The sequence below is a fragment of the Carassius carassius genome, chromosome 8 (assembly GCF_963082965.1).
Source record: "Carassius carassius chromosome 8, fCarCar2.1, whole genome shotgun sequence".
Classification (NCBI taxonomy): Eukaryota; Metazoa; Chordata; class Actinopteri; order Cypriniformes; family Cyprinidae; genus Carassius; species Carassius carassius.
In genome coordinates, this window is record NC_081762.1 from 12,367,958 (window position 1) to 12,503,648 (window position 135,691).

General features: G+C 37.7%; 2 protein-coding genes across 2 annotated transcripts; both read left to right on the forward strand.

Annotated features, from left to right (window-relative positions):
* Nucleotides 1–68,765: 68,765 nt before the first annotated feature.
* Nucleotides 68,766–120,721, forward strand: angpt1 (angiopoietin 1). Its single transcript, XM_059556208.1, has 9 exons — nt 68,766–69,540; nt 90,646–90,801; nt 91,220–91,341; nt 93,226–93,467; nt 98,897–99,024; nt 100,568–100,669; nt 105,349–105,515; nt 115,246–115,376; nt 118,264–120,721. The coding sequence occupies exons 1-9, from the start codon at nt 69,187–69,189 to the stop codon at nt 118,425–118,427; spliced, it is 1,566 nt and encodes a 521-aa protein (XP_059412191.1). The 5' UTR covers nt 68,766–69,186; the 3' UTR covers nt 118,428–120,721.
* Nucleotides 120,722–132,093: 11,372 nt separating this feature from the next.
* abrab (actin binding Rho activating protein b) lies at nt 132,094–134,140 on the forward strand. Its single transcript, XM_059555272.1, has 2 exons — nt 132,094–132,865; nt 133,177–134,140. Exons 1-2 carry the CDS (start codon nt 132,243–132,245, stop codon nt 133,658–133,660), a joined length of 1,107 nt encoding a protein of 368 aa, XP_059411255.1. The 5' UTR covers nt 132,094–132,242; the 3' UTR covers nt 133,661–134,140.
* The last annotated feature ends 1,551 nt before the right edge of the window (nt 134,141–135,691 follow it).

Consider the following 135,691-nt stretch of genomic DNA (forward strand, 5'->3'; position numbering starts at 1 on the left):
AGTAATATCTGACCTTTCTTTAATTTAAATAGCTGTGATGAATCCAAGTGTGTGTCTGTGTCTGAGAGAGAGAGGAAAAGAAAATTGCTTTCAATACCTAGGACATTAATGGAATGAGAAGAATCTCTTTATTCTAAGGTGAAGTGAATTTCACGGTGAATCATTTCATCACACTCCGTTACTTAAACAGACATCTGTGGAAAAACGTGCACATCAGAATCCTCTCACTCAGAATCCTCTTAGTGATAAAAAATGTTGCACTCAATGCAGCATTTGTCCACTCAATTGCAAAATTGTAGCAACTTCAGACACAAATGTTCAGTCTAGAAGTATATTTAGGTTCTCTAGTCTCTGCCTTAGATGACCCACTGACTAGGATTGGGAAAAAAGACCCCCCCCCCTTAAAAAAAAGCTAATTTGTGCAATCACATATTTCTGACAATGCATGCAACATTTTAAAATACAGTGGATTGAATGTCTAGTGTAAAACATATGTACTGTATACTGGAATTCCCAAATTAATCTGGTTTTTTTTTTTTTTTGGTGAATCAACAATTGACCAATTTACTTTTCGCAAAGACCCGCCCCCTAAGTTAGCCAGTTTCAGCTTTCAAATTTTATAATTTAAGAAGTTCAGACAATAAATGCCATTGTGTGGCTCTTTAATCTGTTGTGACAGATCACTGTAAAAAGGTATCTTCAGAAGGTATCTTGTTTGAACCGTGGAAAGTCACCATTTTTCAAGTCCACTGATTTAATGTACTCTCCTGTCTCGTTTGTATGTCGGACAAAATATCAGATTCAGCATTATGATTGGTCAGCTTGCCTTTGAATCAATCTCCCAGCGAAGGCAAAGTCCCTCTAAAGCAGTATTCTATAGTCTTTGGCAAAGGTCAATTTTGTGACCAGTGTGGTCTGATTCCTGAGTTAATGACTCATGATGAAGCTCTTTTTAGTCAATCGAAAATATACTTGCAACTTATTTTTTAAACCCAAAGAAAATTCATAACTTATTTACTGTCATTACATTCCGAACTGAACAACATTGACCTTAAAAAACATGGACATTCTAAACAAACATTCTTCACTATTTCTTCTGTGAGGGTGAGTAAAAGCTGATTATTGTCATTTTGGGGTGATCTATCCCTTTAAAGATTAACAGACTTAGTTACTGACTGGTCAAGAATAACATAACGCATTTGCCAAAGTTTTACATGTAAGTGGTATAAAATCTCTGAAAAAGAAAATGTATTTGAAGCACTTGGAGCATGTTAACTAGATATCCACAAACAGTATGTCAGTCAAAAAATTTTTCCTGTCTAAGTGGAAATTGTAATTGACTGAGCTTGTGAGGTTTAGTCTGGCTATGCAATAACTTCCTGTTTCAGCCCTGTAACGTCTTGTTCAGACTGCTGGTAGGAATACAGCTCTGGATTCTTGTGTTCACATCATGTCCCATGAACAAATATTTTGAAGAAAAGATCAGAGATATATTGTGCCTGCCTCCAGCTGTGTGAATAGAGGAATATTGGATGCCCCGGTGCAGTTTTTTTTTTTCTTTTTAAAGTGGAGAGGCACTTTATTAGTTCTGAAATGAGAAATGTCCCTTTGTGAGACCCAGTTCATTCTTGTTTATGAAACATCCTCTCCATCTCTCACCCTGATTTTGCTGGAACAATGAAAGTGATAACAAGCCACTTTTATTGGAGCTTTGTGTGAAAGAGGGGTCATTCATGTTTAAACAACATCCTGCATTTCTTTTCACACTAATCGCACTATTAAACAACAATATACTGTTATATTGTAGAAATCAGATATGTGTTTTGGAGGGAATGCCCTTCTCGTCAACAGGGCCTCAGGTAACGGGTAATTTTTATGAGAAATACAGTAGCTTTTGGATTCATTTGAGTCTGGGAATGTGAGGCTCGATAATTGTTCCAGCATTGTGACATTTCATGGAAAAGGGAGGTTGCTGTTGACATTTTTTGTTAATGCATGAGGAATGTAATCAATAAAAAATTCATCTCCCCCCCCCCCCCCCCAGTAATATTTAACTCAACATAGCTATTTTCCCATCCAGACACTTTTCTCCCACAAAAATAGCCTCAGCTGACTTTTCATAATCAAGGCCCGAGGCATGATGGAAAAAGAGAGGAAATAAGCTGTCACTTGTGTCCTATTAAAAATATGCCTGCACTGTCTCGTAACAGATATTATAGGACTTAACACTTTATATATAAAATAAAAATATTTCATTATAAATGTATATATTTTTATAGTTTTTGTAGAAAATAAACTTTTTTATAATATATATATATGTATGTTTCCCTGTTGTAGTATTCAGTAAAATACCAGCATGTTTCAAACCTTTTTTTTTTTTTTTTTTGGCCAAATCATGTTGAATTTTTCAGTGCCACATTACAGTGGTCTCAATACATTTTCTTCATCTGTCACAGTGTAATGAATTTGACCATGTGATTCCTCTCTGTATTGTTTTGCAGAACATTTGTGTATTTTGGGAGTATTTTGTTCCATTTTGCACACTGGGTATTTAAAAGCTGTGATGTGCTACTGATGAAAAATTGTGTCTGAAATGTTAAATCCTCCAGGTTTAAAGAAAATGTTAAAGAATATATTTTGGCTGCTGTTTATAGCAACAAAATTACAGTTGTGTTAGCAATCATCTCTGTAAAATCTGCATATATTAATTATGAATCGAATCAAGCAGAGAGACAGCAGTGCCAGAGTTTACATCTGGGGAAAAGTACATTCACAATAGCCTGAAGTTCAAGATGTTTTAATCAAAAAAACACATACGGTCAGTCTTCCAATCAGAGATGACAGCATGTTAATAATAGCATTCCTAAAGAGTTAATAAATAAAGCAAAATAATAAAGCACCAGCTCATTTTCCAGTCATGGACTGTAAATGCCATTTAAAATGAGAAATGAAAATGTCATAAACACAAGAAAAATTATGGGATCAACTGATGCTCAAGCAAAAGTCACTTACTATTTGGGTAAAGTTAGTATTATGGATATTGAAACATTAAAATTATATTAAAACAAGAAGTCTCATAACTGATGTCATTAAATCATAACAGCTGAATTGCAAAAAAATAAAAATAATAAAAAATAGTCATAATAAAATTATAATTGTCAGTTGCTTCCAGTTATTTTAGCTGTACAAAACAGTCCGATTTGCTGCTTGATATTGCAAACTGGTGTTTGTTATTACTGTATATTATTTTAATCCATTATCATTATCATAAACACAAGCTAGTTTTATAGTAGCCTAATAGTTTTAACATTTACTGCAGTTTGTTATTCTTAGTTATTTATTGACCTATAGTGGCTAATAAATCAGAAGTCTTGCTAAAACATAGAAAATATGCTTAGTCTTGTAATATTCCCACCATTCCATGCACAGCACACTTTTACCAATGTGCCTACTGAACCAATGGATCTATAGGTGATATTGTTTTTAATGCATACAGTCCTGTCCCATCTGGAAAAAAATATACCCATATGCTGGAATTCTTTAAAACCATTACTTCAGAAAAAGATAAAGACCACTGGGCTGTGTTACTGCCATATACCCTTATCAGCATCAACATGAAAAAGATCAGTATCTTCAAAATTATTTGCATTCATCTCACAGAGAACCCCTTGTGTGATTTTAAAAAGTGCATCAGCTCATATTCTTCTTTAGATGATTGAAGGGAGCTATGACATTTCCTCAGATCCTTATTAATTTTTACAGACTCCCTCCTGGAGGCATACTGACAGGTTGCATCACAGTGTGGTATGCTAACTGACCGCAAAGCCCTACAGCAGGTGGTGAAAACTGACTAGTTACTAACTGAGATTGCTGTCTCATCTGATTAAGAAATGTATGATAGAAGCATCATCAAAGACCACCTACACACCCCAGCAACAGACCTTTAACATCTGGAGACGGTATTGAAAACTTCTACTACTACTACTACACTCCTCATCATACCATACAATTCTCCACCTTTCTCAGCAGTGTTGTGAACCCTTGCAGTGCCTATCAAAACCTGAAGGTCACAGAAATATATTTCAAAGCCACTGAAAACCTTTAACAAAATATTTAATGTAATTAATTTACTACAAAGAAGCCTCAATAAAAAGTGATCCTCTTTTATTTTTTAAAGCACTGAAATGCAACATACATTTCATTACAATTTACATTTCATTACATTACATTTCATTACAATTTTTTGGATAAAATATATATAAGTGCAAATATACTGATCATTTTAAATATACTTATTTTTGCTATTTTTAATTCAGTATGTTTGGTACCACTAGTTGTTTAGCCATACTGTATATGTACACACACACACACACATTTAATTTAAAATAGTGTTATTATACATATTATATATATATAATTTATTTTCATTAGATAAATTATATGATTTTTGTATAATACATAATAATGATCATTATTATTATTATTTATATTATATACATATATAGATTTTTTTATTTGATATTAATACTACTACTACTTTATTATCATTTATTATTATTTATGTGGTTCAGCGCTCAGAATTAAAACTGTCACAAAGAGAAAACTGAATTTCTGTGTAAAGGCAGAAGAGATTTGGTTACATGTCTGTGTCTGCAGGGCACTTGATTAACTACTGTTATTTTTCACACATTTTCCTGTCTGTTTCGTCTCTTTCCCAGCACAATTAGACTTTTTTTGTTCTATTTAGCATGCCAGATAAGCAGTATTTCTTGACTGTATTTTCATAGATGACAACAAACTTGAACCAGCATAATTGTAGAGCTAAAATGTGGACTCTAACCACCAAACTGGACAGCTCTCTGGTTCTTGAAAAGCACTATAAACTGTAGTGGCTTTGCCAAACATGTGACGGAAAACGTTACAGCAGACACAACAATTTTAGAGATGGCTCAGACAAGACATGATGTCATTTACAGTCTGTGTGTTGCTATAACACATTTCAAATTCAGTAGTAAAATTCTAAAATACTGCAAACAATAGATAAAATGATGGCAAGCTTATAAGGAAAGCCAGTGAACTCCTGATGGTAGCTTTAGCTCTAAAGCCAGACAGCATTTGAAACATTTCAGGAATCTTAAATATCAAAAAAAAATTGTGCTGGTGTATTATAAACCCACTTAGGCCTTTTAGAGGATGAGCAACTGTGTGGCCTCTATAATAATTTCTCTGAAACAGACCCCTGTTGTGCTTTTTGTGATTTGGATGAACTGGATGGTGAGCTGGCAGCAAGTTAATTGGCCTACACTCACCTGCTGCCAGTTAATCCGCCACGCTGTGCCAGAGATCTGCGCAGAGAACCACTGCACCACAGGACACGGGTGGCCACTAGCTGCCTTTCTCTCCAAAATCCTGAAATAAACAAATTGTTTAGAGGTAACCAACTTAGTTTGGAGAAATAGAATATATGTTGGCCGAATTGTTTCATGCTTTAATTTTTAGCACTTTATCACAGTAGTTCTCAAACTTTGTCATTTGGAGGATCACTTCAGATTAGAAGTTAAACAAAATTATAGACCACCAAACAGCTCATCCTGCTTTTTGATAATAAACATAAATAAGCAAACTATTCCCTTGCTAAGTTGACCCATATATGGTCGTGCAATGATACATAGCTGTCAGTTATGATTTTAAGTAACTATTAATTTATGTGCATAGAAAGAATGATAAATAAAACTAGAAGGTAAAACTAATTAAAGAATCACTTCTAACTAATTGTGATAACGTTGATAACTGAGTTTTGTTTAGAGTGCACAATTTGAACTTTAAAATGCATGCATTCATGTCAATATAATACCTGCAAGATGCTTTTTGCTCCATAAAAATAACTAAAATATGTTCATTGTCATTACTTAAAGGTGTGATGATTAAATGGCAATGCATATATAGAGGTGTTTAGTTTAAACAACAAAGCGTTGTCTACTCAGTGTGGTGTATACATAAGTTGTATTGGCATAGTGAGACCTTACTTTCCAACAAAGCTGCCAGAGTCAGAACATTTCCTTTGCGCAGTTTGATACAGAAAACAGGAAATCTTTGCATACCTTGGTCCATTAGTTGCCCTCAGAGAAACCAAGGAGGTCCGTAAAAGCTTCACATGCACACACATACACACAGCATCGAGGGAGCTGTGAGGGAGGTGTGATTTAGCTAAGACAGCCAGTGAAATGCAGCTATGCGAGAAAACACTTCTTCAAACAAACAGAGGTGCACAAGGAGGCAGCTTGTTCTGGGCCCACACACCTCCGTCTCATAGAGCACAGAGAGAAAGAGAAGACCAAAGTGTTTTCAGATAGGAAGAACTCAAAAAAGAAATCTGTTTTACCTGAGAAGAAGAAGAAAAAAGATTCTGAAAAGGGCATAAGTAACAGTATTTGTAATGTAGCTTTATGTGATCGAAAATTCACAGTAAATTGTGAAAAAAAAGAGTTAATATTTAGTTATTAAATATTATAACATTATTAGCACACATACTTATATATGTATATTCATAGATGTGCCTACTGTCACTTTGGATAAATTTAATGTATCCTTGCCAAACCAAAATTAATGTCTTTCATAAAAACAAAAATCTTACTGACACCTATTTTTGAATGGCATGTCAAATCTTTATTTTGTTAAATTATAACTTATTAGTTTTATTTTTGACAGTTCTGGAATATAAAATATTAGTAGATAAATAGTAGTGGAATATAAATAGGTTTTCTGTCTTAACTATTGGGAAAAGCCAGGCATTCCTGGTCAAGCTGTATTTAGCTGTTTACAGAGACTCAGACATGTTGTTTCTGCAGTTAAGATCTGATGCCTTGTTAATACATTGCCCTACCATATAGGACCTGCTCCAGCAAGTGAAACAATGCTGGCAAGTAATTCCCCTTTTGCCTTGAATAACAGAAGTCTCTTTGCCTTTAGCTGGGTTGTCAAGGAGACAGGCATATTTCAGTTTAACATGTCTCCCACTACATTTAAGCTACCCGTTTGCTCATTATAATGGGTTCATTTCTCCTGTCTGGTATTCCCCTTCTTTTATCAAAAGCCCAATAAAGCAAACTCTAAACAAATAGATTGCCAATGGTTTAATGGCTGCTGTGCTGCCAGACAAATTCATGCTAAATATCCCCCCACCTAAAAAATTTTTGTTTTCCTTCTACCCAACTGTATTTGTTTTTCAACTCTGGAAGTACCCTGAGCTCCGAGGTACGATGAATGTTGTGCCCTTTCCTTGAAGTTTGATCTAACAGTAGAGTACATGTGGGTGGACGCCAGTTAAAGAAGCTTATAGCAGATCAAGATGGTGGCGTTTGGATACGCAGATATGCTGGTTGCCACTAGTACAAGTTGGTCTGTTTGTCTTGGCTTCACTGGGATAGTCTGTAGAAGCCTAACTAACCCTATTGTTTGAGAAATCTTTTCCAGGTTTTAAATCACTCTAATTCATGTTCAAATGATCTAATACAAGGCTGTAAATGTTTCAGTTGTCATTGTGCTAAATGAATAGCATGTCCTCAAAAGCAATGCATCGCCTGTCTTAGAAACAAAGAATGTGTAAACATATCCCTGAAGAGTACAGCAACTGTCATTGTAGTTTTTATTCTTTGTTTGATACATCTGCCAGTGCTGTTTGTAATTCAGAATGTGTTTAGAGACTCCTTTTTAACTTAAAAAAATAATTTTTAAAAATAATAATAATACAAATCATGACTTCTGGGTCTCTGAAAGGACACTCCATTTATTTTATTTTCCATCTGCTAATCATCTTTTGGAATCAGAGGTTTTCCACATCTAAAAGGCAAAGCTGTTCAATATCAAAAACAGTAATTAGAAAAAAAAAGGCCATTATTCTTATTCTTATATGCAGCTTATTCTGCCCAAGAACCAGACACTCCACTTGCATTGAATTTTCAGCAGCCATTACTCCAGTCTTCAGTGTCACATGATTTCCTTTTGAAATCTTCTAATATGCTGATTTGGTGCTCAAGAATCAGTTCTTCAGTGTTGACAGTTGTGCTGTTGCTTAATATAATAATAATTTATAATAATAATTTTTTTTTAATAAAAATTATAAAACATAATTTTTTTGGAAAACATTTTTTTCAGGATCATGATAAATACAATGTTTTTATTTAATATATAGCATTTTGTTTGTAACTGTAAAAGTATTGTTCCTTGTTTAAAATAATTCTTTCTTTTTTTGGGGGGTAGGGTGGGGGGGACAATTTCTCATGCAATTGTGAGTGTTTTGCTGTGTTTTGGATGACTAGCAGCCTGTTAGCTTACAGTATGTTTCATAATTTTATCTTATATTAGCATTACCTCTTCAGCTCAAAGAAAAAGGCCAATGTCAGATCAGAGAAAATGTGTTCTTTTAGGTAAATTGATACAGTCCTGAATATTTCCTGAGCAGTTTTCCTTGAAACTGTTTCCTGAGCAGCATTATCTCTTGAAAAGGTCAAGCAACTTAAATGGATGTAGTTATTGACGAAAGCATGTGGCTAGCAGTGATAACTGACAGGAAACAAAACTGAATGCACATTGAAGTTTCATGACTGATAAATACCTATAAATACATAGTGTACTTGCTTTTATGATTTCAAAAGGGAATTGCTGAGTACTGTCCCTTTAAGCGAAATCCTCCTATTCCTTTTGGTTTTGAAAGAATTCTCTGCTTTTGTTTCTCTCTCTCTCTCTCTTTCTCTATAACAAAATGGTCGGTCTCTCTGCAATATGGTGATACGGGACCTAAAACCCTGATATCACTTATGTGGAGAAATGAAAGATGCAGGTTATTATAAAGTCATTGGTGCATGTGAGATCAAATAAAGACACAATGTGCCATGCATATGTCCCCTTTGTGTGCAGTCAATCCCTCCCCAACACACACACACACACACACACACACACACACACAGACCGGATACAAGCAACAACAATGTGACAGGCCTCATTATCAGATAGCACACAGATGACATTTTAACATTGTGACACTCATTAACTAGATATTCTCGTCGAGTTATCACACAGGGCAAAAGACAGCATATTCTCATAGGGACAGCATGACATCCACCGTCCACATTACACAAACCCTCTTTTTCCTCTCTCTCTCTCTCTCTCTCTCTCTCTCTCTCTCTCTCTCTCTCTCTCACACACACACACACACCTTCTCTCACCGTTGCCCAGAGTCTCTTGATAGTCAGATCAATGAATTAATCAAGCTGTCAGGCCTTTTTAATTGATTCATTGTCGCGCTCAAACCAAAAATATGAGTGACGTTAAGCAGCAACAAGCCTTGAAGAATGAAAAGGCTGTAAAACTGATATTTTAAAAACGTTTTACTTCAGGACCAGGCTTCTATCACCTCATTTGGTATCTTTTACAAGTATAATTATGTAACTGTAGAATTATCGAGCATCGCATTAGTTCAGTCAGGCCATGTTAGTCACGCTTGCATCAGCTGACAGTCAGCTGTTCCTGACGTGTACCAATCCAGTCTTGACACCTATCACCTGGGGTCTATTTAAATTCCCATTCTTCAGTGTCTCTTCCATCGCATCGCTGCTTGCAATTAACTCCCTCCTCCAACCCCAACTCCACCAACTCCACCTGTAATCCGATCTAACTTGTTCTTTCTTTACAGTGTCTTCATTGGAAGCAGTCTCTAAGACATTTTGTTTACAACTCATTTCTTACTGAATTGTAATTGTTCATTGTGAATTGTAATTATATATGCTTTTAATGGTTCTGTTCCTGTCTTGCTAATCTCCCCGCTCTGTCCAAGTGTGTTGTCCAGAACATAACCATACCGCCAACACTAACTGTATGCAATTATAGTTGTCATATAGACTTGACGGAAGTGGTCCTGATTGAAAAATAGATTATGTAACCTTGCTGGACCCAGATAGAATCTACAGACTTTTGCATGTTCTGTGCTGATTTGGGGAGAAAAATCCATGCAATGCATCGGAATTGGATTTAAACGTGAGATAAAGAGAGCCGAGAATATTATTAATGGTTGAAAACATTGTTATGCAAATTATGTAATATATTTAATAGGCAAACATGTAAAGAATTGTAACATTTTATAAATGGCAGGCGTTGCAATATTCTGGAAATGTGTGGCACTCCTGGAGAGCACAGATTCCGTGTGGGCCTTTTTACATTTTGTAAATGAATCTGTACACATTATTGGTGACAGCATATGCTTATTTTTTTTGTGTGAGCACATCTGAGCGTCCTTACGTAAAGTCTCAAAGCACATTATTTCAAAAGTTCATATCCATTTAGTCTGTTATGGATGCCAGCCAATTTAAAGATGAGCAATTGAGACTCTCTCTCTCATAGCAAATTTGCTCATGTTTATTCATGAAATATTTAAGTCGCCTGTCCTCCAAAAATGAATTTCCCGAGTCACAGCCAGAATTTTGACATTTACCACATCAGATAATATCAGCGCTTTTAATTTGCCTTTTAAATGAGATGGTGAAGGACTGACTCAAAGTCACATTCACATGCTCCACAGTTGTCAGCTGTCATTGGTGTAGAAACACAAAGTTCACATGCTGTTTTCTAACTGCAGTCATTCTGGAGTAATGCCCCTAATCAACTGTTTCCTTTCAGCAATTTGAAGCATAATTGAAGGCATGTGAAAAATCACCACGGGATTTGCATTTCACGTTTCAGACTCTGAGTTGAGTTGTTGTGATGTGATCAAGTTTTATTTTTTTAAACTTAGTTTTACCTCCAAAACTCTGTTAAAACTTTCATCTATTTACATTTTTCAAATAATTTGTTAATCATACTATTAAACTATTAAAGCACTAATTATGTAATTTACATTACAATTATTTACATTTAAAAATTTCAGTTCCAGTGTAGTAGTATGTGGGCTCAACTAAAAATAATCAACAGGCTTCCCACAGTACAGTATCAGGGAATGTTAACATCGTGATTTCTACACCTGGAAGTAGAATACAATTCTAAAAACTCAAGTTTGCTGTATTTTATAATTATTATTTTATTAATCAATTAGAAGCTCTCCTTATGAGGTATTTGTAAATAACTGAATATGTAAAGTCATAAAAATTAAGTGGTAAGAGGTTGTGGAAACCCTGTATATTTCCTTTTTATACCAGCACAAGAACGCATATATATTTGGATCTCAAAACTAAAATATGACATATGGCAATTCTGAATACAGGAGAACCTCTTCTGGTGTCCAGGTGTGGGTAGAGTACCCAAAAACTGTACTCAAGTAAAAGTAAAAGTACTTCTAGAAATATTTACTCAAGTAAAAGTAAAAGTACTAGTCTTGAATAGTTACTTGAGTAAGAGTAAAAGAGTATCGGATAAAAAATCTACTCAAGTAGTTAGTTACTAGTTACTTTGGGTCATATATACTGAGCCTATTTTTATTTAGATATATAGATAAAATGTATGAAATGTATGTGTGTGTATAAATGTATATATTTCATCAGCCTTTACTCCAATTTATGTAATTTATTATAAAACCCTGTCTGTTTACTTAAAGGCAGGGTAGGTAATAAATGTATAAACAACTTTCTTCCAAATTTGTTTAAACTTTCTATATATATCAATGCATAATTAAAATGTAAGTACTCTGATAAAAAGAGTATAAAAATCGAGTGACTCTAGACCGTTTAATCTGTATTAAACACAGCTCATTATTTCAATTTCGGGACGAAACATAGGATTGGCATAGGCGACTGTCACTCTCTCGCAACCATGGCAACCACCCTTTTGCCACACATGACCTGCCCACTTGCGCGCGCAGCCGCGCACGTTTGATTTGAGGAATTCAACAGGCACGGATCCTAGGAATACCAAAACAATGGCAGAGAAACAGCAAGCAAAATTCACAGTACCAGCCTATGCAGTTAGCGAAGGCAAACCAGGCAAAAAAAGGAAGGCAGTAACAGTACAAGAAAAGGCAATGAACAAAAAGTCTTTGGATAAACAAAGAAATAAAACGCGAGTTAATATCGGCGTGGCTTTCCAGCGATGGCGAGAACTGAGGGAACTCAAGGGGCTGAAAAGGGACTCCTTGATGGCTTTATTTCTGCTGGACAGGTAAATCTTTCTTTTTGTGTTTTGATCATACATATTTTTTTCATGAAGCATGTGTCATTAGCACACGTAGCTGCGTAATATAGCTAACATAACATTACTTAGCGAGCCGTAGTAGAGGCTTTGGAAGGAGCCCAGAAGGGAGGGGGTGGAGTGAATGGAAATAATGAGCTGTCTTTTAAACAGTCGTGAGAGGTCTACAGACACTCGATTTTTATACTTTCTTTTTCAGAGTACTTACATTTTAATTATGTATTGATATATAAATAAAGTTTAAACAAATTTGGAAAAATAGTTTTTTATACATTTTTTTACCTACCCTGCCTTTAAATATACTCCGAAAAGTATTAGTTACCCCAAAAAATTACTCAAGTAAATGTAACGAAGTAAATGTAACTCGTTAATACCCACCTCTGCTGGTGTCAAATAACATTCTTTTTCTGTAGGGATCAAAAGTATCTTCCAGAGGTGAGTTGCTTTTCACACCAATTATACAACACAACAGTCTATATTGAAAGAATATCTTGGAAACGTCTCTTGTGTATACAGTAGCATCATGTTCCCTACATCCAAAGTTAGTCTGTGTGGAGTGAGGAACAATACCTTCTAGAGGGTTCATTAGCTTTCTATTTTCTCTCCTTTTATTGAAATACATTACCATGAAGGACTGCTCTACTTAAAAGGTTTCCATTCATTTTGGGTTTGGAAAGTGAAGTGAAGTGAAGTGACATTCAGCCAAGTATGGTGACCCATACTCAGAATTTGTGCTCTGCATTTAACCCATCCGAAATGCACACACACAGAGCAGTGAACACACACACACACACACACACTGTGAGCACACACCCGGAGCAGTGGGCAGCCATTTATGCTGCGGCGCCCGGGGAGCAGTTGGGGGTTCGATGCCTTGCTCAAGGGCACCTAAGTCGTGGTATTGAGGGTGGAGAGAGAACTGTACATGCACTCCCCCCACCCACAATTCCTGCCGGCCCGGGACTCGAACTCACAACCTTTCGATTGGGAGTCCGACTCTCTAACCATTAGGTCACGACTTCCCCATACTTTAAAGTTGCTATACTTTAAAGTAATCCAGTGTTATGAAAGTTGAGAATGTTGTTTGTTCTTGCTTCCGAAAGCTGAGGGATGTTTTTGGGGTTTGCTCAATTCTACATGGCCTTTAAATGCAAAAAAGTTTGAAAGTGACTCACTCTGAAAAGGACTAATTGAAGTACCAAAGTAATTTAAAATCTATGAAGTCACAGCAGACATTGAACTACCTTAGACTATTACTGAAGACTTCCGCTTAGTGGCTATATTACGTGTTTCTGTGCGTAGCACACAGTGGAGGCCTCTGCAAGTTCTCTTAAAAAGCTTTCACAATTTATATTAGGTGTGCTTAACTACGATGTACTTGCATTTTAAATAATCATTTGCTAAAATGCACTTATTGTGTACGATTTTACATTGCAATTATATATATACATATATATTTAAAAACCAGCCTGTAATTATGTCTGTCATAATTAACTGACATAAATAATTTCTGACATTTATAGTTACACTGTTGACCCAACCCTTACACTTTAACCCACCCTTAAACCTACACTTCCTGTCCCTAACCTTACCCATATCTCACCTCAAAAGCAGCAAAAGGGTTTTGCAATAAAATATGAACACAGTAAGTACATTGTATTTATTTTTTGATGGAAGTACATAGCACTTTAGGCACCTAATATAAAGTGGGACCTAAAACGCGTATTCTTCTATTTTCTATGTAGCAAGTGAATCCATTTCTGTAAATGGCACAAATGCAGTATCTCTAAGGACCACAACGGCCAAGAAGCTCTTCTTTACATTACTCTGAGCTAACTGAATTTACACAAAGCAAAACTGGGCACCCTCAAAACACAAGGACCTGCCTTTTGTTAATGTGCTTACAAAAGTCTTACCCAAGGATTCCCATTAACTGTACTGAAGGTCAACACAGACTGGACTGCAGACTTGCTTTAAGAGCAAGGTAGGAGGTATATTTCGCAAGGCCAATGCTTTTCAAAACACGTTTTAGAAGAATTCCAAACACTTGTTCACAAACAGCTAAACTCAATGTTTTCATAACACTGCAGTTTAAAAGCAATTTTATTCGAAAATCAGACCTGACCTCAAGTTACCTCACCGTGGCGACTGCAAACCAACTAATCTCTTTATAGATGCTCGGAATGAAGTCACAACACAGTTAACTGAAAAAGCCAATCGAAACTAAACTGCATCATTCTTTTGTCAATTGTATCTTTTTCTATTCCGGGGGCCATTCTGTGTGTTTTTGCCAGATAATTTCTTGTAACAAAAGATGGATGAGATGTGCTAGATCAGTCAGATAAGTGAGCAAATCCCCCTGGATAAGACTAATGACCCGTAAGAAGCAGGTGTTTGAGGAGACAAAACGCCAGACGCAATGGGTCAAAAACTAGCAACAAACAAATTAATTGACCCCTCTGTATGTTTGGTGATAATATACATATAATAAACATATATACATATAAACCGCTGTGCTGTTCTGCTCATATTTATCATGCAAAAAAAGAAGATAAAGACCATACCCACGCCCAAAACAAGTTGCCTGTAGATGAGTCCCCAAAACAAGGTTATCCTGCTCCACTTCACAGTTACCAAGTGAAAGGAGAGTTTTATAATGACAGGATATGTCATTGCACATGCAGTCCTCTCAGTTTCGTCGTTCAATCCGATCAAGTGTTTACATGCACGCTCAATCGCATTAGAAGAGGAATAAACCACCCCCTTCAATCCGATCGAAAATTAATTCTGATCAAGCGCAATCGAATCGATTAAGGTTCTTACATGAAGGCTTTTCAGTGTGAATTACAAACTGATTATTCGGTTGCATGTAAACGTAGCCACTGTGACAGTCAGATTCAGATACTTTTTTATGTGGAATTATTGCTGGCTATAGGAGTTTTGAACCAGCTCAACTAAGAGATAAATCTCAAATTAATTGTTAATCAGAAGAAGGGAGAAAGAAAAATAAGAACATCTAATACAGAGAAGCAAACATATGGAGCTATATTTTACACATCCAGCATACTTGTTTCTGTTATATTATTTATGCACTACAAATTATTGTGTTCTACACAGAAGTCATTTCATCATAATTGAGTTCATTTTATCCATAACAGTGTACTAGATAAGTCACATGCTTACGCTTCAGTACTATTCAGACTTCACTGATTTAAATGTATAATACAGCCTAAATGTGTCAGTTAAACCCATGCATTTGTAAAGTTACACATTCATAATGGTGATCCAGTAAATGGTTCTTTGAGGTGCAATATTTAATTTCCGTAATAAATGAAAAGAATTAAAAGTAGATAAAAAGAAATAGAATAGACAGAGCTAGTGTTAGAGGGTCAATTATTATTATTATTATTATTATTATTTATAATAATTAAAAAAAAAACAAGCAGATAAGCAAGAGTTCAAGTGTTAAATAAAAAAAAAACATTCTAACAATATGTATTATACATGCAATGTCTCTGTTACTTAGTGGAGAAGAGGAGAGAAGTATCCTCAGCTGAACAGAGCTGCTCACACTTATATATGACCAAAAAACTAAAAAGAGAAAAGAACATATTTGGTTGGAAACCAGTTACAATTTTAAAGTTACATTTGTATTTAAATTAAGGAATTAAATCAACTGTTGAGAGTGTTGACATTCTGTGTAGATCACTGAGCTCCAGAAAATCAGTAATGAGAAGCTTGGACAGTTACAGATAAAAAAAAAAAAACAAAGAGCCCTAAACTCTAACTCAAAGAACCATTTCAGCAGAAAAGGGTTCTTCAGGATGCTATGGTTCTAACCACTACTACATATAAAGAACCTTTAAAGAACCATCTTTTTTTAAGGATGCACTTTAGGCCTCATCATACGTTGTCAACACTACTTAGTGTACTCAGCAGTAGAAGGGCCAGGGGTATGATGATAGGAGGGGAGGTGGATTACAGAGCCTTTACTTATGCTGCTGAAAGCTTGATGAAAAGTGCATATTCAGGCACACATTCCGTTTCAACAGGTGTACAAATTCAGCTGTGCAAATATCCTTTTACTATGCAAACAGATCTCTATGCAGTTCTTTCCTTATTTCTTTCCACAGCCATGTTTAAGTTCTCTTTCTTTCCTGAGTGAGTAATGAGATAGGTATCCAGTCTTTCACAACTACCTCAGTGGAATGACTTCAGCTTCCTTTAGGCCAGCCATGTCATTGCGGTTGAGGTTACTGGGGTGGCCTCACCACGTATGCTCAGATTTTTAAGGACAAAAGAGGAGAATACATATACATTTGAAACATCAAGAAAAAATGTTCCTTGAAAAGTCCCAGCATAAAAGCTGACATTAGCGTCTCAGATTGCCCCTAAATTAGACAGTGGACGTTTTCTTTGGCTGTGTACTCGTCTACCATCTAGTTCCAGCAGAATGTCAAAAAACAAGTTGAGCTAAGGTCTAATTATATAGTGGGGAGCCAAGGCCCCAGCCTAGCCCCAGATAATCACTGTCATTTGTCTATTCAGCCATTACCGTACTGTATAAAAGCTACAATCGGAAGGCCACAAGCGGTGAGGCTGATGACTTTAAGCGAACGAGGCACTATTTACTGTGAGGCACGTGTAAAAACATATGGACTCCCCAATCATCCCTGTATTAAGTAAGGCCTAATTTTGCAACACGACTAAGTATAGTTAAGTACGTCTGGATCACCGTGGTTAAAGTTAAGATACAGTAGTCATCATTACAGGCTTAGTTTGTGAGAAGGTTCCTGTGGAGAGTTAGAGGCCTCAGTTTGAGTTTACACAGAGAAAAAAAGGGCAACAGCAACCAATGAATCGTCTCCTGCAGAGAAAGAGTAACTGAGACATTTTTGGAGCTACAGAGCAACTCCAGCGGAGTTTATGTTGTTGGCCATTAACTGCCCACAAGGAATTTAGAACATTTTGTGAGCGCATGCCGACAGATACTCGGTCAAACCATGCGCTTCTCTCGTTCCAACCCTTAACAAAACCCACCCTGAACTCTTTGAATCAGCATTTAACATTCCTGCGGTATGTTTTGGCTTTGTGCGCTTAGGGCACCTGATGGACTCATTTAGGACCATAAATCTAGCTTCTACTGAGCCTGATAGAAATAGCCATAGGCCTTGTGGGTGTCCCAAGCTAAAAGACGAGGAACAAAACCGTAAATCTAGCAGTTAGTTTGTGTGATGTGTCAGTCTATAAATCTGTCTTAACTGTTCCCACATCAGCCTGCTGGGGTTTTATTGACTTCTGCTGTTTGTGATGACAACAAAAGGAAACCCGTTGAGATTGGACAGAGATAAAAATTGTGGACGATTAATTCTTAGTGCTTCACATGGCTAAGTTTGGTGCTATAGAAGGTGTACAGACACAATAACAAGAGTCTTTGTCCAATGTTACAATGTTGTTCAATGTCTTTTGAAAACATGCCAAAGGCTTTTAGGCCTCTAAACCAAATGCTGACCCGCATTAAACCCTACAGTATTTCTCATAAAGGCTGCAAATTTGCAGATATGCAAGTCGGCATGCTACATTTTTAGCTCATGCAAACAAGTAACTGTAATAATAAAAACTTCGTATTCATCCAGAAGAAGGAGGCGGGAACCGGCGGACAATCAAAATGACATTTTAATAATTCCAAAATAAACATAAAACAGCACACCAGCCCCTGATGCGCACAAATAAAAAAGCAAAACATAAACTAAAGCCCAGGCCTGTTCCTCTCTCGTCCTTCACTGTCGTCGCTCCCGTTTTATATCCCGAGACTCGAGACCGGTGGTGGGTCGCAGGTGTCGCGGATTTCCCAATCACTCCACCGGCCTCGCTCGTGTTCCCACATCCCTCAGCCCCGCCCCACTCGTCACATACCCCCATCGCCCCTCGCAGGCCGGGGGGTACCCTCGAGACTGCGCTCTACCCCCCCCCCTCCCTCCCTCCGGGGGGGACCGCTCACGGGGACCTGCGGGACCCTTGGGGTAGGACAGACGAGGCGAGAGAAAAGGAGATGGAAGGAGGAGCGACAGAGATGAGAGAGGGGAGAGAGGGAAAAAAAAAATTCCGGTTCCCAGACGCACTGCTGCCCGGCCCTCCACCAGCTGGGCGATCTCCTCCGCGGTGCCTGGCGGTGGCACTGGACGGCCCTCGGCGGACGGCACGACACCCCTCCGCCACCCGGTGGACAGCGACGGCTCCTCCGGTTTTGGGCAGCCGGCAGGAGTCCCCCGTTCCCTGCTCCTCCTGATTCCTTCACGGAGGCAGCAGGCTCCGGCCCCCTGGCGAACGGCGCCGACTCCTCCGCTCCCTCACGGATGGCAGCCGCCCCTCCACATCGCGGGCGGCTGGCAGCGAGCTCGCCCATCCCCGGCAACTCACTCCAGCCAACCACCTCGAGCGTCCATGGTGGCACACTCCTCGCCTGCTCGATGGCACCGCGGATTCACCACAGCGTTCGAGGGATCTTCAGCAGCGCGTCCCTCCTTCTCCCGGGCTTCGGCACCACTGTAATAATAAAAACTTCGTATTCATCCGGAAGAAGGAGGCGGGAACCGGCGGACAATCAAAATGGCATTTTAATAATTCCAAAATAAACATAAAACAGCGCACCAGCCCCTCACGGATGACTGATGCGCTCAAATAAAAAAAGCAAAACATAAACTAAAGCCCAGGCCTGTTCCTCTCTCGTCCTTCACTGTCGTCGCTCCCATTTTATATCCCTCCATCTCCTCTGTGGGACTCGAGACCGGTGGTGGGTCGCAGGTGTCGCGGATTTCCCAATCACTCCACCGGCCTCGCTCGTGTTCCCACATCCCTCGGCCCCGCCCCACTCATCACATACCCCCATCGCCCCTCGCAGGCCGGGGGGTACCCTCAAGACTGCGCTCTACCCTCCCCTCCCTCCGGGGGGGACCGCTCACGGGGACCTGCGGGACCCTGGGGGTAGGACAGACGAGGCGAGAGAAAAGGAGATGGAAGGAGGAGCGACAGAGACGAGAGAGGGAGAGAGGGAAAAAAAATTCCAGTTCCCAGATGCACTGCTGTCCGGCCCTCCACCAGCTGGGCGATCTCCTCCGCGGTGCCTGGCGGTGGCACTGGACGGCCCTCGGCGGACGGCACGACACCCCTCCGCCACCCGGTGGGCGGCGACGGCTCCTCCGGTTTTGGGCAGCCGGCAGGAGTCCCCCGTTCCCTGCTCCTCCGGATTCCTTCACGGAGGCAGCAGGCTCCGGCCCCCTGGCGAACGGCGCCGACTCCTCCGCTCCCTCACAGACGGCAGCCGCCCCTCCACATCGCACCACTGTAATAATAAAAACTTCGTATTCATCCGGACGTATCCATCTTCTCAGTGGGACTCGAGATTTGGGAGAGTGGGACTCAATCACTCCACCGGCCTCGCTCGTGTTCCCACGTCCCTCGGACCCGCCCCACTCGTCACAGTAACATTTAGAGTTTCTGTATGGCGTCGACAAATAATGTCACGAAACAAACAAGGAAAGAAAGAAACAATGAGTGTGCCATTAACAATTGTTGATTATTTGAATTACTTTATTTATTATTTCCAGCTTTTTATTGTTAAATAATAGAAATTGCCATATATATATATATGGTATTGTAATATAGTATATGTAATATATATGTAATATATGCAATATGGTACAGAGGTAATGTAAAAATATAAATGATAAAATTAACATCAAGATAAGTAATATTCATGAGCTTTGCCTTTTTCTTGTAATGATCATGTTGCAAGTCACCCATCTTGGCCCTTGTAACTCAACTGTAGTGCTAAAACTAGTTTTTTTACGAGAGCTCTCTCGTACTGCGTCTTAGCTAAGACGCTACGGGAAAAGTCTCTTTTCACGAAATACTGAAGCAAAAAATTATCCTTAATTTTGTATTTTTGTAAAGAGCATTTGCAGCAGTACACAGCCATAGGCGAGACGGCTCATTCGCTCATTGGCTTGTTCTGCGGCAACTGCACAGCCTATCGAGCGCGGGCTGATGCAACATCAGATCAATAAGGGCGCTTCGCGCGCTTCTTGCCACTTCCCGCCGAAACGGGTGTGGCCCAACCTATAAAAGGAGCTCGAAAAGGCTGACTCACCTGATTTTTCATCTCTTCAGCGAAGCTCACGCATCGCTGGATCACGGAGGAAGCAAGCGCCGTCTGAGAGTCATATCAGCGGGAGGAGCCATTCTGAAGCTGCTGGCCTTCGCCGCCTTCCACTGCCGTTCCTGCTGCACTGTCCGTCGCCTATATCCTTTCAATTCTGTTATATCCACTGTTCTTTATGTGTGTGTGTGTTCGCTCTGCGACACGCACTCGTAAAAGAGCTCGCGTCTTTTTTAAGATGCCTTCCTGCGGCTCGTCAGAGCCCCACTCAGCGAGGGAGACCGGTACGTCATCTGTGTCTCCTGCCTGGGTGAAGATCATGCAGCGCTCGCGCTCGCTGACGGCAGATGCCCCACTGCGAGCTGTTGCCATGGTGACTCTGAGGACTCGCCTGGCCTTTTTCTCTGAGCCTGCATTCTCCGCTGCGCTGAGGCGCCGTAAAAGCATCACTTCCAGCGGATTCCGGAACCGTCTTCAGCTCAACCGAGCTCGCCGGTTCGCCCTGCATCACCGGCCCCCCCTGCATCGCTTCCCGGTGGGCAGCGCCCGCTGTTTGCCTGCGCGTCATCCGAGGAAGTCGATCTCAGGGCCGCGTCGGGGGAAGAGGACACGCGCTCTCTGCAGTGAGGGCTGAGCGAGCTCCGAGGATCTCGCGCCTTCTGCTCAGAAGCCCAGCAGACGAGCTGACATCGAGAAGGAGCCGAGGCGAATGCTCGTGTTGGCCGCGATGAGTCTCGGCCGCGAGTGGTTTGCACCAGCGCCCCCCCTCTCATTCCCGGCTGGATGGTATTTCCCTTTCGGATGAGCGTACTTCTCAAAGCCCGCCTCATTTCTTCCTGAGCTTCACGAAGAGGTGACGAAGGCTTGGAACGCTCCATATTCAGCGCGAACTCGTTCGTCTGTCTCACTAGCATTCTCCACACTGATGATGCTAAAAACAGGAACAGGCGATAGCGACGCACCTTTGTCCGCCCTCTGCTGGACGAGCTCTCACCCAAGCGCGCCGCTGTTTCAGTTCCAGGAATTGTGACTGTCTCAGCGTTTTCTGCAATGCGCAAGCCTGCACAGTTGCCCGCTTGCCTGCACACAAAAGCCGTTATCACAACAGCTTCAGCAACGCAGCTCGAGACCCCCGTTCTCGCTCTACCGGCCGTCGCCCCGCGCCGCGGGGACTGCGGCAGAGGATTACGGTGAGGCCGGGAGCCCCGAAGCCATCCTAGGAAAGCTGCATGACGCTGCGTCGGCACTACACACGATGGCTGCTTCATCGAAGCGCCGGTGTACGAGTTCCGCTGTGGCCGGGCTCTCACCTAAGCGCGCCGCTGTTTCAGTTCCAGAGATTGTGACTGTTTCAACGTTTTTTGCAATGCGCAAGCCTGTATGGTTGCCCACTTGCCTGCACACAAAAACCGTTATCACGGCTACCCAGATATTTCCCGAAAAGGTGTAATTTCTGGTGTCCCGGCCACGGCCGATGGTGCTATAAATGTAGTGACGATGCCCACTGCTCAGTGCCCATCTCCACATATAAGCACAGCCCTTCACACAGTGCTCGCGCCCATAAAAGCGACTCAAGTCGATCACGCGCACTACATAGTAGACGTGCCCACTCCTCAGTGCCCACAATCACTATGTCACACGCATCATGTGGTTTCTGTAAAAACGAAACCCGTGCACGTTCGTCCGGCCACGGCCAATGGTGCTATAAATGTAGTGACGATGCCCACTCCTCAGTGCCCATCTCCACATTTAAGCACAGCCCTGCACACAGGGCCTGTGCCCATAAAAGTGACTCAAGTCGATCGCGCACACTGCATAGTAAGCATGCCCACCCCTCAGTGCCCACAATTACTATGTCACACGCGTCATGTGGTTTCTGTAAAAACAAAACCTGTGCATGATCGTCCGGCCACGGCCGATGGTGCTATAATTGTAGTGACGATGCCCACTCCTCAGTGCCCATCTCCACATGTAAGCACAGCCCTGCACACAGGGCTCGCGCACATAAGATCGACACAGATCGGTCGAGCGCGCCGCATAGTAAACGTGCCCACTCCCCAGTGCCCACATACACTATGTCACATACGCCGTGTGGCTTCTGTAAAAACGAGGCCCATGCACGTACGCTCTGCACAGGCAGACAGCGAGTTGAAAGTGGTAAATGTGCACATATGAAGCCCACAGTTACTCGCAGACATATCGAGTCCCACGGGACCTGCTCAGCCTTCCCCCAGTCGGTTAAGCGCCGGGACGGGGTCGAGGAGGAGCAATCTGCCCGCTGTGATCAGCGCGCTCCCCGCCTCAAATGCGCAGCGCACCCAAGCGCCGCCGTTGCCCGGTCAACAGAGCGCGCTTCGCATCCAGCCCTTAGCCATTCATGCAGATGCATGGTCAGCGCTTCCAGGGGTTTCGGATTGGGTGCTAGGCATTATAAAGAGAGGCTACTCGCTACAGTTTTTTCGACGCCCTCCGTGCTTTTCAGCGCGCGTCGAAACTACAGTCAAAACAGAAGTAGCACACATACTTCGGGCCGAAATATCAAAACTGTTGAGCAAAGGGGCTGTAGAGCCTGTGTCTCAAGCTCAAAGCGAGGGGGGGGGGGGCTGTACAGCAGATACTTTCTTGTGCCCAAGAGAGACGGGGGTCTCAGGCCCATACTGGATCTAAGACAGTTGAACAAGGCATTGATGAAACGCAGTTTCAAAATGCTTACGACCAGGAAACTCCTCGCGCAGATTCGCAGAGGGGACTGGTTTTTGTCAATAGATCTGAAGGACGCGTATTTTCAAATACAGATAGCGTCAACCACAGGCGATATTTGAGATTCGCCTTCGAGGGCCAGGCATACCAGTTTACAGTCCTGCCATTCGGCTTGTCCGTAGCTCCTCGTACGTTTACGAGGTGCATGGATGCAGCGCTCGCTCCCCTCAGACTCAGAGGCATACGAGTGCTGAATTATTTGGACGACTGGCTGGTTCTGGCCCGATCACGAGCGGAGCTCGTGGACCAAAGGGCCGTTTTACTCGATCACCTCGAGAAGCTCGGCCTCAGTGTCAATTGGGCGAAGAGTTCGCTGAACCCCAGTCAGACGATCCTGTTTCTGGGTATAGTTTTGAACTCGTGTTCCATGACGGCGCGGCTGTAACCACAGCGCGCGATGGGCATTCAGCGCGCAGCGAGTTCTTTCCGCTGCGGCGCGACCGTGTCGCTCAAACACTGTCTAAAGTTGCTGGGTCTCATGGCCTCAGCATCTCCGGTTCTGCGGCTGGGCCTGCTCCGCATGCGCCCCCTGCAGTTCTGGCTGAAGGCTCGGGTGCCGCGCAGAGCATGGGCGTCTGGCCGGCTGCATTTCAATGTCGATCAGAGCTGTGTTGCGGCTCTAGCACCTTGGACAGCGAACGGCAGGTACAGATCAGGTGTAAGCCTGGGGACTTCCCCGAGTGTGAAAATGGTGTCGACGGACGCCTCCACTTCGGGATGGGGAGCGCTGCTCAAAGGCAGACCGTCCTTTGGCCTATGGTCAGAACGGGAAAAGCTCCATCATATCAACTGCCTGGAAATACTGGCAGTGGAGAACGCGCTGACGCGCTTTTGTCCCCATATCAAGGATCACCACGTCGTAGTCCGTTCGGACAACATGTCCGTGGTGTCCTACATAAATCGCCAGGGCGGTCTCGGGTCCCGAAACCTGTGCAGGCTGACGGAACGCCTCCTGGTTTGCGCTCAGCGCAACGTGCGCTCGCTGAGAGCAGTGCATGTGCCTGGACTGCAGAATCTGGGTCCAGACAGGCTGTCCAGAGGCAATGTTCCTACAGGCGAATGGTCTCTACACCCGCAAACAGTCCGGCTGTTGTGGGAGAGATTTGGCATGGCGGAGGTGGACCTCTTTGCGTCCCACGAAAATGCTCACTGCCCCACGTTCTTTTCCAAGAACGAAAGTGCACTGTCACGGAGATGGCCGTGCTGCCCGCTTTATGCGTTCCCTCCCGTCTCCCTCCTTCCGCAGGCGATGGAACGGGTGAGAGAAACGAGATGTTCAATACTGCTTGTAGCACCTCTTTGGAAGAACCAACCATGGTTCCCAGATTTGATGCAGTTAGCAGATGTCGCCCCGTGGCCGGATACCGTTGAGGAGGGACCTCCTCTCGCAGGCCAGGGGCTCGATTTGGCACCCTCAACCGGAGTTGTCGTCCCTCCATGTTTGGGCGCTCAACGGTTACCCGCTGATCTCGCAGTGGGAGTGCTAAATACCATCACTCAGGCTAGAGCTCCGTCGACACGACGTCTGTATGCCTCGAAGTGGTCGGTGTTCTCCAGCTGGTGCACAGCTCGAGGTTAATCACCCCTTAGTTGTCAGGTGACGGAGGTCCTCTCCTTCCTACAGGAGCTGTTGGATAAGGGCAGAGCCCCATCCACGCTCAAAGTTTATGTGGCGGCCATCGCGGCGTTTTCTGAAACGACGTCCGGTCAGTCAATAGGAAGGAACGATTTAGTCATCCGGTTCCTCAGAGGAGCTAGGAGGCTGAATCCTCCCAGACCACCGTCAGTCCCTATGTGGGACCTCGTGGCGGTTTTTGGAGGCCTTGAAGGGTCCCCCTTTTGAGCCTATCCAATCGGTTAGCCTTCAGCATCTGTCGTTCAAGACAGTATTCTTGTTGGCTCTCGCTTCGATGAAGCGTGTGGGTGATTTGCACGCGCTCTCGGTGAGCCAGTCGTGCTTGGAGTTTGGGCCTAATGACTCAAGGGTCATACTCAAACCTAGGCACGGTTATGTGCCGAAATCCCTCAACACGCCATTTCGGGCTCAGGTTATTGCCCTGTCAGCCCTGCCGGTGTCAGGAGAGGATAGAGACTCGAGTCTTCTTTGCCCTGTCAGGGTTTTAAGAGCTTATGTGTCTCGCTCTGCTGCCTTTCGGCAGACGGAGCAGCTGTTTGTCTCGTTCGGTGGACGTTCCAAGGGAATGGCTGTTTCAAGCAGACTCTATCCAGATGGATAGTTGACGCCATAGCGTTAGCTTATGCTTCCAGGGGCCATCAGTGCCCGTTGGGCGTCAGAGCACACTCCACAAGAGGCGTCGCCTCATCGTGGGCGTGGTCTACTGGGATTTCCTTGCAGGATATATGTACGGCGGCAGGTTGGGCCTCGCTGTCTACATTTATCAGGTTCTATAACCTGGAGGTTCCCGCCTTGCAAGCAAGGCTGCTGTCGGTATAGTCGAATCAGGGCCCTGAGGGGAATTCTGAGTTCATGAGCACTATGCGCTGCCGACTGTTATATGGGCAGTATTGCGTAAGACCCGCATTGCCACATTGGTCAGGCTTGCCTCGGCTGTGTGATGTCATATTGCTGCATGTACGGATGCTGCTAGATATGGGATGGAGGGTTTCCCCCCTTTTCTGTCCTGGACTCTCTGTGAGTCCCTCAGGTGACTGTGCACTGTAAATCCTGGGCGTTGCTTCAGGTTTATTGATGTGTGATCCCTGCGCGCACGGCGTTTTGCATTGGGTTCCCGTAGCGTCTTAGCTAAGACGCAGTACGAGAGAGCTCTCGTAAGAGAACGTACTCGGTTACTAAACGTAACCTCGGTTCTCTCTAGAAGAGCGAACGAGTACTGCGTCCTCTGCCGTGCGTACGATTCACTCTGGTTCGCTTCGGCGATGAAATAAATCAGGTGAGTCAGCCTTTTCGAGCTCCTTTTATAGGTTGGGCCACACCCGTTTCAGCGGGAAGTGGCAAGAAGGGCGCGAAGCGCCCTTATTTGTCTGATGTTGCATCAGCCCGCGCTCGATAGGCTGTGCAGTTGCCGCATAACAAGCCAATGAGCGAATGAGCCGTCTCGCCTATGGCTGTGTACTGCTGCAAATGCGCTTTACAAAAATACAAATTAAGGATAATTTTTTGCTTCAGTATTTCGTTTAAAGAGACTTTTCCCGTAGCGTCTTAGCTAAGACGCAGTACTCGTTCGCTCTTCTAGAGAGAACCGAGGTTACGTTTAATAACCGAGTACGTTTTAGTACCACTTTTAATGATCTTTTACAGCTGAAAGATAACTGAATTCTATACAAAGTTCCTGACATCCAAAGAAATAAAGTGAGAAATAATGACTGAGAATTTTTGGCTTGGAAATGTGAAAATTGCCTGTATTCTCTAACCAGATACTGAGTTATGCACAATGAGAAGTGTGGTGTGGTTTGTACAAACATTTTATATTAGCTTTTCGTTCTCACTGATCTTATAACATTTTAATTTACCTGTACTATATTTACATATGAAGATAAACTGAGAATTAGACTAAAAGCAAGTTGACCATCCCAACATTTAAAGTTCAAGACCACACAAGCCAGTAAGAGGCAGATTTATTTTTATAAGATAACAGTAAGGGCAAGCAAAGGTTCCTAGATTGTGTTCACAAAGCCAAATCCATGCTGATGTATTTAGTCTCTTGGAAGGCAAGAAAAATCATGTGCTTTCTATTTTGGAAGATATTTCATATGACTTTAGTTGTCATTGCACAAACAGCTGGATTTAGATGGATAAAGTATTGTGGGCCATCAGGCCCTGAATGTAGATCCAATGTGTAGAGTGTTTTGTTTTTAATCTGACTGCATTTCCAGCAGTCATTACTCTACCATTAGAGCTCCTGCTGTGTCTTAATAACTAATATTAAATATTCCTTAGAGGATTTTATGGTTAGCAATGAAGAAACCTAGAGTGACTGTCAATTAGTTGCTTCCATTTTTGGAGCTAAAAGCTGATGGTAAGGAATTAATCACCAATGCAAACGCATACAGTGGGCTTTCGAAACTCTGAAACCATGTTGAAAACCTGCACCAGCATTCAGAAGTTTGAAACAAGGTTTTACTTTTTTTTTTTTTTTGTTGAAAAAAGTCACTTATGCTCAACAAGGCTGCATTTATATATATGTAAAAAAATACCATAAAAATAATTATATTGTGAAATATTACAGTTTAAAAGAACAGTTTTGTTTTTAAATATATTCAAAAATGTGATTTATTCCTGTGATGGCAAAGCTGAATTTTCAGCAGCCATTACTTTAGTCTTCAGTGTCACATGATCCTCCAGAAGTAATTTTAATATGCTAATTTTGGGATCAAGAAACATGTATTTTCATTAACAATTTTGAAAACAGTGGTGCTGTTTAATATTTTTGTGGAAACGGTGAGAATTGTTTTCAGCATTCTATGAAGAATGGAAACTTCAAAACAACAGTGTGTGTGAAATCTTTTGTAGCATTATAAATGTATTTTATGTTATGTCACTTTTGATTGACTTAAACCATAAAATCAAAACTGACAATGCTTAATCAAAATAACCTCCGCTCCATGTTGTCTCGGGTGCAAGGGTGGCATAACCTATCACTCACATGATATTGCATCAATAGCAAATGACAATGATCCAATTGTTTCCCAATGGACAAAATTACATCCAAACCTACTTTTTTTTCTCACCCCAGAGGCTGATTTCACTTTAGGGAAGAAAGACAAAAGCTACTTCAGTTTCATGCCAACCTTAATGCTGAATAAAATTAACTTATTTAAATAAATAAAAATACTGGTTGTGTAAATTAATAAAAATACTGCCCTAAATGTAGTATTTGCATAATTAAACCTGAATCCCCTATAAAGATCAGTTAATGAACTATCAACATTGTGAATTTAATTGAGTCGGACTGTCCCTTTAGTAGTTCTGGCTGTCAACTAAACAAATTGCTAAACATTTTATTCTTTTGACCACAGTGATTGTCTTCATGTAGTACTAACACTCTGACACCAATGTATTGGACTCAGCTGAACTGAGAACACATTTACAGTAGTTGGCCGTTGTGGATGTGAGAATATGTGAACTGTCTTGGCAGTGCTGATATGAGCATTCTCATTAAGACCCTGTATTGCTTCTCACAGGCTTTTCTGCAAAGGCCTATGAATAAATTTCACCACTTAACAGCATCATGATTACATTATGACAGCACTTCTGTCATAAAATGGTGTTTCAGCAACAAAAGAGGAAGAGGAATATATACTGTACACAGTTCTATTGTTTTTATTTTAAGCTTGTTACTGCTAATAAGTATCCACATTCCACTACTATGTACTGTATAATGCGAGTCTGGGATTACACAGCTCAACCCATATGTTTTTTTTGTTGTTGTTGTAAAAATCTGCACTTATTTGCAAAAGTGAGGAAATGACACATATTCAAGTTTCCTATATTTTGACTGTGTTCTGTTATTAGCAATTATTAATTCTCTAACTCTCTTCTCACCTACAAAAATGTCACAAAACTGGGACATGGTCTGAGAATTTGTTTTGAATTCTGTATGGCAGCAGCAGAGGTGTTAGTGGTGACTGAATTATGTGAACACGGAGTCAGATGCATTAGTGCAGAGAGAGAAGATCCAGCTGTTTAAACCGCTCTCTTTCTTTTTTATATTCATGAATTAGAAAGAATCCACATTTCTAAATGGCACAGTGTCATTCTTACAATAGCTTACAAAACAAATTTACTGTATAAATCAATATATATTTATATATACTGTCACTTTTGATCAATTTTAGACTTACTCTAAACTCACCTAAAAATAGTAAGCAGCACAACTGTCAACATTGGTAATAATAATAAGAAATGTTTCTTGAGCACCAGAGCAGCATATTAGAATGATTTCTGAAAGCTCATGTGACACTGAAGACTGGAGTAATTGCTAATCACAATAATACATTATTGTTGTAAACTGTAATAATATTTTACAGTATTACTGTTTTCACTATATTTTTTAATTAAAAGTAGTGTGTCCTTGGTGAGCATAAGAGTCTTCATTTAAAAACATCAAAGTATGTTGACTATAATGTCTGAACAGTATTCAAAGCTTGCAGTCACACAGATTTCCTTCACCTTGGCGCACATGGAAAAATAGCTCTTAGGAGCTTCATTTCGTGTGAACTCCTTTTTATATCTGATCTCGGCGTACACTCCCACACCCACAAGCTCACTGACCCCTCATTTCACATGTGTATTACCCTCTCAGCATTTATTTATGACTCGTTCTGAGCAATAATGGCGTGTGGGTGGGTAAGGGAAATGGGGGAAGTTCTTGTGTCCTCAAAAGATCTCAAGATCATTCCTCAGTCTTTGGCAAGACTTTAAAGATCATTTTCAATGTCCTTTAGTTGTAGAGGGTTTCCCAAGGGGAGAAGACCTCTATTTGGAACATCAATACTGATTCAGAGAACTATCAGTCATATGAGGACAGGCATATGCGCTGGGTGTGATGAACAGAGGGTGAAATGGATGTCTGTTTTAGTGTTAAGGAGTAACTCACCATTAAATTCTCTCACTGCTACAGAGGCTCTTTGCAAAGTCTAATTTCATCCATCAGAACTCCTGCAAGAAATCCAGAGGAGCCGGCTTTCTTGTTCGTATTGTAATTTTTTCAGCGCTGATGAATTGAGGATGGAGGAATATTCGGAGAATATACAGAGCGAGATAATCAAATATTTACATTTTGATCAGTAGTAGCTTCATATACACAATGAAATATGAATTCAGTTTGATTTCTGTAGTGCTCCGATTTAATTTTAACAGAGTACAGAGTGCATGTTTTTATATATAATTATGTATATTATACATATATTTTTTGTTTTTAAATAAATATATATTTTCCTTTTTTGAATGTGGTGATTTGCATGAATAATTATGATGAATGTGCGATTTGGAGCCTCATCATCGTGAGAACCCACTGCTGGTGGAGTCACAGGTGTGTGTCTTTGTTTCATAAATGGCAGAGTGTTGTTTAGGCAGGTGTTTTACAGCATGCTGGATGTCGTTTCATTTTTGTGCCGAAAGCTTTGCACCTCAGCTGAGAAGATGCAGCTTTACATGCTTCAGTTTCTGAACTGCTACTTTAAAACAGATTTGGCAGATTAGTGCGTTGGGACTACAGTGCTTACAGTATGTCTTTTCAAGTCATTTTTCACACATATACTTTTACACAGAATTGTATTGATCGTTTATAGCACTATAGCAGAAGCATTTTAGATTAGTTGAGGCAGCACAAGTCAATATTAACATTAAGTCAATATTATTATAATTTTTTATTTATTCATTACATTGCTGATTGTAGTGTTATTTGTAACCACCATAACTGTTATATTATAAAGAAGTTAATACAGGAAGTCATGAAGTCAAACTTCCTTTTCCTATTGAGAGGAAATGAGTTAATAACTACATCAGCTCCACAGCTTTCACTTCCTCCATGCTGCTGCATTTTGTAATATATTTAGTTTTGTGTAAAGCTGGCCTTGTCTGGTTTCTATTTGTCATAATAAGTGGCCTTCTGAGATTCCTGAATTCACACTGGAAACATCAGCGAGTATTTGAATTAAAATGATTTCTAGTGGTATGAGCAATGACATAGAATGCAACTTGTGACCTCTGGATACAGTTATTTAAACATTATATTCAGGTCACTTAGTAGATATAGGGATAGAGTAATATTTCAATGAATATTAATGAGCTTCTCTTATTAAAACGCAATGTACAACTCTTAAAGCATGGGACCTTGAAATGACATGTATTTAGTCTTACAAATATGTGACAGAGGAACGTGTCTGACAAGTTATCTTTGAGAAACAGAAACCAATTTCTAAAAAGTTTGTCGTATTATCAGCTAATTTTTTTGCCACATCACACTGCGCCGAGTGTGAGACGCTGCCTCATTTCCATAATCAAATCAACACTAAACACAGGGATGGAACCACATCTCTGCTTTTCAGCCACAATCAGCCTTAATTACACAGCCGCCTAACTCAATCACACAAAAACACATGCTTCCGCATACCCCTCTGATTTAAAAAGCCCAAAACATCAATTAAAATATGTAAAGACAAATAGTCCTTTTCACTGTGGGTTATATTTTCAAGGTCTGAGTGATTACAGAGTCATGCCACAAAACAGACCGTATATGTGACATTGACATTTGTCTTTTATTGCTTTACAGTATCTAAGGTGACTCATAAATAGACAGTTGGATAATGTATAAAATCAGCACACTCTTAAAAATAAAGGTTCTTTATTGGCATCCATGGTTCCTTAAAGAACATTTAACATCCATGGAACCTTTATATTGCATTAAACGTTCTTTAGACAATGTACATATCGGTATCTAAAGTGTACAAAAATGTACTTTGAGAAGGCAGTGTCCAAGTGACAGCTTTTGTACCTTTTATTTCTTGCATGGCTTTGCTGTGAAAGCCCCCTGTAGATCTAAATTTTTTTTTGATGAATACATTTTTATAAAATTAATTATAGTGTATAAATTTACTCTAGTTTATAAATTTTTACAGTTATATATTTATTTATAGTGTGTATATATATATATATATAGTCAAAAGGAAGTGCATTTATGTGAAACAGATAAAAACGTACAGTATTTGTAGTGGATAAAAGATTTGGTAACATTTTATGGATTTTTAATGAAAGTTTACCTATAATTTCCATGCTAACTATCATTTTTCTCCCTTAAGATTCTGCTCCTCCTCATCATCTGTATTACAGACAGAAATCTGTCTGCCTTTTTTCTTACCACTTTTGCACTGTGAACTTGTGAAACATCTAATCCAATTTCTTTTTTCATCAAAAACTAATGACAATTTTCTTTCTCCAGGGATCACAACTGCATCTAATAGGGCTTTATCGATTTGGCACAGCTCAAGAAATTTCATTATGAATTTCAGTAAATCAGTGCAGAATAAAATGGATAGAATTAGATCCAACCATTAACTGATATAAAATTCATAGAAAATTAGTTAAGCTCTCTCTCTGTGTATGTGTGTGTGCGCAGATTCAGAGGAATTCCAGTCCTCACATAAAACTGAACCAACCACATTACACCACTCTTCCTATAAACATATATAATATTTATATAACATTAAAAAATATATATATTTATTCAGAAAACTGACAGAAGTTCAGAATATTCTTTCCAAATATTTGTGTTTGCCTTAAGCCAAGAAAAATGTGTGCCTTGGGAAAACAAACAGTTGTGACTGGTGACATAGTTAGCTATGAAAGAAACCGGTCTCCTTCGTGGATGATAAAATAACAACACAGCTGGCTCGGATGGTAAGCAGACCCTCACTCACACAAAGGTCGTCCAAACATACCCACCTGCCAAGACTAAACTTCAATTACTGTATTCTCTCAGCTAGTTTTCAGTTGTTGGAGGTGTGTGTGTGTGTGTGTGTGTGTGTGTGTGTGTGTGTGTGTGTGTGTGTGTGTGTGTGTGTGTGTGTGTGTGCGTGCGTGCGTGTGTGTGTGTGCGTGCGTGTGTGTGTGTGTGTGTGTGTACACGTACATGTCTGTGTGCTTATATTTGTCTTTTTCTAAACCCTGCTGTTGCGCTGGTAATTGCTGTGTGGTTTGAGAAATGATTGTTTAGAAAGCTCTGGTGAGAAGGTCCAGCTGCTTCGACAGACTCCAAAGCAATGGAGCTGAAAGCAAATGGCCTCTTCACACCTGTGACCATCTCGCTTCAAGAGATACACTACCTTACTCGTATATAATAGCAGGATCAAAAGAGCTGTTGATCAAATATAGCTGCATGAGGAGAACCATCCAGCTGGTTTTGATGACAAGGGATTTTTTTCTTTTTTTTGTCACTGAGCATCGTTCTGGGCAATCATTCAGTTTTTGGAGAGATTTGATTGGATGGCTTGTTTGGAGCTCTCCTGATGGGAGCGTTTTCCACCTGTCACACGAATGTTCACTGTTTTTCTGAGAGATTTTCCCTCAGGCTTTTTTTTAAAGACGGTTTTGCTAAGTCAAGCTTTTGATGTTGTATTCGCAGATTGATTTTAGCATTAGTTCTGTTGTACGCAGATCCATGTGAATGTATTTGGCTCTACAGAATTTATCCATATCAGTGTTTCAGAACTCGAAAGTATGTACTGCATTTAATAAACAGCAAATTGCAAATAAATTGTTTTTTTTTTAAATAATGAGATTGTTCATCCTAAAATTATAATTTATTTTCCATGGCCCCTCAATAGGCTACATCTACAATAATCCGGATACATTTAAAAATGGAGTTTTCATTTTAAAACGCTCTCTGTCCACACTAGCGTTTTCAAGCGTTTTCTAAAAGTGTCTCATCCACACTGAAACATCAACAAATTTGCCTTCTGCGAATGCGTAAAACCTCAAAAAAGCTCACTGCAGATGATACACACGGAACAGACATGAGATTTTTTCATGCCGTTTTTCTGACAGGATTATTTTTTTACGAAAATAACTCCCCATTGACTGACGCAATCCAGGTAGCACACACTCATGATTGTATGTCTGATCTAAAACGCAACTGCCCTCATGTTTTGCTGCAAGTATCGATCGCAAGTAAATTTGCTTTCATTTTTGCTGGACTATGATATGAAGAGTGTACAAAGGAACACATCTATAGCAATGGTGTGAAAGTGCATAGCACACAGTGTTGCCAGATTGGAAATGTCCAAGTATCGTACCAAAAGTTCAAAATTATCGTATTTGGAAGAAAATTATCGTACACGAGTCAAAAATGTTATTTATCTATTCTAAACCAACAACATTTTGACACGACCTGCAAATTACCACAATAGATAAGGCGTATTGTTGGACGGAAGCAGTGAGACAAAATACTATCCCATTATTTTCAGTGACTGTCTGCGTCGCAGCGCATATTAAATCATATTAAAATTATTTTTAACACTTGCTTTGTCACGTCCAGTGAAGAAGGAATTTAGCTGTTTCTGCGTGGTGCAGTTAACTCCACATCTGAGCCGCTGTTATCGGAATCCTGCGTGTTGCCAGATGTTGAAGAAGTTCTTGCTGTCTTGGACCGCAACTAGGCTTTAAAGCAGGGCACTCTCCTGCATTCTTAACACACCCTCGGGTGCACACGAACGCATTTAGTGTCTGTAATGAGCCAATTTCGTGTATGAGTAAAGAAGCCCTATAACTGCAACTACCATCATTTAAATTTTCATAAAATTCTGAAATTATCGTACATTACGGGATTTTTTTCATTATTGATCGTACATCGTACAGGGGTAAAAATTATCGTACAAATACGATAATTATCGTACGTCTGGCAACACTGATAGCACATAACGTGCACAATACCAGTATAAACACGGATATCTATTGGTATAATATGCGTCACATGACTAAACTTGCATCATTGTTTTCAAAAACCTATTCTTCTCGTCTTCCACTGCCAAAGCATTGCAACTCAAAAGCATGGAAAATGTGAGACATTTCTTGCTTTTCTAGATCTATTACAGTGAAGGAGAAAGTGTACCTTGGTCTCCACCTCGCCAGTGTCACAGTGACCACAGACTCCTTTGGAAGCTGAGTTTTTTGTGTCTGTGGTGAATGAGCTGAGCTGTTTTCTAAGAATCCTTCTCTGCGCTGTATCTCTGATAGTGAAGAGAGATTCTTGTCAGATTATGCTTTATCATTTTTGCTTTATCATTTTTGCTTTGATTTTCCCAGTGTATTCCTACTAGCTGTTATATATATTCAAGGCAGAATGGCTTTATTTTTAATTTAATCATCATTTATGAAACTATTGCAATCATTTGGATATCTTTCAACCATTTCTTTTGTCCTTTGTCTTCCATTCTTCCTTTCCTTTTTCATTCTTTTTCTATCCTTTGTTTAGTGACAGTTTTGTTTGTGCATGACCAAGCCACTAATCCAAGTTTCTTAAGGTGCTGCTTTCAGAGGTTGTTTTGAAGGCTGAATTCTCCAGGGAGCAGAGCTATGTGTGAGTTTCTGGGTTAAAAATCCTGCAGGATGTGAGCATCTATATATGAGTCTATTTGAGAATGCATGAAAGCTTGGAAAAGACCTTGACATTAGAGGATGTCAAGTTGTAAAATTTGAAAACAAGCTGTAAAAGACACTGCAGAAAACAGTCCTCACTTTCTGTTACTTTAATAGGAGGTTTTCTGAGATTCGTTATTAACATTTAAGCTGCCTGCATCCTGTACGGCCATTTTCACAAATCAGTGTGATCACCCACACAAGGATTAAAAACCCACATAAAGCAGATGGCCAATGAGCTCCATAGATCTAGCAAACATAATCCTTGCACTAATCAACGGGATGCTGTTAGCATCTAACCATTAAGACACTTCAAGCCATATGAGTCATTAACAGTGCCATATTAATTGCGTTTGAGCCATTCACAATGCGTCAATAATGAAGACCGCTACAGATGCATGAGCAACTGTTAAAATTGCTCACACTCAAGGTTTGAACAAACACATAATAGACATGAATGGTACCACAAATCATGCAAAAAGTTATGCTATTTAATTATAATTCAATTTTATGATCAGCCTGGGTTGGCAACAAAACTGGCGCACAGTTTCATACACTGAAGCACAGGTTTACTTCCTCCAACAATTTTTGTGTCTGTATTGAAATTTTGATAGTCTTGTTTTTGCATTATAATAGAATACAATAAATAAGGTTGGGGGAAAAAAAAGATTTGCATATGAATCGTAAATAAGTCTTCAAGTGATTTGCATCGATTCACAAAATTAAAAAATCGATTTTCTATTTAATATAATAATAAAATGATGTTGAAAAAACTAAACTGCGAGAGAGGGATTTGGAAAGGCATGGAAAACTAACAACACGTTCTATGGCGCTACTAAAGGCACATGGTTAGCCACTTGCTAGCATGTCATTTTCATTTCATTTCAACATGATATTCAGATTAGGGCACATCCTTAATGGGAAGTGTAAAATAGGCAATTTTGGTTCATTAGGAAGTTAATAGCAAACTGATTTCTTGAGTCAGCACAGACTGGTGTGTTTTTGTATCAAAATACTGATGCGTTTGATGTCCAGTGTGCACAAATTTTTTTTATAAAATCATGGATCACGATTAAAAAGTAGAAATATCGGAAACTATTTTTAATTGAATGGTGACTCCAAGAATCAATATGAATTGAAACCTGAGGTTCGATCAAAAGAATCCCACCCCAAATGATACATTTTTGACTTGTTTCCCCAATTAAATCTATTTCATTTTTGTTTAAAGCTGTAGTATCTAACTGTCAAAATGCAATGTCTTAAAGATGGTAAGATCTTTATTTCGTTTTTTATTTTAAGTGATTATTTTCCACCTGAGTACTGCACAGAGGAAATGCAACACCTTCTCTTCTCATCTCATTTCAACAAGAAAACTCTAATAGGGTCATCTTGACAGAAGTTCACAGAGTAGCAGTACTAAAAACTGACCAAACTTCCAAGCCTTACCCTTGAAAGAGGGGTGTAAAATGTAGTGGACTAATCTGATGTATTGAGCTACCGATGTATCCAAGAAGGACAAGAAGTATCACTTGTAATACATCATTTTTCTTTGTCATAGCCAAGGGCTCCAATCAATGTCTAGACAGTAAAACAGAGAGGGAGATATCAGCATAGATGGAAAAGGAGGGTTGGACCAGCCTCTGGGTTTGAGACAATAGCTAAACACTTGGGGAAAAATAGTTTCATTTAGGCCGGTTGGGTCACATTCCATCACAGGGTTTTAAATGCTCAAGTTTAAACGTCTCCCAGAGGGCATTTTGTGCTGATGTTTTGGTTTGATGAAGTCATGTCTAAGTCACTGATGTGAATTTGAGTATTGCTATTGGCAAATGTGTGTTTTTGTCCTTGCTGTGATGGATTGCTTGACCTTCTTGTGGTCTCGAGAGTTGCAAACTAATTAAAATACTGTAGCAACTCAGTTGTGCCACAGAAACTTCAGTTAGCTGCTAATTTGGCTCATTCATTTGGTGGCTCAGTAGTGCATACTGCTTAATCCTATATAGAGGGGTCCCTACGGACTACTGCAGCTATTCTCAACACTTTTTGAGAAAAAGAATAACCCATCTATAAGAAAGGATGAATTTGAGTATGTGGGGTTTTCCCCATACAAGTTAATATTTAGATTTGTGGTTTTACAGAAGAGAAAACCAATGAGACAGAAAGTGAGAGAGACATGGTGTCTTTTTTCCCCTTCTTTTCCTCCACTGTGACACTGTATAGGAAATTCCCTTGTTACTCGCTCAGTCTCTCTTCCTCTTCAAAAGCTCCAGGAGGTTTTATAGACAAACATAAAGCTCCCCCAACTGGAATGTACAATATGGATCCCTGCTGTTGTGCTTCCCTGCCAAAACCTCTTCCTTTGTTGGTTTCATCTCTAGATCACAGCTCTCTGAAGCAGCTGGAAACTGCAGAACCTTCTTTCGATCAAGGAAGAGTAGTTGTGGCCTTTGGCTGACCTTCATTTGATCGCGATCACATTTGCAAGGAAATATTTCTCATTAAAAAGATAGCAGATGAGGATGGAACGATAAAGAGAGTGTAAAGGGTGGTCTGATGACACACAAAGCTACAGATGTCGAGATTGTATTTTGTTATTATCGAGCGCAGCGTTAGTTCAGTCAGGCGACGGAGGCATAAGCTGCGACCAGCTGATGTGGTCAGCTGTCATCGCTCCAATCACTACCACTCTCCTATTAGACACGGACATATATACGTGGCACCCCTGCTAGGTAAGCACGCTCAAACGGCTCGCAACCCTCCCTCCCCTTTATAAACATGAGCATATTACTGTGCACCTTCTGGTTGTAGTCTTCTTTGTTTCAGATCACTAAGGCTGATGATACACGGGGCAACTTTTTGAGCAATGTTGCCGTCAACAGGCAACCAGGTGATACACAGGGCCCACGGCCAATCTAAAGTATCCAGATAAACATTTGTTACCCATTCTCAATTAGAAAGTGCACAAGCAACATTACTTAAAAGCTGATGGTTCCGGGGGTTAATGTTTAAGCTCTTGTATGTTCAATTATTTTGGGAGCAAAAACCCCCATAAGGAACCTTACCGCCAAAGATAAATTGTGTTCAATAAACTCAAGTAAACTGAGTTCCTGTCTGAACTAAAAATTCTGGTAGTGAAGCTTAAAAACAGCTTTAATTTTCCATATTCATTTTTTAAAACATGATTTTTTTTTAAAATATACTTTAATTATTAAATAATCCATATGCAACATTGGTGTTAATAGGCGAGCTCTAGCCTGTGTTCAAAAGCTGAAATTGTTTTGCTGGAAAGGCTTTGCACATGTACAGGAAGCAACAAGGCACATGCAAATCCAATGTCTGAATAACATCCTGTCTGTTAACAGCCAGTTGGTCAGTTTTTGAAGGCAGCATTTATGTATCCTTCACTATGATAAGTCATAATCCAGGGTCTGAATTTTTTGTTGGCAGAAAATATAAATGTAACCTCTAAAATAGCAGCTGAAAGATCATTAATAAGTAAATGTTAATTATTTTATTTCATAGGTATATTTTAATTGTTGATATTTTCTTTAATATTTAATTAATATACTTTATGACCCCATTTCTGATGAAAAACAAATATTCGTCACTATAAGTCAATATTTCATTAGCTGCAATGTTATGACATAGTCATCGACTGGGCACTGAGGAGGCGGCATCTGCTTTAGGTTTTGGACACAGCCATAGTGGGAGTGGGATTACCGTTCACCGCTTGTGCATTCGTTCATTGCCAAAGTATCCGGTTGGCAGAGGCTCCTGTTCTGTTGGGTCTCCCAATTCACACAGCATCCCTAGAGCCCCAGTCATATCTTGATTTTACATTAAATGTCATTACCTCTACATTACTTCAATGTTCTGCTCTAAGGTGAGCTTTGTTGCTTTGAGATATGAGGAAAATGTCCAAAACCCCAAAACCAAGTTACTGTACCTGTAAGACTTGATCAGAACAGGGAAGTTGGGTTGTCCAAAAAGAAGAATGTCTGAGGCTGATGGGTGTGTAGAACATCTCTCTCATAGCGCAGAGAGAAGCTGGCGTAAGATGCAGCCTCAAGCCAATGAAATTCAAGCTTGTGTAGCCCAAACAGAACTCTGGGAATTCTGTCTGGGCTCTGAGCTAAATCAACTTGGCAGCAAGTGAGCCCAAATATTTTCAGAGAACATTTTCAACATGGAGCTTCTACTGGCTAGCCACAATACACAACAACGAGATGTATGAAATATGCATACACACATACGTATTTGATGATGCATTTTTGGAATGTTTAGGAATTTTCCTGTCAAACCTGGTTAAATCCTGTTTGAACTGATTCTTGTGGGTTTTGGAACCGTTTTAGGCATGTTCTATTCTCTGAAGGAACAACTGAATACATTTCTCCTTGCCTCATACTCTCATACTATAGGTATTTTTAAGAGCTCATAAAACAATAGAAAGCTATGAGCTTTTGTTTAATGGTTCTTTTTCCTTTAATCTGGTCTCATTTGAAGGCAGTCTTCTGGAATAATATCATCATCATAATGTCTCCAGGCACAAGCCAGAGGGGGAACTGATATTCATAATGAAACATACACTTTCATTAAACAACAAAGGCACCGGGCATCATACCAATGCATAGTTTCTGTTAAATTATTAATAAAGCCCCAGATTTCCACAGTAATTCACTAAAACATGCTATTTTCTTTGAGCCACCTCATTCTGTGTGGTCTATGAAACATCCACTCAACGTTGTATAGCTTATGACAGCTCTTTTTTATAATTTCGATACAATACCTAGATTTAGCTGTTTTTACAGCTTTCTGATATTGAGATAATGGGTCTCTTAGCATTTGCAATGAGACCTGGACTCTGTCTTTTTTCCTTTTTCCATTAAGTCACTTGAAACATTCAGAAGATAATTTAGTTGTGCCAGATCATTTGATTTGGCTCATAGTTTTAATACTTTCATATCATTCACGTTCTTTCGGAAGCAAAGGAGATGAGGATAGAATTCAAATGTGCTTTAGAAATAGCTCTTAATGTTCAAACTGGGCTCCGTGGACGTACCCCCACACTTTCACACCCCCTTGGGGTAACAGTCACCACCATCAGACTCCTGGTTCTGACTGACGGTAAACTTCCCCAGCAGACAGGGCGTCTGTATCCGTATTCCCCCAGGCCTTTAGGACCCTTAAGTGTCACACATAGCTCATCATTACGACACAAACATACCATCCCGACTCCACTGTTGTCATTAGTTCTCAGATGTGATAGCTTAAGTTTTTTGATTTGATCTTACCAATAGAGTGTTTAAATGCGATCATTGTGCCATATGGCATTGTTTTGTTTTCACAATATTAAACAAGTGTTAAAAACAAAAGCTGTTGATGAAGTACAGATGATGTGGTTTTAACAGTAGAGGGCACTATTGCATTAAGTTTAACATTTTATTTACACCCCATTGATTATTTTTTATGTTTACAATATATTCAAAACTATATTAATATGATAAAATAATCAATTATTTTTAGCCAGTAATTTTTTTTGTGTGCAAAAAATAACTTTAAATGTTCTCTCTTATATAAAACTGACACTTTGCTCAAAGTCTGCTTCAGAGGACGTGTCAGAACCTTGTCCCCTTCTATTACATTTTATCCTTCAATTATTCCCGATGCTGCAATCCATTAGCTCTTCATAGAGAGAGCAGGGGAGTTGAGGGATTTGTCAGTAATGCAGCTGGATAGTGAACACACTGAGACAGCAGACAGAGAACTGTCAGTACGCCTGTGTGTGATTGATTTGCTTTTCTTCCCTTGCAAAGGTGCCATAATTGAGTTGGAAATTAGGGAGGATCTTAGGGGAAAATGTAATGTCTTCAATGAACAAATTAATTTTGTGTTATGGTTACTCATACAAAAGTGGTTCATAATGACACTTGTGCAATCTTTGTCAAGATTAAAAAAAAAAGTGTTTACTTGTACCTATACCTGGATTTTTTTGCAGTCAGGTATTTTTTAAGCTGACGTCTTGCAGTGTGACATTCTAAACTATATCTAAACCATTTTGAAACCCCATTTTGCTACTTCTTCTATTGCTAATAAAATGCTATTTTATTACCTAATATTTTTTAAAAGTAGAATGGATTAAGCTATTCAAAAAAATATTTGTAATTCTGACCAATTCTTTGGCTATGTTCATACTGTTGGTTTTTGAGATCAACTAGGGAAAGGGTGGTGAACGTCAGTCCTGGAGAGCCGCCACCCTGCAGAGTTTTGTTTCGACCCTGATCAAACACACCTGAACAATCTAATCAAGGTCTGAAGGGTTACTAGGAAGCTACAGGCAGGTGAGTTTTAATTAGGGTTGGATCTGAACTCTGTAGGACTGTTGCTCTCCAGGACCGGAGTTCACCACCCCTGAAGAAGGGCCTACCGCATTTACAGGTGTGAGTCTCAAAAATGTCCCGTTCAAACAGCAGCTTACAGTAGCTTCTGGAATACTAGGCGCTTCTGTACCGCATAGTTCTCGGAACTTAGTTTTACCCAGCATTCTTTTTAATAGTAAAATGAGTGAAATTCATGAAACTTTTGAAATTGAATTTCACAATTTCACATCGATTTATTAAAAGTTAAACAAAAACGACATGTTTAGGGCCCTATTAAATGCTTCTTTTTTATAACCATGTTTTATTGTTACCAAATTCTGTGTTCTGTGTCACAAGACTTAAACAACTTAATTTATTTGAAATGTATTTTTTACAATAGCTTTATGAAACCCCCCCCCCCCCCCCCCCATTCCAGATTTGTAATTAGTTTCAGTTTTTACATTATGGACTAATCTGGGTTTTAGCAAGTCTGGCATAACTTTGAAAACCTTGGATAAGTGCAAGTTTCAGAAACAAGTCAAATATGTGTAGGAAGTGGATAAAAATGGTGCAACATTGTTCTCCTCTTCCTCCTCATTCTTTTCCTTTTTTTTTCTCTCTGAATAATATCACTATATATTCCAAAGCCTTGTTTGGATTTCTGAATCTCTTCTTCTTATCTTCCTCTCTTAGCATTTGGTTGCCTTGCTCATCTTCACCATCACCTCGGCCCAGATAAACCAGCGGCTGATCGATTGATCTCCTGGGGGGTCAGAGGAGGCTATCTGCCTTCTTTAGCCAATCACTCTCTGGAGACGAGAGGAATACACTCTTAACTTTGATCATCCCATCACAGCACTTTAGCATGGTGACTCCTGCAAGATTAGATACCCCTTCGATTTGCATAATTTAGTCAAACTATTTGCAGAGCGATCTTGTGGCATATGCTTCTAACATACAGGCCCCCTATCTGGCCCTGCTCCGAACCGTTCGCGTGCCTCTCTGATGAATGGGCTTTCAAAGCCGCATGTTTAAATTACCCCTCAAGATGAGTTGTGCCGGCACGCTGGACACCGTGGAACTGATAAAGAAGATCGTCTGGCCCATTACGTCAGGCCCAAAACACAAAGCCTTAATCCCTAATCTCAACAGTCTTTAATCAGAGTCAGTTTCACGTCCATGGCGCTGGTGTATCGATACTCAAGCTCATGTGTGGTCATGAAGATCCTGTATGAATGAGATGGCAAAGGCCATGATTTCTAGGTTATCTGAAAGCTGGAGGTTTTTATCGTTTCTTTGAGGGATTGATTTAAAATGTATCCGCAGTTGAGCAAGAATTAGTGTCAAAGCATTAAATGTTGACTGCCGAGGTTTTTGTCTTCATGTAGGAAAGATATCCATAAATCCAGATATCCATATCCCTGCTCCATAAAACGATCTCGCCTGGGTCATATTCTGTGGTGATTCGTTAGTTCAAGACAGACATGCGGAGTAAAAGTGAAGAAGCATGAAATCCCAGGATTCATCACAGTGTCAGTCACTTTTTCTGTCTGTGTGTGTGTGAGTCGGGAGACATTCCATCACTGTAAGTCTAGACTGGAGTGTTTTGCATTCTCAGCTCTAATTCAAACCTGTGGTGTCCGCTGTTGGGATCACATCTGACACTTCTGCAACACGCCAGATAACAAGAATGTGAAATCTTCAATTCAGGGGTCAAAAATGCATCATTTAAGACCTAAATCTTTTGGTTAAGATCGTAAAATCAACAATGAGCAGTCAAATTACAAGCCATTGGGATTCACTGATGAAGGAAAGCAAACATTTATTTCTCATTGCATCTGTCAGATAAGGGCAAAGTTCCATAATTTGTGGGTTAATAAGGGAACTAACAGAAACTCTGCTGGCTTTCTGCTTATCATGGTACGCTGTGGCATTCTTTACATGTGTTACCACATAAATGGGGCACTTCAGGCTCAAGTGCGAGCCGTGCCTATGCACAGTGAACCTATGAACCTGCTATCAGCTGCACATTCCTGTCAATAGTAATGGAGAGATGAGTACAATCACTATGGCTGCACAAGAATGAAGAACAAGCTTGTTCAGCTATGTAGAAATTCACTTTTGAAGGTCAAACATTTTTTTCTTTCTTCCTTTTTTTCCTGTCTTTTTTTTATTGGACAGTGAAGAAAAATATCTCTGAATGTTTTGAAGAAGTGCTATTAGAGGGTCCCTAGGGGTCTCGCCTGAAGAAAATCTGTGAAAACCATTTCAAACATCTTCCTGGGACTAGTAGAAGAACTTCCGAGCAGTCTGTAGGGACCATTCATAGACGTCTTTTTCACTTTTGTTTGTGAAATGTTATATACAACTGTTTATTTGAACCTTTTTTAGCTACTGCAACTGTTACTGAGAGTTTAGGACCAGCTGATTTGTTTTAAAAGTTTAGTATTCTACTACACCTAAAAAGAAAACTAAACCAAACCAAACAAAACCAATCTGGCACGGTTTACATGTATGCCTAACACTAGTTTCCTGTCGCAGAAGTGCACAGACTGCTTGGATTTTCCCAAACAAATATATGTTCACATGCCGCATTCAAAAGTTGTTTTTATGTTTTATGCCCACCAAAGCTGCATTTCTTTGATCAAAAATACAGTAAAAATTGTTGTAAAAATATTGTTGTCACTTTTGATCAATTTAATGTCATTGGTTTATTAAACCATTATTTATTTATTTTATAAAAATTTGAATGGTAGTATGTATTTTCATTCATTTCTTAAAAAAAAAAAACATATGATGTGTTCTGAAATGTTTTCAATGAAAAACTCCTGTTACATATAATGCACTGTACATGATGATATGAAAGAAAGAGCTTGCTATCACTTCTGATCTCAGCTTCATTTATCCCAAACTGAAGAGAAAGTATTTGCTTGCTCAACTAAGTGCTCTGAGAGCAATTGTGCTCCCAAGGTAAAGGTTAAAAGAACTGAACATGTGCCAGGGCTGCTAACATATGCTGGCAATCTTAGCCCTACTCTATTAGAGTGACATTCTGAACAAGGTTAGATTCAAACAAACATTTAATGGAGTAAACTTGGCCGGTGTGAACATACCAATATAGGTCTCATCTATATTCGAGAAACGACAAGCCTACAGTGAGAAATAGTGCCAAACAATTGGAAAGTCTTATTAACATAAACTTCTCGAGCGCTACACGTGCTCGCAGATCTGGAGTCTGGAAACCATTTCTGGCCTCTATCTTCAGATAACAATGTAAGTACTACTCTTCTGACACTTCCCAGAGAGCAGGTTTCCCCCAAATCACACAAAGCCTCCATTCACAGCTGGAATGAAAGTACAGATTCTGAGCAGATGCCATCACCGCCGGTTAGAGGACTAAAGAGCGCTCGCTGTCGTCTGGTTTGGTAAGGAAAATCCCTGAAGACTGTCTCAATGCTGATTGGCATATTTGTAAGACCGGTTGCATGATAATTGCTCAAGTCTGATTGATTTCAACTGATTATTTTGGATACGGCATGCCCGTCTTCATGGCAATTTTGAAATGGGGAGTTTAGATTTCCAAGAGAGGGAAACTCACATCTCCTCATTGATATTGCAGAAATACATCCATTGACACTCATAGCAACCACTAGTGGCCCATGGTCAGGATTTGTCCCGTATTAGTGATGTCACACAGACAGTTGCCCGCTGTCCGAGGCCAAGGTAAACAGTGAGTAACCAAAGGTGAACATGTCACTGGTGGACAACAAACCCCTGCTCAATTGGAGAACCCCTGATGGATTGCCCATAATGCACTGCATCTGGGAGCAATACAGCATAATTACAAATAAATGAGGATGTATCATTTCCTGGATTTGCACAGCGCTTGTCAGGCTCAAGTTTTGTTAACACAGTTGCCAATTAATTGCAATAAATCGGTTACTGAGTTTTTACTAGAAGTCGGGACACGATCACACCTCGTTCGGTGTGGATGCAATTATATTTTAGTAAATAGGTTCAGCTCCCAGGAGCCCAACAGGAATCACAGCAAAGCGGTTAACGCCTGGCAGAATTAATCTGACTGTACCAATATTTGAAAATAATTGGGTTTGGGGTTTCAGATTACCGCAGGCTGTCATTCCAACCTGTTGAATAAAGGTCTTGTGCAGTACATGGCTTCACACAGCTGTCTGTGTGACTAAAATAGAGGATGTAAAAAAAGTCCCTGGCCCAAAAGTGGGAAAGAAAAAAAAAAACACTTATCTGACACCTTTGAGCTACTCTGCGACACTCACAATTAAAAAAAGTATTATGTTGATATTGGAATTAACCTTTGCCAGGATAGGCAGCATGCTTTTTAAACAGCATGTCCAGTTATTAAAGGGATTGTTTTACTGGTAAAGTGCATGTTTTACTGGTAATCTAGCCACATACTGTAAACCTATTTTTGATTTATCTTATCAGCCTCTTTGATTCTTGCTCTCTCCCAGTCTTGCCCTTGATGTTATTCAAGGCTTTTATTGAGCTGAATAATTTTATCTAGTGCATGCAAAATCTAAGCATTTGATTTGAAGTTCTTATCCAGTCTTGTAAATGAGTTCATTAGTTTGTTTAACTCTTCAATGCTATCAAATTGTTTGTGGATCCCTGCCTTTGCATTAAGCATTTTGAATTACACAATGAAATAATTCTTCCCATACTCTCAATGAATTCTGCAAAAATGAGTTTGCGAAAAAAGTTTATATATATATATATATATATATATATACATATATATATATATATATATATATATATATATATATATATATATATATATATATATTTTTTTTTTTTTTTTCTTTTTTTTCTGATATATCCCTTTTTTTTTGTTTGAACAAATTCCTGATGCATCATGTAATAAATATGTAAAAAAATATTATTATTATTATTATTAATAATAATAATGAATAACATAATCTTGTGTTAGACTTAACCTATATATATATATATATATATATATATATACACTTTTAGAAACCTGGAAAAATATATGATAAGCTGTTTCTAATTATCATATTGCTTAGGTTGCAAATTGGCATGATTTGACAGTAAACGTTTGTTCTCAGTATTCCACTTTTTATTTTTGAGAAACCTTAAGACAAACCCCTGGGGACCCCAGTTCCATATATGAGCCATGACTTTAAGCAAAGGACAAGTCCAACATTTAAAAGTAAAAAAAAAAGCAATTTTATCGCCAACTTCTTAATGGGATTTGTTTTGATAAATGTATGCATGGTTCATGTGATTAGAAAAAGTGAATAATACCCTAGCAGTCATTTAATCATCAGCTTCATAATCTGCAAACACGCTCCCAGCTCTGGCTTGGTCCTAGATATTTTGTTTCAGATTCAGATTTCTTTGAGAATGATTGGCAGGAAACCTGATATTGGTCACTTTCTATGATAAAGCACATATGTAAATAAAAATGCACTACATCCTGTGTTATCAGTACTTCAGTGATTAATGATTGACACAAATGACAATTTGCCAGACTATCAACAAATGAATCTTAATTTTTCTTTTGCATTCATACACCGAGGCAAGCAATGAAAAATGTTTTTAATTATATATTTGCGGTGATACTCTCCAGAAAAATAAGCTAAATAAAAACCCACAAATCTTTATAAATCAAGTTTGAGTGGCACTCTGCACGCACATTGTTATGAAAAACCCAGCTCTAATAGGAATTTAGGTTATGTGAATCTAGGCTTTTGTTCGAGTCATCTAAATTCAGAGCAGTGCACGACTCCCAACGGCCATTTAGAGCTTCTTTTTTTTCAGCTCTTGTTTGAATGGAGGAGGCACACTGGATGCTGGGAATTACAGCTAGGGTTCACTGCCAACTGGGTGAGCGTCCATAAGGCCTCATGACCCCGACACAAAAGAGCAGATAAACATGGGCTCCCAGCAACCCCTGCTTTTCAGCCATCATCTCTGATTTAACCCCATGCAGTCTCGATAATTAGACAAGCAAAAGTGCATTCTACTGTAATGCACAGTTGTTTGACATAAAAAGATGATGATGATGATGAAAGTGTTTGTATGGGCTGATGAACTACATACACTGACACTATTGATGCCAAACCTTTCATAGCTCTATTAATAGACCAAAGGCCTATTACTCTCATAATGTATTACTGTCTGTGGCATTTATCTGCCCTTCAACTCATAGCAACAGAGTGATGACAGCTGGACACAAAAAAACATTTGTTGCATATTTTTAAGTTAATCAAAATATGATATGACTTTGCAGTAAGTTATAGGGTTATTTTTTATTTTCTTGCATGTTTGCAAATAGACATCTGATATTATAAATTAGTGCAGTTCTGTTCTGTTAAAGCTTTTTGACAGTTCAGTATTCAGCTATATGTGAAGCTGTATGTCTATAGATATCTGCTAGTGGCGGTCAGGAAATGCCTGAGAGGGTATGATTGTGCACGAAGCCTATATTGTCATAAATTTAAAAGGTCAAATGACTCCAACCTAACGAATAAAGAAAGACACTCATGCACACATCTTCACATGGCAGACAATGGTTCACAAATATTTCCTATTTACATATACATAAAATGGGGTCCAGTCTGAAACTACTGGGGACAATGTAATCTTATTTAGGCTATTCAAGTTTTTCTTTGTTCTATGTAATATATATATATATATTTTGTGTTTTAAATGTTCAATCTTAAAGGGGTAAATTTTGTTAAAATTCCACGTTTCCAGTCCAGTCTCAGGCTTCTCGTCCCTACCATATTCAGTTTAATAACAGGTTGTTGATGTGAATCCCTCTATAACCACTAGGGGGAGTTTGAATTAGGATGATTTGAACAGTAAATATGAATATAGCAATGAAACCCATCCATGTGAGGATTTCCTGATCCTTCAAATGGGAACTTGTGTTTTTGTTCCTTTTAACCTTTTAAGACTCTGCACCCTCATATGATGACATTATATTTTTGTGAATTCCTCTTAGACTGTACATGCCACAGTCTGGGATGTCCTGAATAGAGCACATTCAGGGCTTTTCAGAGATACCAAATGATTGGATGTTTCACCACGACCACTCCCTCTCCTTGGTCTTCAAAAATGTCTGAAATTAATATAGTGACACTCTTATGGAAATATTAAAATATTTTGTAATGATCATTTAAATCAGTCTAATTTTTAAATTGTGTGTCATAAATTAACATCTCAGGAAAATGTTATGGGGTTTTAAATCAAAATATGACTTTCTGTTACAAAATAGGACATTTATTTCATACATGTCCTCATATGAAGACAACGGGACTAAAAGCATGTTTATTACACATTCTGGGAGACATAACAAATGAACAGGGAAAGAAATTATATTTCAATATTATATATTATTATGAAAATCTTGCCAATTATTACTCCCATTGCTACACTTACTTTTTCATTACATGTTGCCCCAAAAACACATTAATATGCAAATTAGATTTAGTTCATAGATACATCGCAAATAATGAGAAAACCTGTTTATGTTCATTTTACACACATTTTGCAGAAAGAAAATTTGTATATTGAATCATTCTGTTATAATAGTTGAGAATCATCTTTATACAAATACATCTTTATATTGATTTTGCCTATGCATGTTCATTAATGTCTTCTTTTTTTCTTTTTAAGAAATTAAGTCCCGATGTCCTCTACCAAGGATATATATATTTTTGTAATTATTTGCTAAATGAATAAATGTAAACGTAAATATATGAAGAATATATTTATATATAAAAAAATATATATATTTATATATATACATTTTTTTTTTACATTTTTTTTAAAGCTCTAAACAATGTAAAGGCATGGAAAAAACTAACTTTTTTTACCAAAAAAAAAAAAAAATTATCTGTTCTTAAGAGGTTAAATCTGTTAGTAAGTTTTATTTATGGATTTATTTTATTTTACTTTCTTAAAGGTATATCGTGAATTATCTCATGGATTTAAAGGGTGTAAACAGCTTTCTTCTTATGATGTAATGTACTAACATGGCATCACTGTTCCTTCCTAGACTAGTTTGCCATTGAAGGTACACAGCAAGTCAGGGAATCATTAGAGCCAATTTTAGCCATCGCTGACAGTGTGTTCCCTTCGGATTTATGGCAATTTAGTTCTTTAATTCCCCAGAGAGTACTTTATTGCTGTAATCAAAAGCCCTTCACAGCGTATGCCAGAGAAGCAGTGATTCATCATGCCTTGTGATGTCTATCTGCTTGGCCATAGCTGTGGAAGATCGGCTCACACAGCTAGTTGTTCCAGTTGACAGCTCCTCTCGGTGTTCCCATGAAGACTGTAGTATGTGACAGGTCAGTCAGGTGTGTCTCTAACCTTTGGTCTGTGCTAACGAGCAACACAGTTGTGTAACTGTGCTCAGAGTGACAGTGACAAACAAGCTAGGCCGGGGGTAGTTCCAGAAAAGATGCTTAGAAAAGCGGGGATTAAACTCCAAAACCGGACTTGAATGAGCCTAACAAATAAGTTGGGGCTAAAGTGGTTCCATAAAAGGTAATTGAAGTTCACGCAATCTCACTAATTTGATCCAGGTTTATCTAGTCTAGATAATTGCATGTTAATATGCTATTCTTAAGAAGCCCTGATAGTGGAGCATAAATTCATCAATTTACCATGGCAACTAAGGGGACAGAAAGAGCAGCGATGTTCACTGCGACTGAGCAGCGTTTGCTTCTCGAGACTTACGAAGAATTTAAACATTTGATTTCCAAAAAAGGGAATACCACAGCTATTAATAAAACAAGAGAGAAAAGCTGGCAGGAAATTGCTGATCGTCTCAATGCATAAGTAGCAACTAATATGAAATGTACATTTTCATTAACATGAAATTTATAGAATGTACTATATTTTACTAAAGTGAAATTAAATATTTGCCACAACACATTGAAGTGTGTGTGTGTGTGTGTGTGTGTCTGTGTGTGTGTGTGTGTGTGTGTGTGTATAACTAACTTTTACAGCAGCAATTTAAGTGAAGAAAAAAGAACATGGCAGCAGGTGAAAATAGAATGTAAAAATATTGTTCAGAAAGGTAAGTATAGTCTATGTAAATACTTAAGCATAACCAGCTTGATGTTACAACTGTCCAGTCTCATGATGTTTATTAATTGCAGCTGCCAAAAAGAAGAGTGAGGTTGCTGCCACTGGGGGAGGGCTGACAGCCAACTTTACTCCTGCAGAGGAGCTGGCATTAGAAATGAACAAAGGGAGGCCTGTCATTGAGGGAATAGAGGGGAGAACAGTATCTGAATCCATTCCACCTAGTATAAGAAATGACTACTTAAAAGGTGTTTTTATTTTTATTTTTTTTATTCTTGCATTCCTAACCAAATCTTTTCATTTCATAGTGATGCCAAATTCTTTGTGCTTGCTGGATCCACCAGACATCATGCTGAACCCTGTGAGTATGACAGTATGAGTTTAAAGCACTGATTTATTGTCAAGTGGTGATTTATTAAACTGAGTTTAATTAATGGTTTCAGATTGAAGGCCCATATACAGTTGAGGAGGATGAGGAGGCCTGAGGTAGTCACAGATTTGCACAGTATATATTTAAAAGTCTACATGTGAGGTGCTGAATAGTGTGTATTTCCATTATTATTATTATGATTGGCAGCAGGATGCTGACACCCTTCTAGAGCCCTCTCAGTCTGGGACCACATGTGACCAAGTGAGTATTAAGAAATTACAAAAAAGTGCCAAGAGCACTCAATCAAATAACTGAAATGTCTGTTCCTACAGAACCCAGAGAACATAAAGGGAGTCTACAAACGTTATCTCCGGAAACAAATGGAAGCCATAGATACTGACATGCAATATAAAAAAGTCAAGATAAGATAATTTAGAGCTGGAAATCCAACAGCTTGACAAAAATGCAAGTAGAACTGCCATATTTAAAACAATGGCACATGACCTTTTTGTTTTTTGACAACATTTAATTGTATGTTTTCACCTTCATCAGGCAGCTTCAACCTGAATAAAAAATAATAATTATGACTTGTGTGTCTAAATTAAGGGAAAAGTTGAGGAGAAAGTGAAAACTTAACATGGTTTGGACCGTATCAACCAAAATAATTATTGGCATAACTGTCTCTTATAACCCTGCATGTTTCATTGTCCTCAAATGGCTTCAATGTCCCAGTCTTCCTCTGCAATCCTTGGTTGCCTCTCTCCTCAGAAATGCAATGTTATGTAGCACAACACATGCAACTACAATGTCACATGCCCTTTGTGATAGGGAGTCAAGTGATAAGGCAGGCATGCATATCCCTTGTCTCCCAGCAAAACTCCTGAAAATTTACCTGAATCGAATATTTTTTTTTTATTAACATTGAATTTGGTGAAGTTATTTTAAAGCTGTAGTTTTTGCCATATGTTAAGTGACTGACATACCTTGTGCCAGTTGGTGGGAAAGAAAAGAGGCCCGAAAGATTCTGGTGTCATGCACTGAGCCAGGCCATTTTGCCTCTATTGTGATAATGCAATCTGCATCACAAATCATCTAAATAATTAAAAATGTAGGTCACTACACTGGACTTACATAGATAAAAATTGAGGATTGTTACTGCATTTGTAATGAACAGAACACTGGTTCCAAGCTTATTGTAAAGAACAATCGGTTCTACAGTAGTAGCCTACAATCATCTCAGTGGGACTGTACCTATACATTGATGCTGTGTAATGATTGCCTATTAACAAAGTCTGCTTCATGGGGACCAGATGGATGCTTTTAATGTTCACGTGGGTGCAGTCCAGAGCTCCGATAACATTTGGGAAAGCTACAAAAGTTAAGTGTTTGTCTTTCAATTGCCATGTCTAACATGAACAGACAATAAATATTTCCATTTTCTATATAGCCTAGTTATTATTTGAACTTACCAGCGATTCCATAAAAGGCCTGTTTAATAGTACAAATCGCTCTGTGGCCAGGGAAGGTGATGAACACATTGAGTAATTTTTTTTAAAGACAGGTACACCATTCGTACAGAGCGGCAAACCGATTCTCTGCATCTCCAACTGTGTACAAAAATGTTCCGCTGGCAAAAAAGCGAAGTGCAATGCACACAGTCTGCGGGACTGTGAGCGATTTATTGCGCCTTGTGCTATTTGCGATGTCTGGGCTCAGTAATCTACAAATATGCTATCCCTTCCCTCGAGAATCTGCTCATGCAGGTAGTTGTCACAAAAAGTCAATGGGTCTGCCCTGTCCCTGAAAGTACATTCTCTTTGAAATGCCCTGCGTATGATTATCGCTCCCTCATCCACCACCTCATCAATGAAAGGACACGTCCGACATATGGGTTGAGCTCCCTATTTATAGACATTTAACTGATTCATTACAAAAATCACACCAACTAAACAAATATACCTTTAATTCTTTACATTTGTTTCACTTTTTGTACGTTTGAATGTATTACATTTATTCTTGAAGTGTATGCTTTCATTTTTGGGTTGATAATGGTTACATGAAATAAAATGGCATTATGCCAGAGAGTCCAATGTAATATCATCACATTCCCAGCGGGTCAGTGTTAAAACGGTATTCTGGTTAAGCATCAACTCAGGCTTAGCCTGCCAGTTAGCTTGCCCCGGACCAGGCTAGTTTCCCAGCATAAGTTGCCAAGGTAACTGAGTTTGAACTATTTTAAGTTTGCTTTATGAAACAGAATCCACCGACAATAATTCTGACTAACCAAAATAAGCCTGGCTTGTTTTCTAATCTTGTTTTATGGAACAGCCTCCTGGTCCCAAGGAACTCATCTCTTTGTTGACTTGTGTAGATAGCTTTCCTGGCAATGTGTTAAGAGCATGTGAACGTGCCTAAATAGGAGAAGTCTAGCCCAACAAGATTGCTTTGATTTCTGTTAAATGGATAGTTCACCCAAAAAAAGATATTTGCCATCTTTTATTCATTCTCATGTCATTCTATACGCTTACTTTCTTTTTTGCTTACTACCGTGCTGCTAGCCGTCATTGGTTGTCATGTGTTTGCAACCAACTGTAATGTGACAAACCTCAATATGTGATTGGATATCATTAGTAAAATGAAGTACATTTATGAACATATAATTGAAAGCATCTACAACATTTTTAATGTATTTACAAGTTTAGAGTACAAGTATAAATGGTTATGAACTGTTTTAGGTTTATAGAATGTTGAGTTAATAGGTTAATTGAAAAAAAAATGTTTTAGTTTAATTGAATTGAATTGAATATGTTTCAGTGCCATCAAAAAGATTTAATATTCACTTAGATTTTTTTTTTGTTCTGTATAATTTTTGCTGCTGTATAAATTATTAAAATGACCCAATTAATTTAATCATAGTTCAATTACATTTCTAAAGCTATTAATAAATAGATGCTTCAGTATGTCCATGTTGTATGTTTATGCAAATGTGTGATAATTTAAGTGTACATTTTGCATATGAATACTTTTGAGTAATAAGATCAGTTATATGTGCAGCAAAATTAAGCAAACTATTTTCTTTTAAGAACAATTTCAGTTTCTTGTAAAGCTAGTGTATGGCCTTACAAAACATAAAATAGAATATGGAAAATGGATAGAACATTTTAGGGATATTTTTTGTATGCTTTTGTTTTTAAACCGTAATTACAGCCCTAGGTCATTCACTTTCATTGTATGAAAAGAGCAGCATAATCTATATGCTAAGCATCTTCTTTTGTGTTTGATTAAAAAAAAAGAAAGTCTTTCAGATTTGGAAAAACATGAGGATAAGTAAATGATTCTCAGTTTTAGGTTAACTGTTCTCCTTGAAAGGGTTCGGAAGCAGTTACACGATCATTTTTAAGCAATAACTTGATTTCTTTACATTGAAAGAATCTGATTATGCTCTGAGGGGCTGTAGCTGAACCTCTGGCAGAGTCACCTCGTAAGTGAGTACTACCATAACTGAGTTCAAGGTTGTTGGCTCACTTTATCGCATATTTTCACTTGTCCTTCGCATTATTTTTTTCTTTTGCTATATTTAATGGACCCGTAAAGTGAGTGCTGGTCCTGCTCACTGACAGTGTGCACAAATATTTGCACATGAGACAAGGCGAGTAAAACTAAAACCAAATCTACATCAACAGTGTGTCCACCCCGACCCATCTGCCCCCTCACAGAGAGAGTGTCTTGTCTGGCATATTTCAGATTCCAGCCTGACTCAAGTGCTTCCCGCACATCAAAGACACATCTTAGTGTTTTCGAAACTGATGCTGACCAAAGTAATAAACAGAAAGAGACAGTAGTTGTGACCTCTCATCCTTTTAATGTGCAGTTATTTTGAGAGAGATTCCCTCTGACCCACAGACACGTTATTTTGAGATATCTGCTCTTGCAATAAACTGGCTGTTTGACATTCTTTTATGAATTTATCTTAAAATGATACTTCCATAAAAAATATTTAAATTCAACTCATTCTCAAACTGTTTTGGTTAAAGTATTATACAGCAAGCAATACGACCTGAGTTGTGCTTCACAATGAAAGCGGATAATGAAAGTTTGAGCTAAGTTTTCAGCATAACAACTGGAAACAAAGTGTTGGACTGTGCAAATACAACATTAGTGCTTTGGGAAATAATAATAACGTGTATCTGGACTGTATTGGTAACACACTTTGGTTTTGGCTGGCTTTGAGAAAGGTTCGGAAATATCAGAATTATGATTGTACTTCCTTTGGTTGTCTGTTCTTTACCTGGTTCTTGGCATTCAGTCTGCTCAGAATGGGTCAAAACATCTCACTCCATGATCTCCCTCATCGGTCTCCAAAATGTTTCTATCAATCATCATTTTCTTTCCTGTTAGAGACAGATGTATTTAAAATGTTGGTGCTCATATCCAAATCTCTCTGTGGAAAATATTAATATTCTATTCTTTGTTTTATTTCCTCTTGCAGGATATGATCTGTTTTAAGTTTTAAACGGATTTCATATGAATGATGTTTGAAAGACTTTCCTTCTTTTTTTTTCATTGCAATCTTTGACGCTTGATTCAAAAGTGTAGATTTTGTTTGCAAATTCATTTGTTGGTGCATATCTAATATTTGTGATTCCACACAAATGTTTGAAAATAGTTTGTAATTTGTGCCGCTTAAACTTAATTGTCAAAAAAAAAAAAAAAAAAGAAAAGAAAAGCCAGGGTTAGGGTTAAAAGTAAAAAAGTTGAATAAAAAAGGAAAACACGATTTATATAAAAAGCTTTTTTGTGTGTGTTTTTTTTTTTTTGAATATGTAAAGATTATTTGACTGTTTTACAAGAAAATACTTTTTCAGCCTTCTCAATTTCACATTTTATTTAAAATGTTATTTGCCATTTCTTTGTAATTACTCGTTAAATTACCAGTTTCTAATAAAAATGGTTTCAAAGTAAATCCTACACCATTATTTGTATTATTATTATTAATTAATTAATTTATTTTAAAAAATTTTTTGCAAAAGAACAAGATCTTGTCTCTAAAATCCAGATAATACTGAGATACAAATAACACCACCCCCCCACCCTCTCTTAATGTGGCATTAAAAAAAAAAATTCTCAAGTAATTTAATAAAATTTGTGCTATTCACTAATTTGTGCTTGGTACCATAACTAGTTGAGGCACTAATTAAAGCAATAAAAGACTTCCCTTTTGACAGACTGTAAGTAAACATTTGGGCTCCAGCTAGTGTTGAGAACCTGTCGATTTGAATTTTTTTTAAACAAGTTACATAGTTACCCATCTGTGCAAACTAGGAAATGTTCTCTCTAACAAGCTCCTACTTCGGTAAACTGTCAGAAAACTAAGATCAACAAATACAAGCCTGTTTGATTGCCTGACCCAAGGTCACAGGGTTATGCACCATGTGTTGGGGCATTTGTGCTTTTTTTCCTTGCAAATTAGATTTTATTTATTTTTTCAGGCTAAAGGACTTGCATACATAGAGTATATAACATATTTTGTGAGTAACCACAGATGGACATTTAACCTGGAGGCCATATGCGCTACAGTAGTTTATTTACAACTTGTCTTGTAAAAAATACGCTGAACAATGTATGGTGACAGTTTCTAGTGCCCCACCAACATATGTAAATGTTTAATCAGTTGTTTTTAGATGGGGAAAAAAAGTCTCTCTAAAATAATGGAAATGGAAAGCAGTGGTTCTCAAACCCTTTTTTGATCCTGGACCTTTGGTGGTCTTTGAGTTGATTGATAAATTAAAATAAAAAAAAATAGACCTATAAATGAAGTTTATTTATAGAATGAATCATCTTGTAGCAATGAAATTAATAGTGAAATTTTGTTAAGGGCACTGGTCCACTATCTGAAAAAGTTTGAAAAACCATTGCTCTAAAAGAAAATAGCTCATTCTAACCGTAAACTATGGGCGTTAAGCGGTTCTGGTTTTAGTAGCATTAATATTTTGGATGTGTGATGGCTGATATATGGCTTAAGTCATAAAACGTAGCCTCCTAGCAAAGATGTGTTGATCTGTCATGCAATGCGTGTTTTGCATTGCGGTTAATGGTTTTAAGTCTCCAATGTGTTATAAGGGCCTCACAAAGAGGTGTCAACTATCTGACCTTATTGTGTTTGAGCAATAAAAAGCATCCCAAACACTGACGCAATGACTCCTTTAATAGATCACCATCATATTCTGAGGAACCCCGCGACTAGGTTCAGAGGTGCTCAGAATTCACTTGGGCTCAATTTCATTATCGTTCGTCTCCATCAAGTTTGCAAGGGTCTATAAATGTCTACAGTAATAAGAAAGATGACTCAAGGGATGAACCGGCTCTCAACACAGTATTCACTGAAATTTTTTTTTATTTTCCCACTGATGTTAGTCATAGCATATACGGGGATTTCACCTTTTGACCAGAAGCAAAGCATGTTTTCTTGGCTCAGTTTTTTTCTCTAAGAATACCTTGTAGTGCAATAAAATGATGTATAATGCAAAGCATAATGTATGGCTGCTCCTTCATGAAATATATTTTTGATTAATGGCTTTTGTGTTGGATTGTATTTGAAAGGCTCACTTGGCTCAGTCTCATTTCTGTCTGTTGATTCCAGGATATAAAGGTTGAAACCTCAGCGATGTGGGAGCAGGTGGCCTTCACATGCAATGTTTGAGATCCAAAGAACTTAGAGACTTCTGTACTTCTGTAATGCATTATTTATCCAGAGCGAATTATACATTTATCAGTACATTCACTTTACGAAAATCAAACCTTCAAATGATCTTGGTGTTGCTAGTACCATGGTCTATATAGGTGTCACTCAACTATAGATTAAAGGGTTAAAATTCATTCTACCCCATTTAGATTTGGCATGAATTTTCAGTGATGATGCAATCAGCTTGCACCACATTAAAAGCATGGTGTAAATGCAGTATGGGCGGATTCTGACCACATTTCACATTTCATTTCAAGTGTTAAGTTCATTTTTTTAATTTCAAGCCTTTTTTTTATCTGTATATGTCTGCGGAAGCAATATTTCCATCCAAATTTGCTATTCTTAATATCACTTACAGCAGGTAAAATAAGTATTGAACACATCAGCATTTTCTGGTAAATATATTTTTAAAGGTGCTGTTGACATGAAATTTTCACCATATATCGGTAACAATCCAAGTAATCCATACATACAAAGAAAGCAAAACAAATGTTTTCAGAAATTAAGTTCTGTGTAATTATGGGCATCAGACTTTTTTATTTCAAATGGACAAAGCCTTTGAAAAAAATATGTGAATTTTTGGGGGGATAACGCAACCTATCTACGTGGTGCTTTCCATTTTATGTGGGTAAGTGCGTATCTGTGTCCGATCGCGCACCCACCCACACACACACACACACACACACACACACACACATTAATGCAATGTGTAAGGGGGCCCATGTTTTCTTCTGCTGCTGGTGGGAATCAATAGGCACTAATAGAGTGAAATGCAATTGGCGAAAACATGCAAATGAAACAAATTCCTTTAACGCAAACTTTAGCCTTCTTATTCTATCAATGGGGTCAATATCTGGGTGGGATAATAATGAAACCAAAAACAAAACAATTGAATCATCTTAGTTTCCTGAAGGAATGCACAATAGAGCTTACCGTGTCAAGGACATGTCAAAATACAGAGAGACTCTGTGAAAGTGATTTGTGTGATGTGTCCAATTACTTACTTTTGCTTGACATTCCAGGGCACTGAGTTAAAAAACACATCACAAAGAATCGGACTTTTCATCTGGAATCGGATGAAAATGTTCCCGTTCAATTAAGTATTAAAGAATGTTACTTTAATATGGTCACATTTCAGCCGCACATTTTATTGTAAAACAATCTGAGATCATTTGACATTAATTTGTGTTTTACAAAAAGCATATGTCAGAGAATAAAATTTGAAGATGAAAAGTTGTGACTTATTGTTTTATTACAATCACATAGAAGTCCCATTAGAGCTTTGCTTTGCTCCATCCTCCATATTGTCACACCTAGATATTGGGACCTTTGCACTTATTTGGAATCAAATAAAATGGTTTTTGGACATATCATCATGTTCCCAGGTTCCACAATGCCTCACTTTTTCTTGGGTATCAAGTGGCCTTTTGAGTGAGGGGAATATGAATGAATATGAGTGCACAAATGTTTCATCAAGCATGTACATGAAAAGCCATGTAGCTTTCATACCGCTCTTTTAGATAGGGAGCAGTTAGGGTTTTCAAAACGAAATATTTACTTAAATTGTATGAAGATGTAATGCAAGCTTAAGGGTTTAGGAGGTCATTTGTTTTCAAGCTCTGAAAATGCAGCTGTTTAGGTTTTTGAAATGGTCCTTGCTAAATGATTTTTAGAGTCAGTGAGACTCTTAAGAGGCTTGTTTTATAATGTCTAACTTGAGTGTGTTTATTGACTTACCACAATTTTTCATTTGGCTCCATTCATATTCTATAGTATAATGAATGTTTGGGTGAACACAGCCTTTCCGTATGCCTGTTTCAGTGAAACACAACCTTGCCAGATAATTACCACAATTTACAACAATCAACTTTGACTGAATGACATGACAAATTCTATATGTATTTAAAAAGCATGCGTTGTATACACAATAAAAACACACTGAGAGATTTTTTTCTCCAACAGAGGTTTTTTTTATACATATATATTTTTTTTTATTTTTTTTTTATTTTTTTGTCAGCAAGAATGCATTACATAGATCAGAAGTTACAGTAAGCACATTTATAATGTTTCAAAAGATTTCAATTTCAGCTAAATGCTGATCTTTTGGACTTGCTAGGCTGTCCAAACTGCTAGCTTCATCATTAAAGGATGATGTCTTCTGTGGGGTCTGTAATGCTTAATGATGCCCTTATGGCCTGCTGATGGAGGGATGGGACAGAAACGGTCGTGTTTTAGAGCTTTGTCAGACCCCTTAAGTCCTTAAGTTTTTATGTGAGAGAGGAAAATAGCTTTTATTGTTATGTTCTTGTTCTTGTTAGTATAAAAGGGATTTAGCATTAGTTTTCCCAGTGTATTATCCAAACTCGGACAAAACAGACAGATTGACTTTACAACAATGTCGATGTTCCAAGTAATATGCATTCAGCACATCATAAGTTTTAGGCTCAAACAGCAGAGTTGGGAAAAACTTTGAATCAGTTATTGGGAATTTAAATCAATTGCATACGCACAGAATGGTGAATTGCACTGAATAGCAATTATAATAAAATCTGCACATTCACACAACACAAAGAACAGAAATAGAACCCCCCCCCCCCCCTCTCAATTCATAAACTGGCTGTTTGCTACCTTCGAATTAAGTTCAGTAATTGAATTTAAAACTCATTCTAAGTTTAATCCTGAATGACGCAATCATGGTGGACAAGCATGGGTGTATCAGTTTTGGGGTGTTTCATACTACATGAGTAATATCCACAGAATATGTGTGAACTGAAGTCATTGTGCTCTCAACAACCAAATGTGTGTGATCTCACACACTAATGCTTGAACTGATATTGAAAATGTTGTAGATGCAGTTTTCAAGTACTAGGAAAAAGTATATAAAACCATTTCAGCATGAAGTCATGACCCTCCCTTGTATAAGATGACAAGCGGCGTTCCAGGCACAGAAAATCCACCTTGACAAATGGCATCATGTTTAGAGTAGTAACCAAACCAACTGCAAAAACACAAGCCAACAATTAGCTGAGTAAGAAGATAGCCAGGATTCATACAATGTCAAACCTGTGTATGATCTCAGCTGATTCCACCCAGGATAACCACAGAAAAGTTCTTCAATTAGTGAACTTGGAGATAAATGTGTGTCAACCAGTGGTCCAGAGCCACTTAAATGTGCTGCTACTCTCCCATCTGTCCTCACAGAGGATCAAATTACCATAGGGGTGAAGTGGAAAAGAGTGACAGACCTCCATCCCTGACAGCAGAGTATCACACAGAGATCTGAGTGCTCTGATTAGTGGGTAGTGCGTGTAATCAGGGAAACCCAATGCATGGAACTGCCTCAAACCACAGAAGACAGTGTAGCATGTTCCCTTAATTACTGATGAAAATTCCTTGATGGTGACTGCAGGAGTGTGGGAAGAGTGATGGTGAAGTGGTTTTACCAGGTGGCCCACCTTTCCCTGCAGGCTTGATTTGTAATGAAGTTTTGGAATTGTAGTTTAGTGATTAGCACAGTCTTGGTGCTCAAGGGAAATGCAGGTTTGAATTGTTCTGATGCTGTTCAACTCATTTTTCTTGTCTCATCTCTAGTTTTACTGTTAATAAATTGGCAAAAAAAGAAAAAAAGAAACAAGTTCTGTTTTCTGATGTACCACTTTTAAAAGGCTTTTTAGATTCAGGTTAATCAGAATAATGTATTAATTTTGTGGCCTATTGGATAGAGAGTCGGACTTGTAACATGAAGGTTGTGGGTTCGAGTCTCAGGTCCAGTAGGGATTGTAGGTGGAAAGAGTGAATGTACAATGCTCTCTTCCACCCTCAATACCACGACTGAGGTGAGAACCTTGAGCAAGGCACCGAACCACCAACTGTTCTCCAGGCACCGCAAAATTGGGGCTGCCCGCTGCTCCAGGTGTGTGTGTGTGTGTGTGTGTGTGTGTGTGTTTGTGTGTGTGTGTGTGTGTGTGTGTGTGTGTGTGTGTGTGTGTGTGTTTGTGCACGCACTTGGATGGGTTAAATGCAAAGTACAAATTCTGAGTATGGGTCACCATACATCCCATCCCTTTCACTTTAGTAAAAAAAAAGATAATCCTTAATTTCTATGAAAAATATTGCCAGTGATTGCCAAATCTTTTGCATAAAGTGACATTGTCATTTTTACAGATTGCCTGTACATTAACAGTACAAAATGTGATACAATAATGTTAATATTCCAAATAAAAAAAAATTGCTTTTTACATTTATTATAACATTAGTGTAATAAAAATCCCTAAAGTACATAACAGAACTTTAAAACAGTTGTTTTAATGAAAATTTTAATACAAATGTGTCACAGTGTCTGGGTTGTGTTCCCTGGGTATCCACTAGATGTCCTCCTTTCCCACGGTGTCTGTCACTTCATTAACCACATTTCCTCACGTTCTCTGCTTAATCATTGCACCCAGCTGTCACTGGTTACCAATCATTGCAGTCTGTCAATTCCCCATTAGCGTTGTCTATCCCTGTGTATTTATACCCGGTCTGTCTTAGTATGTGTTACGGAGTCCTTGTGAATTCATGTCCGTCATTCAGTCGTGCCTTGTGTTTGTGTTTTGTTTTATTGTTGGATTGTTATTCTGGTTTTGACCCATGCCTGGACTGTTTACTCTTTGGATTGCCCTTAAATAAAGACATACTCCCATTTGGATCTCTCTCCGTGTATCCTTGTATCACCGGGCGTGACAGAAGGACTCCGTCACAGCAAGATCCAGCGGTATGTCTTCTGATGTTTCCCGTTCCCCAGCCAGGATGGCGGAGCGGAGAGCGAAGGTACCATGGACTTTCCAGAGACAAGGCTAGTCACCGTTGACCTTTCAGAGTCAAGTCAAGTCACTGGTGATCTTCAAGGACAGAGTCAAGGCACCGGTGATCTTCAAGGACAGAGTCAAGTCACTGGTGATCTTCAAGGACAGAGTCAAGGCACCGGTGATCTTCAAGGAGAGAGTCAAGTCACTGGTGATTTTCAAGGACCGAGTCAAGTCGCCGGTGATCTTCAAGGACTGAGTCAAGTCACCGCGGATCTTCATGAACAAGGGCAGGTCACCATTGATGTTCATGAACAAATGCAAGTCACCAATAATCTTTATGAGCAGAGTCAGGTCAGCACCGATCTTCTGGAATCCAGTAGAAGCACCATGGGATTACCAGAGTTTCGTCCTCCCGTTGGTCCGGCCGCACGGATATCTGATCCGCCCTGGGGGCTTTCTGCAGCGACCACAAGGAAGTGGTGGTCGTCTGCTCCGCCCTGGGGCTCTCGTCCTGACCACACGGTTGTGGTGGTCTTCTGCTCCGCCCTGGGGAACTCCGGCCTCGACCACAAAGACGTGGTGGTCTTCTGCTCCGCCCTGGGGGACTCCATTCTCAACCACAAGGACGTGGTGGTCTTCTGTTCCGCCCTGGGGGGCATTCGTCCCGACCACACGGAGGTGGTGGTCTTCTGCTCCGCCCTGGGGGGCTCTCGTCCTGACCACACGGTTGTGGTGGTCTTCTGCTCCGCCCTGGTGGGCTTCCGCCCTGACCACACGGTTGTGGTGGTCTTCCTCTCCACCCTGGGGGGCTTCCGCCTTGACCACAGGGTTGTGGTGGCCTTCTGTTCCGCCCGGGTGGGCACCACGTGATGTCCTTCATGGACTTATGTTTTGTTTTTTGTTTTCTGTTGTGTTTTCTGTCTGTTCCCCTCTGTTAGCCTGGCTTTGACCCATGCCTGGACTGTTTACTCTTTGGATTGCCCTTAAATAAAGACATACTCGCATTTGGATCTCTCTCCGTGTATCCTTGTATCACCAGGCGTGACACAAATGATACATTAAATGATACATTTTTAACTTTTTTTACTCTCAAAAACTGTATATTCAACCGTATTTTATTATAAAATTATTTAAACTGACTGGTTAATTTTGTTAAAGTTTTTCACTGTATAACCATTTAACAGTTTTTTTTTTTTTTTTTACTGTAGCATTTATTGTCTTTTACCATACAATTTTTACATAATCTTATTTCCAAATTTGACTTTGAGGACATTTACCAGTTGTTTTTCTATTGATTAGATACACACAGAGTCTGAAATTAGCACTTGCTAAATGTACCTATTGAAACTACAATATTAATAGTTTAAATTGCAAAGTAAGTAAGACAGCATGGCCTTCAATTCTCTAATAATAACTTAACCTGAGTGGATAATTTATCACTAGAAATTGTTCTTATTTTGCCTCCATTTCACTCTTCTTTCTTTCCAAGTCCATGTCATTGTAGCGTGCAGGTTCTGTTGAAGTACGGGAAATGCATGTTGACCTTGAGGGAGGGAGGGAGTCAGATGAGGTATGGTTCCAGATTCTTTGTAAATACTCTTATGAGGAGCAGCTCCTCCCGTGGTCTGGAAAGATAAGATACCAACAGCAGCAAGCACTTGTTGTAGAACAGCCTTGATCAAAGAGATTACGAGCACTAACAGAGCTGAGAACTTAAACATTCTGGCTTTGAATGTGCAATGATCTCAGACATCATACATCAGCGAGCACATGAGATGAAGCCTCCACACACAGCCCACAACAAGATAGATCTCATGTTTTGAGGAAATGTCAAGTTTTATTGGGAACCCTAGTCCTACAGTAGCTTTCATTTATTAATTGTCAGTAAACTACCTGTTAGCATTACCATTTACAGTATGTCAGTGGCAGTAGATCTCACACACATTCCGAAAAGTACATGGACTAGATGCTGACATCTTTGTTTTATGCTACTTTTTTGATTACTGTACAGTATGTTGACTACAGTTTACCAAATAACTAAAAATGATTATTTAATCAATCTCATGTCATTCAAATCCTGAATGACGTTTTCTTTATGACAAAGGTGAGAGTACAGAGCTCTGGACATGATATGCAGGGGAGGAAAACAAATGGTGTGCATGAATTAAGAATCCATTGCCATGAATTATTAATTTGTTCCTTCATTTTATATAGTGAAAAACTAGAAAACGTGGGCATGTTGTAATACTTAATTTCCTAATTTTAACTGATTTAAATCGCAGTCATGAGATAATGAATTAATAAATTATTAATTTGTGGCCACAATTTCTTTTTTCTGCATGCCAAATTAGTAAATTCTGACTTTTTTATTTAGCACATTTCTGACAAATTGACTGAATAAATATGAAAATGTTTTTTACAATCCAGTTTGTACTGTAGTTATTATGAGTTATTATGAGTTTGCAACTGTGAGAAAGTCAGGCAAATTATGTTTTTAGTGGAAACTAAATCTATTAAAGGGGTCATATCATAAATAAATAAAAAAAGCTGGACATTTCTGCAACTTTCTGATGGCAGACATATGTACATTAACAGATCAGAAACTTTATTGTTAATAAAGACCCTGATTATATCAGTCTGACTTTAATCCTTGGTCACCTTTCATCTTCAGTTGTTTTATGAATATCATGACAGGATGGAAGCTCAGAAAGGCAGATGTATGTTGTTGCCAAATGAGGGGCAGCTAAACACTATATACTTTGAGGTGGTAGAAATGCTCATGAAAATAAAATTACAACTCGGGGGGGGGGGGGGGGGGTATTTAAAATATAAATTTATAATTTAAATATCATGTTAAATTATTGCACTTATAGTAGTAATGCTTGCATCTGTCTCTGCGTGACCTCAGCACTTCTGGGCACTGTAATCAAGACTATAAACAGAGATGTGCTGTATAGCTTTTGAAGGACAGGTACAAGAGTGCACATTCCATAAACTTGACATGAACTTTAGCATCAGTAAGGAAGACAGAGGGTTGCTTTGACATACCTAGACCTCAGTGTGCTCTATTGGTTTCGCCCAAGAGAACTGGTTTGAGATGAGCTGTCCACAGCAGGAGTTTGAGACTAATAGCTGCTGGTGTCATTCTTCCAACAGTTTACAATTTATGACATCATCCCTGTCGTCATGTGCCACGCCGGGCTGTTTAAAGAATCAATCAAATCATCTGTCCTAAAGAATTAGACTAAGGTGCTAGAATGCAGACTAAACATGTCTTTCTCTTCACTTTTCTTTCTCTTTCGGACTCATGGACATGTCACAAGTGCTATACACTCTCTTTTACTCCTCCTCTTTTATCTTTTCTTTTATCCTTTTAGCAATCCAATTCATTTTCACTGTGCATCCACTTAAAGCCACTTGTGTTTCTTTGAACTTGGATTTCTTAATGAAGATGGTTGCATAGTCACCACAAAACATAAAAAAAACATTGAAATGCCATTGAGCTGGCTGGGCTTGATATGCTATCAAATGAGACGTCGAGAGCTTTTAGTGTGACAAATTTGAATGATGCTGTTTTCCCCCTTGGGGAACCGATGAACTGAGAGGCCTCGGTTATGGATGGGATGAACTGGTCCATTGAAGGCAGAAGAATGCGGCTGTGTGACATATTAGTGCTTGGTAATTATCCATTGAAATGGATGAATAAGTCCGCTGGCAGTGGTTCAGCTCCGTCATCGACAGAAAAGCCCCCTGTGAGTAAATGTTTTGCCAGACTCTAGCAGCAGGAGAATAATTGAGACAATGAAGAGCTCATCACGTTCAAATTGCAATTGTTATTTTGGGCAAAAACATTTTTTTTTACAGGCTTCTTTATGCCTTTGTGCTGGAGTCATCTGCCAACTACAGATTTTTTTGTAAAACTGCTACAATTACACTTTTATTGCATTTAGTAAAGTTTACTTGAACATAGATGACCTTTACCATTTGAAACATCTTAAGCAAAAAAAAAAAAAAAGCTGAAAGGACAATATTATATATACATACTTTTGTGATAAATGTGATGGTACTCTGTGGTCTGTGATGAAAAATTTGGGTTTCTAAGCAGTTAAAATGCAGCACGAATAAGATGTTTGTTTTCTCGCAGCATATTCTATGTTTACTTTCTTGCGAAGACTTTGGTGTGTAGATTACACAAATCAGTAATGACGTGTAAATATCCACAGTTTGTGCATTTCCTTGAAAACTTGAGTGAACGCCAAATCACATAATGTTCATCATGTTGGTCTTTGAAGTTCTGACCTACAACACTGTAAGCATAATGTAGTGGCTTTGATTCAGTGGGAAACTAAACTTTGTGTTGCTTGTCTTCTAAATCAGTAGCAACTGGCTTTGCTTCAGGACTCAGATTTTAAACTTTTAAACTTTTTAAATTAAGTGGTGACAAAAATGTCTTTACACAATCTAACATTGAGTATACTGAAATTGACATCAATGCCAAAGACCCAACTATATGCAGATATTATAATATATATTATATTTACATGTAAGCATTTTCCTAATTGTATGTTGCTTCTACCAAATAAAGATTAATTTATAACAAAATACCTGCATTTGGTTAGACATATGGCTGCTGAATTCAATGACTAAAGGAAATGTTTTCTCCTTTCATTTTTTTTTGATTTATCCATACCATCTTAATTGTTTCATTTCGCATTGCTTTTCCCCACTTTCCATGACAGTAATTTTGTCAGTAAGTCTGTGATAAAACCTGTGGTCCATTTTTGGGCCATAGTCTACCAGAGAAAAATGGTTCTAAATTTACTATGTTTGATTATTTATTTTTTTTATCAGCTGTTATTCTAATCCCAAATTCACATATTTTGCTACTTGTATGGTATTGAGACAGACGCCTATATTGTTAGATATGGGGGTGTGGCGTCAGATTTCAGAGAAATGTTTACTCATGCTTTAAAAGTTAAGACTGCTCAGCGTTATTCTGGGCTCTTTATCTTGGGGCGCCTACAACCAATTTAGAAACCGCGAGGAGGAGGGCTGTTATGAGGATTACTGCACTGACTCATTGTCTCATAGTCAGTGTACTAAGAACCATTCAGTCTTTATCTGCCAGCTAGGTTGCCATAGTAGGGGACGAGAAAAAAGCTTGGGGGCTTTAATTGGAACTTGACCTTTGACCTCCTGTCTCCAAACACAGTTTTCTGCCAATTGTTGGGTTTCGGTTTGAGTCTCACTATAGTTAGTTGGGTTCAGAGATGAGAAAGCTGGTCCAAGATCAGTGTAAATAGAATGCCTCCTCCAACATAGTGCTGTCTCCTCTGATGATGCAGCTCCTCCATCAGGCCAGTGCTAGATTTCAGTTTTTGTTTTTATGAAAACAAGAGGGAGATGCTGTGAATTGCAGGCTTGTGTTTTTGATGGGAGCAGAGTTTCACAATGTCACATTCCATGTGTTGTTTCACACAATTTTGGGAAGGCTGAAAAAGCTGTTACTAATTTTCTTCTTTGGTGACTAGACTTTTAAACTTTTCTTAAGTTTTAAAGAGACAGATCTATCTATCTGTTTGTTTGTCTGTCTGTCATGAAAACCTGACTATTTATTTTCTATAAAACACAAAATATAAGTTTTTTGCAAAATGCTTCTTTTTCCATACAATAAAAGTGGATAATTTCAGGTTATACAAAACCAATATAAAAGTATGACAACAACCTATCCACCAGACCTGTGCACTGTATTCCAAATCTTCTAAAGCAATATATTAGTTTTATATGAGATATAATATTTTATATATTTATATGAAAATCAAGTGTTTTAACAGCAATGGTCATGTTTAAGGCAGAGTCCAACATGGAGTCTTCTTGTGTTCCACAACATGAAGAAGGATAAGTAAGGAAAGACATTAGAATAAGTAAATGATAAACTCTATATATAGTCAAAGTTCATCAGGTGGATGTGTCCGTTTGTATGTTACTGAAGGTTCAGTGTACTGGAGGTAGGGCTACTACACAAACATAGGGTCAGAAAGCTTGTAAAATGATCCTCAAGCACTGAGAACATCCTCTTTACTGGGGTCCCGCTACGCTTTACTTTCCTTTTCACTCTCTCTCTCACACACGCACACACACACACACACGTACGCACACACATTCCTCTCCAGTCACTGTGAGGGGCAGGCTCAGAGCATGCTAGAAGCCCAGAACAAAGTCATTCAGTCGCACGGTCACACACAGAGGAAACATAGAGAGAGAGAGAGAGAGAGAGAGAGCACCAGGGGAGGTGAACACTCCAGACTACATCTTCATGGACGCTGTCTTGTTTTCTTCATAACTGCACAGCTGCATTTCACATGCACTTCTAGCAACAGTTTGTCAAGGATTCAGTTTTTCCCCAACTTGATATAAAGGCAGGAAGTGTCTTGAGAGCCAGTGACAGGATCAATAATGAGTTCCAGGCAACGATCCAGTCCGGACGTGATCACCACATGCCCCAGGCCATCCGTACATCTCTGCTCATACTAATTCCACCTGACTTTGGACTGAACGAACCGAAGACACCCTCAAACGAACTTTGATATTTGCGACCTCACCCTCCTCTCCAGCTCCTGCCATGTGGTGGGGTTGGTTCTTGTGCCGCTGGTTGACCCTGGTAGTGCTGCTGGTGGTAGCAGACTGCGGAGGGGCTGAGCAAAGAAGAGGAGCAGAAGAAGGACTCAGAAGCTCCACAGCGAAATCTAATAGCAGCAGCGGTCGGAGATATCACCGGATCCAACAAGGACAGTGTAGCTACACTTTTATCCTTCCGGAGGGTGATGGAGGCGCTTGTCGAGACTTTAAAGCGGGCACCCCGTACAATGCCAATGCACTTCAGCGGGACGCACCTCAACCTGAAGCAGACTTCTCCAACCAAAAGATCCAGCAGCTTGAGCACGTCATGGAGAACTATACGCAGTGGTTACAAAAGGTGAGTTCTATTAACCTGCACAACGGATGATCGCACAATTATCGCAATTTCTGTATACACAATTATGTAGTGGTTGTAGCTTGCGTAAGCTGAGAGGAGCGAATGAACAGCTGTTCTTCAGTAGAGCAGCAGAGACGAAAGATAAGTGTTTTTAAAGTCTGAAATGCAAAGTTTGGTGTGTGAAAACTAAGGATATGCATGTCAGAACTGTTTATGAGTCTAAAGCTGACAGGGATCAGCACCGTTCTTGACGCTGAGCACTTCGACTGTTCGGTTGTCATCTAAAACTGTTTAGACAACAGTGAAACATCTCAGATGTTTTTTTCTTAACTGCATTCTTGGCTGATGTTCAGATGCCAGATTGTAAGGATGTGTTTTATGGTCACTGCACTATGAGTTTTGCAACAAGGCAGAGTACAAGCTTTACAATAACAGACCTGTCTTATTAAAAGCATTACGTTGGCCACTTTAGCTGTCAGAAACGTGATTTACATCAACACAAATCACTCTGTTCTGCCGCTGTCTGCTCGCATTGCACGACGTAACCGCCTGGAAGGGGAGTCTCGCTTTTGCAGATGTTCAGGTGGACTCCACACATTGTGTTGATGGCGGGTTGTCAGTCACCCAGATGGTAGTCGGGCGCGCTGTCTCTTTAATGACAGGAAGTCAGAGCAGACCCCCGGGAGTGCTTGAAGGAAGAGCAAAGAGGATCTATGCTTCTATTACAAGTTAAGCTTTAACTGTCCTGGCAGATATCAGCACGGCTTTCTAATGGTTTCTAAAAGCATCAGCTTGTTCCCCTTTCCTGTACAGTCCGCCCTAAGTATTGAGAGTTTGTTGTTTTTTTTGTAAGCTTGACAAAGTTGACTGAAATTACATTTATGCAGCAGATTAAAATAATTTTTTTAAATTAAATATTTGTTTGTAATGGATTAAAACATATTTACAAAATTTCCAAAAATCTGAGAACAACCTTAAAAGTTGACATTTGTTTAATTTAACTATTGTGATATATTTTTATGATTTAAAAAGAAATAGAAACATTTTCCATTAGTGGTCTCAAACATTTGGACTTCACTGTATATAGATATTATTTAAAAATATAGTGCCATTTGTTTTGATAGGTGCATGCATTTGTGTAGCAATTTTATTCGCTCCTGTATAAAAGAAAAGTGCTTGATCTTTTAAATTACTACAAAATTACATTTTTATTTCACTATAATTATTATTGTTCAGTTATAATGGTTGTACCACAGTCACTAAGTAGTTAATGGTAATTGCTTCTCAAACAGAAACACCTACAGAAACAACCAAAGGGTTCTTGGCTTGGACAACTCATCTAACATTGACTTTGTCACTTTCATTGGACAAACTAACCATAATTATTTAAAACACCCTCTTGTTTATCAGTACTGTGATCTTGGTGAGTAGTCTGAGATTAATTATTTGAATCTGTTTATTTTCATAAAACATAACCTGAACTTTTAACATATATGATGGATTACATGAAGAGTTTGGAATTAATTGTCCTTAACAATGTCATTTAGATTTCTCAAAATCAAGTTTCTCTTTCTTTCTTTTTATTTTCTTGAGTATAGTGTACACTAAATGTTAAACCATTTGTAACCTGTTTCATGTTCAATTTTTGTTCATTAAAATCAGAATCAGAATCTTTATTGTCATTATACATAAAGTACTACGAAATTATGTGCAATCCTATTTAAGTGGAAAAATAAGACGTAATGACTTAATTAGTGTTACATAATGATGGAATGGGTGGCCCCTGTCTGTTTTTTAAAAACAATCTAACATGATGGATTTAAGTAAAATTCATGGCTGCAACATGAAAATCATTCTGTTGACAGTCAAATTCCACTTGCTTTTCTCAGCATTTCCATTCTTGTCTTCATTTTGCAACGCCGTCCAACTTAATTAAACTGAAGGATATAAAACAGCTACAGATTAGTATTTGCAGACACTTGTAAGATCCTTTTTTTTTAAAAGGAAAACAAAATCTCGCTTGGCTCTATTTTAGACAGTCGGCTGAAATAATATTGTGGTGCAATGGTTAAAAACAAAAGAATGAAAGAAGGAAAAATAAAAGCCTTTTACCAGGACATGCACGATATCAAAAGACATACTACATTTCAGTATGTCAGAGTTCATAAAAAAACAATTTGGCAGTTCATGCAGTCTGAATTCTACACCAGTGAGGAAGTGGCTTATCATAAAATATAGTGAAAGGAGTACAAGCACATCTGCTAGCATTAGTAATGTCACTTTTCATCCTCACTGAGACTTTAAGTAGGAAAAAAAACATACTGTACCTTACTCCGATAAGGCGATGTTAATAGATCTTGACAGAGAAAGGTTATCTTGTTCAGTAGCTCTACCTAAGGAATTAAATCATATTTTCTGTATTTGAAATGTAACAGGATGGATAGCGCAAGAAAGATTGTTTTAGTAGAATGAGCTATGAGGCACAGGCCTAATTCAGGCTAACTGTGCCTAAGGCACATGAGGATGCAGTTAACATATTTCATGGGAAGGCAGATGAAGTGTCCTGCATTGGTCTATCTGTCTTAATCAAGTGACTGTGACTGTGGAGTAATTCTTAATACCACTCAAGCTGTAGGCTGATGAAAGACTGCAGATAGTGACTAGTCTGATGTTGGAGGTGCGGAGGGGTCTGTGTGGGGTCGATATACGTTCACTGTGGAATTCTGCTGTGCTGGGAGAAGAGAGTATCCCGATGACATTCTTGTCCAGTCAAAGGTGGCTTCTGTTTGTCCAAGGATTATCCCAGAAGCAGGAATGGTCCAAAGAGGGAGACTTTTGTGGATTGACTGTGATCTTTTATCATTTGTTTCAGGAAACAGACCACTTGAGGATGTAGCTAGCTATCCTCTGCTAATCTCAAATGCTTAAACTATCAGATGTTTAATGAAGGGATGCTTTTAAACATGAGAATAGGGCAAAGAAAGGTATTATCCAGTTCCTTGGATATCTAATCACAATTTTAAGTTGATAGTTCATCATTTACTCAACCTCATGTCGTTCCAATCCCATGACTTAATTTTTTTTTTGGCGGAACACAATGTCCTGACTGTTTGTTTTCATATAATCAAAGTGAAGAGGATCCATTTTTTTAAATAAATTAATTATTTTATTCAGCAAAGATGCATTAGATTTATGAACAGTAAGACATTTATAATGTAACACAAGTTTCTTATTTCAAATAAATGCTGCTCTTTTGAACATTTTCTGTTAATCAAAAAATCTTAAAAATATGTATCACAGGATTCATAATAATGTTAAGCAACACGACTGGTTTCAACATTTATAATGATAAGTAATGTGTCTTTTTTTTCCCTTTTTTTTTACTTTGTGGATATAATTTTAAAACAACAACAAAATTGTCATTTTGGGTGAACTATTTCCTTAAGCATTAATGTTACATAAATGTTCTATCAGAGACTATAAATGTCTTAAAGTCTGATCGTCTCTAAAGCAGATGGAATTCAGTCTGTCAGTAGGGCCTAAGGTCCATTTTGGACAAAGCTCAAGCTTCTGCCGTGTCACATGTGGGAGCCGTCAGGGGACTGGACGTGATAGATCTTCACACTCGGTGTTCAAAGAAAACGTTTTCCGAGCTCATGTTTCTGAGGATAGTGCATCTTGCCAAGTAGCACTTTAGATTTAAAAGCACACATTCGAACCCTGGCCCTGTGAAATTCCCATTGTTCTGCTCGACCCTTCAGTATGGATATTGGTGACTTGAGTGAAACGGAAAGGTTAATCCCAGCGCTCAAGAGGGTTTCCTTCACTCAGGGTATTCATGAATACTGTGGACCCTCACTCGGCCACACAGCATGTCTAAAATGCCAAAGCAGGACTGAGCTATTTTAGGGGTGACTTCCTTTGTATCAGAGTTTATTTTGCTGATAGAAGCAGCCAAGAGCAACAAGCTGGGTGAAGCGGAGTAAACATTCACTTAACTGACTAAAAAGCTCTTCCTTCCTGTTTCATAACTTTTACATGCACCAGAAAGTTGCCACGTTTATCTGAGCACCACAGAGAGATGTTACTGCTCCAAATGTAATACTTGTGAGAGGTGAAAGCAAAACTGGGACGAATGAATATGAAAAACAATACACTGCTGTCACCATTTCTTTAAAAAATAAAGACTTGAAAAATAGCATGCACTGAACATGTTATTTTTTCCTAGCAATTTAAAAACATATACATTTCTTGATATTTTATGTTGCTTTTTGGGAGTACTTTACGCCAGCTGTATTTCATCTGGGTTGTTAGGATAAAAAGGGGCCAGAAAAAAACCCTGAAATGTGTACCCTAAACCCAAATGTTTTGGCCACTTATTGTCTTCCTAATTTTGTAAATGGTCCTAACTCTCTGCCACATCATTGTAGGCCAGTTAATGTATTTATGAGGTCAAATTTCCATCTGTGACTTTAATAAATTACCCTCTGGTGCACACTCACTTTAGGATTAATGTGAATTTAATTGCCATTTTATTTACGTTAGGTGTTTTGGGCTTTTGGTTTTCCAAAAATGGCCTCAGGTTAAAAGTTAATGTGTCCTGAATAAAACGGGAATGTTTTGTTATATCTCTTGGCATTAGTGTTGCCCTGGAGTATTGTCTTTGGTAAATGGTGTTATTGTTTGCATAAAAAATATCCCTTTAATTGATTTTTTTTGCTCAATTAAAATATGGCAATTTTTGTTGAAATTGTTTAGGACAAGAATAAATTTTTTTTAAACATGAGCTTTTTCTTTTCCCACTGTATGTGAGAGCTTCTTTTTTAACTTTATTAGCAGAGGTTCTACTTTTATTTTATTTTCTCAAGTGGCTCGTTAAAGTTTTTTTTTTCTTTTTAGTATTTGACATCTAATGTAATTAATAACTTTTGAAACCGTGCAAGCGTGCCATTGATTTTTAGAGATTGTCAGATGTTTTTGCATATTACTTTTGCAGTCATGATTTTCGGGTTGGCTCCTAAACTAGTTTAGAAATATAATTTAACAATTTGAATAATTACAATTGTTGTGAGAAATATGTCCATGATCTTCAAAGCAGATGATAATTTCTTAGCTTGACTAAATACACATTTATACAAAGTATATCTATATATTACCACTTCTGTTCTCTCGTTCATTAAAACTGGAACTGCGTGACGCTGATAACCCCGAAGTAGAGAAGAAGGTCTAGGTAAGATGGGATTTCCTGCATGACCCATTATGTGCTAATTCTGAGTGGGGTCCCATTGCATTAGGAATGACTATGAATGTCTTCATTGGTCCCAGTTAGCCTGAGGTCTCAAGACCAATATTTTAGCTTATCTATTATTTAAATACATCAACTTTTCCATGAAATCAATTCAAAACATAAGATCAACGGATTAAAGAGTGCTATGGATGACTCTTGGGCCAAACTGCAAAATTGTTGAACAAAGAAAGGCAGATAAGTAATGAGCAGTAATGTAACCCTCCCTATGGGAAAATGAAAGAGGACTGAGTCAAGAAAGAACAGGAAACCAAAAATGTGTGTGTGTAATTGTGTGGGACAGAGTATTTGGATGAATTATGTTTTCTCTTATCATTCTCACAAAAAGGTTTTTGTAACACTTGTGCTGTATCCGAGCCACAGGTCTTGCTTCTTACTAGACGCATCCCTGCCAGATCTCAGGGAGTAGTTTGTTTTATCAGTGTTCTTTTCGTAAATATTATTTTATGATCTGCACAATGAGGGGTAAGCGAATATTAAGTTAACTGACGCCAATCTTATATTATGATCTTCATTAAAAAGCTAAATTGGTCTGTAAACTTAACAGACAGTTACAGACCTGTTGAAAACATAGGCTTACAAGGGATGGTGCAAGATATTTGCAGAAAACTCGTCTTCAAACCTTTGGGGGTTTTAAATGGATAGTTCACCCAAAACCGAAGTTCTGTTATTATTTGCTTATATTCTAAGGCTGTGTGATGGAGAATTGAACTAGTAGTTCTTTTACATGCAGTTAGTCCCCATGGGAATATACTTTCAAGCTTTAAAGTAAAGTTTCATAAAAACATGGTTCATGTAACTTGTTTACTGTAATCCTAGTGTTCTGATGTCATTTGAAAGCACTGTGTGAGAAAAAGACTGAAACTTAAGCTATAATTCGACAATAAACCTGCCATGTTTGTTCCAGTGAGCTGTTAACATCTGTTACTGAATCATTAATTCAGTGAGCTGAACTTGAAGATTGAATTGGTCCAATTCATAAATTAATCATTCAAATCCATTTTGTGAACTGAAATTGACTCAAAGGATCCTAGAATCAGACATATATAGCTACTTCTAAAATGACTGTATAAATGAGAGCTAATATCAACCTACATGTCCATCTATTCCTGACAGAGCTATCAGATGGCTTCAGAAGAACTGAAAAATTGTGTAAATCATATGTACCATTTTTATGATACGTCAATGGTGCATATGTCCTTTTTGAAACTTGAAAGCTTCGCTCCCCATTCAGTGCGTTTGCATGCAAAAAGCAACCAGCAGAATTCTTTACATTTCTCTTTTTGTGTTCCATAGAAGAAAGAAAGTCAAACTGGTTTGTAATGACAGGAAGGTGATTAACTGATAACAGATTGTTCATCTTTATTTGAACTAATCCTATGAAATATACCTTTGCAGAGTAGCAGCATGTTTGCAGCCATTTTACAATAGAGGAGACTTTGTCGTCATGTCCTGATTTTCAATAACCGTTTTCTTAAGTTTTAACGCAGGCGCAAGAAACAATCGCGTGCTTCATACCTACAGTAAGTGGCATGTGGATGGATATTATGTCTGTGTTGTGGTTTAGCAGTTTTTCGACCACAAACGATGTGACACCCGCATCCCCTCACATCCCCCCGCTCCTGCGCCCCTCTGTGGTTCATCTGAACCCTGACCTGCATCATGTTTGCCTTATCTGGGCCCTCGTCCAGGCTTCTCACATTCCATCTTGTACCAGGGGTGTGGCTGTCAGGAAGGGCTGTGTATAATTGCTAAAGACGGCGATAAAAGCCCCTCACCTCCTCCTACACTCTAATCAATCTGAAAGCAACCTGAACGAGTGGTAAAAAGTAAAAGGTCAAAGATCGTTTAACACTGTGCCATCAGAGGTGGAAAACGGCTCCAGCTTCAATAAGTAGTAACTGTGTGAAATCTACATTCAGTTACCCTTGTGATGGAGGCACTTTAAAGTATTAACTGCACAGGAAAGGTCTTGATTTTAATCGCCTCTTGGGGCGAAAGTGTATTAGTGGCGATTTCTGCACCAATCGGAATTGCAAAGGTTTTTAAACAGTTTTTCCTTACACTGCTGCAGCAAACGTCTATCTCAAATTCAACACTGCGCTAATCAAACCATTTCATGAGGTCTGTAATTCAACATAATGTAATGCTTAAAGCACAGTGGAGATAAAGGAATATTAAAAGCATAGATGTCAACCATCAGGCTTTGGCAGGAAGCTATCTTGTTCCACACTCCTCTTAAAATGCTGCGAGATTGCATGATGTGAGTGCATTACTGAGTGAAGAGTGTGTGTGAATGGATCTCTGGCTTGCGTCTATAAGACTGATCTTCTGCGTGTCAGTGTTTTGACACCCGTGTATTGTTTCCAGATCTGTTCCTGTGCTCATCTGAGAGGTGGTATACATGCACAGAGCCACACTAATAGCTGTTTAAGAGCATCCAGGCTTGCGTGGATAGACCTGGTTTAATCATTTTCTCTTGTACAAGTTATTTATGGTCTTTTCTACCAATGTAAAAGTCTACTCCCTCACACTTTCCTCCTGACACTCTATTTTTGTGTTCCTTTTTTCTCCACTCTTCCCTCTCTCTGCTTGGCAACAGAACAACTTGCACAGACACAAAAGGGGCCTCTAAATTATACAGCGTTGAATAGTGTGACAACACAATGCCACAAGTAAGGCAGCAAGTCCCCGTCTGTGCCGGGCTGCCCACTTAGAGTTCAGAAGGGATGTTAGAGCCTGTCATCTCTGGGCTGATTTCTTTCTTTCTGTGTTTGCAATGTATATGCATGCACGGTTTTATGCACTTTTACAGAGAAAAATAATAAATCATCAGACCATTGCATTGGAAACAGACTGATGCATTGAGACACAAAAAAAGAGAGAAAGTACTGGGGAAAAGTGAAGTGACATACAGCCAAGTATGGTGACCCATACTCAGAATTCATGGTCTGCATTTAACCCAATAAGGGCACACAGACAGCAGCAAACACACACACACCGTGAACACACACCCAGAGCAGAAGGGGAAAGTAGTATTTTTATTGGCATATTTTAAAAGCATCATTACATATTTTATGGGGTTTTTTTCTGCATGTATTTTTGTATCTTGAAAAATTATGTATTTATATACTTTAGATATAAAATATGAAATATAGGAATTTAAATTGTTACAATCCTAATGCTGTATTTTTATTTTATTTTATTTATTTTTTATTAATTTTATTTTATTGTCATCAGAATTATCCTTTCTGCTTAAATTAAATTCCAGCATGTTGTCTCTGTGTGATTTACTCAGATATGGATATATGTCCATACTCAGATAACTCGGACAGCAGGGGACTGTCTGTTTGGTTTTTTTGTGATTAGCTTGGTCATGTTTGGAATTTCAAGCAGACAGCCGAGTTCAGCATGTCTTTTTTCTCATTTGCCCAAAAACCTTGGCAGCCATATAAAGCCTCATAGAGCTGCCAGTACATTGCGTTAAAATGCTGTATTTTCCTGGTTTGCCGTGTGATAAGTTGCAGTGAGCACATACATACAGTATTTCCACAGCAAACACATCTGTTATAGGTCAAATACATCATGCCAAGCTCAACAAGTCAGATAAAGCACCAGTCATCCACATTGTACACAACACTGCTAGCTTGCTGTTTTGAGTTTTGCACTAGCTGTCTGTGCAATTCCCCACTGGGACGGATATGTGGTGTGCTTTGGAGATGTCTTTTTTTTTCAGTCCAGAACAGACGCGCCATGGCAACAGTGATGCATGCCTCACCCTTGCCCACTGTTTGGAATAAGGCAATCAGTGCCCCATGGCCAAGTTTTGATGTGAGAATCTGTTGTTCTGACCGAGAAGTGTTCAGACTATGTGCAAATGGGCCATGCAGTATGAGAGATTGCAGTTGTAATTCCTTCATATAGTTAAACGACATCATTGTTACTGTGATTGACATAATATTGTCCCAAAAGCCTTCCCGGGTTATTAATGAGGTCTTTATCAAATGCTTCAAATTCTGAATTTCATATAGGCATGGATATTGTTGAAAGGACATGATACTTTAGGAAGGTTCTCCTCAAAATAGATTCTGGAATAGACCTCTCTACAAACGTTTTTGAGATAATGTTCCTCAGTGTCCCTGTGTGATTCTTTGGGTAGAACGTTTCCAAGGGGATTACCAGGCCAATAAGAGGTCCCATTCCTCCTGTGATCTATCATGGCAAAGAAGTTCCCATGATCAGTTCTCATTTTTGGAAATCTGAGGTCTGCTCTATAGGGCAAATCACTGGTTTCCAGTATGGTTTGTTTGTTGTTTCCTTCAGGGTTTTTTTTTCAAGGGTTGAGTAAATGCTGACGTTTCCTCTACCATATGTCCAGAAACACATAATTAATCAGGGCAATTCCAGGAAATCACAGTAATTTGAAAAACCAACTTAGGCAAAAGAGATATGAGTGGGGTCTTGTAATTTGAGCATTTGAGCAAATATACAGCATACACAATCTCATTTGGAAAATATTTCTCCACTGTCAACGTGATTTCACATGAGAAATGCAGAGTGAACATAAATCCAGTTAATGCTATATGGTGTTCCCTTTACAGTATGGGAATCTGCAAACTGATAAGGATATATATATATTTTTTTAAAGCTGTTGCAGGGTTATCAGAGTTTACACTTGTGGACCTTTGAGGGTGTTACTTTTTAATTACTCTCAATTTTAATTTTATTTATTAAATGTAATTAGAAATCTAATAAAATTGTACTAATGTATTATATATATATATATATATATATATATATATATATATATATATATATATATATATATATATATACATATAACTATGTAATGTATATGCACACATCATATCACATCACAGTAAATATGTTCATACATTTAATACTTTTCATTTAGAATTGAAAGTCTGGGACAAAGGTAACAAAAATAAAGAAAATAAAGTACTTTTTTTATTCTTATAATCAAAATAATTATATGTAATATATGATAAAAATATATAATATAATATATAAAAATACATATTATTGATGTTTTCGTGCAGCATTTCTAGAATATTGGACTCTAGTTGGAGTCTAATCACTTTATACAGATGAAATAAGCCCTCTACCGCTTGTCTAGACAGACACTGAACATCCATTTACAGTTTATTGATAATAATAACAAGCACATGTCCTCTTCACACTACCAAAATCAAGAAGGACAAAAGCAAACATTTCTTTTGGAAGCTGTCTTTTCATCTCTCACTGAGTCAAAGCAAACAGCCTTTCCATCTTCTTTCTGTCCCACACGTGACTTCATGTTTTTAAGACAGGATATCAAAAAAATATTCTTTTTTGCTTTCATTCACCTCAAGTGGCTTCTCTGCTTTATTGGGTTTGGTGCACCACATCAGCGCTCTCATCAGAAGGGCTCTTGTTCTGTGTTTGTGGTATTTATAGAACAGAAAGTATCAATTACAATTGCCTTTGGTGTCTGGACAGATGAAAATTAATGAGTTGAAAGAGCACGGGCCTCATGCTTTCCAAAAGGTGATCAGTGATTAAGATATTATGGATTTATGAGTGGCTTCAGTGTTTAAAGTTGAGTCTATGTGCTAGTTGGAGATCTATCCTCACTACAGAACATCAGTTGGCAATGATTGTGTGCAGATAGAGTTACTAGCCCTCTTGGCATCATTGTTTGTTCATGCTGTGTTTTGGTAAGCAATGTAATCTTGAATGTATATATATATATACATTACAGACCAAAGGTTTGGACACACCTTCTCATTCAAAGAATTTTCTTTATTTTCATGACTATGAAAATTGTAGATTCACACTAAAGGCATCAAAACTATGAATTAACACATGTGGAATTATATACATAACAAAAAAGTGTGAAACAACTGAAAATATGTCATATTCTAGGTTCTTCAAGGTAGCCACCTTTTGCTTTGATTACTGCTTTGCACACTCTTGGCATTCTCTTGATGAGCTTCAAGAGGTAGTCACCTGAAATGGTCTTCCAACAGTCTTGAAGGAGTTCCCAGAGATGCTTAGCACTTTCTTGGCCCTTTTGCCTTCAGTCTGCGGTCCAGCTCACCCCTAAACCATCATGATTGGGTTCAGGTCCGGTGACTGTGGAGGCCAGGTCATCTGGCGCAGCACCCCATCACTCTTCTTCTTGGTCAAATAGCCCTTGATGCCTTCAGTGTGACTCTACAATTATCATAGTCATGAAAATAAAGAAAACTCTTTGAATGAGAAGGTGTGTCCAAGCTTTTGGTCTGTATATTTATATACTCAAACAATTTATGTGTGTGTGTGTGTGTGTGTGTGTGTGTGTGTGTGTGTGTGTGTGTGTGTGTGTGTGTGTGTGTTTATATAAGGTAGAAAAAGTTGTGTTAAGACACAGAGATAAGTAGTTATATTTTCCTAAACCTTTGTTTCTGTAAAGTCTGAATGGTATTTTTTTTTTTTTTTTTTTTTTTTTTTTTTTAAGTAATATGTTTAGATTGTGATGGCTGCTTTGACCAGTGTTGATTTTGTATTGATATTGCATTTCTCTGCATCCATTTGGCACATGCATTTACTTCTTGTTGGATTTTACTTAAATATTTTGCAGTTCAATACCCTCCACAGACTTAATATAACTTCTGCATTGTTTTAAAACAACCATATTATGTTTTAGATTTCTATCTAAAGTTTCATACCACATCTGACACAGGAATTAGTAGCCTACTTATGTAACAATCAAAGATTTCCACAATCATGCATTAAAATGAGAGCTTTTTTATTGGAATTGAAATATCAAGCTGGAGCTCTGTGACAAGGGACCCAAATATACCCCAAATATCTCAGGGATTTGTAATAGAGAACAACTCCAGCTGGGAATATGCCAGTTCTCAAAATGTAACGTTTTACTGCCGCTGACAAACTGAAATTACAACATGGCTGACTGTGCCATGGCACCCGGGGACTGCTTTCAATTGTTTGGGAGATGGATGGTTTAGATTTACATTGTGTATATAAACTGTAGCCTTCGCAGAATGCAGATAAATATAATTGAAATAAGTGAAATGATTACAGTTGAATATAGATCCATTTGGCATCTGTGACAAATTGATTGGATTGTTCTCATTGGTTGATGGTGGTCAAACTTTCCAATGATGAATCAAGCTTAGAATCATTCCCAGCTATGCAAACTGTCCATATACACAGCTCCATATTAAAGGGTTGATGTTTTTGCAATTCATGAAGAAAGGTTTTAAAGAATGTTCAGACTGCTTTTCCATACAGTGAATGTGATTTGGGACAAGCCTGTCATACTTGAAAAAGACAACAAATGTACCTTAAAATCCTTATACAAGTTTTTCTTGCCACTCATGCAACATTTTTCAAGTATTTTTCTGTTCAGTTGATATATTTGATATTTGGATATTTTTCCAGGATTATTTGATGAATCGGCTTTTGTTTGAAATAGGAATATTTAGTAACATTGTAAAAGTCTTAAAGGGTTAGTTCACCCAAAATGTACAATTATGTCATTAATGACTCAATTATGTGACATCAGAGTGTCAGTTAGAATATATTGAAGCATCAAAAATACATTTTGGTCCAAAAATAGCAAAAAAGACGACTTTATTCAGCATTGTCTTCTCTCATTCAGTCATAAATGACATAACTTTCCTTTTTGGGTGAACTAACCCTTTAACTGCCACATTTGTAATCCTTGTTGAATAAAAAAACTTTTTTTTTTTCAAGAAAAAAAACATACAAATTTGAACAGTAGTGTACAGTATCTCAATATTTACAGTAGGTGTCTTCTGACTCTTTGAGCTTTAAAAAATCTTATCGAATTGCAAGGAAAAATAATGTGGTTTTCACATTGTGAGAGAGAACAGGCTATATATTTCTCTGTGAATGTTTCACATGGTTTGCTTGAGTTTGTTTGTGTGTGTGTGGGAGAAAGAGAGAGAGAGTTCCTTGAAAGGGTGCTTGTGATTGAGTGAACGTCTGTAAACTTAGCCCTGGGGATTGAGGTTGTAAAGGTTAACTGTGTGCCCGGCTTTAGCTATTACAGCACAATATCTGTCTAACACTCAACTGTATTATATAACTTGTTGCTACACAAGATCATATAGACCCTCCACAAAACAAAACCTGTGTGGTTTGGTGAAGAAAACATGTTGCATGATGTGATGAAAGTCATGTCCAAGAGCACAAACTGTCTATATACAGTACATAGTCACAGGGTAAATTCTAGCTTTGCAATACCTTTGTCTTATATAACAATCTTTACTTTTATACTTTTATAATACTTTTATTCTGAATATATATATATATATATATATATATATATATATATATATTTGAATTTATAATGTTACAAAAGATTTCTGTTTCAAATAAATGCTGTTCTTTTTAAGTTTCTTGAGCACTGATTTCTGAAGGATCATGTGACACTGAAGACTGGAGTAATGATGCCAATAATTCAGGTTTGCCATCACAGGAATAAATTATATTGTTGATTTATATCCTTAACCCTCTTTGTGGGTAATTTAATGAAAAACAAAAGAAGAAAAAAAAAACTTCAAATTTCAAAGATACATTTATCTAAAAATGAATTGTCCTGCAAGATATTACTTGAGGATAGAATTGATCAAACATAGAACTATTTGTCCAGTATGGTTTATAAAAGATCATTGTAGTTGATTGTTTATTTAAGCAGATTGTTTTAGCATTAACAGACTTTTAACAGTGCTTTGAACTCTCATAAACTCTCATAAACCATGTTGGACAGAATCAGGGCTGACTGCACCACTACAGCAGTAAGAGAGGCAGAGGTTGGCGTCACTGCACCAGTCGTAGTCGTTATCACTGACCTCAGTGTTCACCATGTGACCCGACCTGTAATTCACAGACCCCTAAACGTTTAAACTCCTGTGTCAACTAGCAGTTAGAGAGATATTCTGTTCTGTTGGGTGATTTTCTTCAGCACACAGAAGGGTGATTTAGTGGCTCTTTAAGCAAGTCGGGTGTTATGGCTCACTAAAACCCCTTTGTCGCCTCCACGTGTATTCTTATGATTCTGGGAAGGAGTGTTTCCTTTATTCTGAAGGACTTGAATTGTGATTCCTGTTTAATGTGTGTGTGTGTGTGTGTGTGTGTGTGTGTGTATATATATATATATATATATATATATATATATATATATATATATATATATATAAGGGGTGTCCCCGACCAAGGATTTTCATAGTCGAATCGGAATTTTCGAATCTTGCCGATATTCGACTGATAGTCTAATCATATAACTTTAACTTTATTTACATTTAGCTGACGCTTTTATCCAAAGTGACTTACAATTGCTGATTACGTCAGAGGTCACACGCCTCTGGAGCAACTAGGGGTTAAGTGTCTTGCTCAGGGACACATTGGTGTAGCACAGTGGATTCGAACCCGCGTCTTTAACTCCAAAGGCATGTGTCTTATCCACTGCGCCAACACCACCCATCAACACCAACGGCAACAACACCACATCATATGTTTGGGGGCGGGGCAAAATACATTAACAATAGTCAAGCCAGACATTCAACTAACATAATAACTGTTGTTAACACACAGGGAAAATGTGTAATGAACACCTTGCAGATATAAATAGGGTAAATAATGTTTTATGTTTCGTTGAACAGATAGCTATAACACCTAACGTCGGCGAAACCATAACAGTTAACAAAGTATTGTTGTTTTTTTTGTTGTTTTTTACAATAGTGCTCTCATTATAACGTTAGCCTAAAATGTTAGCAGTTAATGTTCTGCATTTCTGTTTTGAGCTGTGCGCGCTGAAGATGACCAGTAGAGTGACGCATTTGATAGCAAGTTTTTAAATCAATGAGATATAACTCATAATTTCATATAGAATATGTTTCATTATTTATACAACATAACGTTAATATTAAGACTTGTAGGCTGTTTGCAAAAAGGGCCCGAATGCATAAGAACATATCTGCGTGGCTCTGAATGCGAACTCCTTTTGGGGGCGCGTTCTTCACGAAACAATGTGTAGAAACACGGCAGCTAAACTAAAAAAATTCATAGCATTTTAGTATAATAGTCTTCTCATTATAATAGTATGTATGTAACAGTCCCAGTCATTGTTATTAATATTCTGCATTGTAGTTTGACCTGCTCGCGCTGTGCGCTGAAGAGATATCACCGTAGTACTACAATGAAGTGCTTGAAACTAAACCAAATGCATCTTATATCAGGTAAAGAATATATCCACGATATATGTACACCAGCTGAAATGCTTTGAAATCACCCTACCTGTTCGAAAAAAATCCAGTCTCTGCCTGTGTCAGTTTGAGTCTTGTTAAAGTTTTAAATCCCTGCCCCCAAATTGCTCCTCTGTCGGTCACAGATTATGGAAAGTGAAACATATATCTATAGGGGTGGTTGGATTTATTCACGCACTTTAAAATATTAATTTAAAGCTTCTTTCTTTTCAGATTCTTACAGCTTTATCATAATATGCTGTATATTAACTTATTGGGAGAAATATGTAGTTCTATGTGAAATCAGACATTTGAGCTCCCCCATGGTCAAAATGGCATAATCAATAACACCCCGCGAATATTCGACTGTTAGATTGGTAGTCGAAACAGGCTCCTCGAATCAAAGCATCATTTCGTTGACTATTCGGGGTCACCCCTAATATATATATATATATATATAATTTTTTTTCTTTTCTATATTCTGTTCTATGGTGAACGTTAACTTGGTTGTTTTTTCTAGTATATATATATATATAATTTTTATTTATTTATTTCAGAAAAAAGGGGAAAAAACTGTGCACCATAACAGGATAAACTTAACAATTTTTTCTTGTCTGATTTAATTGATCTTTCTTGTAATTGATCAATTTTTACTATTGAAACTGCGAACTACAATTAAATGAATTATTATCATTTGTCCTTCAGTGTTGTTATTAAAAGCCTATTTTATTCTTATTGTCAGAGCCAATGGGTAATCACATTTTTATTTCCCAGTATTGTTAAGCAGTTGTATTACTATCAATGCAGTATACAAACAAATACAGTACTGCAGTCATGCTATTGATACTATTAACTATAAAAAATGTAAAATGAAAAAAAATATATATTTTTGGTCATTCATTCTCGCTGTACTTTTATTTAATAGTTTCACTATTATTTTTTAAAATAGCACTAATACATTTTAGTTATTGTTTGTAATGTTTTACGTATTTGCTGCAGTTTTGGAGAATATGAAAGAATATGATATTAATTTTAAAGCACGACTTCAAATGGAATAACAAAATAAAAGTCTAACAGGATCTTGGCTACAATGGGACTTTTCGACCTTTTAAATTTGGGCCTCTTGAACATCACTCAGTAGAGCAGCCCCGTTCACCTTCTCACATCAGTGCACTTTGCAAATAAACACAATCAATCTGCAAGTCAAGCGGTAAACTTTGCTGGCTTTAAACGGCATAGTGATATCGATATAGACGTGACTGCTCTCAGGTCAGATTTTTGAGTGCTGATATGGCTGACCTTGACTCATTTGGCATGACCCTCTGCTGGTGGGCAGCTGTGAGATGTAAGCCAATCCCCCAGGTGCAACGGGTTCGACGGGGTCCTACACTTGATCGCACTCTGTTCTATCGAACTCCTGCATGTGTGAATGTGCCTTTGAGACAAAGTGCAGGTGACATGTCTCATTCTGCCTCAGTGATTTTCTTTTATTATTTATCTTTAGCTCAAAATTCGTTCACTTTCATCATTACATTTGATTTTATTTGTCATTACCATCACTAGTATGCTTTTAAATGACTCAAGCCAATTGAAAGCCTCAAGCCTCTTTCTATACCTCATCTGTTGTCTTTGGGTAGGCACGTTTATTTGTGAATGGAAGTGGGAAATAACCATACACCCACTAAAGCCCTTTACGGCTTCCTCTGATATTTTTACACAACGTTTCTGTTTGTGTAATCTTGATTATCCTTCCTTTGTTCCATTTACACACCCGCCAGTTTAGAGCATGACACAAGCGAAATTCCCTCAGAAAGTCAAAGCAACAGATCTCTGGGCTAATGTTTCTCCAGGCCACCAGAATAGCATCCACACCCTTCTGAAGGTGACTTAACTCGCACTCAAAGCTTCAGCCAACATTGTCTCAGAGTTCAAACCTCCGTTGCCTCTTAAACTGGATTAGAGTCAAACACTTTATCCATAGAGAGAGCTTAATGAAAGACACAGAGCCAAATTGCGAAGCTTAATGTCATTTTAGAGACAAAGTTCAAATGTCTCGGCAAAACTACTGATCGAGTTGCAGCTAAAGACGTGTCTAATGCCTGCAGTGTTATAGGTCTTCTGTATTCCTTCCAATCAGTTCCATCAAGCTTTGACTGTTTACTGTAAAGAGACACTTGTATCTGTATAACTTGCTTCACAATCACCTATTACGTACTGTAGTAATCCAAACAACAGCATCGGCTTTATAATCACTGCCAAGAAGGAATATCAGTCTGTAGTCTTAATTCTACATGACAGGCTGCTAGTGGCTAAAGCAGTAACAGGTTGAATTTTATGTTTCTGACTGTGTGTTCCCAGCTGTTTGGCGTCAATATGTCATTTTTAATGTTGGCAAGTGAAGAGATACTGTAGTTTTCCACACCCTTTCATTTGGTTTCTCCTTTCTTGTTTTTCAACATCTATATCACAGTGACTTCATATCTCGATCCTAACTTTTTTTTTCATCTCTGGATAGAGTCATAAGCTATAGTGCTCCAAACTTCGAAATTACAGCCGATTTATCTTATTCAACCACAACTTCCATTTTCTAAACAACTGTGCGTTGCTGTGCCAAGTGATTCGTTAGGCTTGTAGTGCGTGCCGAGTTTGGCTCTTTGTTACTGAACAACACTACTTCATTTGAACTATATACGAAATGAAGCAAACTTCATGGAATGACTAAAGCAGCAATAAATATGCTAAGACTGTTCATTGAAATGCCATTGAAACCCATAAAACCACAGCATGGTGACAATCAGGTCCTTGAACTGCAATTGAACAGGACAAAGGGTTCAGAAAGAGTCATGGTTTCATGGAGTCCTGTTTAAATTTGGCTCCCTGTAGGTCTGCTTTCTTCAATGTATTCACTAGAGATCATTCATGATGTAATAAGTGGAGCAACGCGGCCCGCTGAAATCATGGACAAAATGGAGTGGGCGACTCTGTTGTCACTGTCAATTGGCTGAAGTGTCTTGCAGCCAGATATTTTCTGTCACAAATCAGGTCTATAGATTTCACTTGAGCCCCTTTCACACTGCATGTTGGTCCTGGAAAATTGCTGGAACATTGCCGGATTGCCTTCTGTGTGAACGCAAACACGTCCAAGGATTGATTCCAGGATCGATCCTGGGTTGGGGACCTAGTAATATTGCCGGGTTCAGTCCTGGAACGAGCTCTGTGTGTACAAAAGCCAGAACCAATGCCATAAAGGGTATGTCGTAGTGACAACGTAAGTTATCGTGTGACTCTTTTACCGGATGTTTTGAAGGCCAATCAACATTTGCGACAAAAAAATATGTGAAAACTGTAATGAAGCAGAGATCAGGTAGTTCTGTATAGGGATGAACTGACTTTTTTTTCTGATAGTAAGCAGACAATTGCAATGACCGATAACATTTAATTTTAGATTTGTATATAGAAATCTTTTGATATACTGAATACATTATTAAATTAAAAATACTAATTATTTAATGACTTAAATATTTTAATAAAAATACACAACAACACAATTAAAATTATTTTTTTTTTTTTTACATTTAATCATGTTATTAAATTATAAGCAATTTAAAAGAATAATTCTCAGTAAGTGTTAGATAATCTACACAAGATTAAAATGGTCACGTACAATTTTATACAATATCAAATGATACTGCCAAAAAAAAAGAAATGGTAAGTAATGAGCCCAGATTTAATTTCTAATAATTTCTAAAGACCTCAGTGTCAGTGGTCATCTCTTGAGGTTTAATCAACAGAAGTAGTCTTTGTGTTTCTAAAGCTTGTTCTGGTCTTGTCATCTCTCCAGCTAGAAGATTAGAATGAAAGCCTTCATGATAAACCTAAGCGTCTCCTGTAGCTAGATATCTACATCTCTTCCTCTCTGAACAAACGACCTACATCTGCTTCCACCTACCTATAAGACTGACTCTTCGAGAGTTTGTGTTACTGCTCTGTTTAAGTTGCTCCAGGTCATCATGAAGAAGCTTAGATAAGAAATTCCTCTAAAATGTTGCCAACATGCAAATGTCCTTTCTTTAATGAGTTACTGTGTCTTTTTTTTTTTTTTTTTAAAGGAAGTCATAACTGTGAGGGGTTTGATTACCCCATTGTCCTTGTCCTCAAATGGTGTCTCCTTTCATTTTATTGGCCTCTTAAAAAGTTTGTCAAACTCTCCATGTGCTATTGGTGTTAAAGTGTCTTTAGGACTGTTGGAATTGACAAGTTAAGTGTGTTTTACCTCTGAATGGATTTTACAGCCACTGGAGTGTCGATTGTGTCAAGCTTCAGATGTCATCTGAGCTTGATCCTTTTTTTAAACTTTAGTTTTGCCTTTTTTTTTTAAATGCCATTTAAATCTGACAAATTTAAATTCAGTGAAAATGTTTGATTTGTGATACATTTCTTTGTATAGGACCATGATCCACACTCTCCATAGACTTCTTTATAGGGCTTATTTTACATGAATCACCAATAGGATAAAAACACAAATGTTTTGACTCGAGGCCTTCTTCAGTGTGTGAGTATTTCAATCCCTCCACCCACTTTTTAAATCATTAATTATATTGACATCATCATTCATTAGCCAATATCCAATATTTAAAAACTCACATATTGTATTTAAATACTGGACAATGTTCATTTGTATACAACCCAAACTCTTCACCTCCACCAAAACATTACTGTACATAATGTACCCGCAACTAGAACATGAATTACATAGGATAACATATTTATTACAATTATACAATTAAACAGTTTAATAGATAGTTTAATGAATAAACAAACACCAGCATCTAATACCCAAATTAAATTTCAACATGTATAACAATGGAAAGATTGAGATGATTAAGATCATCAGAAATACATCGTCATATCATCATTTATGTTTTTATTGGTGGTTAACGTAAAATAAACACTATAAATAAGACTATTTTGTGAGTGTGGAATATGGTCCTAAGTAATTTAATAGATTGGTGCACCAAAATAAAATACCAAGTGAAGGAAGAGCAAGGTGCAAACGGCTTTGTGATAAATTTCTAACCAAATAGCTGCCAAATTTATTATTTTGTTAAATAATGTAAACGCAGCTAACAGGGAATATTATCAGAACTTTAGTTAGGGAAGTTTCTCTCAAAGTTATGAACAAATGTTCCTCTAATAATGCTAATAGAATTTCCGTTTAAAGTTATATAGTTTTTAAAAATGTTCCAAAAAAATGTTAGGATATCATTCATGGAACTAATGTTTGTCAATTGTTACTACTGTACTGTTTAAGGGCGATCAGAGAACATTCGAAAGTAGCATTTCAATCATGTTTGCCAAATGATGAAATGGAATTTTCACTTAGTGTTCATATAACCAATTTACTTACTGGTAACGTTAGCAAAGTGTTCTTAGAACATATTTTTGTTAAGGCATTCGTAGACATGGGTTAAATGTCCAAATTTTGGTGTATGTTTTCTAAAATGGTCTTTGTGCTTGTCACCACAGATTGAGAGCTACGTCAAAGACAATATGAAGACAGAAATGGTGCAGTTACAACAGAGTGCCGTTCATAACCACACGGCGGCCATGTTAGAGATGGGCACCAGTCTTCTCTCCCAAACAGCTGAGCAGACACGCAAGCTAACCGATGTCGAGACACAGGTATGTTCTTCCCAGGATCCATTTCATGCTCCATTAAGCGAACAATCTTTTTTTTTTTTCGGTGTATCCCTTTAATACGCCTCAAATACAGCCAAGAAAAACATTAGTGCGGCATTAGACTTAAAATCTCTTTTTAAGTATCATGCTAATGTTTTTGTTGCTGAATCTTTTTATGACTTGTGTGTTTTAATGAGACACAGAGGGATACAGCACAGTTGTGTTTTGCTGATTTGTCAAATAAGAGGTTGAGGTTGAGAATAACTGTTCCTAAGTGCTACCGTATGGTACTGCGGTATAGTTTATATATGTTTATGACTTCTCCTGAGGTACCGCTCAGTTAGTATTAACTTAATGATTTTAAGGTCTGTGTTTTTGCGGAAGGATTACTGTATTTTTATTGGAATGTTATTGTTTTTAGGTTTTAAATCAGACTTCAAGGTTGGAAATTCAGCTGCTGGAAAATTCACTATCCACCAACAAGCTGGAGAAACAACTTATGATACAGATAAATGAAATCAACAAGATCCATGACAAGAATGGGTAAACCTTCAACCCCAACACAACTCCCCACACACACAAATATACCAAATGTAAATATATTACAGTGTATATGTACATATATAAAGGCATTGAACAAAATATGTTATATATATTAAAAAAGACTTCCATAAATGTATTTTAAAGTGCATAATCATCCAGTAATATCATAATTGGGTGTTACAATCATAATTAAAATAGAGTACAGGAACTCAAATAGGTGAACTTTTATAGCTACAGTTTTACTACTTTTATGCTATTGATGAATATAGTTAAGTTAGTGGCATTGCTGCATTTATTTTGTAACTCCCCAACACTGCACACAGGAAACAATAAGCTTAGCCACAAAAAACATTTCAGAGCTACAGTAGTGACCCTGCTTAAGCCGTCTCACTGTGCTGCCATTTAATCTGCCAATACAGATGTTCAAATCTCACTCGCTTGTAATTCTTTTTAGAAAATACTCATTCTAATGCCAGAACCACAATATAGATCATTGCACAAAATGATTTTCAATTCTTGACAACACAAGCCTTCAGACATTAGCTTGGTCCCATACGGTGCAGTGCAACAGAACCTGCCAAGACATGAGTGATGTCCCCTGACCCGCCGTTAAACTTTCTCCTCTGTGAAGACTAATTTTGCAATGCATAGCTTTTGGAACACTTTTCAATTTTCTATGTATTGATTGTTCTGGTGGGACATGTCTGTTCCTGTCAAAACGAGGGTTTAATTCCCAATGATCTCTCTGCTTTGAGCCCAGCTGTTGTTAAAAAGACACGAGCATTCATATCCCTCTGTTTATGTTTTTTTTTTTTCAAAAAGTATCTGTTTATGTCTAGCATTTTTGTTACCACAGTTAGTGTAATTACTCATCCTATAATATAGATTGACATTATGACTTTCTCCTCTTTCCATCTAAAATTAATTTTACATTCCTTTAAAGTTCTATGTGGATCGAATTTTGTTTTAATAAGCTGGTGAATCCAGCCCAGCGTGCATCAGGTTTCCAAGATGTACAGTGCAGATTTAAGGATTGGATCCATTTTAGACGTGCACTAATGCCCAAAGCTATAAGATGAACTGTGTTTGTTTGTACCCTGTGTAAGTTATGGAGATTGGCTACATTCATATCAGTATTTATTACAGCTGTAATGAGGCGGCCTTCATTTCTTTGCCTTTGAATACTGAAACATAAATACAGTATCATCAAAGTCATACCTTGATGAAGCCAAGGATTCCTAACTTTTTTTTGGCCCACGGCAAATAAAAGACATTTTGTTTACCTGTGAGCCACACTTGCAACATGCAATATGATATATCTATGTTAACTATCTCAGTGTGTGTATTTGCTCCTCATGACTAAAACAAGGTTATTGTTTCATGAAACATTTAAAGTTAACCATTTTAATAAAAACAATAAAATTGTAAACATGAAGAAAATGTCCTTCAGTGTAACATGTAAAAAGATGCAGTAAATAATAAAATGTTTAAATAAAACTATCATTGATATGACACTTTGATGCTGTTTTCTGTAATACTTGACTAAGTTTTACCATGGAAACCAGTTTCTGCCAAAAACTGCCCACCACAGTCTTAAAAAAAAAAAAAACATAAAAATGACTTGACTTTGAAGGAGATCCCATATTCATTTTCATAGTAGTTACAATGATTGCTGTAACAATGATATTTTGGCTGAATCTATGATAGCATGGCATACATTTTATTACAACACACTGTGACCCAAAATTATGAGTATGTGGCCCGATTTGACCCATACTTGAAGGAACTTTTCTTAGATTGTTAAATTTCCTATATATTTTTTTTACTTTTAACCATCCATTCCTTGTTTTTCTCTGCTGTGGCTTTCCCTCATTTTTTCCTCAGTTTTCTGGAGGAAAAAATGCAGGAGATGGAGGACAGGCACAGAGAAGAGCTGGAGGCCCTTCGGGAGGAGAAGAGCAGTCTACAGACGCTGGTGAGCAGACAGAGCTCAGTGATCCGGGAGCTGGAGGCTCAGCTGAGTCGCGCGACCGGTAACAGCACCGCCCTGCAGAGACAACAGCAGGACCTGATGGATACCGTACGCAACCTGCTCAGCCTCTGCGCCAAGGATGGAGGCACAGCATGTAAGTACAGATCTCATTTTTTGCACAGGTTTTGGTAGGTCTCTTGAAGCATGTTGGATCTTGGAGATGTTGCCACAGTTCTTCTGGATTTAGTCTGTCTCAGTTTGTTCTGTTTCTTCTTGTGATTCCAGACAGACTGGATGATGATGAGATCAGATCTCTGTGTGGAGCACTGGCTGTTGTCAGACTCCTTGTGCAAACAAAAATCTCACTGCATATTAATATTGATATATAAACTGATATTTCCTAATAACACTCTACAGCAAAAGACAGAAATAACTGACTTAGCTGGAGAAAGTACTGGTGTTCTAATAATAATTTTGGCCACCACTGTATACAGTATATTATTTCACCTGAATCACCAAGCAGGCCAGGACCATCACTGGCATCCCTAACCTCCTAAAAAATGGTGTGTGACATTGCTAAAGCAAATGTCACGCAGGAAGTGATAGAAAACTAAAAATGTAGCATCCAGAACAGGCCATTTTCAGATAAAAAAAAATAGCCTGTTACACAGTATGTTATCAATGAGAAAAGCTTCTTTCTGGTAGGTGTGAAATGTGTTGTTTTCTTGTTAAATGTCACGTTTAGCCAGACAGCGCTGTGAACCTCAACGGATGCGGCTTATCACGCTTCAGCACACTGCCTGTGGTTAACAGTTGACTGAAATGTCAAACAGCCCTTGATTGAGTTACAGGCCAGGCCTAACATAGCCCCAGCGCAGTGATCTTGGATTGGCGATTTCCCGCTAAACCCTATGGTTGCCTCTACCAGCAGGAGTCAGTTTAGTGAAATCATTACCCTTTTCCCCCCACTGCAACCCAAGTGTGGCCTTTTGGCCCCATGTCTCTCTGACGTCACTGTGGTAAAGAAAATTTACCTTGAATGTCTGAAATGGGACTGCACAGGTCATGGAGTCGACTCAAGCTCCTTAGCTTCCGTCTTGCTGTGAGGGCACCAAAAGCAACTCTACTTCCTTTTTTTCTTTTGGGTTTCATTTCACATTTCACATGGCAAATCATGAAGCCATGCTGGTTCATTGGAATACAATCGTGGTTATTTATAAGATTGTATTTATGCAAGCTTCTGTTTTGCATACATTGGTTGTGAATGGTGACATATGGTGAATGGTGAATGGTGACACATGACAAATGGACACAAGATATTCAGTGAATTATTAGTTCAATTTTAGTGTTGTCATAAAGCTGTCATATTGAGATGAAAGACTTTGGATATGGAGAGTTCAGACATTCTTCTAAACTTTTTCTTTAGTGTTCCATTGAAGAACTTATGATTCATATGATTTTAGAACAGCATGAAGGAATATTTATCATGTTTCATTGACTCTACTGTTTAAAAGTTTTGGGTCATTAAGGTTTTTAAATGTTTTTGAATGAAGCTCACCAAGGCTTCATTTGATTATGTGATCAAATATACAGTAATAAAAAAATAGTTTATGTAGTAACAGTAATATTATGAAATATTATTATAATTTAAAATAATTCTTTTCTATTTTAATATATTTTAGAGTGTAATTTATTCCTGTGATGTAAAAGCTGAATTTTCAGCATCATTACTTCAGTCTAACTACACAGTTAGTGTCACATGATCCTTCAGAAATCATTCTAATATGCTGATTTGCTATTAAACAAACATTTCCTAGTATTATGTTGCTGATTATGTAGATTTTTTTTCTTTTTTAAATGTCTTTACTGTCACTATTGATAAAATTCATCTTTTTGATTTTGTTCGTCCATGCTGAATGAAAATTCTTTTGGGTTTGTGTAACTATGGTTGACATCTACTGCTCTGTTCTGGTTGAATTGTTTGTTGAACATGCAGTCATTGCTTTGGAGCAATCCCAGGTCCCACACTAGCAAATTTATACTCTAAAATAAATGCTTATTTATTTTCATGATCTGTCAGTAAGAGAACACAGACAGGAAAGAATATCAGCACATACTGGAAGACCCTGCAGTTTCTTGGATTTAGACGTTCCTATTTGTACATCAGCCAATCACGCTAAATGAGTCCATTTTTGATTCCAACTTGGTTCTGATCTGTGCCTGGACTTGAAACCTAAATAAAACTTCACAATTGGGTTCATTTAGTGGGTCAATTGAGCGTATAAAATGCAGTTTAGGTTCACTGTGGTTTGGTGTAATGGTAAGATGGGACCCATAACATGATTTCTTGGTGATTTTAACAAGCAAGCATAATTGTGCACATTACCAAACAAATTATGATAAATGGAGATTTCAAATAGGCCTTAGTTGCATTGACAAGCTCCAGTGTGCTGTAGAGGTCTTTTTCTGACCTCTGATTGAATTCGTCAAACTAAATGACTCCTGTGGGACGGCCCGTCCAAATAAGTGGCAAGGAAGGCACCATAGGTGTCTTAGATTGTCTGTCTGAAATCATGACTCAACTAAACTTGCAAAACAATGTTCTAGCTCTAAACTCCCTTTTTGGGGAAAAAATTATATAGAATGCACTGTTTATCGTGCTGCTTTTCTCATTCAGACATGAATATGACATTGTTTAATGTGCTTAACCTTCATGTACCTAAATTTTTGAAGTTCACTACAAGTTAAGTGCCTCGCCATGTGCGTCAAAAGAAGAGATCTGATGGTTTTAAAACATTGTACAGCATCATTGATTGCAGTGAGTTCATAAATGCAAAGCTGTTATTTGTGAAAATATTATTTGAAGCATTATTAAGGGTTATTATGAAAAATATAATATAAGCACAAACTCATTAGATTGCATTTTTAGATATAACTGTTCTCCCCTTTGGAAGGCTGTAATAAATCCCTATTTGCTAATTATTATTTACTCACTGGCATCAATCATATTCTGTGATTAGGACAAAATATTGTTTTCTGTCTCCAAATTAAGTTCACTAGGGACAGGCCATGACGTATGAAAATACACTGTAAAAATAGGTAATATGTCAGAATATGATTTTTGGGTTTAGACACACATGATTAAGATGGTTTATGGCTTAGGAAATGTTTTTAAAAATACTCATTATTACAGTTCTGCTCGCTCAGCTGGTGGTCATCATTCTCACAGTCTCTCAGTCCAATTGAAAGAATCAGACTTTATCGTCCCAGATGTTTATATAAAGATGCAGTGCAGTAGTTTGAGTTTTCATTTCGCCAGAGCACCGCACTGGGATTTTGAGTTCTTGCTTATTTTAAACTGTATTTTGTGTCTGCAATCGTGTGGAGAATCCTGATTTATAAAATCACTCCACTTGGATGTTCTTTTCACATCAACTTGTTCCAAACTAAAGTCCCAACTGAACCACCAAGAATTCAAATGTAAATAAATAATGTGATTATAATTTTATGAGCCAGGACGCAAGCTGTTTAATAGCTCAATTTACCATAGTCTCGCTAAGATTTAAATGTAAAGTTGTTCCTGGGCATTCAGAGGTGGTCAGACGCCCATGTTTTGCAAAGATCCAAGTAGTTTGTGCCATTAGTTAGGACCGAACAGATTCAACATAAGAGAATCCCTAGGCATTGAAAAAAATATTTCATAACTCTCTACAACAACTTAGATTAATCATGATAATTTGTTATTTGAATGTGCAATAGTTTGCATAATATGCATTGTTTGTTTTATTATATCCAGAGCGACTTACATTGCATTCAATTTACACATTTATTGTAGATTTTAGTTCTTGCTTTTCTTGGAAATTTGATCAATGACCTTAGCATTGCTACCACCATGCTTTATTGTTTATTTTTATGATATTGTTTAGTATTTTATATTATACATTTTATTTTAATCATATTGCATTACATTTTCACATATATATTTATTTAAATGTGCAATTATAAGCGGTAGGCTTTACATTGTATTTATTTGTTGATCCATTTTTCATTATGCATTTATTTGTACAGCAATAAATATTAAGATTTCTTTTCTTCCGTTAACGTCACGTTTTGTCTTTGTTTGGGTTGAACTTGTCTGTCACTCTGCTCTCCAGTCCTGCCACTTTCAGCTCCTGGCTATAAGCGGTAAATTGCCGTTGTCTGACACAGCTGGGGTTTTGTTGTGTTAGACGCCGCGGTGCGAAGTTCCCCTCTGTCAACCTGTCACAGCGGGAGATCCTTGTCACTGACACTCAATCCTTTACCGAAACGGCAGGAATAATATCCCTGAATGAAGGGTTGCTCGCCCAAGCCCTCCGTCCCGCGACAGGGATCAAAGTTCTGCCTAAACACCCCTGACATGACTCTCTTAGCAGTGACATCTCCTCTTCTTAAAGAGTCCCAACAGAAACAACAATAGTGTGAAAACTGAGATGCGGTCTTTAGCCGTGAAAGAAAAAAAGTAGAGGGGAATCGGAAGGAATTTCCATCTATATAACTAGGACACGGTGGGTAAATATAAACCACTTGTTATAACAGGAACTTGAAATTTATAGCTTGTAGTATTTTGTCCGCAGACTCTTGCTTGGTTTCAAAATATTGGCGGCGTAATTGTCTGCAGATGGAAAGAGACGCAGCTGTTGGCTTGCAGAGGTCTGTCAGAGCCGAGCTGCTGCTCTCTGAGAGCCGGAGCTCAGCACTTTGATTAAAAGACTTTCACACTTAGAAATATGTCAGTCACTGGAAGAAGGTCATATTGATAATGCAAGCGAACTTGGAAGTCCTCGTGGCCCTTTGTAGTTTCAAAATAATTCTAACCAGATTTGAAATCCTGCATGAAAAGCGATACAATATTTAGAATTCGCCCGTGACTCTGTGTATTATTTATTCCATTAACTCAGGATGTGATTTATTCCACAGCGTGCAATATTTTTCAACATTATTAGCTCTGATATTGTACAGCAGTGTCATTTTCGACTGTGCTTACATATTTCGAACTATTCGAACGGGTTTGTAACATGAAACAGATATTAAGTGCGGACAGCTTTATACACATCCCTCCATGTAGGCCAGCTGACAGAAGCTAAAGAAATAAATACTGTATACTCATTGTCAATCACAATTATGCATTCATAAGTAATCCTCTTCTATACATATATACATACAGGATTCCTTTTTAGGAGCTGTTTCTGGTCCAGCTCCAGAACATTCCACCTTAAACCCTCTTTTATTAAATTCAAGGAGGTTGATGTAAATTATCCGGGATTAAACTGTCACCCAGCTCAGTGGGTCTCGAAAAATAGCTGTCACCTGCCAGGATTTGAAAGGTTTGTTAAAATATCATTAGGCTGTTTGTCTACAGTATTGCTGTCTTGTGGAAATGGAAGTCACAGAGTTGACATTTCTGTTTAGCCGAATATGAGGCTCGGCCATGCTGAGCGAGAAAGTGAGTGGAAATAGTTTTATTTTATACAGCTCCATTTATTATTTCTCTGATCGTTTATGTTTTTGCTATTTCTAACATGGTTTTCTTTGTGTATTTAGTGGTGCCAAACCTCACCAAGCAAGCTGACGAGGAGAGGAAGTTCCGGGACTGTGCCGACCTCTACCAAGCGGGATTCCAGAAAAATGGAGTTTACACTATCAACATTAGCCCACAAGAGACTAAAAAGGTAGGAATTCTGTTTTCAGATCAGCTATGCTGGAATGATTTAAGATCAAAGTGTAAACATAATTGCACAACTGTTAGGATCAAGATTTTACAGTAGTCGTAAAGTGGTGAACCTAATGATAAAATGATACCTTGAAGTCCTCTACTGTCTTTGGCACAGAAAAGAGTCACATAAAGTCACATAAAAATCATACTGTACCTGCATAATATCAAGAAGACCACAACATTTAGGATTAGATCCCATACATCTAAAGAAATCTTATTTTATTTTATTTTATTTTATTTTGTGGTATTCCATTGCATGTTGATCTGACTAGTCAGTTAGTTCTTACACTAGTGTTAACTAAGAAGAAAGCTTACATATAAGATAATTACACATCCAGCTTTCATCCACAGATTTTTATGTAAGTTTTGAGATATTGCATTAAAAAGACCAAGTGTAAATACCAAGATGAAAAAAAAAAACTTTAACATAAACAGTTAAAGAAATGTAAATGTATGTATGTTTATGTTTGTATTTTATTTATTTTTTTGCACTTTGAATTTGTTTTACTGCTTCATTTTAAAGTGAAATTAATTTTAAATCATTATGAAGTGGAAGTAATTGCAACATTAGCTGCCTTTGTTTGTTTTACTGTTTTTATTTTAATTTGTTCTTAATTTTTATATTATAATTATTAAAATTTTATATCAAAATTTTATATAATAATATTATTATTTTAATGTAGTATTGTTTTCTTGCTATCAGAACAGACCTACAGCCCATTTTTGATCAATTGACTGCGTAGTTGACCAATACATGATTCTGTATATCACAAGATAGCATGTAGAGTTTATTGAAAGGTTAAAAAAAATAAATAAATTGTTTACTCACCCTCATATTGTCCCAAACCTGAATGACTTTGTATTTTTTCCTGTGGTCTGTGGAACATTAAAGAGGGAAAAAAACTGTTTGGTTTCAGACAGGGTGTATTGTATGTGTTTTTGTCAAGTAGCCTAAAATGTGTTAGTGTACATGTGGTAACATAAATTTACTCATTTTGTTCTGGCCAAAAATATTACTTAATTTGACTGAATCAAACTGATTATTATGTGGACACTAATAAAAGTCATTTTTAAAGGTGAGGTGAGGTAGAAGTGCACATTTTCACCTTTTACAGCGTGAATGTGTGTAAAAGGCTGCATCCGTGAATGTACATATCTGTCCCTGAATATCTGGTTTTGGTGTTGCTCCAGCCCCCGATACTGGATTAATTGCAACCAGGTTGGTCTGTGTGTTCAGCTGGGTGTGTGTGAGGTGACGCCACGGCTTTCTACCCACTGTGCTAGATTACAGCCAGGTGTCCCTGAGCACCACAGCTTTGATCTCAGGCCTGCTACTTGACCTCTCCGCTAATCACTGTTTGGAGAAGTCACTAAGCTAATGGGGGTATCTGTTGTTGTTGTAAGGATATACAGATCCATAAGGTCAAGATAAATGGTTTGTGGTATTTCCGTCCTCGTATATTTGTATGTGTGTGATGTGCATGTCTGTCTCCAAACAGGTGTACTGTAACATGGAGACTGCGGGCGGAGGCTGGACTGTAATCCAAAGACGTGAAGATGGTAGCGTGGACTTTCAGAGAACATGGAAAGAGTATAAAATGGTACGTAGCCATATTCCTTCCCACCAACCTCTGTTTCACTTGCTCTGTAACGGTGGACATGATCTTTATCGTTCTCATCTAAGCCACCCATATGGGTGATATATCTTCTCTGTTCATCTGTTTTTGTTTTAGACTAAAAAGAGTGAAGGATAACCATGACACCCTATAGAGTAGGAAACAGATGAGTCAGATGAGATAATGGGATTCTCCCTGTGCTTAGGAATGATAGTTTTGCATGTAGTCAGTGTTATTCTTTATTGGAAAAAAAATAAACAGCATAAAATACAAAAGTCATAGCGAAACTGGGACATCAGTGCTGGCAGTTTTGTTGCTGCAACAGGCTGAAACTTAACAATTGTTATGACTCAATCATACTTTCAGAGATTATTTGTAATGTGATGTGGTATCCCACTGAATGTTGATCTGACTGGTCAGAAGAAAGTTTACATATAAGCCAATTACACATCCTGCTTTCTTCCACAGATTTTTATTTGAGTTTTGAGACATTGCATTAAAAAGTACAAGGAAACACCAAAAAAAAAAAAAAAATTACATGGAGTGTACTTTTTTTTTTTTTTTTTTTTTATAAAAAATCAAGTTATGTGACTAAATAACCCAGCAGAGAAGAAATGTTGATCTGATCCATCATTATATTAAAATAGCTTTTATCTTTATATTTACATTTTTATTTTTATTTCATTTTGTATGTACATTTGCCATTTTATTTGTATTTATTTAATTTATTTTAGTTTTAGTAATTTTTGTATTTCAACTTCAGCTTATTTCACCCAATTCAAATCTTTTAAGTTTATCATCTAATATTCAATTTTGTTCAGCTTTTTTTAATCTAATAAAAATTTGTTTGAATAGTTTTAGTTAATAATAACAACCCTGCTCTGGGGTGCGTTTCCCGTACAATGACGTAACTCGCTGATTAACCACCATAGTATGATGTATTGTTGTTGAAACAAACTAGCTAGTTACCACTGTTTCCCGAACACAGACGCATCTCCGTCGTTTGATCCACATTAGTTAAACAACATAGGGCCATTGTTAATGACGTCACAAGCATGTGGTGGAGTAATAACTTCTGCTATTTAACCGATTGGACATCTCTAAGATGCTGATATATTGAACATGGCACCTGATGACTAATTACTATTTTTTTTTTCCTGTCATTTTGGTTTATTTGATGTTCTATTCATTGCCGGTTACCTCTTACATCATACTTCGGGGTTCCCTTTAGGTATTTATGAACATGCGCACTCTTCAAAACAGAGGATGTGCATAAATTAAATACATAGATTAAAATGCATTTATATTTAGATAATAAATATGGAATATATAGATTGTACTGCTTGTATTGTGCCCAAGACCCTATTTATCTAAACCCATATCCCTTGCTAACAAGAAACTATGCTTCTAACCACAGGTCGAGAACTGTAGTTCCAACCACGCAAGTTTGTGATGCTGTTTGCGAATGTTCATTCGAACTATGGTTTCGGGAAACACCAAATCACTGAATTATGTTGGTAGCGACAGAACTTGCGACCAAAGTTGGCTAACAATGCTTTTGGGAAACACATTCTAAAATGCATAAGCCAAAGTCTGTAATAAAAATAATGTGCTGCACTATTACCTCCCAGAACTTTCTGCCATACTGTCACATCCAGTCATAAGGCATCTTCCACTGATTGCTAGCAAACATAGCGTAAATTACAATGTAAATTACAACTTACAATTACAATTTGAATGGAAGTATAGCGGTTGAATAGATCCAGACTGACTGAGAACTAATGCAGTGTTGGACTTGACATAAACAGCAAAGATCCAATATGTCTATTCAGATGATCAAATCTAGGACAAAAACTTCAAAACATTTGTCTGTGTTGGAGTGTGTTGAGTTAAAAATAGTGACATTTCTGAAGCTCATGTAAATCAAATAGACTGTGAGAGTATAAATTCACTTTCCCTCAAAATAACATAGACTGATTGACTGGATCTCAAACACTTGACTAATGAAACGTTTTTTTTTTTATATATGTATATATATTTATATTTATATATATATATATGTGTGTGTGTGTTCCTGTAGCTCAATTGGTAGAGCATTGCTTTATCAAGTGCAAGGTTGGGGTTTCGATTCCCCGGGGAACACATGATAGGTAAAAATTGATAGCCCGAATGCACTGTAAGTTGCTTTGGATAAAAGCGTCTGCTAAATGCATAAATGTTATTTTATATATGTATATTCAATGTGATGATAATGAATGCTATGTACAGCTATGTTTTTAAAAAGCCATGTCTTTGACCTGGACCGGTAAAATCGAGACTGACTCTTATGAAAGAGTTGGAGCGGTTCTCGCCCATGCTTTTATTTGTAGTTTATTTGTATTTTTCTTTTCTTGTTTGGATCAAATGAAATATTGGAATAACCCCACCTCTCCTCATTTGAGTATCCGCTCCAGCCACTTACTATCAGCACCATCAAGGTTTCGATTTCTCTTTTCCCAATCAGTTTCCCAAAGGGAGATGGGAGAAACTCTTCATCAGAATGGAATCAGATATTTAGACTATGGAAACAATTGTTCCTAGATTTTGGCAGTGTTAATCTGACTTTTCTCCATTCCTCTCTACAAGAGAAAGGGTTTTGGACAGGCCACTTTGAATGGCTATTACTGGAATGATACATAGCAACTGAGTGCGTTGTTGAGACACTGATGCTGTGGTGTATAGAAAACCACACACCCAAGAGAACTCCCTGTTTTAGGGTCTAAAATAACAATTGATCTTCGTTTTTCCTCTAAATTACTCACATAAGGAATGATGCGGTTTTATGGCGAGAAAGCTTCTCAGGGACGATCCCATGCACAAAGGCCAGGCTTCCAAGGGGAAACCCAATCAGAACAGAACAAGCACCCCTGATAACATAAACAGATACAGGTTATGGAAAATCAGCCATCAGGTTTCAGGCACATTACAAGGATTTTAGGAGGACAGACCCTCTTTATCCTCACAGGAGTGCTACAGGCAACACGCAATACTCATGTTTACTGCACTGTTACTCTTACTCATCAATCACCTGCTCCCATGAGCCAGCAATTAATAAGTGAGAAGAAGGTTTCAGTCAGTCTGTAACGCAAAACGAGTGATATCATCATTACTTTGCCTGTAGCATGGTTAATTTTGGTTGTATATAAACTCATATAGGCATTGTTTAATTATTTAACCCTGTGATACAGTGTAGCCATATGGCAACATTATTTTCTTTCATTTCTTACTTGTTTCTCATCCAATAATATGACCTTTGTTTTTCCCTTTCAAAACTCCCTTTACAGGAGAAATCTCTGCTGAAGTTCTCCACAAATTCGTCTGTTAATAAAGTTCACTTTCTTCAAATCTATGTCAAAACATAGTTTTACTAAAAAATATTGATGTATACATATGACAATGCTTTATTGTAATGGAAAAATGGCTGTTTTGCATTTACTCCTTGAGAATGTTTATAAATGCTGGCATCGATTATATTACATTTATTCATTTATTTGGAAGCGCTTTCCATAATACAATTGCATTTATCCATAAACAACACAATTGTGATTTGTATTTCTTCTTTTCATACAAAAATGAATTCAGATATGTTTTATGGAAAAGGCAAGAAGTGTTAGCTGTTCCGAATTGCAACAGTGAGAAAGAAGAGTTTTTTAATGCTTTTAGGGAAAACATTGAGGAACCGTTCCGTTCAGAATTTTAGTTTCAAGTACACAAATACATCCTTTAATTCATATTTAATTCAAGGACCATTTTTAACACCATTTTCCACTGTGTCAATGTTATTCATTTACTTACACATCTTTTGTAATTATATACATTTCTTATTTACATACAGAACCATGCAGGGTTAAAATGATCAAGGTATGCATATACTGTATGTTAAAATCCATCCAGCACTCGTGTTTTCCATTGCCCACATTGGACATTTTCTCATTTGCTAGAAGCAGGGAAAGGCAAACTAATTACAGATGTTGCTCATTAAAGATTTGTATTCGCACTTGGGTATGGTTCTGTTATGCTGTAATATAATTATTACTGTCGCTAGCACCTGCACTGCATTATGACATGATTCAGAAGCCTTTCTGCAGCTGTTTAGAGCTGAATGGCTCGATTACAGACATGGACACTCATCCAAAATATCCTTTGGAAGCAAAAACATTATGGGTTAAATGATTTTATTTTATTTCTTTGTCATGTGTGTTTGTGTCCATAGAAATGACACGAGACAACACACTGCTTCTCATCTAAGTCATGTCATGCACTACATGTTTAATCAGATACTATATACACAGTTCTGCATTTCTCATTGGCATTACAGAAAAAAATCGTATATTAGTGCTGGGAATGGCATGTCATAATGTAGTGTGTTTTCTCAATCTTTCCAGATCTGATTCAGCCGTTAAACATTTAGGCTCAGAAACGGACCCGTGGTTATTGATACCTTCATGTCAAAATTTTATGAAAATCTGTAATTATTATCTCAAGAAAATGAGGAATAGTGGAATTCTGTTTTGAATCTGTAAGGCTTGAAATAACTTGGACAGGATTTTCTTTCCCGCTGCTTTATCCAACGTCTCTTGTGACCCAAGTCGATACTTGAACTGACCCGGAGTCCTCTTTTCTAGGGCTTTGGGAGTGTGTCGGCCGAACACTGGCTGGGAAATGAGTTTGTGCACATTCTGACCAATCAGAAGCAGTATGCCCTCCATGTGGAGCTGACCGACTGGGACGGACACCAGGCCTTCTCTCAGTATGACAGTTTCCACATCGACAGTGAAAAACTAAATTACAGGTACTTTCTGCTTTTTTAAGTGCATGCTGCTCATTATCTTAATGCAATAGGCTGGAAAATATATATTGCTCAACAACTCATTAAACACTGATTCAAAAAATTCAGAAAGTTATAAGGGTTTATATAAAAGACCTTTTATTTTAGGTTTTTACATACTGAACCGTTCTGACATTTGGGTTTGGCACGATACTTAAATGTTTTTTGAAGAAGCCTTTTATGCTTACAAAAGCTGCATTTTTTTTTTTTTGATTGAAAATACAGCAAAAAGGTAATATCTTGAAATATTATTACAATTTAAAATAGCTGATTTTTATTTTGATATATTTTAAAATACAATTAATTCCTGTGATGACAAAGCTGATTTTTTCAGCAGCCATTACTCCAGTCTTTAGTTTCACATAATCTTTCATAAATAAACAGAAACAAAATGCATATAGGTATATGTTTATCAATGAAATGTATATGAGCCATTATGTTATATTAAGTTTGTGGGAACATCACGGGTAAGATGAAAGTTTTTTTATTAAAACCTGATGATAAGTCCCTCTGTTCATTCATAGTTTTACTCTCTCTGGGATCTTTAAATGCTTTTCATGGGTGAAGCTATGGGGAGGAATAAAGCTATTTGTTTAAATTCCATTTGGGGTTGAATTAGGGTCTTCACTCGAAATGCTTCCCCTTTATTTTAGCCCTGTTAACCACTAAGATTTCTTATTTTAAACTGTGCAAAAAAAGAAAAAGAAAGAAAGAAAGAAAGTCAAACAGTTTTTGTTCATTGCACTTGTATCTCATGCACAAGCAGGTGAACACTTATGAGCTCTCAACTTCAAATTATTTGGATCTTAGCAGGGCTGTGGTCCGTGGTGTCCTGCACACTTGGCTGGCCCAAAGTGTCATGTGCTGGTAAAGAGTTTTAGGAATCTAATCAGCATTCTCATCTCTAAAAATAGATTTGTTCTCTCAAACTGTTATGCTATGGTAATCACACACTACCTCTTGAGAATACTGCCGAAATGAACTCTTTCTTTGGCCCAACACAAAATGTGCATGAGGTGGCCACCTCTGGCAATTCAGATTAGACCTTCAGATTCCGACCTGACAACCTTTTCGTTTGTGTATATAAAAAGCACAAGCGGTAGATGTTGCATGCAGATAGGCCTGTCTAATAAGTTTGCTTTTTTGTAAAACCAGAGTCTGCAAAATGTTTACAGACTGTTTTATCGAGTTTTATGCTGTTCCAGTGTAGTTTGTGCTCTCAAGTGCTGGTTTAGTCAGATGTAGTCTATAGGGAAGGTGAGTAATAAGGTAGTTCCAGGTGTTGCTCACCCAAAAAAATTAAAATTTTCATCATTTACTTGCCCTCGTGTCTTTCAAAACCTGTGTTCCACAAAAAGAAAGAAAATCATACAGTTCTGGAACGACATGAGAAAGAGTGAAAATGATCATATTTTAGAACTTAACATATTACGATGCATAAGTATTTCTATTTGTCAGAACCAACGTGGAGACTTTCCAGTCATGAAATATTTGTCTGACTGCCAGCCGCTTGCATTCGCTTAAATTTAAAGCTAGTTTATAAAGAGTTGGTATTATAACAGTAATTGTGTATAGAAATAATGGAGCATAATCCCATAACCTAAATCATGAAAAGGACTAACTGTCAAACTTATTAATTTTTTTCATTACTAATGATTTCCAAACTACATAGAGGGTAAAGGTTGAAGTGAGCAAATAGCACTTGGCTGATTGTATACCATGCCAGAACAATAAATTTCAAATAATGACCATCTCTCTTTTTTTTTTTTTTTCTTGACATAACTAAGTTTCTGCAAAGGTCTGAGGCAATCATTTTGGGTATATGAGGGGAGTGAGAAGTGTGATCCAATAAATCAGAGCAATATTACAAATGCATATTAGTTTTGACACTTTAATAATTTAAATAGTAATCTCTAATGTTACATTTAATCTGAGATCATTTTTATTCTTTTGTGAAAGTCAGCAACTTACATGCACACTATCGATAAAAAGTTTGGTGTAATTATGTTTTAATTACATTCTTTTTTTCTTTTCTTTTTTTGAAAGAAAATATGACATTTTAATTAGCCAGGATACTTACAACTAATCAAAAGTAACAGTAAAGAAATTCTATTTCCATTTAATTTTAAATCACATTGTAAAATATATTAAACAAATATTATTACAAATTCTTTTTTAATAATATTTTACAATATTACTGTATTTTGATCAAATAAATTCAGCCTTAGTGAGCATAAGATAATTATTTCAGAAATATTTTTGGGGGGCTGGAGCCCCGAATGTTTTTAGTACCACCATGCCATCAATGAGCTTTCATGACCAATAAAGTAATTTATATTAGAATTTAAATAAATAATAAAATAAATATCTCTCGACTCTCACGTCTACAGTGTCTGTCAATTTACGCGTTGTCATTCACACCAGACGAAAACCGCCCACTGAGTCTAGTGCTTCTGACTGACATGTAAACTGGCCAACCATCGATGAGCGTCTGTACGATCCAGCCAATTAAATGAGATCTTTTGGAGGCAGGCGGTTTGTTGGTGTGTAGTAGCCTATTTTACTACGGTACATCAATTTATTTGAAAATTACAATGGATATTTCAAAATTCTTCTTCTTCTTCTTCTTCAAAAAAAAAAGAAAGTAAAACACCCCCACCCAACACTTGAACGCCAAGATACAACAGCTTCAGGTATCTGTAACTTTTAATCATAGTATTATATTTCTTTTTCGGTTTTAAATTGTGTCTGATTTAACGTTACATTTTGAACATCTAACAGTTAATGGTTGCGCAGCACAGTCTTTAGGACACACACACACACACACACAGAGAGAGAGAGAGAGCGGGTATAATGTTTGCTTAGCACGGTCTGTGGCAGACTTTTCTGTCAGGACAACAATTCAATAAACAAGATAATAAAAAAAGACATATTTCGCAAAGGAAATGGTTCCAAACAAAGTATGTTGTTGTGCTGTGCTGCAACACACAGCGGTGTTTAGTGTATAAATTTGCTTGAGTAACTTTTAGCGTACTTTTTTTCTGAATGAATCATCCGTTTCAAACGAATCCATTGATTAAATGACTGACCGACTCAGTCATTAAGGCAGTGGCATGCCGCCACCTAGTGGCAAAGTACCATTCTAATTTTTTTCATAATTTCATATTTCTGTATTCCAAATTTTATATTTGATACATTAGCCTCATAAGATTATTTATGCAATTTGTAAGTGCTGTGTAAGTGCTCCTTCAAAAATATAAGTGTATAGAGCCCTGCGTTTATAATTATACTTGGCTTTAAGTGTACATAAACACAGAGATAAAGTCCTTTGACCGGTATATCTTTGTAGAGTAAGAGTATGTCAGTGCACTGCTTAATGTTTGCTTCTTATCCCTGTTCTACCAGGACGAGTGTAGCCAGTCAGGCTTGATTGGAAAAGAAAAGAAAACAGAGACAGAGACAAAAAAAAAAGTGAGATAGAGACACAACATCAGCATATGTGTCAGGATACAAGGGATAAACTTTAAATAAAATGTTTTAAATTAGTTTTTTGTTTTTGTATATTTTAAACAAGGTAAATAACTCTGATTTATTAAAATAAAAAGTCACATACATGGATTTTTCTGGGCTAAGCCCCGGATCTCCACTCACCCTAGAACCACCCCTGTATATACTGTATATATATATATATATATATATATATATATATATATATATATATATATATATATATATATATATATATATATATATATATATAGTAATTCAGGTTGGTGTTTCTTGTGTGTGCATATTTTTAACCTTTGTGCTACAACATGGATTTAAGTCAAGAATATTTCAGGAAAATCAAGTGTAGACTGAGATATACTCTATTGTAAAAACACTAAAACAAGATGAAAATCAGACTTTGTCATGGAAAAAATAACCTGTTTTTTTCAGGTCTTGTGCATTCTTTTGGCAAACCTCAAGTATAGTTATCTACTGCTATCACAAAGTAATGTAATATGCCTCGGTGGTGCTAACTGACCACAGCTCTGCCCGATGCAGACTTTTTAGGCTTATGCAATGGAAACATCAACTGGTTTCAGGAGCACTGAATAGGCAGACCATGACAGCAATTGTGAAAATGATCAATGCCTGTGACAATACACTGAATTTTGACATGAGTGGACCACAGGGTCATTGTCTCAGTCTCGCAATTTCGTTTTGACTGGTGAACAATGGACAGCATTTGATTTACTAGGGATTTTAAAATAATTGGTTTACAACGGCCACAATGGAAGTGCATGTCAACTGCGGTGGATCTGGCAAAACAATGCATCCATTCAATATAATTGACATAATCATTGTAATATATCTGCAGTGACATATTGGAAAATATCACACACACACATATATATATATATATATATAGACCTACAGGTATTTTAGACCTGTATATGAAATGGTTTAAACTGTCAGACTGCTGCATCTTTGTGCATAAGTGCTATATATTTGTCCTTCACTATTATGTAATATTCTCGATCCTGTAATACAGAAAATTGTGTATTTTTAAACTGCATAACCTGAGCAAGAAAAATTAAGCAGGTCAAAAAGGAGAGAGGTAACCGACAAGAAGAAAAATACCCATTACACCATTTATGTCATGTATAAAATTTCTTGACAATTTTGAGAGCGCTGCTGCAGATGCTGCTGATAAACATCAGCTCTTATTACAGTCATGTTTACACAACTTATGAATTCTGAAGCTCCTTCATTTCGGGGAGTGTAACAATCAGCTAAATGGATCTTGAACATAATTGCTTCAAAAGATCAGTGCTGTTGCTAATGTTAGCTTGGCACCTATACAGTTCTCTACATCACTATTGAATGTGATCGTAAATTACATTTCCAATCTCCAGCCGAGCAGAAGCATTTTATTCGGCTATTTTAATAAACCATGTTTTTTTTTTATTGTATGAGTGTTGTGTGAGCTGGAATTGGGGAGAGGCCAGTATTTTGTTTCTAGGGTGATCCTACACAAGGAAAGTTATGGAGGACAGGGGTCAGTATCTGGGAGTCTCTGAAGGGACCTGACAGTGCTGCTGCAACCTCTTTTCCCATTGGGATGGGGTCATGCCGGGGGGTCAGTCTTGTTCATATTCCTGGGCTGCATGCCACTGACCCAGCGCCAATGCCCACAGCACTGACAGACACCCAGACTCTGCCTGTGTTTACATGGCTGCTTTGTATATTGATTGAGTAGAGTGTGTATATCCCTGCTGAGAAGACCTGCTTAAATCAGCTCAGTCCAGGCTGATTTGTGCCAGCAGAGTCACAGTGTTTTCACATGGCGCTGATTCACCAAGTAGGTTTTGCTGGTTAACCTACAGTAGTTAAAAAGTTTGGTTGGGAAAATAGCATTCCAGCATCCCATGCTGGGAATCAGCAACCAGAACAAAACATATGCTGATGGCCACGATGATCTTTTTTACATGAGTGTGTGTTTGAGTGGGCATTCTGGGTAAAATATTAATTAAGCTTAAAATTAGGAGAGAGGATGAGGTACAAAGTAATTGAGGGGGAAAAATAAGCAGAAAAGGCGAAGAGTAGTTAAAAGCCAAAATAAACTTACTTAAACTTCAGCATTTTATCACTCACAGTGTACTTGACTTTGTTTTTAAAGATAAAAGATCTAATCTCAATATTGTATAGGTCAAATTCAATAAGGGGATGAAGACTGAAACTTTCTTCATATTTTTGTTTGTTTTGTTGATTTTAGAGTTTTTGTTTTTATTTGTTTTGAGTGGCGTTTAAGTTTTTTGTATGTTTTGTTTTCTGTTGTTTTATTTTTAAGTATTTTTGTGTTTTTGTTCTGTTTTTTGTTGCTTTTCATTTAATTGTAGTTTTGATCAGTGTTTTGTGCCCCCAATGAGGCACACGTTCTTGTTTGTTTGTTTGTTTGTTTGTTTGTTTTTTATTAAAGTTTTAAAAGACCTGGTAAATAACAGTGGCAGGGAAATTGACGGGACTGCTGAAACTGAGAAAGCACCTGAAGTAAACATGTTCATTTGTGACCCTGTACCACAAAAACAGTCTTAATTAGCATAGGTATATTTGTAGCAATAGCCAACAATACATTATGGGTCAACATGATAGATTTGTCTTTTATGCTGAAATCATTAGGATACTAAGGAAAGATCATGTTCCATGAAGATATTTTGTACATTTCCTCCCGTAAACATCAAAACTTAATTTTTGATAAGTAATATGCATTCCTAAGAACTTAATTTGGACAACTTTTAAGGCAATTTTCTCAATATTTTGATTTTGATTTTATTTTTTTATTGCATCCTCAGATTCCAGATTTCCAAATAGTCGTATCTCTGCCAAATATTGTCCTATCCTAACAAACCATACATCAGGGGAAAGCTTATTTATTCAGCTTTCAGTTGGTGTATAAATCTCAATTTTGTATGGAGGTCTTGGCACATGTACACACCCTGAAGGCTGTGAACTCTCTGCTGAAGCATTAAAAGTCTATACTATCAGGTTCTTCCAAAGTGCTGTCAGCAAAAGGGCGCACAGACCAATTTCATAGGTCTACTTTATTGACATCCAATTTTTGTACATTATTTGCTCATTGTTATATTCAGATGAGGTCAAAAAGAAGTAACCGTGAATGATCAGTTTGACCTTTTAGATGAAAAGGAAATTTTAAGATGTTTTGGGCCAGCAAAATGGCGCAGTAACTGTCATTAGAGAGTCTTTAAGATGCTGTAAACAGTAATTCATGTTTCCAGAGACAGCTTAAATTGCACAGCAACATTACCAAATTAAAGAAATATTACCGCTGCAGGATCATTGCATGTTTCAGATGTGACAGATTAAAGGCGCACTGCAGGAGCTAACCGTGGGTTCCTCTCAGGAGTGGGCCTCACGCTTATCACACTACACTATGATGGGTTTTGACATGTCCCACAGCCGCAGAAAGGAAACGATATATAAGGCTTTTTATTTTCAGTCTTTGACAAGGGGCTCTGACGCATGGACCCCTATGGCACGTGTGACTTATAGCACTCAGGTTTTTGTTTTTCTGCTGCTGTAAAAGGACTGTGTATTTGCTTCCTGCCTTCTTGTAGTTTGTGTTGCAGAATAATAGTTTAGTTCATCGGATGAACATGATTTCAACTAGGAAAAACACATCCATACATTCTCTTTTACTCAGAATAAACATCACATATCGGGTGAGGAACAGTACCAAACTGCCATCGTTTCAGATTAGGGAAATGAAATGACCGGACACGAGAACACTTCCCTCGGGGTGCTGTTGTGAAACACCACATAAATCTCATTCCATTCTCAGTTTTCAGCACAGCTTTTCCTAGTAAGGCTCGGACTGATTCAGCAATCGTTCATTAAGGCTGGTGAGAAGGAGGATAAGGAACAATATCCTGTGTTGGCCATGCAGATGTTTGGGCTCAAAATTGAAACAAAGGCCATAACATGACATGATATATGTGGGACAACAGTAAATGAACGCACAAGACTTAAGTGTGTTGAAACTACAGTGACTGGAAATGAGCAGGTGTGTATTTATTCACCTGGTTTTTGTGTGTGAGGGACTTGATCTGAATGCTTTAAACCAGGGTTCTTCAACTGGAACAGTTTGTAAACCACTGTTTGATTCATATCTATCAATAGACAGTTCCAAAGTTTATATATATATTAAAAATTAAAAAAGGAAATTAATATTTTTATTTAACAAATTTATCAAACATGACAGTAAGAACATTTATAATGATTCAGGAATATTTTTTTTTTATGCAAATGCTGTTATTTTGAACTTTCTATTAATCAGAGAATCCTGAAATCTGTCACACTTTATATAAAAATATTTGGTTTTGACTACTGTTTTCATTAATAACAATAATAATAATAATAATAATAATAATAATAATAATAAAAATATTGGTTGCTGAAAATCCAGCTTTGCCATTTCAAGAAAAATGTGCTTGTCAAAATAAAATAGAAATCAGTTGTTTTAAAATGTAATAATATTTCATTCACAACATTCCCGTTTTTACTGTGTTTTTGATCAAATAAATGCCTTAGTGAGCATGAGAGGCTTTGCACCCAAACGTTTAAAAGATATGTTAATATTCAATCACTTTTATATTATAGCTTACAAATTTGATGATTTATGTGCATCACTACATAAGACAAAAATAGTTTCTGAATTAACTTTTATATGTTGGCCAGTGTTTTAATGTAAACTTGTCACACTCTTAATGTACATTGAGTATTATAATATTTAGTCACATTTTTATAATGTTTGTGCATTTTGGACAGGTATCTCTTGAAATAGTGATTTAAATTTTGCTAAAACAGTTTTAAAAAGTAAACATCAATTTAAATGAATAAAAATGGTATTAAATATGGTATTTGGCTATGCTTTATGAAGAAGTGAACTTGTAAAGTGCAGTTAAATTGTGCAGTTACAAGTCAAATTATGCAGCAACATGTTTGTGTCTGCCGCTAAAGTTCTGAGGATGTCCTGGAAGTTTATTTCCTCATAAAAACTAAAACTTGACAAGTTTGACATCTTATACAGTACTGTAAATGAAGCGTGCATTCATTCTGAACGAGTGCATCAGTATTGCATTTGTGTATTATAAAATGTCTTTTAAAATATAGTCTTTTAGTGTCAGCGAAGAACAAAATACATTGGTTTGGCATCAAGCATATCCGGAAACCACAAACAGCCAGTTCATTTATCTTTGTTTAGAGACCGCAACAGCGCACTTCATCTTAATGAACATGATGTCACTGAAGAAAGTTTGCAACTGATATTTGATGTGGGTGGCTTTAAAATGATTAGACAGCTTGTTATATTAGAGTCAATGAGATGGATGATGTGTGAGGAACAAAAAACGTAAAGAAAAAAATCTCACTTAACAATAAGAACGCCAATCACACACTTGGCATCTAAAGCCTGTTGTTGCATCACTGGCCTCTTTGGACATCCCTAAAAGTGTAACCAAAAATATATTTTCCAAGTTGCCTTCCAAGATTCATTTTAGAAGAGATTTATAAAGCTCACTCTCTACTGTCTGATCTTATTTGTGGCCATGACTTTAAGGAAATGATTTTGAGGGGCCGAACATGTTTCATTTGGTGTTCCTTTCATTGCTGGCGTGCCCATGCAGTAAAGTATTTTGACTTCGAGTATAACACTTTAAAAAGAAAAAAAGAACAGTCAGAGAGGTTATAACCCTCAGGTTAAGACCTTGGGCAGAACTATTGCTGACACAATGAAGCAAGATGGGAAAATTAAAGGCCGCCTTTCAATCACCAAACTCTGGGCGTCAGTGCTGCATAAAATTAAGCATTTGAATTCAAGCCTGCATTAAGTGAGGGTTTTGAAAACTGCGGTTGAAATCCTCAAGTGTAGATGGCTGGAGTTGAATTACACACTCTGTGTGGTTTCTACGTGTCCTTTGGTGTCTGAATTAAATGGTACGGGGTTTGTGGCCAATTTTATAAAAAACTGATGCTAACAGTAAAGAATGGGTCATGAGTGTGAAGGTAATTTGCATAAATCAGTCATATATGTTTCTGGCAGTATTTTTTCTTGTGTAAGGCCTCCTTGTTTACAAAGTCTTTCCCTGTGCTCTTATTCCCTCTCTTCTTCTCTGTCCTCCCTCTGTCTCAGGTTGTTCCTGAAGAGCCACAGCGGGACAGCGGGCAGACAGAGCAGTCTGGCGATCCACGGCGCTGACTTCAGCACTAAAGACATGGACAATGACAACTGCACGTGCAAGTGTGCGCTGATGCTTAGCGGGGGTAAGGCAGAAATCCTCTGTTTTAGCTCACTGCTGCTGAATATATCCATACATACTAAGCAAGCTGTACAAGCTTGTTATTGTTCTTGGGATACACTAGCCATGATCCTCAAGATGATACTGCCATTGCATGTACAGTAGAATAAAAGCTTTTAAATACATTACAACTGGAAAAGTAGAACATGTACTTTTTTAATGATATGCAGCTAGTGCAGTGAATACTCAGTGAATAACATTTCTGTTATGAGTTTTTTTGCAAATACGAAATGCTAATCTTGTTGCATTTACTGTACTTACCTGTCTGTTGCCAAACGATGAAATGACCTAGACCTAGGTCTCTGATTCTTAAAGATTTTTAAGGAATCAAAACACACTTCGCTAAATATTTTTTCACTGTAGACATAGTATTTCTGTAAAGTGTTCTATTCACTTCAGCAAAACTTAAGATTAGAACCCAATAATTAATCATTCTGTTAAAAAAATAAATCAAATCAAATGAACTACTTAAAGAGCTGCTATAATGTTATGCTCTACATACACACTTGTCCCATTGTGAATTAAGACTTTGTGAAGTGTGCAGACAGTAGGTTCCAGTCTAAACGCTGTCTGTGTCTATGTACACAGCTAACTGCTGCAATAGGACCACCTCATGCTTTCTTTTTGGCAAAGGAACTGCATAAAGATTTGAGCAAGTAGTAATGAGGCCTTTGTGGACTTTCACATCCTGTGAGGAGTCTACCAGAATGGGCTGAACACCAAGTATCTGTAGGTCTGTGTAGGACTCCCACAGTCTCTCTTAGTGGATGCAAACCACAGACAACTTTTGCTTTTCATACAGACAGCTCTCAGGTCTCAAATCACTGTGCATCATTTAATAAAACAGACATTGAGAGAAATCCTGTCCACCCAAATCTGCCGTCACCTTCTCTGTCCTTGGTGGCCAAATGCTAAATAAAACCCTGACAGCGATTCATCTCTGAGATATTTAATATCAGGATGAGAACAAATGTGAGCCTTAAAGTAGGCTGACATGCATAAATCTGCTGTATGTGCAAGGGGATTTGGGCAATGCAATTAATAAAACAGAGTAGTGTCGCACTGAAAGATTTTTAATGAAAGTTTTTCATAAAAAACAGTGCAGAAATGTTTGAAATTGTCAGTCCCTTTTAAATTCTGTAGTGTAAGTGCTTTAATGAAATACATATTGGTTCCAGCTCTGGTTTATATCAGGAAATCAATTTTTTATAATTCTGTTGCCTAATTTCTTGTTATGCAATGTGGTTAACAAGCTTATAAAACACATAGCCTAGAGACAACCGAGGACCTCGGCCAGTTAACAGCCTGAGATGAGAAGGCATAGTAACAAGTAGAATCAGCATCTAACAGTTAACTGTGCCAGTGCGAGCCGTGACAAAGGGCAGCGTATTTGGCTCACAGGACGGCATTTAAAATGTCACAGATCTCTCTGGCATTTCAGCTTGTGAAGTGAAGCTCAAGTTCTTCATGGGAATGAGACGTGGCACAACAGGCACTCTTTTTTTATACGTGTCTAAATGAAAAACTACAATTATTAAATAAAACTGACTTATAAAAATGACAAAAACACATAACAAAATTTCTCAAACTTAATTATAATGAATACTGAAAATGTATCAATAAAAGTTCATTCAAATCATGATTAATGCTATTATTCATTATACTAAAATAATACCACAGTGACTTTTGGAGAACATCCGAGGATCTTAAAGCTAGATGATAACATATGATAATGATTTGCAAGCAAAACCCAGTATTCCAGTTTTAAATGTACTTTACTTGTTCTCGTGCACTTCAAACCTATACAAGTTTCACTCTTTTCTGAGAAGAAGGTTCATGCTTCTTTCTTACTTATTAGATTATTTAAAAAGCAAAAGCGTAAACATAATAATTAGTTTTTATGGCTATATTTTGAGTCCTATGAAACAATATGATAGCTTTATGTGAGGGAGCAGACTGAAATTTAAGTTGTTGAACTGAAAATCCTGCGTTTTTAACCTTGGTCACCATTCACCTTCATTGTATCGGGAAAAAAACAACATGGAAGTTTTACTATAAATAACAAATTTTGGGTTCCTTTGGAAATCATACAGCTTTTAAAAGACATGAAGATGAGTAAATGATGTCATGACATGGAGACATTTTGGGAGACTGCTTTTTTTAAATTCAAGCCCATCGTATCAGGTCATCCCTTAGCACATGCTATTAAAAGTGCATCTGTCAAGACAGGCATTAACACAAACAGGCAGTAACACTTCGAAATCTGCAGAAGAGACTTCTCAAACATCTGATTTAAACAATTATGTAAAACATATGATTGGCAAATCCTCTTTACTCTGTTACCAAGTACAGTTACTTCAAGTATATATATATATATATATATATATATATATATATATACACACTTTCCCTAAATACTTTAAAGGTTACCGTTTCACTCACTCCTCACCTATACCACAGTGACCACATATCACCTGCATACTGTTGGATCCAGCTTCAAAGCTGCCTGCATAGCCTGACAAAATACACAGCTAGACTGTCAGGAATAAAAATAGTCAATAATCTGAAATAATAAACCAAAATAGTATCACACAAGTACAAGCAATGTTTTAGGCATCTAGTTTCAGAAACCTAGTTTACGCAAAGCTGTTAGCCTGGCCATAAGTGGCTTTTAATGATGCGGTTGTATTTTTTTAAGAAAAGTACAGTAATTAAAATGACTCTTACAATGTATATATGATTTATGTTGTGTGGTATTACATTTGTTTGCTTTCTTCTTTTAAGATAATGTGATCCTGAATGTAATAAACTGTATTACCAGTTGTTCTCAATTGTAAATGTTTTTGTTTTAGGATGGTGGTATGATGCCTGTGGCCCATCCAACCTAAATGGGGTGTACTACAGACAAGGTCAACATATTGGAAAATTCAATGGAATCAAGTGGCACTATTTCAAAGGCCCCAGCTACTCTCTCCGATCCACTGTCATGATGATTCGACCGGCAGACTTCTCATAATTCCCATTTTGGTGAAGTGTTACTTTTTGGCCCATGGCAATATCAAGTAACACTGTATAAGTGGTTAGCTGCTTGCCATGTGGATAATGCAGCATTCTTTTGGATAACAGCTCTCCAGGAAACAGGAATCCTGTGAATAGGAGGCTGTCCTATCACCTTTGTGGGACTACATGGGAGATGGCATGGTCTTTGGGAATTTAGGGCAGGAGGTTGACTTGGCTGGGCTTTTATTTTTAAGTATCAGAGGTATGAATTCAAGTGCCATTCACTTGTCACTCAGGACCTATGGACTGCTGAGGCAGGCACATCACCTTTGATGGCAGTGGACTGGGTTGCATCGTGTAGCAATTACCCCGTGCTCATCTGGCTTTCGAGTCTCCAAGTGAATTTAAAGCAACTTGAATGTCCTTCAGTATCCTAAAAGGACCTATTAATGTTTAATACAAACATGTTGCACAGTTATATTTGGGTTGTGATACTCCACATTTTTATGCCTTTTTATCCCAATATATTATTATTATTATTTTATTGTGTACTTTATTCCTGTCAAAGTGAAGAAAACCATAGCATGCAGAATTAATGGTGACTTACAGTGCTATTTACAAGGGACATTTTCACTAAAGAATAGCACATCCATCCTCTCGATTGTATTGATTGTGCAAACTGCATATTATTATTATTGGTTTTGAACTTTGGTGACCTTTTAAACACATCGTAACTTGGCATAACATTTTGAAATGCATGCCAAAGATCACAGCTATTAAAGATAATACCATTAAAATATTGATCTAATATTAATCATCATTAGAACTGATGGAGTAAAGCCAATATTTTGTTTTTGTACTCCACTGGTGCAGTATTATACATATAATAATGTTTTAATTGATTCAAACCATATTGTCTTATGAGGATTTGTCATATTAGGATTGTTTTGCAGTCGTATTTTGCAGCTCTTCTCTAAAGCAGTGTTGCTCTTACCGACAAGCTTGGATGAACTTATTGTAATTTTATCCTTAAACCTAAGACTATAGGTTTGCAAAAAGTGTTTAATAATTCTGAATGACTGTATAATTGAAAGTAAACGTTTTGATATATGGAGTCAGATCTGAGTTTCATTTGTACATGATGTTTAATTGTAGCAATCGTAGGGCTGGTTCACACAGACTGCATCTGTTTCGATATGACACTTTTAACTGTTTTCACATATAAACATTTGCTAAAATGATGTCTTTAACTGTTATGCTACGTTTGCTACTTTTGAAAGCATTGTGTGCTTGTTGTTAACAAATCAAGTGAAGTTAAAAGTTAAAACCGCATCTTTTCCATTCCATCCATTGTGTGAGTGAGCCATTAAGACTTTTGGTAACAATGTACAATAAGGTTCCGTTTGTTAACATTAGTTCAGTACATCAGTTAAAATTAACTAATAAAATGTAAAATTAAAAATCCTTCTGAAGCATTTTTGTCTTTGTTAATGGTAATTTCAACATTAATAATATATTATTTAAATCCAAAGTTGTATTTGTATCTTGAATCATGCTAATTAATGGACCTGAGCCAACATGAACAACGAAAAGTTGTATTTTTAATCATTAACATTAACAAAGATTAAAAAATACTATAACAATTTTATTGCTTATTGTGAAATAAATACATTAACCAATGTTAACTAATGGAACCTTATTGTAAAGTGTTGCTGGACTTTACAAATGTACATAAATTCTCTCGGTACAATTGTTTTGGTTTGTGGAAGAAAAAAAACATTATCTTGTAAGACTTTTTGAGTTGGCAGGATTGTAAAGAGGCTATGTTTAGCTTACTGGCATGCTCACAAAAGTCATTTGAATACCATCAGAATTCCTATCTTTCATCAAAAAAAAAAAAAGTCTGACAATACTCTTCTAGTAGATTGTTGCTGTATGCAAGACTACTACTACTGTCTTCCATCAAGTAACAACAGCATGGAGCATTTTACTGGAAAGTGGTACTTTTATTGTAAATCCATAAACTGTCTGGAAAGCTGCATGATGGCATGTTTCATATCACACTCCAAATACTGTAATTTACTGTGTTTAAAATTGCTTTCCAGAGGAAAGCACTGCTTTACTTTTTTTTTATTAGCTCAGAACCATCAACATGTTCTGAATTAAAGAAGATGTAGCTGAAGTAACATTAATGATATTGACCTTGTTTGCCTGATTCAAATTTCATTTGCCATGTTATTTAAATGCCTCATCCTTTGTAATTATGTTCATGACTTTATTCAAAAAAATAAACTCGATGCCCCAAGCTTAGCTGGATAAGCAATTCTGAGTCATTTATTACTGCCTCTGGAATCCAGTCTTTCTTTTTCTTTCACAGAGCTATTCAGCATTTTCTGTTTGGGTCACGTCGCTCCATAGACACAATATTTACACATGGCAGAAGAAAAAAATATAAAGGAGCTCAGTTTTTGGACAGAATGGGCCCTGAGCAAGCGAGCCACCTTTGTGTCCAGAGCGAGCAGACTGTTAGTTCTTCGCCACTCTGCCGTGACAGATTGCTGAGGTGTCAAACGATGCTGTCGGGACCGCTAAATCCCCCCATAGCTGACATTCCTACACCCTAATTGAAGGGTTAAGCAAACGACGGGCGCCTGTAAACCGCGGCCTGTCCTTCAACACCTGAGCTGACCCACTATACCCTCCAGAATGCAGCTGCCATCAGATGGGCACAGACACAATGGAGGACCAACCGGGCCATGTTGAACCTACAAAAAGGAAAATCAAGAAGCATTCAAGATGTGACGGATTCATGCCAACACATAATCTAACAGAAGAGGTGAGATACGGTTGCTTTGCATTGCTGAGATATAGTTTAACAGATATGTATTGTGTATGTATATGTATTTAACATCATGTATTGATGACACATTGATATCGTCCAGTGCTTAAAGTCTTATGTGACCAGGAACACTAGGTGAAGGGCAACTGAGAGGGAAGAGATAGCATCACCACACACCAGAACATGAAAAATATTATTTCCAATAGCAATTGGAAATAATGCCACCTGAATAATAGAAAAATATACATTACTCTAAAAGTATGTTTCTGCATAGTCAAAGTTCCAGAAATAAACCAGATATAACCTTTTAATGAATAATGGGCCGCAGTTCAGCAATCTTTTCCCTCAAGTTAGATTGAGGGAAGCAAACAGAAAAATGAATCTTCTGGAATTTCTTTGGCTCAGGACCACTTGAACTTATTCCCAGGGTGAGTTTAAAACATGCTGAAGCTGTGGATTGCACCGTTTGGGGCTATTTTAAAGGTTTTTTTTTTTATTATTATTTCTAAACTTGTTGAATTTATAGGATTTAAATAACTACAACTAAGGTTTGAGCATGTTTCATTCATTGTTTGTTCAAATTAGGATTAATGCAGAAAAACTGTTGTGCTGGCCTTGATGTTTAACAGATGTAAATATAGTTTAGACAGTGTCATCACTTCAAATCAAAAAAGCACCACAAATGTAGACTGTAGGACTCTTGTGCCATACATTGTTTGAAGAACTGACTCAAAAAGAAATTCAACCAGGCTTGTTGTAAAAATGTGCCTGTGGCATGATTTTAGTTAAATTATGTGACCACTTTCAGCAAGCAGTGCTAAAAACATGTTCAGATTCATTTGAAACAAATGAATGTGAATCTAGCAAGGTTTTTTTTTTTTTTATGATTGTCATACATATTGTGGCAGTTCAGAAGTGAAATATCCAGTAAGTGGCATTAAAAGGTTAATATTCCATTATGTTTGAAAATAACATATTGTACCACCTACACTACATCTTATTGTTAGTGTTAACTATAGTAAAAATATAATAAAACCACATTTGCTGAAGCAACAGTGCCATGATAGCTTGCTTCTACAAGTGTTTGAGAATTTGTATCATGACTCACGTCTTTTACAGGACTTATACCCAAGCGCTTGACATTGCTACTGCCATGTTGTACTGGGTGAGCTACAGAGCAATTTTAGGTCACAGCATTGTAGTATTGTGTAAGGAACTATGCATCTGAATCTTTATTAATTAATAATCTGCCCCTGTAACCAGTATTTGTGTGAAAAATAATAAAGGTATTTGGTCTTTTATTGCCATTAGTGTTTTAGAGTTGGAAACTGATTTGTTCGTATAGGTAAAATTTTACAGTTTTGCAAAAATGTAAGAAGAGAAGTATGTTCTTCCACTGAATCTGTTTTGCCCTTCTATTCACATTCAAACATCTCAAGAATCGTGCCAGGGTAAAGTTAACCATGACCAATCTTAACATGGTGAGTCGAAATAACGTTGCGCAAAATTTCTCCTTTTGTGTTCCATAGAAGAAAGAAAACAATACAGGATTTGGAACGACAGGAGAGTGAGTAAATAGACAGAATTTACATTTTTGGGTCAATTCTAGTGCTTCAACTGCCTGAGAAACGCACAACCTCACTGCGACACCAATAAGTAAATAGTTCAATTTAAATATGGATCAACTTGTTAATCTCAGGGTCATTATATTTTAAAAATGCAATAGTGGTTACTGGCAGATCCTCAGTTTTAGAGAAACAGATACTCAGTCTATCTACAGCCTGGTTGCCCTGGAGATTTCCCTGTTTGGCATTGTCAGGCTGCATTGATTTTGAGTCTGAAAGGAAAATAAAAGTGTAAACACACAGTTAGTGGTTTGGGTCTTTTCTCCCCCTTTTGGAAGTCCAGAAGGTGTTCATGGTGATGGATGGATGAAGAGAGTAAGAGTGAAATTTTGTTTTGAGGCTGAAGGGAGAGAGGGAATGTGTTGAGGTAATGCAAGAGACTAATGGGACAAGGGAGGTGTTCAGAAGAGTTATGATGGAGCCGCGAGTCACAAGGCCATCAAAGGCCTGTTCATCAGACTCCCTCTCGTCCTGTTAGCCACAGCTGAATCAGGCCCAATAGGGTCCTTTCCCCCCAGCCACACTGAAGTGATTGACTGTGAATGTGCTCTGAGAAAAGCTCTGTTTGTTTGTTTGCTCAGTGGCATTAACCTTTATTTCACCAGCAGCAATCCTAATGTTTTTGGAGCACAGCAACACCGCACCATTAGAGAATCATGCCCTTGATAAAAGTAGGACTGTTGTTTGCTTTGACTGACTTTATTATACTGGCAAAAGCTTTGTATGCTAGTCACGTCAACGAAAGAGCATGGGACCATAACTGAGTGCTAGATCCCCAACAAGCAGCCCAGAAGGAACTGGCAGACCCAACACAATGAACCCTATGAAGCAACACAATAAAAGTGGGTCTGACCACAAAGGGGCAGCTTCGAACATTTGAAAAATCAAGATTTGAAGTCTTACAGGCATTACATGGCAACAGATGCAAATGTATCATCCTATTAATCTATGCACTTATGTGGCCATAAAGTAACAGTGCAATATGTTATCTAAACTTCAAAATTTCAAGGGAATTCTCAAGAAAGTCTGTTGGATTATATATGAGAGCTGCTGTCTTGGGTTATCTAAAAGCTAATTAGACATACATGGGTTTTTTCTTACACACAAGGTCTGAGACAACAGACAATATGGTCTCATTCCTCATGAAGATGTGCTAGTGTTATTTTCACAGAATGGCTCGTGCCCAGTATCAAATCTTTCAGAAAATCTATAAAATATCTCTTTGCAGTTGCATACATCTTAAGAAAAGGTTTTATATCCTCTTGTGCATCTGAGGTAATCTGCACAGACAGTCAAGGATGAGTATTTGTGTGAGAATAGTTTCCTATTCATTATGTCCAAAAGTATTACAGTACAGCAAAGATGAGGGACAATAAATCACGTAACTCACACAAAAAAAGGCAAGACCTCTTAATTATACCTCACTATAGAGGAGAGGAAACATGTTTACATGGTATGGCCCTGTCCTCCCTCTCAGATATCCAGCTGAACTCCTAGATTTTTCCTTCATTTTTAATACTGTAAAATTGTGTTGTTCTTCTCAGGAAAATTTATAATGGATGTACTAACACTACCTCAGGAGATTTAGTGTCTGACATTCTTTAGCATGAGGTCATGGCTTGCTGAGTTTGCTTAACACTTGTCCGTAGGGATGCTGACTCAGGGGCAAACATATTCCTGTCCAGAAATATTTATTACAACAAATAAATTAAATGGAGAAAAAAAAAGAAAAAGCATGTATATATACAGTATTAGTACTGTTAATCGATACAAAAAAAAGTAAAATTTATCGCGATTAATCCCATCTAACATTAAAGTTTTTACATATACTGTCATCTTGCAATAATTTCTCATTCAGTCTTCATTTTTTTATATTTGTTTAATGGCAACTTGTTTATGACTGAAGCCCAGTGTCACTGATTCCAATACTTCTACAGATGTCTCTGAAATTGTTTTTCCCCTAATATTTAACGGACTACTGTATAGTCATTCAACATTACAGTATACTTGAGAGCTATCAATTTGATCATTTATTAGACTAGCAAGTTGAAAATATACAGAAATTGAATGAAGTTATCAAACACTTCAAACGTCTAAATTAAATATAAATGAATCTTTAAAACTATAAAAGTTATTAATTTCCTCATTATTCTTTTGCTATTTGATTATCAGACATCACAACAGCTGGGTATTAGGTTATTTTGGCTGCTATTACTTTAAGAGCTGCCACTGCTGAAAATGACATGTTGCCTTTTCTGACTCACTACAGGTCTTAAAGTCTCAATGAGCTGATAAGATGATCCAAGTGTGTTAGATGAGGGAGAATGGGCTGCTGGGCTAGTCTCAGCCTCAGACGTCACACCCACGGACCACTGGCTGAATGTCTGTTGTATATGGCACACAAAATGTGAAACACTTGTCATCGGATTGGTTGAATTTATATAGGATAGATTTCAATTAATCACCTGTGTTAATGCGATAATTTTGACAGCACTTATCAAAATCGTCTGTGTGCTCCCCCAAATGGCTCTGCGTTGTGTTTGGGTAATGATTGAATGAGAAGGACACAAAGATCGTTATCGTCACAGCAGTGAAGCTTATTTATTGGGCTCTTTATCTGCATCAGCCACTTTTCACAAGGAAAATAGAACTGTTAGTTACTAATATCAAAACTAAAAATGCATTTAAATCATAAAACAAAACAATATAGTTTTAGCTGTCGTTATATTAAACCTTAAATCAGGGGGGTCGTCAAAGACTGGTAAAATAACTTTCCACATATGACAATTAATGTTGAATGCCACATGCATACCAAATACAAAGAATAAAACTCAAAATACTCATAAACGTTAAACAAAATAAAGAAAAATATACCCCACCACATGGAAGGTACAACCCATGAAATAATATCAGAAATACAAAACCATCTTTTACAAATAAGTGCACATAATATGTTAGTTAACATCTTTAACAGCAATATATGTCTTCAAATAACATGGATGGCCAATGTAATTAAAGAAATATAATGGATGTAACAGAGATCAGTGAAAACCATCCTTACCTTTTCACAAGGAAAATAGAACTGAATTAAACAACAGCTCCACCCATGTGAAGAAGTGCTCACTCACACAATGAAATACTCATAGAACACAGCTCCCCCCTAAGGCTGGGAGAAACATATAACATCTTGCCTACATATATATATTTATATGTATATATATATATATATATATATATACAGTACAGACCATAAGTTTGGACACACCTTCTCATTCAAAGAGTTTTCTTTATTTTCATGACTATGATAATTGTAGAGTCACTGAAGGCATCAAGGGTATTTGACCAAGAAGGAGAGTGATGGGGTGCTGCGCCAGATGACCTGGCCTGGTGTGAATCTACAATTTTATATATATATATATATAATTGTATATATATATATAGACACTTTACACTCACACAGGAGTAAAAAACAGTGACACCTGATGTGTTCGTGATCCGCCACATATGTAACTCTTAACTTTTTCATGTGCTTGCCCCTAAAAAATGGATACATTACGAATGTGTCTAATAAATTCCAAACCAGACAGCACCTCTTGGTCCATAATGAGCTCATCTGATTGCATGAGTCCACTCACTCCTCCTGACACTTAATGCGCAAGAGATGGGACGAAGGTGGGGGTGGGATTTCTTCTTTGGTTTGTTGGCGGGTTTTCTGCCGACTCCTGAACACGTACAAGCTAATTTACCGTCCATTACATTTATTTATGAGGCCGCTCCAGACGGCTAAACACAATCAATAATGTTCATTGCAGTAGAGCTTTATTGGATTAGAGACAGATTTGAAGACCACGAGCTGACACTGTTGACTTTGGAGCACCCGAAATGTTCGAGGCAACACTTAGGTTGTTATCCATGAAAAGAGGATGTTATGATTTATTTTTTACTCATCTGATTTTTCTCTCTTATAATTTCTATGTCTAATTTCTATATCTGTCAGAGAATTTGGGCACTGTTTTTCATCTACTGTGCGCTCTTGCAGGTATTTTTTATTCATGGTTGCCAGCTAAAGTTGGATGGCTACTCCAAACACAACATAGTGCAACATGATTCTCACAGTACAAATATTCTGTAATAACTATGAGTAAAACCCTACAGTATAATTCTTCAAAATTGTTACTTTCAGGACAACAATTTATTTTTATTTTTTTGATGGCAATGTGTTCCACCTACTGCAAATATTTTGAAAACCAAAAGCTTTGCCTGCAACCTCAGTGTACAGTCGTGGCCAAAAGTTTTGAGAATTACATAAATATTGGAAATTGGAAAAGTTGCTGTGTAATGATAAAAACTCTGTCATCTTCGGGAAGAAGGAGGCGGGAACTGGCGGACAATCAACTGATATTTAATAATGACAAAATAAATACAAAACACAAATAAAAATAAAAACACAAACTAAAATCCAGGCCTGGTCCTCTCTCGTCCGTCACTGTCGTCGCTCCGGTTTTATATCCCTCCATCTCCTCCGTGGGACTCGAGACCGGCGAGTGTCGCAGGTGTCGCTCTTCTCCAATTCCTCCACCGGCCTCGCTCCTGTTCCCACGACCCTGAATTGCATAGTCCTTCTTTGCCATGAAAATTAACTTAATCCCAAAAAAAACCTTTCCACTGCATTTCATTGCTGTCATTAAAGGACCTGCTGAGATCATTTCAGTAATCGTCTTGTTAACTCTGACATTATGTCAGGCTGATTGGTTTAGAATGGCAGACTTGACATGTTAAAAGGAGGGTGATGCTTGAAATCATTGTTCTTCCATTGTTAACCATGGTGACCTGCAAAGAAACGTGTGCAGCCATCATTGCGTTGCATAAAAATGGCTTCACAGGCAAGATATTGTGGCTACTAAGATTGCTCCTAAATCAACAATTTATAGGATCATCAGAACTTCAAGGAAAGAGGTTCAATTCTTGTAAAGAAGGCTTCAGGGCGTCCAAGAAAGTCCAGCAAGCGCCAGGATCGTCTCCTAAAGAGGATTCAGCTGCGGGATCGGAGTGCCACCAGTGCAGAGCTTGCTCAGGAATGGCAGCAGGCAGGTGTGAGCGCATCTGCACACACAGTGAGGCCAAGACTTTTGGAAGATGGCCTGGTGTCAAGAAGGGCAGCAAAGAAGCCACTTCTCTCCAAAAAAAAACACATCATGGACAGATTGATCTTCTGCAGAAAGAATAGTGAATGGACTGCTGAGGACTGGGGCAAAGTCACATTCTCCGATGAAGCCCCTTTCCGATTGTTTGGGGCATCTGGAAAAAGGCTTGTCCGGAGAAGAAAAGGTGAGCGCTACCATCAGTCCTGTGTCATGCCAACAGTAAAGCATCCTGACACCATTCATGTGTGGGGTTGCTTCTCATCCAAGGGAGTGGGCTCACTCACAATTCTGCCCAAAAACACAGCCATGAATAAAAAATGGTACCAAAACACCCTCCAACAGCAACTTCTTCCAACAATCCAACAACAGTTTGGTGAAGAACAATGCATTTTCCAGCATGATGGAGCACCGTGCCATAAGGCAAAAGTGATAACTAAGTGGCTCGGGGACCAGAATGTTGAAATTTTGGGTCCATGGCCTGGAAACTCCCCAGATCTTAATCCCATTGAGAACTTGTGGTCAATCCTCAAGAGGCGGATGGACAAACAAAAACCCACTAATTCTGACAAACTCCAAGAAGTGATTATGAAAGAATGGGTTGCTATCAGTCAGGATTTGGCCCAGAAGTTGATTGAGAGCATGCCCAGTCGAATTGCAGAGGTCCTGAAAAAGAAGGGCCAACACTGCAAATACTGACTCTTTGCATAAATATCATGTAATTGTCGATAAAAGCCTTTGAAACGTATGAAGTGCTTGTAATTATATTTCAGTACATCACGGAAACAACTGAAACAAAGATCTAAAAGCAGTTTAGCAGCAAACTTTTTGAAAACTAATACTTATGTAATTCTCAAAACTTTTGGCCACGACTGTAAAAGCAGAGCAATGTATTTACTTCTTAATCAGAGACAGATTACCACAACAGAAATCCTATTTCCCTGTTCAGAATGATACGCAAATCAGAAACCCCAGGGCTTCGGATATAGTGCGGTGAAGTCTGTGCCTGCTCAATTAGCTATGATGGCCAAACTAAACAAGCTCAGGAATGGTTTTAGACTCGGAGGAATTGAAAGGCAAACAGAAAGGCGGAGAAACAGGGAAGTGCGACATGCAACAGCAGGTACAGGTGCTCTCACTCTGACTCTGGACCCTGTTGCCCGCCTTGACCAGGAGAGATTTTCGGCCCAGATTGATGAAGGAACCACTGGGGCATAAGTCTAGTGCAGACAGCCGTTCCAGACATTTGGGAAGTCAATTCACACCTGGCTTTTTGGATGAGGTACCCATCCATACCAATGATGAACGTAATAAATCAGTTGAAAGCTTGGTCGGAATGGAAACCATCTGAGGGCTGGTGTAGGACAAATATTTGTGTACTAGATGAGTTAAATGAGGTATTATGGAAGGAATGAATTGTGCACTGAGAGTGAGCTGTGTCTCAATTAGCATTTTTAATTTTCATGAAGTTGTGTGAGCAATCAAAACTGTGTAAGTGCTCCTAGCCATCAGTTTTCTTTTTACAGAGGTTTTGGGAAAGTGTGGGGTGAGATGAGGTCATTTAAAGTGGTCTCAGTTCGAAACACAAAGGGAATTTGGGGCCTTGACATTTGACCTGCATTGCAGAATGACCCCATATATCATTCGTTCTGGATGATCTGCCTTTATCTCAACATCTGCACATGATTGTGCTTATGCTCTAATGATTGTCTGCATTTCTGGTCTTTAAATATCTCCTAAAACACTTTGCACAGACCAGTTTTGTACCAGATTACTTATTGCATTTATGCTTTGGTAGAAGCTTTAAGACACATTGCATACATTCCCTGAGAATCAGACCCATTACTTTGGCATTACTGGCAGCATGCACGACAATAGCTAAACATTGACTATTTTATAGTACAAATTATAATGATATTAATAATACATATATTTGAATCAGCACATTATAATTATTTCTGAAGGATCATTTGATATTGAAGACTAGAGTAATGGCTGCTGAAAAGTATGCCTTGCCATCACAGGAATAAATTACATTTTACAATACATTAAGTTAAAGAGTTATTTTAAAATGTAATTATTTCACAACTTAATTGTTCTTACTGTATTTTTGATCAAATAACAGCAGCTTACATTAAACAAATCATAATTATTCGAAACTTTTGGCCTGCAATGTAATTATATATAGTCTGTGCACTTTAAAGTATTCAAATAAAAGTTTAATTCGGTTTAAAAAAAGGTTATTAAGTAGCCTACATGACAGCTCTTCTCAGCCATTCAAATTGGAACACTGTTGTTATGAGGACGTCTGCTGGCTACTCAGTGCACACACACTTTACAAACACCAACATTATTTTAATTCTGCAGTGTTTTTTATTTTCTCTGTTTTGGTGATCTTTTGCTGAGATTTAATCAGTGTTAAATCTAATAATATTATCATTTCAAATTTCTGCTTTGTAACCTATGCAAATGTTTTGACCAAACTGACTTTTAATTTTAGCCCTTGTTGAATGTATGTCAAATGTGCTTTCTTGTTAGTGGATATGACTTTGTACTGTTGCACTGTGCTCTCTCTCTCTCAATTCAATTTAATTTACCGGTAATTCAATTCAAAATTGCTTTATTGGCATGCATTTCTCTCTGGTCTAAAATCAAGAGCAGTCTGGAATATGCTGCATTTGTCTAGAGTTCTCTTACAGTCACAGTGACCGTCCACTATGCACGCACTGACACAGCTTTACATCATGTGACTGACAGCAAGCAGCTGCCTTTCCTTTGCTTCATGCAGATACTATTAATAATGCCTCTCATATCAGAAAACAAACCGATAAACATAGTTGACATACTTAAACACCTTTTAGTCAAATAGACATCACTTAAATCTGCACAATCACAATTTTATGAACTTAAATGCATTTCTGTGGTATATAGAAAAGGCAGTGTTTCTAGTTGCACTATAATTTTGTCAAATCCTTTCTGTCTTAGCATGCTGCCAGGTGCAATGCAAGACTATCCGCTGTGTACGCAAGCAGAAACTCCTTCATGTCTCCTTCAGGTGACATTTTTTCCTCACTAAAGATATCTCTGCTTCTGTCTTGGATCGAGTGACTCCTTGACATTTGCTCTTCCCTCAATCAAAAAGGTTATTCATTTCTTCTTTATTATTATTTATCTTGTTCTCTTGGTTGGACTATAGGGAGAAATGTTATTCTATAATTGTATATCTTTTTTGTTATTTATTGCATGTGTTTATTAGCCCTTTATATTTACATTTGTTATTTGAACACACACACACACACACACACACACATGCAAAAATAAATAAATGATAAAATAAATAAAAAAATAAATATTGGTTCATGGTTTACTATGAAACTATTTTCACTCAAAAATTACTAGTAAAATGCACAAATAATTACGAAGAAATAGCAAGTACCACACTGAATTAAAAAAAAGAAAATAATTTCCTTGTCAAATGAATAATCTTTGTTTATATACTTTATGTTATGTCTATATATTAGACTTTCTATATATCTATTAACTATGAGTTTGAAATAAACCATGTGCAGTGATGGTCTAAGTAACATTGTAGTTTGAAATGTAAAATTAAGGTTTAATACAGAACTTCTTTCTTCAACTTGGACGTTAAGTTTGAATTGTTGTCAAGAATCCATTCATTCCCACTATAATTATTCACAGTATAATTGACTGTTGTGGGAAGCTATGCATATGATCCACAGTTCACATTGGTAGTTTACCACTTATCATTGACAACATGGACATTGTTGCTTTTGCTAACTGACACTGCTGATTGATTATCTTGATAAGCATCAGGTAATGCTAAAGACAAAGCTATAAAATGCAAGTATCCAGCTAAGACGCGCAGAGCAGCTGTCTGCACATTTGCGCAGCCTAGGAAACAGCTTAACACTCACTGACATCTTTGCCCTGTTTACCCCCCAGCGATGGGCAATGTCTATGATGAAACATGATTCCCCACCAATCCCAGAGGTTGGTAAGTGTCAAGGAAAGATGATCAGCGGAGATGCCTGGCATACTTTCCACCACCATGTAAGGTTGGTTCACCCATTTCAAAACCGCTAGTGCCTAAGGGAGAGCTCAGAGTCTAGAATTTACTACAGGTTGGGAATCACAACGAGCTTCTATATAAAAGCCATCAGGGACAAAGAACTTGAATGAGTGAAGCAACCCCTTGGAGGTAAACAATGTCAGAAAAGAAGCCCTCAACGAACAAGAACATTAAAAAGCTGCGTGCCATAAGCATGGTGTGCAGCTTAACACGGAGCTGGCAGCAGTGGGTGAGTGAAAATGAAGAGAAGCAGTCCAGTGAACCCAGCGGATGGGCCCCGAGTTACACAGAAGACCCCAAAGATGCAAAAAAGGTAGCTCCAAAGATCAAACCATCTCAAAAGTCTCTTTCCAATCAGGACCCTAGAAATAAAAACCAGGATGATGTGGAGGCCGCCGAGGAGTCACGCATCAAAACTGCACAAGTGGTGAAAACCGTGATGAGGGAAGTTCAGGAGAAAAGTGCGGGCATTGACTTTTTGACCAAACGCATCTGTAAGGACCCGGCCACGGATGAACTGGACAAGATCCTGATCAAGAAAGGGTCGCCCACACGCCGCAGGAAGTGCTCCAACATGGTCTCGGAGCTGACACGGAGCTGGAAGGAAATGGAAAATGAGAAAAAGCAGGCTCTGGAGGACAGTGAGGATAATGAGGATAGAAGCCTGCAGCTAGGAACCAACCGGGAGGACACCGAGAATAATAGGACGAATGAAAATACAGAGTCTGCGGCCACAATCAGAAGATCCTCTGTTCTCAGGTAGGTTCTGATCTTCTAAATGCAACAGTTAATAAAAAGAAATGGAGTGTTTTTTTTTTTTTTATGATAAAGCTGATGTGTGATCTTTTAGTTTGGTACGAAAGGTTAGTCAGTCATGGTAATATTTAGATGTTATAAATCAACGTATTTTTAACTTATGCTGTGTTTGATGGAAATGCACCTTAGAGAGCACCATTAGAGCTTTTATTAGACTATAATACTTAGCAATATAAGCAACATCAAAACAATATAAATATATATATATATATAAATAAAATATGCATTATTATAAATAATATGCAATCTTTTAGGGGCAACAAGGATGTTGAAGATGCCAACAAAATAAATACCCTGTCCAAAAAATACAGCGCTGTGGGCAACTTAAAAAGCCGCTGGCAAAACTGGGCATCAGAGCATACTGTCAATCAGAAGCTCAACCCCTTCAGCGAGGACTTTGATTATGAGTACTCCATGTCAACACGGCTGCGGCGGGGTGAGGAGGGCTATGGGAGGCCCAAAGAGGGCAGTAAGACAGCGGAGAGGGCCAGACGCGCAGAGGCACACATCCACAGGGAGATTGATGACATGTGCTTCATCATAAGGACCATGGCGGACCCGGATCCGGACGGTTACACTAGAGTGACTTTTGGCGATCTGTTTGACAGATATGTGCGGATCTCGGATAAAGTTGTGGGAATACTTATGAGGGCCAGGAAGCATGGAAAGGTGGCTTTTGAGGGGGAAATGCTGTGGCAGGGCCGGGATGATGGCGTCATTATTACTCTGTTAGTATGACACAGCGTGGGGACTCTGAACTGAACGTGAAAGATGTTGCTGCTATTGATAAAATATAGAAAGGTATATTGTTAAATTATATTATTAAATAATTATGGTTCTAACTTTACATGTGTGTTTTACAGTTTGTAAGTTTGCAGACTGAGTTTACTGAGCTGTCTCGGCTCTTTCTATGTTTGATTTTTTTATGTGTATGCATGTACATGTACAAAGATTAGTTTCATTGAGTCATGCTTTGTAAATAGGAAACTACTAAAAAGGAATTTGATTTTTTTGCCCTAAGGATATACAGTGAAGACAAAAAGGGCTGCTGCTAGTCTGGTATTTATCATACTGTAAATCCTCCAGAAGAGGGAGCAGTGCACTAACGCTACAACTTCCTCCTTGCCATGTATTTACAGTCGTTATGAAACTGGAAATGATCTCTGCATTTAGTACATGATGTACTTTTAATAAAATACAAGTATTTGAGTAAAACAAGATGGGTCTTTGTTTCGATTAGTATAGAACTAACAATAAAATATGTCCTTTACATGTTCATTCACAAATGCTGTCTTTTGACCATTTGGAAATTTGGAAGTAGCCTGTACTTTGTAAGAAGCACATGATTTTTATTTATTTATTTTTATTTATTTATTTATTTATTTATTTTTATTTATTTTTTTCAGGGTGATTTAAAATGAAAATAAATAAACAGTTGCTGTCTCTTTCCAAGTATGTCACATTACAGCAACAAATGGCAGCATGTTTATGGAAAGCTTATGGAATTTTTCAACCTACGGTAAGAGCATGAAGACAGTCATGCAGCAGAACAACACGTTTAGTCACAAAGCAAACTGATAAACAATGGCAAACATTCTTTGATTGTCATTTGTCTGGAAACCAGAAAAACTAGAGCTGATTGTAATCATCAGGAATGTGGATAAAAAAAAACCTTTCCAGGAACTGCTGTATCATGACATAAAAATGTGGAATAAAATCTTAAACTTGGACCTGATGGACAGCCAAGCTCTGTAGCTCCACCTGAAGGTTTCAGTTTAGGCAAATTGCATAGTAGTCACACTTCATTTACTTGTACAGTGTTCTCCTATTTGCTAATTATTTGCAAAGTTAGGTGTGCACTGATGAAAATAAAATAAAATGTAAATAAAAAGTATAGTTTCAGGAAAAGCTACTTGGTCAGACCCAAAATGGTCATCATTTGTTCCAGGATCCTTGATGTCTACCAAGGGGCTCCAACTGTAATGACATTGATCTGGAAGCACACTCTTCTTTCACTTGCTGTCTGTGGTTGGTTGAACAAGAGCCTTGAGGGTTGTTGAGCTGCCAAAAGTCGACCTCTAATTGTCACAAATTACAGCTGGAAGATTAAATTACTGGTGTTTTACTTTCCTGAGACTTGGATAATGACCTTGTTCTTAATGTAGGATTTCTCCACTATTTCTGTGTACAGATATTGTTTTTCATCTCCCTGCCACAGAAGTACCCCCAAAATAGGCTTTTCATTAGAGTGGGTTCAACAAGACTTAAGCAATAATGTGCAGGATTTTTGTTTGTTTTGTTCTGTTCTTTTCGTTCAACTAAACCTGTTCAAAATACTTTCATACTGCCACACCGAAGACTTGAAGTGAACCATGTGTAATTGTAGATGACATATATTCTAACACATTTCCCATAACCTGAATTAGGTTGTGATGTGATCAGTTCTCAGTAATGGGGATGTAGGTTTACTTGACAATAGTTTTGTAAAGGCTTCATGCTCATCATTATTGTATTCACTCATGCAAAAGAAACTGAGAAAGCCTGAGTTCTTCAGACTGATCTGGATCTATAATGATGCCTCTTCAGTCTCTTCTCCACTTTATACTAGCTTCTGTCCCTCCCTGCGATGTCAAACTCTTTCACAGGAAGTGGTCCTGACTCCTTGAACGATAACATGTTTTGAAGGGATCTTTGACTTACAGTTTGGAAGTTTGTAGGTTAAGATTTATATGGCTGTTTTTCAAGAATGTTAGAAATCTCGGACACAAC

Bases quoted from the DNA above. Each gene is read 5' to 3' on its own strand.
- abrab (XM_059555272.1), top strand. From the start codon at position 132,243: ATGTCAGAAAAGAAGCCCTCAACGAACAAGAACATTAAAAAGCTGCGT. The intron at 132,866-133,176 runs GTAGGTTCTGAT...GCAATCTTTTAG, and splicing joins AGAAGATCCTCTGTTCTCAG to GGGCAACAAGGATGTTGAAG.
- angpt1 (XM_059556208.1), top strand. From the start codon at position 69,187: ATGTGGTGGGGTTGGTTCTTGTGCCGCTGGTTGACCCTGGTAGTGCTG. The intron at 91,342-93,225 runs GTAAACCTTCAA...TTTTTTCCTCAG, and splicing joins AAGATCCATGACAAGAATGG to TTTTCTGGAGGAAAAAATGC. The intron at 115,377-118,263 runs GTAAGGCAGAAA...TTTTTGTTTTAG, and splicing joins TGCGCTGATGCTTAGCGGGG to GATGGTGGTATGATGCCTGT.